General features: G+C 45.2%; 4 protein-coding genes and 1 long non-coding RNA gene across 6 annotated transcripts; 2 read left to right on the forward strand and 3 right to left on the reverse strand.

Annotated features, from left to right (window-relative positions):
- Window positions 1-1,944: 1,944 nt before the first annotated feature.
- On the reverse strand, window positions 1,945-6,134 carry fscn2a (fascin actin-bundling protein 2a, retinal). Its single transcript, XM_068750128.1, has 5 exons — window positions 5,312-6,134; window positions 2,755-2,911; window positions 2,548-2,669; window positions 2,279-2,446; window positions 1,945-2,150 (listed from the first exon to the last, which is right to left on the reverse strand). Exons 1-5 carry the CDS (start codon window positions 6,132-6,134, stop codon window positions 1,945-1,947), a joined length of 1,476 nt encoding a protein of 491 aa, XP_068606229.1.
- Window positions 6,135-22,302: 16,168 nt separating this feature from the next.
- On the reverse strand, window positions 22,303-75,552 carry LOC137905743 (BAH and coiled-coil domain-containing protein 1). The gene is made up of 28 exons (XM_068749995.1): window positions 75,381-75,552; window positions 52,792-52,974; window positions 46,528-46,653; window positions 44,037-46,352; window positions 43,644-43,758; window positions 43,345-43,544; window positions 43,080-43,241; window positions 41,350-41,618; window positions 40,762-41,113; window positions 37,750-38,709; window positions 36,279-36,448; window positions 36,016-36,152; window positions 35,665-35,778; window positions 33,156-33,270; window positions 32,620-32,854; window positions 32,335-32,529; window positions 31,117-31,290; window positions 30,720-31,003; window positions 29,107-29,187; window positions 28,496-28,625; window positions 28,299-28,413; window positions 27,711-27,786; window positions 25,209-25,317; window positions 24,964-25,080; window positions 24,722-24,868; window positions 23,042-24,270; window positions 22,736-22,972; window positions 22,303-22,623 (listed from the first exon to the last, which is right to left on the reverse strand). The coding sequence occupies exons 1-28, from the start codon at window positions 75,550-75,552 to the stop codon at window positions 22,414-22,416; spliced, it is 8,730 nt and encodes a 2,909-aa protein (XP_068606096.1). The 3' UTR covers window positions 22,303-22,413.
- A 4,026-nt stretch (window positions 75,553-79,578) lies between these two features.
- Window positions 79,579-94,879, forward strand: LOC137905827 (uncharacterized). The gene is made up of 3 exons (XR_011105860.1): window positions 79,579-79,613; window positions 87,838-87,941; window positions 94,830-94,879. It is a non-coding gene; the product is annotated as an uncharacterized lncRNA (long non-coding RNA).
- On the reverse strand, window positions 89,186-97,934 carry LOC137905826 (uncharacterized protein LOC796453 homolog). 2 transcript variants are annotated; one of them, XM_068750091.1, is made up of 4 exons: window positions 97,424-97,934; window positions 97,105-97,222; window positions 96,800-96,886; window positions 89,186-89,258 (listed from the first exon to the last, which is right to left on the reverse strand). In XM_068750091.1, exons 1-4 carry the CDS (start codon window positions 97,438-97,440, stop codon window positions 89,199-89,201), a joined length of 282 nt encoding a protein of 93 aa, XP_068606192.1. In that variant the 5' UTR covers window positions 97,441-97,934; the 3' UTR covers window positions 89,186-89,198. The 2 variants fall into 2 exon arrangements, with proteins under 2 accessions (XP_068606192.1, XP_068606191.1); XM_068750090.1 differs by lacking the exon at window positions 89,186-89,258 and having other exon boundaries at window positions 95,330-96,886.
- A 2,185-nt stretch (window positions 97,935-100,119) lies between these two features.
- On the forward strand, window positions 100,120-109,005 carry hid1a (HID1 domain containing a). The gene is made up of 20 exons (XM_068750112.1): window positions 100,120-100,185; window positions 100,853-101,002; window positions 101,629-101,799; window positions 102,783-102,785; window positions 103,199-103,315; window positions 104,113-104,219; window positions 104,334-104,450; window positions 105,504-105,711; window positions 105,798-105,854; window positions 105,934-106,074; window positions 106,168-106,258; window positions 106,877-107,028; window positions 107,112-107,190; window positions 107,339-107,503; window positions 107,598-107,825; window positions 108,130-108,284; window positions 108,356-108,442; window positions 108,529-108,620; window positions 108,708-108,866; window positions 108,942-109,005. Exons 1-20 carry the CDS (start codon window positions 100,120-100,122, stop codon window positions 109,003-109,005), a joined length of 2,409 nt encoding a protein of 802 aa, XP_068606213.1.
- Window positions 109,006-109,779: the final 774 nt, after the last annotated feature.

Consider the following 109,779-nt stretch of genomic DNA (forward strand, 5'->3'; position numbering starts at 1 on the left):
GACTGTCATCATATCCAAGTGAGATGAGACTTCTCTATCAGTTTCGGCAGGTCATTCTTAGCACAGCAGCGCACGAAGAATGGGAATGGAGGACAAGAACACGGTGACATGTTTTCAAGTAGCATCCAAAGGTGTCGGAAAAGGAGTATTTTGCTGACACACCCGAGCGGGGCCTCACTCATGGAATCCTCGCGTGCCGCTGTGAGCTTATGGATGGAAACCAAGGATTACTTTGAATTTTACAGTCTAAAACATTTACATGTGCATAATAACCCTTTTGCTGTGGACTACTGACTTCCACTCAGGCGTATCCCAGGAAGTAGTTTGTTACAGGAATCTGTTATGGTCTCTGAAGCTCTGACTATGATAGTGAATACAGTTTGGGTTAAGGCCCCGAGGCTGGATCACTTTGACATTTTCATTAACATTGCATTACCTGTTGCTTCAAAATTTGTTCCTCAATATATCGGTTGATTATTAACGGATGTTTATGGAATTCGACACAATCATGTAGGGTGGGGGCTTCTAGCTTTCTAGCTTTCATCCGGATTGGAGCCAATAACCTATTTTGAAAAATGGAGGTGCACTTTCATTTCAGCCTATACTGTGCATTTAATATTAGAGATGGAGATTTCTAACAGGCGCCATGTTATAGCTGAGTCAATCCCACATCGGAGCATGTCAACGGATTTGTTCTCTCTTAGCTGAGGAGACAGATCCAGTTGAAATCTGGGTAAATTTTAATAAGAAAATGGTTTTGCTTTTGGACCCTTTCAATAATAATAATAGTGTGCTTTTAGTGAATAACTTCTAAACTAATAATGAAATCAATGTAAATCCAATTGCTAAAGGTTTGTTTTCATGCTTAAGGAATCTAAAATATAGATAAAACGAGAAAAGCGCTCAGGGAGCGCAGACCTCCGCCAAGCAGCTCATTCCTCTCCTAATTGGATTTACACAGTCCACACGGTGATCTGGATCATCACCAAAAGGTTCTAGACTGTTCTTGGTATCTTTTTACGCCAACCATGAAAAGTGAATCAGAGTTTATGTGTATTTGTAACTGATTTTTGAATTCATAAATGAGGTTTCAGTGTTCGTCTTTTTTTCCTGACCTCATTCTGGATCAGATCCAGAAGACATTTTTCATGATAGTTCATGCCTCCATTATAAGTAAATGGGAAAATCCAAATCTTTTTGCATCTAGACGGGTATCAATCACGCTCAAAATTTGATGTAATCCATCCATAACCTTTTGAGTTATGTTGCTAACAGACAGACGGACAGACAAAACCAACGCCGGTGATTACATAGCATAGGTAATAAATGTAGGGCCATTATTTTTGGTATAGATCATAATATAGGGGGGCCTGAGGTGCTTGGCGGAGGTCTGTGCTCTCAGAGCGCATTTCTATAGTTACAGGAAATTTTAATGAAACTAAATAAATCTCTTTCCGGGCTCGCCAGTGGGATTAAGCAGCCACAGAAGGACTAAGCGTGGCGATGCTTCCTGAATAGGCAGAACAGAAAAGGTGTCAAAGGCAGCAGCTTCCTCTTTTTTTATGTGTGTGTATTAATCTGTTGAGTGACTAATCAATGTGGCTGAACGCAAACAGATTTGTTACTGTGACGACAGTTAACAAGGTGTTTTATGGAGGATCTTGAACCGCTAAATGCATATTTTGTACATTTGTAATTTACATGTGTTTTCTGATGTTGGCATTATAATTATAATTTGAAAGATACAATATTCCAAATTGAAAAAGAAAAAAAAAGACACATCTTGCTAAATGAAGAATAACAAAACAAAAGAAACGACATATCGTGCACCTGTCAGCTAGTATAAAAAACATGCAGGAAAATTGAACCCAGTCAGTCTTCATTGTTTGGGCTGATAGAAGCGGGTCCTGCGCCGCTCCTACTCGCTCTGCCTTTTGAAAATGGTCAGTACTCCCAAAGAGAAGATGCATCTACATTTGGACCGTCACCCATAAGAATACCTCCCTGGTCTCCACGAAGGTATTTGCCATTGGAGCCTTTTATCGCGACGCGTCCGGGTTCCACGAACTCGAGGAAAAAGTCCTCTGGCTTTTCTCCATCTGAGCAGACGAGGCCGCTGCTGGAGACGTACCAGAACTTTCCGTTCACACCTGCAGAAGAAGTATTTGTGGATTCAATTTTAGCCATCCGCTTAAATTAACCAACATCATCATGAAACAAAACATATGCATGCATGCATTTGAGCATTATGCAGTCATTTAGTGTTTTGTCCACCAACTTTTTATATTGTAGGCTCCGTCATTGAAGAGCAATGAGAAAATGTCATAGACGGATCGGTTTGCATCCAGGGTGTTAGAGCTCTTGTGGTGACACACAAAGCCGTTCTCGCCGCTCAGGATCAGCATCGGGCGGTTGATGAGCTTCATCAGGAACAATTCATCATCACCTGCAGCGAAGGACACGACTATATATGTGCTTCATACGTTGAGGACGAGCAAGACAGGCGTTCTGATTCTTTTATTCCTGGCACGGTACCAGATTACTTACCCATTGTATCACTGACCGCAGAGAGCTGCCCATTCTTCTTTGTACACACGTATTTCCCATTACTTGCTTTGAGAGCCACCCTCTGCCCTCGCCACTCGATATCAAACATCGTGTTGACCTCTCTGGAAGAAAAGACAAGGATGGGTAGACGGAGATATTTAGGTAAACGTAAGCATGGAAGACAATACAACTGTCAGGATGACTCACACTTCTGTGGCGGTGGACTGGATCTCTCCGTGAGTCACCAGAGTCCAGTAGGATCCCCCATTGGTCCTGAACATGGATTTTTTGCTCTCCTTATCAATCTCCATCTGAAAGATCTCCATATCTGTTTCCACATCCTGATTGGCTGAAATGCTCACTCCTGGCAAAATAGACAATAATTGTGTCGGTTCAGTTCAACTTTAGAACGCTGATGTTACCGTAATCCTGGAACGGCTCTCAGTAGAGTTAACACACTTCCGCCAAGGTCCGATGTCCGATGTGTCAGATTCCCTTCCAAAATGTCAGTTAAGTGTGTTTTTTTTATGTGCTCCATAACTTTTATAAATTTTCCAAAGGTCTTTTGTAAATTTGCATTGTCATTTTCATGTAATTAATCAATAATGTTGGAGAAAGCAGAGAATAACTTCCTGCATGCCCCCCTTTATTCAGCTCTTTCCTGTTCATAGTTTCTATCAAGAAATCTGCCAACCAACAAATATGTGTCAAAATAAATACATAATAATAGTAATAGTATGATGGTCCAAGTTCACACTGTCAGTGAATTTATCATTCGAAGGACTATTCCGGCATTGGAATCTGAATGGAAGATGGTGTGCTTGAAATAAATACAACAATTTCAGTAAAACCACATGAACAAAAACAAAAGCAAAACATAAAAACTCAAAAGACAGTGTCAAGTTCAGCAGCAATGGTCAAACACTAAAGGATTAAGCTGATGTGACATGTATAATTATGTTCCCACTGCTCTTTGAAACTGACTGAACAATCAAAATGAACAATTACAGAACTTTTAGCGACACATGAAAACAACATGAAAAGTGTTATATCAGCGATTAGTCATTAATAACCTCACAAATGCGGACATGTTGCTGATACACGTTCACAAAGTCCTTAAACTTAAACAAAAAATAAAATGGCATGTTAATAATAAATGATATTACAATAATATATGATATTTATTACTTGATCTACTTTATATAAATTGGATTACTGGTCTAAAATAAAGGAATAAAAACTGTTTGAAAGTACTTTCAACAAAATCCTCCTCGGACCTGCTTCGCACCAGATGATAATATTTTGGAAGGTGACATTATGCTGGCGGACAATCGGCACGACAAACGGGACGAGAATCTCATCCCGATATCTTTGTCCATTCAGTGGTGAACTAAAATTTGGGATACGCTCACTCTTTCACATGGGGTGTTTATATTTCTGTTCAGTGTAGCCTTATCGACTTAATCCACATGTATTAACTCTGTGTGTTCTGGTGCGTCAGGAGGAGAATGCAGCCACCTATAACTTAACCGTGTCTGCCGTAGTTCAAATTAGACGCCACAGAAATATCCATCAACCTTCCTCTTAAGCCTGTTACAACCCTAATCCGCCACCCTTCCCGTTCATTCGCCTGCTGTAATTCCCTGAGTGGTGAAATGCAGATCTGCCCTGCACAGCCCACTAAGCAGCTTTCAGTGCATTGTTCCTTTAAAAAAAACTGTGCATCTAACACAAGGCTAAACTGGAGAGTTATTTTTTTTTATTTGGCACTTGTGGAGAACGGGTGCCAGGTTGCTGAACCGTTGGCTGGATATTACACATTTAGCAAAACAAATAATCACAGCGACCCAAAAGTTAATCGAGTGCCTCATTCCTCAGATTGTTGTCGGAGAAAAGCTCTTCTTGCAGCACCAGCAGAGATCTATTGCAATAAAGCCCAATAACTGTTATGTGTTGCAGTTCCATCTTAATCAGTTTCCCTGTTGTCAACTTTTGTTTCCTACAAAGTCTTTGCCACATTAGCCAAAAAAATAGATCAATACACAAAATGGAAAACCTTGCTCAAATGTATAACTCTATGGAGGGAGCAGCTGTAATGCTTGTAAGTCCACTGATGCTAGCTGACACCCATGGACCACAGATCTGTCCTCAAGTCTTGTGCATGCTGCTTAATCTTCTGTGGACACACAGTGGAAATGACAAAGCCCATTACCACAATTACTTCCTTAGGATGGCTGTCAAAAAAACCTTTTGGATTCATAATGTACACAGGAAAAGAAAACACTTTCTCAAGGTGATTTGCTTTTTTTTTTGGTAATAAATTGGCCTTTTTTGTCTGTAACATCCAGCAGCGGTACCGGTCGTTTCAGGAATGCATTGTATTCTTAGTTGTTGATCTTCCGGTTGTGATATGTTGAAGGAAATTATGCAATTTAATATATATATATATATATATATATATAGTGCACATCTCTGAAAATACTCTTAAATGCATATGTGATAGTGAAATGCACAAAGTGTTACAGCATTATCAGCGCACCGACCATGATACACTCATAATTTACCTAAGGATGAACTCAGTGTGGGACCCTCCGAGACCTTTCAAAAATGTTTCACTGGCATGGTAATGATACTTTTTGATGCGACTCATTTTGTAAGCGTCTTTAAGATGTTCTACCTACCCGTATGACTTTGAACAAAGCAAGAGTTTTCCATTAACTAATAGAGGATTGTTAACATAGCATTGCAAACACAGATGGGTTACCTTGCTTGACCGAGACAAATCTTTTATTGGCAGCTTGAAAGACTACTTGTGGGTGACTCTCCTCCAGATCAAACAGCTCGTCTTTTCCCGGCTTTGAGCATCGGCCAGATCGCAGCGTTCCTGTTGGGCCCACCGGCGTCAGATATTTCCCAGCGCAATCCTTAAAAGCCAACTTTCCGGATTTCAGCTCGAGTGTGAAGCAGGTAGCGTCGGTGCTCTCTTTCACCAATTTGCCATCGTTGCTGAGGAAACGGCTGTCACAGGTCTTCAGGCAGTACTTTCCATCCAGATATACCAAGGTGACAAGAGAGGCCACTCCCCAGGGAATGTTGCTGTCCACAGAAATCTCCCCATCAGATGCAGACAGGTGGGCATAACGCTTCCGCGCCACACTGAGCAGGCTGGCCTGTGGGTGCAAAGCCAAATGGACGGCCCAAAGCTCTTGTTCGCCAATGGCTTGGGCGAAGCAGGACAGGTAGTCAGCCGAGCCTCCGAAGTAGCGAAGGTAAGGCTCCGATTGTAGCGCCCAGCGACCATCAGACTGGGGCACAATAAGGAAACGGCAGTCGGGATCAGGCTTCTCTGCTCCACATATGATCTTTCCATCTTTGTCGGAGGCCAAGTAGCGCCCCAAGTGGCTGCGAAGGAACACCACTTGGCCATTTTTCTCATCGTGTTCCAAGGTCCAGATCTGTTTCTTTTTCATGCTGGTGCCAGAGGCGTTGACCTTAAATCCGAATGCCTCAGCCGTCAGGTAGCGGTTCTCGTAGTTGATCAGGCCAAACTGCAGCTTCAGGGGTCTGTTAATTCCATTTGGAGCCATGCTTGAACAGGCCACACAAAGACAGAGGTTTAGGACAAACAAGGGAACGGGTAAGGAGGGAAAGCAGGCATGAGAATGAAAAGGCAAATTGAAAATGCTCGAGTTCTCTCCTCGTGTGTCTCTCCACTCGTAAATGATCTCCACTGATCTCCGTCTGTAGACTGCGCAGCGTTCCTTCCTTCCTTCTGCCACTTTCTATCTTTTCCTACAGGCACTTGCTCCCTGTTGCTTAATGAGTTAGGATTAAAATCAGCAGGACACAGCGTCTCAATCCAAAAAGCCGCTGACGTCACACCGAGTGCACCAACCGTGAACCTCCCCTCCTCCCTTCCCTTCCCTGAGTCATTCTCTCTTTCTTCTATATCTTCTCCTTGCTTTGTGCTCTTTCTTTCTTTTCCTCCACTTCTTGTCGCCCTTCCCTCTAACTCACGTGGCGCACTCGCTTGTGGATGCGACTCCCTATTGGTTGTTACTCTCATGGCTCAGGTCTTGCACGCTAGTAGACACGCCATTCAGCCTTAGGATTAATTCAGCTCTGATCTGCTGGCAAGCCACAGCCTAATTGGAAAATGTCCAGCGTAAAGGCTCTTTTGTTTTGCCTCCCGCTGCTTCTACTTTGAAACACATTTTACGTTTGTGCCGATGTAAGCATACTTCAACCATGGATATGCTGTCTTCCCGATGAAAGGGCTGATATTGTCTCCACAAAAAGCGGCTGTCACATAGCCTTAAGTATTGGTTCATGTGCATGTGTGACTGATTCAGAGGCACAGAATACTGACATTCTGCAGTATCAAGGCTTCTTTAGCAAAGTTATCGCCCGAGCTTGCAGGTCCAGGTGCCGAACAGCAGCATTATGTTTGCTTTGAGTCTCGAGGGACATTTAAATTTTTTTTGTATGGGAGTTTCGCCAAGAGGAATTTGAATGAAACATTTGAATGTACAAGCATCGCCCATTTGCCTTCCTTTTTCGTCTCCTTCCACTGTCTCAAATTCTTGTCTTCTTCTTTTTATAATCCTTCTGCACTCTCCTTTTTTTTTATTCCATCAGTCAATCGATAATGAGGATGCAACTTAATGTCACATGACCTTTGACCCAGTGCACGCTGTGATCAATCTTTGTAAGAGCATTACCACCCTCCTTCACAAATATGTTCCTGGGGACATTGAGGGCAATGCTGGAGGAGAACATATATTCCACTTTAAATCCAGAAAGGTGTGATACAAACTAAAATAAACTGAAATAATTTCACAGAGGCTATTAATTCTACTCGCTAATCTTTGAAAGCAAATTCTCTTGGCAATTAGGCTTTTATGAAAGCGATTGCATTGAGATCCCAGAATACCAGAAGTCTCTGCACTGCACTTTAATAGTTATGACTCATGAGGATAAAGTTTGGTGATAGCCTGAAGCTAAAAACAGGATAACTGTGTAGCAAAAACATTTGTATGACTCAGATGTCTGTGATATTGTGATATTGTCTACCAATTGTTGTACTGCATTACTGCTTTCATGTGGGCAACGGAGCACAATACTATGAATGCCTTTTGAAGGATCAGTCATAATCTAATCGAATCTCTTAAAATCCCCCTCCAAAGTAAAAGTCATGTTTTTCTTAACTTAACTTCAATATACAGGAAAAACTTGGGTTTCCCCAAAATAGTACATTGTACTGCGAATGGATGGATAAATCATGGCTTTAATGAAGAGAATGCGTACTGACCTTAAACCTACCTAATAGGACTGGCTTTCTGTTCTTAAGGGAGCACCTGTTGGTTTAATTAACTTTCCCAGTCATGATTCTATTTCACTATTCATTCATGTTGGTTTTCATATTTTTATTTTAAGAAAATGTATTATTTTTTCTCCAACAATGTCCATTGTCTGCAAACCTGGTCAAATAACCCTTAAATGGTCTGCTTATCAAACTGCTGCTCTTCTTTTGATCTTGGAACTAAATAAAAATAATAAATTTGTGGATTAAAATATATACCGGTATCTATTTTTTATTTGTATTTTTGTTCATGCATTTTCACCTTGTACTCACTGGGTGGCAGCATTGTATTAACAGGTCACATTGGTGGCCTATTTTTACAGGTAGAAATGTCACGAAAATTAGAAAACAAACTTCAACAATTATTCAAGAGTTATTTAATTCAGTTCTGTTTTATTTCAGATCAGAGCAGAAAGTTATCTCAAGCCACTTTGGGTGGGGAGAGCGAGAGAGAGAGCGAGAAAGAGAATGTCTTAAATGAAGGAAGCCAATGCAGAGATTGTAGCACATGGGAAATGTGATATCTTAATGCCGTCCCTGTTAGAATGTGAGCTGCTGCATTCTGGGTAATTGGGAATTAATTATCCATCTACATGACTTACACAGTGTTTTTTCCCCATTGTGAAAGTTAATTGACTTTTTATAGTACATGGAATGTCACAGAATCCGTGACAACCAATCCGCTCTTGAGTGGTCTAAACTTGGGCTTGGAGTCCTCATCAAGAATTTGCTTTGACTTTGAAAGAAATCGCTGTTTCATGGAGCGTCCAAGTGGACAAAACTGATACATAATCCTTGTGAAGTTTGATCCATGCAGAAAATGCAATTCAGCATATCTCACCCTTGGGTTGCATTGATTTCTACTAATCATCCTGTCAGAGGTCACTATCAAGCGATATCCCAGGTACCCTAAAGGGACTTTCATGACATGTTTTCTGCGATTAAGAATATACAGACTGACCAATGTTTGGTGTCAAGACATTCAAACAAAGGCCACACAAATGGAACGAGACAATGACGTGTTTGCATTCAGTTTTAGTATTCAGAAACCCTTCTGGATCATTTTCAATACCTTTTATTGAGGAAAGAAGAAAGGAGATAGTCATGCCCAAGACAAAAAAATACCACATATCAGGATGTCAAAGCCGAAATAAAATATAATCAGATCTATTTTAAGCTATAAAAAACAAATACAGAATTCATATTTGTAGTCATGATTAAAAGTAGCCTACACACAAGAGAGGGGTAACAAGGGAGGGAAATAATGCAACAAAACAGGCAGAGAGCGGGCCACCACTGGGCCACCACTGGGCCACCACTGGGCCACCACTGGGCCACCACTGGGCCACCACTGGACCACCACATTAATGGTTCCCTCTATGAATCAGTTGATTGTGTGGATTTTCTGCACTGCTGGGTTTAAGATGAGTGTGACTCACCCACAGAAGATTCTATAGCTTCATTGTTTGCAGCCAGAATCCGTTTTACTGTCAAAGAATGTGAACGCAGGACGATTTTTACTATTTTCTCTCTCAATGAACGTACACACTAATGGCTATACAGCAGTAGCCCATCAATAGTTCACTGGTTTTTGATGGTAACGAGCTTTAGGTATTTGCCATTACTCCATGTGACAAATCTCTCTATCGCACCTCTGTACTTTATAAAAACAATGAAGATATTTTTCACATTAGACAGGAATCAAATACGTCTGCACAGAAATAACTTCCTTTAAATTTCCTTGAAAATCTTGACCTTAAATTATAGGAATCCGATCAGACATGGACGTGAGCTCCAACTCGACTGATTAAGAAATCCTATAACTTTGTCTTTGTATGCTAAATTTAGTTACCTGTTGGTATTTCATGAGAGGCTTTTCTTTATTTTTTTTATTTTTGACTATTTTCTCCGCCCTTCTTTAAAAAAAATAATGGCTTGGTTGAGACAGAGCAGAGCAAATGCTGAATTAATTCATGGCAGAGCAGAGAATTGATTCTGACTCTGATCACACTGATCGCCTGTGAGAGAATCTCCTGTCAGCCGGAAACGTGAAATCTTTTGAGTATTCATGATTGATCATTATGAGAATACACCGTGACATAAATCATTTTGAGCATGGAATACCAATAGGTGCATTTCAAATAATTGTTTGAATTCAATTTTCATTTGAGATAAAAAAGAAGAAAAAAGTGTGTTGAATGGCAGCAGAAATCGTGACAAACGTTACTATAAAACACTTTTCTGTTGTTTTCTGCTGCTCTCTGCAAACACAAGAAACAAGGAGGTCATGCTAAACTGAATATAATTCTACTCATATCTCCCTTTACTTCTAAATTGTTCCCTTTCTTATTCTTTCTCGTTGTTCTCTTGTATTTGGCTGCACTGATGGAGCTCCACTTAAAGGGCCAGCAGACACTCCAGTCGTTAGCTTCAACTCCAAAGCACCTTCAGAGAGGAGTGAGGGTTGCTCAATGACCAATAAAATCAATATTGTTGCATTTCCTTTAAGATTTAGAATCCATTGAAATGTCATCACACACACACACTGGTTTGCTGTATAAGCGCCATCTCTGCTCAGCTCTTCTCAGTACAAAACACAAATGTCCATCCCTTGCTCTCCCATCCTCCTGGTGGAACCCTCCCACTGCCCTCTGTAAAACCAGCAGAGTAAAACGCTCTATGAGATGTGCAGTAAAAGTGAAACGTAAAATGGTTGCCTTGGCTGAAAAGCTCCTTCCTCAGCAGCTCACTGACCCCATTAATCCAGGTGTTCATTCATTTACAGGGCAGATCCTCCCACAGGCTGTTAACGGCTCACCCCACCATGCTTGCCCGGCCCAATCCCAGCCCCTGCCCCCCACGCTCCTGCTGTACCCAGCGTAATGGGGGGGGGGGGGGCTTCCAATGAGCTAAGTACGGGCAGCCGTATAAATGAGCCTTGGTAAATGTCAAGCTTTTTAATACTCAGTTGTAATGCCACATTTGTTTTGTGGGCTGTCATTTGTTTTTAGAGCGATCCAAATTTGCTAAGCCACCCCTTCCATTGCTAATTGAGTGGAGAGAGAGAGAGAGAGAACTGATCATGCAAAGACAGGAGGAGGAGGTTTTATAACTTAATTGGAGGTTACATCGCTGCCAGTGGAATGCATTACTGACAAAAGATACCTCAAATCCCGAGGAAGGCCGCCTGTAAAAAGGTGAGCAATGAAAGCTGCTTCTCATTGATTAAACTGCAGACTGGTGGGTGTTCCATAGAGCCAAGCACAGACTGGGCTGTGGTTTGGGTGCAGACGGGGTGGGGGGGGCTATAAGGGACAGGAGGGCTCGCATTAATGCCATCCTTTGCTCACTGGCTCTGACAGCACGGCTAACATGAGGCCTCAGCTTCTGTCATTCTGACAATTCCCTGTCACTTCCCTTCCTTAAAGGGAATGACCATGTGAATTGTAATGACGGGCGTGCACTTCCGTCTCGTAAAAGTTTGCTTTTGAGTACGAGTGAGCTCCCGTCTGGGACCTAGACCACCTAGACTCGAGGTGGACGAGGGCTTCCAAGTGCAGCAAAGACTCATCACCCTCTTGTGTGTTTTTCCCATTTGTGTACATGTGCACGCACTCATGGCCGTTTATTTGCAAACACATGTGTTCCAGCTTCTTGGCGTGTTGGTCTGGTCACTCGGGGAGTTTGTGCACAGACTCTTCCACTCTGACAGAGTTAGATATGCGTTTCTGACCCACATGCAGTGCCTGGAAGAGAGTTTTGGCATCAGTACCGTGAACTGGGGACACGTTCTCCGCATTCTACTCAGGTTCCTTTAGAGGGGATCGCAGGAGTATGTTTATATTTTCTATATGATTTGTTATTATGTATTTATATATTGTATATTGGGGCAGCACAGTGGCACAGTAGGTGGCGCTGTTGCCTCGCAGCAAAAAGGTCACAGGTTCAAATCCAACTTGGGGCCCATTCTGTGAGGAGCTTGCATGTTCTCCCCGTGTCTGCGTGGGTTCTCTCCGGGTTCTCCGACTTTTGGATGAGGTAGTTAAGAAAATGAATGAATAAATATTGTATATTGGTCAGTAATGATATTTTGTCACTTTTGAGCCGCACACTCTCTTTCCTTACGATTTGTCTTACTGCCAAAGACTACCGGTACTATGGCTAAGGGCAAAGAGAGGTTAGAGCCAAGTAACAAGAAAGTAATATAAAATTAATAATAATAAAATTAAAAATAATAAAATTATTATCGTGCAATACTGATTCCTGACTGAAGGGGCACTGTGCATTGAATAAATGTGCACAAGGTGCAAGGAAAAACAAGAAGAGAACCAGCGACAGGCTGTGTTGAGTTCAAGCAGCATGAATTGCTATTACACATGCAAAAAACATGCGCACCATCATCAGTTGCGAGCTTATAACTAATGAACAGTAAAGTTCTTTGGTTGCTCCATCATCTCCAAAGTGACCCAACGCTCACAAAAACCCGAGACGAGAAGTCGCTTTGTGTTTTTGTCTGAACTCTCTGAACAACCTCTGCAACTCCTCTGTACCCATGAAGCTCCTCTGTACTTCCTGCGGCAGCTACGTCATTGAGTATAACTACATACATTAAATACAATACATAAAATAACGCTGTCAGAATGATGCTGCCACCTTGACATGTTCATGTCAGACACATCAACCTTTGTTTATTACTGTGTGCCAGCTCAACCCTACATCCCAGTAAAACTCATTTAGACAGAGTGTTCGTATAGTAGCCAGCTAGTAAATAGAGTACAATTAATCAGTGCTATTCAGACAAGACAAAACCTTCTCCACGGAAGGCGAAGTCATTCGATCCATGGCAAACGTGTGTCGTCAATATTGGCATTATTCACGAATGAAAGTGGCGCGAAGACGAAAAGTTGAGGGCAGCAGTTGGAATGAACGGAACGATGTGTGGGAGGAGAGACATTATCATGCAGCGTGAACTCAGCCAAGCTGTAGCATATCCAACGTCTGTCTCCGTTCATCTGCACAGAGATGCCATTTGTCTCAGCGCACACACACACACATTCTCCTCGAACAGACCACGGTCGCTTGTCTGACAATTTGTGCACATTTGTTTGTGGAGAAATTCCTCTCATTTGGCATTAGCAGTAACTTGGCTGGTGCGCTTTTGGGAAACAACCTTAGTGGAATAGAGATCATTTTAGTTTCGGCTGCACTTGATTACATCCTGGCTGGTCTCGGAGAGCAATCAGACTATTTGGTCCTCATTCCTCTATGGGTTAATGGGGCCCAGGCTGGAGGTTTCATGTCGAGGCTCACAACAGATATTTAGCTGTTGGAGCAATGATTACTGCATGCAAATCTCGGTGTGGTATTTCTCAAAAGCCCAAGCTCAGTGGCTTTGTGATTTTTGATTGAACATTCCTGGTGACGTCCGCTCAGAGCGCCACGGCGGCTGAGAGCATCCTCACGGAGCTGCTGGCAGGACTGTTGGAAGGCTGTAAAATCACAGAAACTTTAATCTGTCCGGTGACTGTTTGGCCAGGGCAGCTCCCGTTGTTTGCACAGCCATGATGTCAGACCTACTTTAGACGAAAGGGGCATTGATGTTTAAAGGTGCAAACAGAATTTGTCGGATGGTCTGAATGGCGCTAACCTCTGCATAAGTAGACTCTGACTGCACTGCTGAAGTGCTAAGCCCACTGGGACTGTTTGTGCTTTCTGCGTGCCGATGCGTTCCTGCACTAGACCAACGAGTCGCAACCAGTGGCGCAAGTCAAACCGCTGCGTTATTTTTCCGACTGTGCAACAGCGATTGGCGTGCCTTCTTATTTAGGAGCTCTTGGACAGTGTAATTGTACCCTAAAAGTGTTTTGCACCAGAGTGTGCTTACGTGAGCGCACTATGAGCGGACGTGTAACGCTCCCAGGGGAGCTACCTGATCCTCTTACATTACCCAACGTGCATGAAAGGGTTAAGCGCTGTCTGCCTCAGTGGTCATTAAGCCCTCTCTTAGCCACAGTAAATCAACGCCATGCTGGCAACAGCTGCTCCGATCACCTATTAAAACTTCCATAATGTGCTGGGTGGGGGCCCGTAAGCCGACACCGGCCAATAGGCCCCGAGATAAAGGCCGTCTCGAGCCTCTGATCTGGCTCCTATGGTCAGGATAGCATGAAGGGAAGAGGAGCTGAGTAGGCAGAGATGACAGAGAAGCCTTTCCTCAAGGCTCAAAACCACACAGGATTAAAAAAAAAAAACCAGATATGCCCGTTGCTGTAAATATATCTAAATCTCAAGTTGCTAGACTGTATGATGTTATCGAGCCCATTTGGTCTTACTAGTTAATGTATTCAAAGCGGGTGATTTCCTGGACAAATGGCCCGGCAGCAGCTGAATGATTCTCCATCTGACTGTAGCTAGTGAGTGAAAGAATGTACCATTCACATGTGACATGTCTCATAATGTCTCCAAAAATCCAGTATGGGAATGAATCCCACCCAGTTTTTCCTGCACTCAAAGGGCCACAGGACAGCCCCCCCCCCCCCCCCTGCTGTTCAGTTTTTTCTGCCTTTCATTCATTTCAGTTTTTCTTTCAGTCCCACTCCATAAGGTTAAATTGAGTCTCTGCATGAACAACTGCTCCGGGCCCCATTCAGTGGATGGGTGCTGAGTTACCTCTGCCAAGTCTGAAGAGATGTTTGTCACTTGATCTGAAAGCGTGTCTCTCGCACGCTGTCGTCTTCCACGCTCCTCTCTGGCTCCTTGACATTCTCTCTCATTTCTCTTCCTTGGTCACGCATTCAGGTTGTTTTTCCAGCCTTTATTAAACTCAGCCCATTTATATACTCCCCCCCCTGTTCCCCCGTGTCACAAGGTGCACTTAATGCTTTTAGTTTGTTTCAAATTTAGCACACCAAACCCACCGGGTTTGTTTGAAGAAGATGAGAGATGACGCCCAAAATGTGTGATCAAAGCGAGGCTTAGTTGCTGCGGGGCTTCAACTCGTGTCGATAAGATGTCCAAGTGTAAGTCATGGAGCTTATGACTGCATAGTATCTAAGCAGATTGTATATTTTTAAAGTGTGAGATGTGCTCCAGTAGGGAGAGGAGAGCCATCCATGTGTTGGAGGCATTGGAGGCCTGGCAGCTGGGCAAAGTTCTTTCACTTATATCCTGCTATGAATGGCACTTTCATACACCCGCATAGGCATACATGACCTGATGCTCTCTCTCTCTCTCTCTCTCTCTCTCGCTTGTACCATTACACACGCTACAATATATTTTCATTGAGGGTGAAGCATCTACAGAGCCAGTCCTGTGTGTGTGTAGGTGTGTGTGTGTGTGTGTGTGTGTGTGTGTGTGTGTGTTAAACTGCTGCACATGCGCCTCCATCGCCCTGAGAGTTTTGGCGTGAATGTGTGACAATGGAGGAGGTTGTTTTTTTGAGCTCCTCCACCTCATGATCAAGGAGATGTTCTTTTTTTTGTGTGTTTTTTTTTCCTTTATGCTTTCTTGCCTTGTGTGTATTTTTTTTTCTGTCATGCCTCTTTCATAGGAGAATTAAAAAAAAACAGTAGATCTTTATTTTCACGGCTATAATAAAGTATCTTGAATCTATCGGGAACAATAAAAATACATTTAGCAGCTCTTCAATAATCAGATATACGGTAAATTATAGTTACATATGATGAGAGAGTAAGATTACAGTTCTGTATACACAGAAAGAAAATGCTTTACAAACTAAAAACATGACAGAATACTTGAAGAGACAGTGTGGGGACTGGTGAGTCAGTGGTGACTAGTGTATGTTGGTGGCTTTAGGTCATTTGTTTTATGTTTTATTGCCCCTCGTCTTCTTCCCAAGAGGGGCAAACAGGCACTGCCCAGGGTAGGCGTGGTCGTTTATAATGAAGCCCACATACTTCCGTGGCTGGTTAGTGTGCGTGGCGGTGATAGTGTGATCCAGATGACACGTTGAGCTGCAGCTGCTGCACCACAACTCTGCAGCAGCAGGTCAGGATTCCTGATGGCGGCTCGGTAAATGTTTACGAGCGGTCGTTACCGTTTTAACTTCCTGCATTGAGTTTTGCAGCGCCTTCTTCACCTGTTGAGAGGTGCTGGCAGATCGGGGCCTGTCTGCCAAGATGTGAGCCCCCCCTGCCCCCCCCCCAGGAATTTGAAACAGAGCAGAAGAGATCAGCCCCACGTGTTCATCAGTCTGATGATCTTTAGGAAGTATTATCACGCAATATGAAAACCTCTAATCATGCTGCATCCCTTGACAGGAAGAGACACACACGTGCACGTTGACGTCGCTCACGCAGCATGTAGGCCCAAATGCAGCCACATGCCATTGGCTTCAAGCAGCCGCTATTGTGTTGTGATAAATGGAGTGTCTCCTGTCACAGCAGCCGCAGGGCCCCGGAGGGGTCCGCCGGGAGCCTCGGGGATGCTTGGTGGCCTTTCTCCATGGCTTCCTGTCTACTCTCCTGACTCAGCAGCAGCTGTGCGCACCAGCAGGAAAAAGTACATACAAAGGGTGAAACATAATTCACTGGAGATTCATGGCGTCGTGCGACCCTACGGCTGTCAGTTATAGGCAACACTCTTTCTTTTCCCTGACAGCGAGCCAGGCAAACCGTTTGGGAGGAAGGATCGTCGCGCTCTGCGGGATAATGGCCGTTATGGATAATGTCTCGTATGAGTAGGATATATTGGGTGCTTGCAGACAATGTGCCCAAATGATGAAAATGCAGCTTGTTTTGTAATGACATGCGATAAAATCCCTGTTTTATTGTGAAGATGTTTGCGCCAGTTTACTCTAGATCATATGGGTATGATTACTGCCGGTTTAAATCACCACTTAACCGCATCCCAAACAGAGGCACTTAATCAAAAGATGAACTTGGCAAATTTGTCTTGTGGTTTGAAAAGAATCCCTGACGGTTTCCCTCGCTGACTCTATGCCCATAAGCCACTCTGGCACTGAGGGAGACTGAGCGTCATGGCAACAATGGCAGCCGTGTGGTTGGTGGGTAGGTGGGTGGGGGGTGGGCAAGGCAGTCCTCCTCACGGTAGCGACCATGGTGGGCTGTCAGAGCGCGCTTGTGCGGTTGAAAGGGCCTGCTCGCTCCATAATGGGACAGCTGTTTGGAGCGCGGTGCACCAGGGTGCTGGAGCTCGGAGTAAATAGAGGAGAAGTGTAATGTAAACAGAGATGGGACGGCGGAAGCTGCTCTTCTGCTAACGTGAAATGGGGGGTAAACACCCCCAGAGAACCAGATAGAGAGGCTGTCAACATTGGAATGCACCCCCCCCCCCCCCCCCCCCCCGCACACACACACACTAGACTGGATGGTGTGAAAAACCAAGGGGTTGTTGTACTGCAATATTCAGACCTCTGGTTCGACAGATTATTCTGATTATTCTGGAAAAGATTCTTTACAAAAATTCAGCCTTCTACCCTCATAGGAGGACCGAACAATCTCGAGCTGCCCTGTATTTAAATAAAGAAAGAAAGCACCTTCCAGGATGTAATTGTTTTCTACTTTTTTTTTAGATGGCAGATGACTGGGGACATCAAGAGAAAAATCCTGCGGTTGATGGCACAGCATCATCATGCAGCAAGGAAACGTTAGATGCTGGAAGACCTCCATGCATGCGCTCCACCTGGAGCCACAAATAACAACCAGCCCCCCGCTGGCTGTGAGGATGAGCCCAGCTGACCTCTTCTCATCCTTTTCCTTTTTTCCCTCCCTCGGCTCGGTCATATGCACTAAACTGAAGCGTAAAAATGTTCAACCTTTTGGACTGAACTGGATATATGTAAAGGAAAAACATGCTTTGCCTGATTGTGCAGCGTTCTGTGATTGCTGCCAAGATGAGCGAGCACTTAAATTTGAAATCTGTTGGATAATGTGAGTTCTATCGTTTTTAAAAATTGTATAGAATAGGAAAACTTGGAAGCATTTCCTCTGTATCGCCCAGCTGATGGAGTGACAAAGAAAAGTGATCGGACTTTACGACACAAGCTTATCCCTCCAACAGAAAGAGGGAAGCATGACTGATAGGGAATCTTTACAAGCCACTAATAATGAGTAACAGAGAAATGGATTAGGGGTGGCATGACTGGATCCGGGCCCACAGTCAGCAACACAGCACAGTTAGCAAGTTGGGTGTGTGTCCGTGCAACACAGGCGCATGCATGAGTCCAGTCTAATCCTGTGACGAAGCTTAGGCTTTCGCTGATCATTTTCATCCCTGTAAACATGCACAGAATTTTACCTTGTGGAGGTTTTGAGTCTGAAACTACTCACGTCACCAAAATTAAATCGTTTAATACCGGAGCCGGTATCATATTTGCAAATCCCTTCTTTTTCATTCATACTTGAAGATGCTATTTCTGTCACCTGCAACTCTTTCTCTTCAGCGGTTCTATGAATCTGAAGGATTCAAGCATTTCTGTTTCTCGTGCTGATGACTTTTGCTCCGCTTGTGATATTCTATGCTGTGAATGCTCCATAAACAGATATGCTAGAAAGAAATGAATCATCACAACTTTGCTGCCCTTTAAGAAGGAGCATTCCCTGTCGGAGCGATCCGTTGGTTCCTGCTCTCTTTTCCCAGCACCTTGTCAAGAACCCGTGACCTCACCTCAACCTTTGTGCTTCACACACACACACACACACAGCCCGTGCTGGCTGTCCCCTGTTCAACCGCTTCGCAGTGAGAGGCCAGACGGTGTCAAGCAGAGGGCAAGACATTTATGAGGTGCAGGTATTTGTGCAGGAAAGCATTCCTCCTGTTGACACTGAGCAACGCAGTCTGGATACTGAGCAGGCTGAACCAGACAGGCATTGAAAAGAAATTCAAGCAGAACAGTCTGTCAGGTGAGAGGTAACAGATCACAGGCAAAAAAATGTGCAAAGCAGATTAAAAACTTTGGTGCACGAAGCCTGGTGTTTTGTATTATCTTCCCTGCACATCCAGCATGTTTGATTGGCTTAAATTGCAGTGCATAATTAGATTCCTGATTAATCTTAGCTTGACTGCTGCTCAGAGGAGTAATGATGCAAACAAAAAACTCAAATTCAACTATTGAACCTGAACACCTTCACCTTTAACCCCATCCTCAGCCCCAGTGGTGAGTCAGGTTCCCTCCTACCTCCACTGCTGCCACGGTTCAGACACGGCGCAGCGGCCATAGTCAACACTTCTGGTTATAGTGGTGAACAGTAGTTGCTCGTGTTCACTCGGCTGCAGTTGAAGATGACCGATCTGCACATTAACCCCTGTTTGGGCTTTAGTGGGGGGGGGGGGGGGGGGGTAATGTGGCATTGGCTCCATGCGGAACAACAAGACCCTGAGGGCTGCTAGAGAAAGGTCGCCAGCCTGCACTGTGTCTCCTTCAGGCCGAGCCAGTGGCGAGCACAAATGTAAATTATGGTAGATTATATAAAACTGACTGTGGCTAGCGTATGTGATATGCATTGCATTGAATGAATGGACGTTCTCTTCATTCTATATACTTTAGTCTGCCGTCGTTTAATAAAGCAAATCTTTCCTCCGACTTTTACATGGATGAAAGAGCAAACACACATTTTACAGATTGAACAGTGCGTTGCGATTGTATTATCTAAAAGGCAACCCGCTGTTTCTGAGGATATCGATGTGAGGAAATAAGCTCACCGTGTTGTGTAATGTGGTTTGTATCCCACTAGAGGACACCCTCCTTTATATCTAAGGGGACGTGGGAAGAGCATATAGAAATCCTGATATTATCCACATTCGAATTAAATACATATATTCTTCTTCCAGGGATTTATTAATTCATTAAAAAAATATATGATCCTATACTATAGATTAATTTGTAAAAAATGTTTGTCTCGAACACATAGAATGTCGGCCTGCTCAAGCTCATAAGAACTTAGTTCAGTCAGGGACGCTTTACATCACAGAATGTACATATCAACAAATAATGTAATTTAACCCCCCCCCCCAAAAAAAGTAAAGAATACTAAAACTTCTGTACTTTCTGATGCTTCACAAATCCATCCAAAAACAAAAAGAGCCTTTAATGCTTGGTTCATCTTCTTAATGATCATTCTGTTCATACTGGTTGATTTATGATGAGAATCACACACACCTATGTGTGATAATGGGTTAACAACATGTCTGCCTAAATCTGCATTAGTAGAAAACAGCACCAAGGTATGCAAACAAGACTATTCTTGTCTGAACACGTTGCCTCTTTGGTATTCATTTTGGGCCTCTTTGTATGACAAATTCAATGTATTCTGTGATGTATTTATGACTTTTCAAAACATTCAATTTGTCTATTTGAGAAGCAAAAAGGTATCCCGGATCTTAAATGCTTCACTCTGGCTTCTACATTTTTTTTTATTTTTGCCATGCTGGTTTTTTTGAAACAGTTTTATAATCTGGAATTGTAAACATGTTGGATCCAAAACTGATCAATCACAAATTACATGAATGGGTTAATGGAAAGATGAGGGGGACACAGGCAGGATAAATAATTAATTCACAGATGTTTGTGGATGAGAAGAATCCAGTGTTGCTTTATTTCTTTTCACTAGATGGCCTCTAAAAGGCCGGTTTTATTTAAGAAATGCAAATGCGACATCACACCAAGGAAAACAATGTCACATTCTCATAAAGCGCTCTTGGCATGAACAGCGACATTGACAATAAATAAAATGTTGGTGAACAAAATAAAACTTTGTGAACAAAGAGTATTCAAGGTTGACTATCAATTAATAAAAAAATAAAAATAAAAAATAGACAAAATTGGCACAAATTAAATAAATGTAAGTCATTTTCAGATTGAGCGAACCTATTCTATGTCCATTGCTTTGTGAATCTGATTGTCCTTCACAGTTAGCATCGAGTGTGTGCACGCTGTACAAAACAGACACAGATGGCTGCTAAGACTTAAACCGAACCATTCCAACAGTTATCAGCGCTCCACGTCTCGCCTTGTCAGCACTTTGACCTTCACAATCACATTCCAAGGTGGCCTTTTGTTTTGTGCACGTTTGCACTAAGCAAACTGCAGGTATGTGTGCAAGAAATCATTGTCACAATGCAAAGCCAATATACAGGTATATGCACATAGTGGAGGACAAGTTATTCTATAAGCTACCAGTAATCACTGATTTGAAGTCAGTACAGGTGCTTGAGTAAATGTTAATTTTAAATAAAGATATTAAAGTCACTTTGGTATTTTGTAGGTCATAGTGTACCGAGCAGTGAGAGCAATGCCCGCTCAGCACATTTCCATTAAGGGACCCAGTCTTGTTCTAAATTGATTTGCGTGGACATGATTATAGTGATGCCGGGACACTCACCTCACACAAATATTATTGTGTTGAAATGGTCTGCACATATAATTCAATTTAAATCCTTTCTGACCCGTGATTGCAGTCCCGGGGGGGGGATCTGCTTCATAACGATGACTAAACGAGAGGTACATAAATAAAAGTCTTTTGAACATCCGATCAGAAAAAAATGCAAAGTAACAGAACAAAAATCACACACAAAAAAAAGCCACATGACCTAATTTTTTTTTAAACAGGATGACCCCTCTCTCTCTCAGAGAGCGGGTCTCGTCCTGACATGGGCTAAATCCTCCCGCCTTTGCTCTAGTGCTCTGTCTGTCTCTGTCTCAGCAGGGCAAATGCAGTGCAACGCTAAAATCGCTAATCTTGACTTCCCAAAGCGAAGGAGGGAAAAAACACAAAAAAAACATGATGTATTTTACACCGATATAAAAATAAATCAATCGCAAACATGGAAAGATACATCTCATATATATACAATAAACTCCTATATAAAATAGCTTTTATGTACATATAGACAACAGACAACAATAATAATAAGAATCATCAAATTGTACATACAATGTACACCTGAACAGTTAAGACAGGCGAGAGGTACTGGAGTGTATGGCTTGATTGGGTAAAAATGCAAAAAATATTTACACACATCAACTATACATCCTCTACATTTTTTGAACTTCCCTGGAATGCGGAGGTTTTGGGAGCGCCTCGCTTTCTTTCCATTCCCTTAGGAGGGGATACCTTGCATGAATTGGTCCACAGAGCCTCATTGTACTTTTTGCCCAATCAAATGCACTCCCTAGTTTTTCCTTTGACACATGGCTGGGCCCGGAAGAGTCTTAAAACGACTTATGGAGCTGCAAGTAACTTGTATCCATTAAAAAAAAAAAGGAGATCAGTTAGAGTGGCTGTATTCACCCAGGAAAACACAGACTTACAATGATTTCTTTTTGCCAGGATCAACCCGTTATGGGCCTGCCCTTCACTTCCACGAAGTTTATACACCAATGAACTCCAGTGTGTAACCTCAGACAGCCCCGTCTTGGCGCCGCCATTGTCATCCATGGGTCCATGAGGCCTGCCCAAGGAACGCATGTTTACCCTTTTATCCTTTCCTCAAAAGGAGTCCTTCAGTAGTGTCCTCACGGAGGTTCAGCACAGGATGGAGACCCCTTCAGCGGTAACCAGCTGCCCAGCGATAGGGTCATACGTCCCAGCCAGGTAGTAGAGGTCCGGTGAGGTACTGCTCAGCTTCTGATTTCGAGTCAGACACTGATACTCCTCCCTGCTCACCACCTGGCACTTATGAGAGATCGTCTGGACGTCGTTCTCATCCTCATGGCATGACTGATACAGGGCGTGCTTAAATAGGAAAAAGACGGTTAGTTCTCTATTTAAAAAATAAAAAATAATATTCATGACAATGTCAAAATTTCCTAAATGAGGAACAATCTGAACCTTCATCACAGCTCACCCTGCAATCTCTATGCCTCTTTCCAAGCTTCGTTTCTTCAGGGTGGTAGAACCACTTGACTTTGACCACCATGCTGGAGGTCCAGGATTCCCAGAAGTTCTCAATTCGACCTACATACGGGAGGTTCGGGCGTCCGGCCGACAGGAACACCGCGCAATCGCCGACCCGCACCGTGTCTCGGCCCCGCACGATGGCCTTGTAGAAGAGCTTTCTCGCCTTGCCCTTCAGACCTCGCCGCTGCGGAAAACCAAACGTTAGCTACGCTAGCCACTATAATGACGGCACAAAAACGAGTGCTTGTCTCACCTGTGTTGGGTCCCCTGACCATCGCCACATTTGTCGCCCCGCAAGGAATGCAGGCATCTTGGGCCTTGGAATAAATGAGGTGTCATCCGGAAGCATCCTTGGCCTCTTCATGAAATCTTTACACGGTTTAGAGGTGGAGCTGGTGCATCCTTTCCGCTTGAGGGACTTGCTGTTGGAGACCTGGTTCGGCGGGGCTCCTTTGGCATTGGAAACAGCCACAGCTTTGGCCACAAAGGAGGGTTGGTGTGATCTCGAAGAAGTGGAGGGTTCCAAGGGTTGCGGAACACCCCGGTGGGAAGACAGGCAGCTTTGAAGCATCAGTGTGGAGCTGTCCTCGTCATCTGAGCTGTAGGAAGAGTCATTGTCAGAAGAGCACAGGCTGGAGCTGGAGACAGAGCCCGAAGAGGATGAACTTGAAGACCCAGAGGAGGAGGAGGAGGCAGAGAGACGGGACAGGAAGCGGCCAGCCATCCTTAGTCCTCCAGAGGCTGCAGCCAGTGCAGCGCTCCTCCTTTCTTCCTCTTCATCGTCTAGATCAGAGTAGGTGCTGTGGTGCTCTCTGTGGTAGCTGAAGCCCAGGTCACCGTATTCACCCAAACGTAGAGCTTGGGAGGGCTTTCTTTGGGGTGTTGCCCCTTTGACGAGAAGCTCTACCCTGGAAGCTCCACCCTTTTTGTTGTCTTTAACCAGGAGGACTGGGTGAGAGTAAGCCTCTGCCCTCGGAATACCCGTCACACTGGAAGATCCGCTTCGCAACAGCAGAGCCTTGCTGTTCTTAGTCTTGGGGGACGTTACGCCCTCATGATCTAACTTGACCAGGAACTCCTGTCCAGACTTTCTGACCCTTGGCACACCAAGTTCATCGTGCTTGCGCCTCTGATCATACAGCCCGCCTCTAGAGCCCACAGATAAACCCGGACCTGCAGATTTAGTACAAAAGGAGTAGCCATTTGCAATGCTGCTGAAGGAGTCCACCTCAAACGAGCTGCTACTGAAAATGCTTTTGGTTGGGGTGGCTGCTGGTGGCTGGGTCTGAGACGAGGGGAGCAGGTCGTCCTCCTTCACTCTCAAGGCTTTCCTTGCTGCCCCATTGAGCTGAAAGAGGTTGTCAGTGGTCCTCTTTCTGGTGTTGGCCAACGGTGGCCAACTCAGAAAAGGTGAAGGGCTCTTAGTAGCATTTTCAGCTTGCTGCTGTTGTTTTTGTTTTTTCCCAGAACCCTTTGGTCTCCCTGGAATATAGAAATGTCATGCTTTAGAAATGCATTGTGAGTGATTCATTCCTTTTTTTTCCCTAGAGGACTTTGACATGCGTGTTTTTGGTGCACCTCAACCAAAGCTTCTACTGGGCATGGCAAACGAGTTGACATTGAATAGCATGCAAATAAAAACTGAGCAATTGCAAAGCTTGATAACCGCATTGCAGAGTAATACAGAGACCTGCAGAAATGCATTTTGATTTCTATCCAAGAATGCATGGTTTTAAACTGGTCACAAAAAACGTGTCGTTAACACTTTTGGAATATTTGTACGTGTTTAACTGTGGAATGATAAAGCAATCTCGTCTACAGATTTTACACATTGCATTCGATAGACAGAGAGACACATGGACGGACGAATGGACGGACAGACAAATAGATAGATTGATAGATTGAAGGCGAAACGTTTTCTCGGAAGATTTACCTGGTCTTCGTTTGTGAACAGTTTGGTTGGTGCTTACAGCATTGAATCTGTCAGACAGTCTGTCGCTGACAGGGGCCTGTTCCAGACTAGAATGTCTCCTGTCAATTGTCCCGCTGGACACCAGCAAGGTAGGAGGAGTCTCCCCACCTGCAGGACCAGAAGAGCATTATTTATATTTACATTTTAGTGGACACACACACTGCAAAACAGGGGAAATTCCCTGTCAGGGAACAAATACCCACAACAAATCTGGTATCCCGGAGGCAAGAGACGAATGCTCGGGAGGGAGATCTTTGCTCGGTCTCCATCATCAAACTCTACCATCACTCCGCCTTGCTTCCCTTCATCAGACGAACCACCTGGTAGACATACAAAAAGGGAGGAGAAGTAGGCAAATGGACAAATGTTATGAACTGGTTATATGCACATTGTAATAAAATGCATTGTTGATGAAACACAAGACAGACTGGAAGACAAGATGATTCACCTCTGCGGACATTGCCCGGGTATAAGCAGCGTGAGCGCTCGCTCCAGTAGGCACACACTCTAGTTCCTTCACTCAGCACAGTCTCAGACGCTGGACGGACATCCAGGACCTGTAGTGCAGACCAAAGCACTGCTCAGATTCATTACAGGTCACACACACACACGCACACACACACAGTATGACAGGCATGGAGCATTGTGCATGGGCAGCCACTATGCCTTGTTTCCCAGCGACACTTATCTCATGCCAATGTGCCAGTCAGGGCTGAAAAGAACGGAAGCCATGATGCAGTAAATCCTGACTTGCTGAGTAATACTAAAGAGGGCCTGAATAGCGGGCTTGTGATTGCAGGTTGCCAGATCCTCCCTCCAACAATGCAGGCAGCCCCAGCATCCGCCACTCACTGGGGGGGCTCTTTCAGGTTGGCCTTCATTTGCTGTTACCATGGCAAGGGAGCCTTTGACTGATGAGGTCTGAGTGTGTGTGTGTGTGTGTGTGTGTGTGTGAGAGAGAGAGAGAGGAATGGAAATGGAGCACGGTTTAAATCGGGCCATTGGTGTCAGTGTCAAATAAATGACTTTTGAGCCAATTTGAGGACAAGACAGTGGAAGAAGCCACCAGCTGCTATCTGATGAGTGTTAAGATAAGCGTTAAGTTGCCAGAAGCGCTTGATACAACACCGCCTGGAGAATTATTTAAAAAAGAAGACACAGGGAAATGACTTTTGTGGGGAAAATGACATTGATTTGTGTAAGCAAGCTAAGACATAGTCTCAAATATTTCTGCACTTACCGGTAAATGTCTAAAGCGGATAAATAAACTACATTTACACACACAGTGCCTTCATAGTCCTTGACCGACCACTCAATGGACTTCACAACCCAAGCCAGCATTCACCCATCTGCACAAGCATTCCCACAGTGGTAGAAGAGGCTACCCCAGGCACCACCTGCTCATTAACAGTGATAACATTCACACCAGTGGAACAGCCATTGGGAGCGATTTGGGATTCAATATCCTGGCCAAGGACAACCTTTACATGTAAACTGCCAGGGCTTGGGTTCAATCCACAAACGTACCCTGCCCAAAGAGAATTTGAATTGTGCAAACATACATGTCTATGTGTCTGCATTGGCAGCCATAAAGAGCCAATAGAGATCCAGCTGTTATCGGTTCATACAGATCAGCAATTCTCATTTAAATAAGCTGCTGCTGTAAACTCTAAAACTCATTCTGGATTGAAAACACACCAGGAAACACATGCCACATGAATTCAAAGGAATAGCAGCCAAGAATGAGCTGTTGTTACTACAAAGAGTCATTTTGTCTCATTACTGTGCATGGATGACTTCGTTAAACTTCAAATGTATCTTTAACATGAAAAGTGCAAGATGGAAAAAAAAACATCCCCAGATGTAGTTAAAAATGCTACAGGGGTAAACACTTTAATGGTGATATACAGTAAAATGCTTTTCCATTGCTAGTTAGCGTGACTTTTATAGATCATTCCAGGTCATCGTTGGAGTCGCTCTTCAGACACATGTGTTTTTGTTAATCCAACTCTTTTCCTACGGCAGCAGGAGACGTGCAAAGTTCATGGCATCTTCCATTTCACCTCCAAAATACCAACGAATGCAGGTGCTTGAGGTTTTATCCCAATCACACACATATGGCTTTAAAAGACACTCCCAGACACTGACATGACCCCAAAGATCCTGCCTTCCATTTGTTTACATTCATTAAAAGGTCACATATTCTACCCTTTTTCCACCCGTTAACACAGTTCCCAGACACTTATATGATATATCTTGGACAGTCTTTGGTCAAAATAGGAAACAGATGCTGCAGGACAGCGTCCCTCTTTTCTGTCTCAAACAGCTCCGTCAGAAACGCCTCTGAAAATGAAATCAAAACTAAATTCATAGAGGGCACGAGCGCGGCTGCACGCTACCACGGCAACCGCTGAGGTGACCTTTTTTAGCACACAAAAACTTTTTTGCCAATTTTCGCCGGAACATTACCACCGAAAAATAAACTGTATTGTTCTTCTTCTTCTTCTTCTTCTTGTTCTTCGGCTCATGCGCGAGCCACAGGTAGAGTGTGGACCCGAACCCTAACACCCCCCCATTGTGACATCACAACTGGGAAGAGTGCTGCCAGACATGTTTTAATAATTGATTACAGAGCTATGTAAACTGTGAAGGATTGACTGGATGATTTAGTTTAGCAGTTTTTGGGTTGGTAATGACACAAAACCATCAAATGTTAGGGTAGAAACATGGCAAAATAGCTGTTTTTCCATAATATGTCCCATTTAAGAGGTTAATAAAGGTAGGAATCGATAAAACTCAGGTACAAAAAGGCTGGAAGGCATTGGGGAAATGCAAGGAGGATGAGAAGGATGCTTAAGAGAAATAGAAGTATTGAGTAACTGAAGACAAAAAAAGATGCTGTTGTTTTTTTTCTTTCAACAAAGACCGTTTTGAAGTGGGGTGAACTTACGGCTTCCTGTAGCAGTTGCTCCAATGAATAGATTCTTGAGCGGTTTCCTCTTTCACCGTCAATGGCGACGCGAAAGCTAAAGGAAAAAGAACAACAGAAAGAAAAAGATGAGGCTATTTTGAGATGCTACTATTACGTTTGCCTGGCTACCGTGTCACGTATTACTCCCACGCCGCTGTTGTTACCGCATCGCTTTGGGTGCCTGAGCCAGAAGAGCCATATTTCTATTGAGCTAAGCGTTTTTGATGCAAAGACATGAGATGAGACGCCAGCTCATCACACTGTTCACACACACACACACACACCTTTGGACAATTTGGTGTGACCACCAAAGCTCCATGTTTTTGGACGTGGGAGGGAGCCGGCAAACTCGGAGAGAACCCGCAAAATAATACAAAGGAATGGAACCCAGAACTTTCTTGCTGCGAGGCAACAGCGCAACCCGCTGCACCACCCCTGCATACTTTGCTGTTAATTATATGGTCCTTTGATTGTTAGCCATTTGAATATACTTCAAGCTAAATAAAAGAATATGATTTGCATTGCCCCGTATCTGGATGTGCGTTCAGACCCCCCCTGACAGCTTACATGTCTGGGAGCTCCAGTGTGTGGACCCGAGCAGCGTACAGAAGCTCATCTTCCTTGGAGACCAGCACCTTCAGTCCATCAGCCAGGAGCTCTTTGGTCAGGACTGAGTTCGGAACTATAAAAGCAAAAGCAAACGTCAAAAATGAATATTTCAGTGAAGTGACCTGCTGCTTGGGAAACACAAGAGATCCTCTTACGATCGGGGCTTTTGCTGTTGCACGAATGGCTCTTGTCCTCCTCTTCTTCTGAGAAGCTGCTGCCATCCATCTGAAAACCCTCGTCGGCTGCAAAGCTTTCCAGCAGCCGACTCACTGCCCGTCCCTTTGGCTGAAGGATATGACAGAAGGGACGGCCAGAAGAATGAATGCCATGCAGGGACTGATAAGAGAATAGAGTTGAGCCAGGAAGTGTGATAGAAGGAGGAAATATTCAGCGTGCAACTCAGTAGCCGCGGGGGACTTCGCAGTGCGTGTGTACCGTCTCCGATCAGCAGCCATTTGTACGCTTAATGTTTTTTATTTTTTTTAAACTGTCACAGCAGAAGGTGTGAGCCTCCCCTCCTTCCCACATCTCGCCTCCCATTCTCTCTTCCCCTTAGATTACTCAGCAGGAGGTTGGGCTCCGTGTGAAGTGCTATAAGTACTTATAATAGTTCTACTGTAAAAGTCCTGAGGGTGAGAATCCCAGCAAAGTGAAGCCTCGTTTCCAGCAAGCAGTTTAGTTACACGTTAAAATGATTACGTTGCTGCTGGTAACAACAGAAATGCGTATTTTTCCGTTGCGGTTCAAATATTCGTGTTGACCGCACCTCTTGGTCCTTGCTTCTTCGTCCGCCGTTGCTTTCTGTGCTTTGTGAAGACGGTGCTCCAACGGACCAGCAGCTTCTCCTCTGTTAAAGTGACATGAGACAAGATGAGCGGCGGCTGTCTGACATGCAGGTACGACTCGAGTTACGGCCGAGATCGGTTCAAAAACAAAAGGGCCGACATGAGGGATATACTTTACTGAATACATAAACTCCATACAGATGGATGCAGATTCGAACCCGGTACCTTCTTGTACCTTCTCGACAGCTGTGTTAGTTGTGCCGCCAGACAACTTGCAAGACCAATTAAAGGATTATGACACCAATATCTACGTACGCACATTTGGTTAAATCGTGGCCTCATTAATCGCTTCTGTCCGTCATGTTAACATTTTTTTGTTTCATAAAATTCCAACAGTTTTGAAGGCTTCGCTGACTCGTTTTCTAGCTCGTCTCCACATAATACGCAGAGCGGACTTGGTGCATGAGTCACCTGTAGATAAACCCGTGTTTTAAGTCTGACTCCTGGTATTGTCTGTTAAAAGAAGCTTTTTTTTCTTGGAAGTCATCGGCTCCTCTTCTTCCTCCTCAGTTGACCTTTTCCCCTTTGCAAAGAAGATCTCCAAAAACCTTTGGTTTTTTGTGAATGTTAACTCATTTTTGCTAGTTTACGGATTTATGTTTTTGAGTAAAGTATCAAGTGGCCGAGAAGATTCACAGACTATTGTTACGGCAGAGAAAATCCGGTGGTTTTTCAAAATAAAACACCTGTCAGACTCTAATAATCAATACAATGGAAATTATACAAATCATTTTCTCTTTCTGTAACAAATGTCTCACGGATCGGTACCGGTCGTAAGTACGGGTAAGTTGTGCAGGTCGAAACTCGGATAGTACCTCTACAGGTTTATGGTCTAAGAAAGTACAGAGGTAATCAGCAGTAGTTTACATGTTGTGCCTAAAAACCATTCAGGTCCTTTGAGGATATAAATAAAATCTTTAAAATATTTGTAGGGCTAATATCGCCCATGCGGAGAAGGCTATATCAAAGGGTTCCATCAGGGCATAACTCAAATACTTTCTGCAGACAAGAGACGGACACTGAAGTGATGCATTTCCCTCTTTGTTCCCATTTTACCAGTCGGACATTTATTTATTTAGCATTTATTTTAGTTTCCAGGGCAAATCACAAAAAAATATTTAATTATTTTCTTGAAACTTTCCTTACACAACAACCACATACTGAACTTGTGCCTTTTGCTATTTTGTTTTTTTGTGTGTGTGTGTGTGAAATTTTTGCTCATGCTGTGAGTGGGATTTGCCTCCTGTAAGGATCACCAGGGCAACTCAAAAAAATGTTTTTTTACACAACTCCCATGACATTTTACGCATTTTTATTTATCTATTTGTTTTTATTTTTCGTTTTGGAAAATAAACAGAAAATAATTAACATTTTTTTAAATGCAATGCCTTGGAATCACCAATCGAATGTTCGAAGAAAATGAGAAATATTTTCAAGACTTTTTATTTTTATTGCTCTTGGTCACAATCAATTTTGAATGAAACATAAACAGTCTTCCAATATTCAGTTACTCCATTTCAGCATATCCACCAACCTTACTGACTGCGCCTCTCAGGATGGTCGTCTTGCGGGTTGCCCTCTTCAGCCTCTCACTGGTGGTTGGGAACGTGGCTTGCCCCATGCTTCTCCGATAGTGGTTGCCCCTCGCCCCAAGGCCGGCCCACCGTGACTCTTTGGCCCTCGGTACACATGCTCTTCTCATCCCTTCAGGCCGCCGATCTCCATACTGTTTTTTCACTGCAGTGGTCAGGCCCAGCCTACAGGGGGGCTTCTTCCTTATTTTGACTTCCCCTTCTGCTCCAGACAAATTCTGGGAACCTGCAGTTTATTTCCAGAAGCAGATCTCGGCTAAGCGAACAAGCACTGCGATTTGAAGCATGTTGGCTTTGCCGACTTGTGAATCAGTTTTCACTTCATTCAGCCGGTCTTACCGTGAAGCTCCTGCCTCTGTTTCTTGTTCCGAGCTTTCTGATTGGCCTCCAGTTTTACAACGGACGAGGGACTCGGCGCTATCACGGAGCAGCTAGAAGCGATGTCTCTGCAGGTTTGAGCTCTGTAGTCTTGACCTTCATCAGTGTCATAACTGCCGTCCTCTTCTTCATCTTCTTAACAGAGAAAGAAAGAACGCAGCACAGAGATATTATTCAGTAGGTTTTATGAACGTATGTGGTTTATGGGATGGGGTGGGGGGCGCAGTAGCTCAGTCCATAAGGACTTGGCTGGACTGGAGGAGGGCCTGTTCGAGACCAACCTAAGACAAGCTTGTGACCAGTGGCCGGTTCGTGGACCATATGGACCAAAAATGTGGAGCAAGTACTGACTACTCTGAATATTGAAGTTCTTCTTCTTCTTCTATGTAATTCAGTTATTCACATTATTAACAACCAATGAAGAATCATTTCATAGACATTGAGTTATCATTTAAGTACTGTACACTTTGCAGTACTGTATTATTTCCTGGTGTGAGGCCACATGCTTTTGAGCTTGTGTACAAAGGAGAGCAGAAGTGAATTTGTGTGTGTGTGTGTGTGTGTGTGTGTGTGTGATTTCATGTTCTCAAGCAGCTCTTTCACCCAGATTGTTTGTCTCCAGGGTTGTCAAAGCCTCTCACAGGCAAATGTCCACAGCTGTGCCTGCACATCTCGCCCGGACCCGCCAACCGAGGCAGATCGCTGCGGTGTCAAATGTCCACGCAGAGCCCAGTCGGCTAAAGCGATGTACAAATTCACAAAAGGCACACGGGATTCAAAGGGCCTCAGCGGGATACCTTATTTCTTTACGTTTAACACAAAATGTGCTTCGAGCTTCATTTGTTCTTCTGTTGCGTGTTTTTATTGGGTTGGTTCAGCAGAGAAATATTTTCAGCAACAAACACACCCTTGTCGTATGGGAATTCTGCCGGCTACACAGGAATCAGTTCATCCTTAAATCCTACTTTATCAACCAAACTCTTGTTTATTGCAGCCAATATACTAAAGGTGCATTTGTTCTTGTATTAATTAAGCTGATGACAGGATGACAAAAGGCGGAAGGTCTGCCCATCTGAACTGCGGCGGTACCACAAGGTAAATGAAAAGTACCGCATTCCAGGATGAGTTGAGTAGAGCCGGTACTATAGAGTGGAAATGCAGCTAAATTCACATCCTTACCTTGATCAGAGGTGTCAGTCTCTGCAGGTGAGCTTTCTCCCTCCTCCGTCGCTTCTGCTCTCTGGCCCCGACAAACTCTTGCTCTGGCCTGGCTCAGGCGAGAAGACTCCTGTGCCAGGTTGGCGGATCCCCTCTTACATCCACGGCGCACCAGTCCAGCCCAGCTTTCTTGGGGGCCACTGTCTACACTGGCTGCTGAGACAATTTGCAACACACCGATGACAATTCAAACATAAACAAGGAAGTGCCAGTGACATCACAGCAATGCAACCATGAGACGTCTACCTGTGTCACTTTGCCCTCCAGACTCTCGCCTGAACTCAGCTTTGCTTGTGCATTGGCTTCTGTGTCGATGTTTGGGGTTGGAGTTGCAGGGTGAAACCTCTTTGTCCCTGGAGCTTGTCCCTGAGAGACTCTTTTTACCCTGGGCTTTCTGTTTGAGCTGAGTCACATCACTGGCCAGCTTGGAGCTGAGTATGCTGTGAAGACTGCTTTTTCTACAGCCCTGTGCTTTCATCTGCTTGCAACACAGAGAGATGAGAGAGAGAGCGAGAGAGAGAGCCGGTTACACAGCAGCTGCAAAGGCACCAGAACGTCAGAGGGGCTCGCTTTTGCTCTCACGCAGCGAAAAAAAGGAATAGTACAACCCCCGGCGGGGGAAAAAAAAATATTAATATGGAGAGCAGAGGATTTAACTCCTGAGGGTAGCACCTAATTAGAAATGGTGTACAACAAAGGAATATATCAAACGCAAAGAAACAAAGAGAGGACTCATGTTGAATGGAGGACAAAAACCGGAGGAGGACAAGGGGGACTCTGACCTGTGTGCTGCTGAGTCGCTCAAAGCTTCGACTGGACAGCCTCTTCTTCCTCCTCTGACCCTCTCCACCACCTCCAAGGTCCTCAGAAGAGAGGGCAAGCCCCATCCCAATCGACCTGCCAGTCAAAACAAGGGGAAGGCATTCATTAGAGGGGGGGAGGGGGTGGCAGCAGTTTCAAAGAAGAAAAGGGGGGTAGGACATCACAGGAAATTACACTGTTGAGTCACCCCTCTGTGGGCTCTAAAAACTCTCCTTTCTCTGTCTGACGAACAGAATGACAAAATAGGACACAGAGAGCCCGGTGTCTGAGCCGCATGCATGGAAAGCTGGGATCTAACAAGAACCCCGGGATTGTTTTGGAGAGCCGCGTGGCATAAGAGCGCTTAAGGCTTCACCTAGGGAGCGTCTTTGCGGCGTCTGAAGCGCTGCATAACTTTGGCAGATAAAACAAACGGTTGGCGGTCATCGCCTGTGCATTTGCATGTGCATGTGCATGTGCATGTGCATGTGCATGCAGCTTCCTTGTTCTCTGCGAAGATCATACTTCTGCGGTTGCAATTGGGGCCCCGTCACCGTTGCTGACTATTTCCAATGCTCTGAGCGGCATCAGCATAAGGAGGACACGGAGTTTGCATGCAGTCCTCTAATAACTGGGGTGGGTCAATGCAAAGTCTTGGAGCCGCAAATGGCTGGCATAAAGACGATTGTTGGCTGGCGGGACTGTCTGCCCACATGAGAATGACAGAGGTGGCAGGAAAGTGTGGATTTGTCCCTTTGAGGCGGAGGCCACCGTGACTTGCCTTCCACTGCTGACAAACCCAAATACGACAGTCGCTCCCCTCCATTTGGGTGGGGTGGGGGTGGGGGGGGGGCTGTGCATATAGCGGTTAATTAAACAGAATTGATTAGCGGGGGTTTTCTGGCAAGCAGTAGTCCTTGCCATCCCTCTCCTTTAAAGCTGCACCTACTCGCTGGGACAAACAGAGGTGCACACTAAAGCACACAATGCTTGTCAGATAAACACGTCCAAGGACTCGTCATACATTCATTCCATGAATGCACACAATGCACAGGTAGGTAGGATCGAACCTGTCGCTCAGTCACTGCTGCTGCACACGCTGAACTATGCTTCAAGCAAAAAAAAAAAAATCAGCCAAGGAAGGAGATGCAGGAAGATTGGCTACCCATCCCCCACCCAGTGTTCTCCCGAGCATCGCGGGGTCTAGGTGCGAGTTCTTGCTGTTACATAACGCTGCCACGTGATATAAAATGGGTCCGCCGTGTCAGGTCATTCTCTGCTGCTTGCACAAAGTCATCAGCAGAAATAGGAGTGCACACTGGCTGCCTTAAAGAAGGAAAAGCTGCGGCTCAAATGTTAACACAATAGAGGGATGGTCTGCAGGTTACTGTGGCCTGCAGGATAACCCATCAACCCCCCGCCCCCATACCCATCGCCCCTTCATCTGGGTGTCATTGTCACCAAGCATCAACATCCCTATTTCAAATCAGTGATAGTCTGGCAAGCGGGCATGTGTACGTGGGTCGAAGGAGAGTGGAGGTGACAGCCTAGATGGGGCAGCTGGGAACTGTGGACCACTGTGGACGACTGTGGACCACTGTGGACTACTGTGGACTACTGTGGACCACTGCCCAGAAACCACAGTGAGAGAACAGGAAGGAAGGAAGGGCTGCTCTGAGCTGGCATTTTGTGCCCAAAGCCTTTCCAGACCTTATAATAAATGAAGTCGGAGAGCCAAACCTTTATTCCCTGAAGCTACTTTTGTCAGTCAACCCTCCGACAAACAGCAACGACCGCCCCCCCCCCCCCCCCCCCATTTACAGACAGCAGCAGAAGCCTTTTGATATAATATAGGCTCCTGGTTTTCTTGTATATCCTACAATCACTTTATCTCCACTTCTCCGGTTGCTTTTATTTCAGCCGTTTCCCAGACTGTATTCCTGCTACTGTTTCTTTTTTCTTTACCATTATACACACAGACAGGCCTGAACGTCATTTCATCTCTGAGTGCCTGGACTGTCTGACCATCATGTTATCCTACTGGGCCCATTGTGAACCTTTGGGGACATGGCGTGTCACATTCCGGCTGCCGGAGCAGATTACAGGAGAATTTACAGTATTCTAATTACATCCTCTGCCTGTCAACCCCCTCAGTCAGCAGCAGCGAGCCCCTACCCGTTAGCCCGGCCCAGCTAAGCTTAACATGCACTGCAGTAAAGCCATTGAGGTTTAATATTAGCCGGGGCGAACCCTAATGAGACCAGTGAGACGTTTCTGCGTCTCGATAGTCCTCATGTGATGCACGCTTTGTACGAGCAGACACTCGACTGACACTGATTATGCTGCTCTAAAATTAATGCCAGTGTTGATTAGAAAGAAAGGGATCAAGTGGACTTTTATTTCTTTGAAAGCCTCAGCTGTGTTCTGCCACTTCCTGTTTATGCCAGTGAGAGGCGGTCCCTGTATGCCATCGGGATGAACGATACTCACTTGACCTTCTTGTGGCCCTCAGATGAGGACGGCGGACCTGTGGCGAGGGTGGGCTTCCGCTTCCGTGGCCGCCCCGGTCCTCGTCGTGCCGGGCTGCGAGGCGTTTCCTCCTTCCTGCCGGCACAGGTAGATATAAACCCACAAAGACACCGGGGGGGGGGGGGGGGGACTGAGACACGAAACATTTCTCATAAAATTAAAAAGGTTGGCGCAAAAACGAATAAGGGAACTCTCCAAAAGCTCGGGGGTCGAGTTTGTTTTGACTCCTTAAATGCTTTAGAAATCTTTGAATACAAGGCGTGGAAATGACATTCAAGGGAAGGGGGGGGGGGGGCGTGAGGTCACGCTTACTGATGATCGTGTTTCCGCTGAAGTTTGGCGAGCTCCTTTTGCTTCTCTTTGTAGCGACTCTGCAGCTCAGCCAACTTCACACGCATTGCCAGCTCGGGACCGTCCATTGTTTCCATGGTACCTTTGGCCGGGCATACCTGAGACACACACACACACACACACACACACACACACACACACACACACAACTGTGGTTACCTCTGGACACATTAATAGATCACATCGCAGGTCATCTGTTTGCTTCTGACGTCTTATAGTCTTACAGGTTCACTGCGAGGTGTCCAGCTGCATTTCCGCCGCAAGTTGAGGGTCCTGCGGGCCGGAAAGTGTCGCCCTGAATCTGCACCGCTGCTTTCCTGGGCACCGATCTCCAGCGCGCGGGCTGCGGCCAAGGTGGCGAGGCTCTGGAGGTCAAACATCAGCAGCTCGCCTTCTATTACGGAGTAAAAGATCAAAAAAGTTCATTTGGTTTTATGTTCACTTTGGTTTTAGAGAAACTATAATCGTGGCAAAATGAAAATGCATCTTGAAGTGAAAAAGAACGATGGCCGTGAGTTTGCGCGTCCAAGCGTTTGCACGTACACGTTCGGCATCAAAGGCTTCGCACGCGGCACGTTATTTCCGTTCTGCTCTTGTATACGGAAAACACAGGAGGATCAAAGACACTGGGGGGGAAATTGGGACCATAAACTTCTGTTTGCAAACTAACACTGTTGTACATTTGTATTTATTGAACTGATAATGTACGATTCTCCTGCCGTTGTTATTGTACTCGTTTGTAGTAAAGACTGTTGCTGTCACTTTTCAGCCTTATCAAATGTGCTGCATCAAAATCACTGACTTTTAAATCGGCCTGTGATGTCCTTTTTGTTTTTGTTTTTGTTTTTTAGAACCTTCTTTTTGGAGCAGTTAAATGCATTAGGACGCTGTGGTAAACACAAAACATCCTTTCTGCATGAATATGAATACAAAAAAACAAAAGAAAAAACATGGTGCTTTGAAAAACAAGGAAGCTTTTAAAGGCACTTTAAAACAATGGGGCCTAATTAGCCAGGCAATGCTCCAGGGTGCTGAAAACGTCGCCTGCTTTTGTGACGACACGGTGACTTTCAGTAATGTGTTGTGTGTGTGTGAGTGTGTGTGAGCAAAGGAAACCAACTGGTGTCTCCTCTTTGCTGTGCATTTCCAAATGCGCGTCATTTTACGTGTGTCTGGTTGTGTGTGTGTGTGTGCGCATCTGTGCATGTGTGTGGATCTAACAGAGGCAGGATAGAGAGGCAGACGGTTCCCCAAGGAAAGCTGGTAGGGAAAGAGAGGAACGAGACGGAGGGGGGGGGGGTACGCCCCTCAGTAGTAGTTCAGCCCTGTCCTCCTCGCTTCTTCTCCCTCTCCTGAGGCCTCTACATCGTTAGAACAGCCTTAAAGAAAAATACAAGTGCCTTTAAAAAGCGAAAGAAGAGGAACGGCAAGCATGCGTTCAGACAGCCTCTCTGGGGACGCGTTAGAACCCACAAGAGGCTCTTGCGACAAGCAGCAAGTGATGCCTATCGGGGGACGACGACGACGCACAGAGTGACGCGAGCTAGGCCTGAGGGTGGAGTTTGAGCTTGTTTCAGAAGACGGAGAGGAAAAGGAAGGTAAACTAGGAGAGAGAGAGAGAGAGGGAAGTGCATTCTGCTGATATCAGTGTGCTACCCGATGTGCATGAGTAATGGAAGACCCACAGTCTCTCACCCTGGGTTTTCCCACAAGTGCGCTTTTGCTGTTGCAGCTCCAGATCTGCCAGTTCACTCAGAAGCTCCATACCCTGGTGGGGGTTTGGCTGTGACAGGGCAGCTGATGGGGCGCTAAGAGGGAACAAGGGGAATGGGGGTATGTCTGTGCAGAAGGCGGCAGCGATCAGCAGCTCCAGACTCCAGTAGCAGGGCACGAGTGGTTTGTGGGGCGCGGCGACAGTCGGCTGGCTTGGGCTGCGAGCGGAAGCGGAAGCGGACGAAAGACACACAAAGTCCACTGAGACGTCATCGGGGGTCGTCTCGTTGTTTTGCTGCTGCTTGTTGTCCGTCGCTCCATCAAGGACCAGGGGCAGGGGCTCAGGGGCCGCAGGGGAAGCAGGGTCAAGCTCAATGATAGCAGCCAACTCCGGATCCTGATCTCCACACATGCTGACCTTTTCATGGAGCGCCACCTGGCCCTCTCCCCCCACCGCCTCATCAGCCTCTTCCTCTTCTTCCTCCTCTAAAGTGATGACAGCTCCTGGCCTTTCAGATTCCTCTGTTGATAGGGGGACAGGACAGGAAGCAGCCTCACAGACTGGGCTCTCAGCATGGGGGCAAACCAAGACCTCTTCCTCGGCGGGCCCCTGCTCCTTTACAGCCTTCTCTCTGGGCACGTAATTTGTCGCTGTCACCAAGGCGACATCCACATCCTCTCGCTGTTCCAAAACTCTCTCAACCACGCTTTCCTCCTCTTCCTGCTCCACTTCCTTAGTTGAGGGAGGCTCGAGGAGGGCTCGGAATTTTGCCTGGCAGTCTAGCTCCGCTCCCAGGCTGGAGAGGGACTGTGGTGCGTGCTCGGCCGGCTCCACCTGGACTGCATCCAGATCAGCTGGCTCAGCCAGGTGATCATCCTGGGGTGAGGGCCCGCTCCTGTAACCCATGGCAACAGCAGGGTAGGTGTACACAGGGGGCAAGTCTATCAAGAGAAAGATGCATACATGTTGGTTATCAATTGTTAATGTCGGGCACATGTGTCAAACTCAAGGCCCAGGGGACAAATGTGGCCCTCCAAGTCATTTTCTGTGGCCCGCGAGAGCTGTGTGCAGACATTTGTTTTGTAAAATGTTGCATCTGTCACACATGTTCTTAACAGCCCACATTTGTTGGTTGTTCTGCAGTTCTGCCCCTCTCAACTGTGACAAAAGAGTTTTGAACAAAGTGCCATAACTTGTGTTGGATGATATTTTTATGTATTTATTATTTAATATTATTTACTTGAATAAGTTTGATTATTGATCGATGGAGTAGTGTGGTTTTCTTAACCTGATCATTTGAAAGTATTTATGTTATAATAACAGCAATAATCTATCCATATATTTTTACAACTATACAATTGAATACGCAATGTTTGTAACTTAAGTAGTAAACTGATCAAACGGAAAAATTCAGCAACATGTCAATAACAATAGCAACACGCTGCAGTCCGGAGATTAATAATCTGCTGGCGGTGACTATTGAAAGTTATTTGAACTTTTTTGTTTTTTCCAGCTTGTGCTGACATGTTGACCCCGGCTACATATGGCACTCAGGATCAGCACCGGACAGCTCCATAGGCTACATATGGAGCTGTCCGGTGCGGATCCTGAAAGTGACGTCTTTTCCGCAGTATTGACTCGGGGAATGTTCTTTATCTTGATCACTTCGGTTGGTTTTTTTGGTTCGTGCATGTCCATAACAAGACAAGGTGGTGGCTTTTGTGGTGGATTTTGTATCGATTGTCTTTGTTCCTGCGTGATGATTGCATTTGAATGGAACTTTTCTACATTATTAGATGTACTAAGTATGAACTTTGGTTCATACTTAGGATTTTTCTCATTTACAGTATGGCTTTTTCTCTAACAATTTTTAAGTTACAACCTTTTCAAAAAGGTGATATCAAAATATTTTATTGTACACATTTTTACTGTGTTATGGTTTACATTTGGCCTTTGGAGGGCAAACATAATGCTAATGTGGCCCTTGGAGAAAATGAGTTTGACACCCCTGCTTTAAGGAATTAGATGAAAATTCCATATGCTGCTGCACACTTTTATTAAATGTTGAAATCTTTCAAATGTTCTCTTTATTGATCTCACACCTCTGGAAGAGATAAAAGAACCAATGCAAGTTATGGAAAACGCATTAACAACTAGGATTCGGAGAGAACAGACCTCCACCAAGCAGCTCATTCCCCTCATTAGATTCACGCCATTCACATGGTGATCTGGATCATCATCAAGAGGTTTTAAATTGTTCTTAGTATCTTTATACAAAATGTCATCAATATCCGTGCAGAACCTTTTGAGTTATCTTGCTAACGGACAGCCAGACAAACGCCGGCGATTACATCACCAAAATACAACTGTCGTTATTTTGTAAGCACAATTTATAAAATATAGTCTCTCTCTTTGAGGTCACAAGAGGTGAAAATCAGGAACAGATGAAAGCGCTCTGGCTTCATGCAGCCTTGCGTGACTGTGTTATTAGCCTTTTGGTTTATCAGAGCACCTGACGCCAGTTCTCTGGCGAGTGGTGACTGCAAGCCCGCTAGGCCTGTGTGTGTGGGGGGGGGGGGGAGGTGCGGTCTGCTGTCGAGGTGTGTTTCTCAGTCATTGCAGAGGGTACGAGAAAGCCCCAGCTCAGTCGGCAGCCATTCTCTGCAGCTCTGAGCTGCTCGGCCAATCAGATCCGGCCGCACGCATCCCCGCAACATCAGCAGAAAAACAAGATCGCTAACCCCCGCGGCTATCTCAGCTAGCATTGTTCATATAGCAGAAGTCGCTGCTATATAATGGAATTCATTTTTCTTTTGTGGCTTATCTGGCGGAACATCGGTTCCCAAGGAGCATCTTGAAACGATTTTTATTTTTTTTAAAGCATGTGTTTTTTTTTAGTTCATGCTTTCCACACAGTGTATCAAAGACAGATGGAAAGCTCTCTATCTGTATTTCGTTTTTGTTCGCATACGGATTTTATTGATGATGCTCACCAGGCTCCAGAGACTCTGGGTAATCGTGTGGGGGCTGTCCCTCCCCTCTCTTGTCCTGGGATTCAGCCCCTTTGGGCATCTGCGGCGGGGCCGAGCTGATGGCAGGTGAATGAGGGGCTGCTGCTGCTGCTGCAGGGCTGGGAGCAGGACAGGGTGTAGAAGGAGTGCTTTTGGGAGGAGGTCGTAGTGAAGGGGACTGGCAACAAGGTGACAGGTGAGCAGCGCATGCCCCGGGGGGGGAGGTGTTCCTCTGGGGGGGGTTGTAAGAGTAGGGCTTGGCAGGTTTAGACGTTCTTGGTTCAGAAATGAGCTCCTCTAGTTCACCCGAGGCCTCATCAGGTCTCTTCTGCATCTATGGCATTAAAAATAAAGTGTCAATTGGCACAAAACACCCAAACGAACAATTTGACAAGTAATGTCTTACCTATAAACTACAAATCGTCCCACCCCTCTGATCGCTATATTAGATGTAAATCGGCTTTTTATGGCTCTTGATTTCATTTTTTGATTGAGTTTTGATGAATCCATGTTCAACAAACGCTCTTTACACTAAAATCGTAACGATTGTCTGGTTGTGCGACTTGTCACCTGTAAACTGTGGGTGGCATTCAGCTGCATGTCCATGCCATGTGCGGCTCGGTGCTGCTGCAGCTGCTGCTGCGTTGGAGCCTGTGGTTGCGGTTGCTGCGACTGGTGGCTCTGATGTTGATGCTGGAGCTGCTGGTGCTGCTGGAGAGCGTACAGCTCCTGTTGCCGTAGAAACTGGGATCGGGAGTATACAGCAGGATGCTGCATGTGGGAGGGTGGGCCCCGGGCTCCGTACACAGGGGGCCACAGCCCTGGCTGTTCCATCATATCTAATGAGGGGAAAAAAGGATGAATGAGACAAAGAGCGTTACCTTAAGGGGGAAAAAAAAAAAGACACGCGTTATACACGTCCACAACATGCACAAAAAAACTACAATAAGACGTTGCGCTATCCACAGCTGTCAATTTCTGCCTCCCACGCACCCATTTGAAAAGAGTAAAACCATTACGGATCATTTAAATATAATTGCATTCACAGGACAAATCTCTTAAAAAAATATGTTCTTTTTTTTTTATTGCGCAGAACGACATCTCCCCAGGAAGCAGCAATCCCCCCCCCCCCCCCCTGAACAGAAAGCTGTCTTTTACGAACTGCCTTGAGAATTGCTGGAATGCTCTAAAAAAATAAAAAGTCATAACGATGAAATGTGAACAAGATGATGATGGTTGGAGATTGAGTAGAGGGGGCAGAATGCTGTTCTAGAAATACATGTCTGTCTCACAGGAGCATTCAGCGTAAACTTTCCACTGAAAAGTCCCACCTGCCCAGCCAAACCACAGGAAGAAGCTCTGCAGGAAGCCGAGTTCCCATGTCTGTGGACAAGCTTTTTCATTATGTGGCTTTTTTAGAGCCAGGGTTATGTAACATGTCAGAGTCCCACTCGGGGAGTAGTGGGCCTCCACTCAAACCTCAAAACTGCTATATTTTTAGTCTTGTGTCTTTTCCGCTCCCTGAACTCCACATTATCCCGTTCATTGCAGACACATCAAAAAAAAAAAACTGTTTAGAGACATAACATTTAATACACAAAACATTTCCAATGGGAAAGATTTTGTAGAAGCACCTTCTTTCCTGGGATGCACTACTGTGGAGGAAATTAAACTTGAAATGAAAATTGCGTGTTAACAAATGAGGTAGCCCTTCGCTGAATAAACGCCTATAATGGATTTTGAGTAGTAATCGCTTCCTCGCACATACACACACACTTCCTCTTGGGGCCCTGCGCGCATGCGCGCATGCGTGCATGCATGTTTATGTGCGTTTTTCTATATTCCGGGGCTACACACGTGCAAGTGGCGGATGGCTACCCCCGACCCGTCGAGAACCCCGATCCCGCTGTGCCAAGCAGGTGGGCGTTCAGGAAAGGTTTAAATTGTAGTGTCTGTGAATGAGCCCATTAAAGGGAAATTCATCAGTCGTCTTCACAGGATCACCGTGACTACCAGCAGCGTTTTTTTCCTTTTTTTTTTCATCTTAGTCCCAGATATATGTGAAGACTGGAATAACGGTGTTAATGACTAATCAGTGGGACGCAAGGCTATTGAGTAAAGGCCATATTTAATGAACTGCTACATTAAGGGGGAAACATTTTACACTTGTAGGAATTATCAGGGTAAAAATAATAATGTGGTACGTGCATGGTTGGTGTGGTCTTTGCAGACTCATTTGTTTCAAAGTATTAATAGATATACTCGGCTCTACAGAGGGAGACGGCAAGGCTATAGCATACCCAGGTGATGGGTGGCAGGATGAGCCGGAGGTTCGTTGGGCAAGACCACCAGCTGGGCAGAGGGGTCCTGAGGCAGAGGAAGGACTGGCTGGAGAGAGCCTGGCATGGCTGCAGAGAAACCTGGGGGCAGATTCTGGTGCAGGGCAGAATGGCCTATACCAGCTTTATAGAAAGAATGGCACTTTAGATTTGTTGGAAACTGTCGTAAATACAGCAAAGTTGAAATTGAAATTCTAGATTTGCTACCCGTGTTAAACAATCTCACCATAAGAGTGTCCTGCCATCCAGAGGGATGGACTTCCAGTTCTTGGCATCCAGTGATGGTGAGCCGAATGTGCAGCAGGATCTCCTAATTGGCCAGACTGGAGGGAAGTCCCGCCTGGCACCATGAGATGAGAGGTGATGTCTCCATGACAGCTGTTGGAGGGGTGGATTCTGGCAAACTCCACCCTTTCCTTATTGTCCCTAACATCAGAAGGACAAACAAATTAAGGCCAAGACACTGGACATTCATTGCAGTAAAAGACTTTAAGCTAGACGTTAAGCAGCCGTTTTACTGCTTACCTGATATATGCATCTCTGTCCCGATCCAAGCATGTCAGACCTATCTGTTCCCCACTCAACCTCTTCCGCTCCTCCTCGGTGGCGGGATCTGAGGGATACATCGAGCGGGACTGTCCTGTGAGACAAACATTAGCTTTAACCATTAACCTCCACAGCTGTCTTTATTGTGGTGAGTAATTATACTACAGCATTTACTTTAAGCGACAGGAACTGAAAATATTACAAAATTCCCTCCAAACAAATTCTCAATTCCCTTTAACCTTTAAAAAAAATAAAAATCCGTTTTTTTGGGGGGTTTTGACAACTGAGCCATTAATGGCTCCCAGATTGGAAAAGCAATATTCGTCCCCTCCCGTCATCTCTGTCCACGAGGCAATGACCTTGGCTTTTTACCTTTCACCGACGGATGCACCCGCCCCTGGCGGCTGTTGGGATGAATGTCGGCCGAGCGGCACGACGGCTCCCTCTGTCTGGCCACCGCCACAGCTATCCCTACCGGCGGCTGGCGCACCTCGCCTTCTCCGTGGCCTGCCTCCCCCATGTCCCGGCTACGTCCGCTATAATCAGGACGCTCACTGTCATTAGCGGGGCCTTTTCTGGCCGGTAGACTCTGTTTGTTGCCCTGAAGGGCACAGCTCCCACCAGCAGGTCCTGATTTGAGGTTCCCCAGCCCCCCAAAGGGGCTCTTCTGTGAGAGGAGCAGTGGCTGCTGCTGGCTGCTGTACTTCAGCAAGCTCTTCATGGCACTGTTCTCCCCCTGAGGTGGACCCTGGGGCTCCGGCTGCTGCTGGGGTTGTTGCTGTTGCTGTTGCTGACTGAGAGGAGGGGCGGGGGGAGCCAGGCTCATCCCTGGCTGCTGTTGCTGCTGGGAGTGTTGCCCCCCAGTGTTCCCTAACTCCATGTAGGACTTCCTCTGCTCCTCCTCGGGTTGTGGCATGTGGTGGGGAGGTCTCATGCTCCACGGTGGCACTGGGGGCTGCTGATGGTGGTGCTGCCCATTGCTGTTGCTGTAGCCATAAGGAGACATGTCCATCTTTCTTTTGAGCTCCTGACTCGCCCCCTGGGTCAAGTCCACAGAAGGCGGAGCCTCCGGACCGGGGCGCCCGTGCTGCTGGTGGCGTATCCTTGCTACTTTTTGGCCATCTCTCTGTAAGGAGCAGCTACCTCCAGCGCCGGGGCCGTGGGCTGCTCCAGCACCACCGTGCTGACTCAGGCCTTTGCTCCCCAGTGGAGAGGAGTTGGGTGGGGGTCCCGGATGTGAACAGTCCCTGTAAGGAGAAGTGTTGACAGAATGAGGGACAGCGTGTCCAGCCTTGGGCCCTTGGGGCAGTGACGGCCTGAACACATCCATGTCAACGCCGCTGTTGATACACTCAACACTGCGTGACCGCACAACCTGGTGCTGCTGTTGGGGGTGCGGGGACTGTTGTAGCTGGGGGGGTGGAGGAAGTTGTGAGGGTTGGAGGTGCTGGTGGTGGGACTGCATCCAATCTGGAGCCTTCTCTGTTTTTCTGTATTGGTGCTGCTGCTGTTGTTGTTGCTGTTGTTGTTGTTGCTGTTGTTGTTGTTGCTGCTGCTGCTGTTGTTTTCTGTGCCAACTGCTGTGATGCCCACCACCTCCACCCTTCTCTATTGCTTTGTCCTTGATATTGCCACCACCCCCTCCACCACCCACACCCTGGCAACCGGAGTTACCGAGCTGGAACGGCCCAGTAGATTTATCCCCCAGGTCTGCCACAGATGGCACAAATGTAGGGCCGGTGGCTTTAGGTTCTCGCCCCGCGTTGGTGGGGCCCCGCTCGTGCAAGGCAGGGTTGGCGAGAGGAGCAGGAGGCGGGCAGAAAAAGTCTGGGTGGTGGTGGTGTGTGTGGTGGGAATGGTGTGGGTGGCTGGGGTGGAGCTGAATGCAGTGGAAGCCCCCCGGGTGTGGATGGGTATGGGGGTGAGCATGAGGATGTGCGTGGGTGTGTGTCCCTCCGGCAGCCGAGCCCATGTGTAAGGGTGGGGGTACAGAGTAGGACAGTGAGTGGTGGAGGGGTGCCTGACCTCTTTCCAGACAGTCTGAAGGTTGTTCACTGATTCTCATCTCCCCACTTATCCCCTCCTTAGTGCAGCGACTACTGCCACTGGACCCCATATGTCTACCCTGGCTGCCCCCCATGGCCCCAAGGACTGTCCCCTCCCCCACAAAGCTGGACATGGAAGCTTTTGTCCCTCTTCCAGTGACTGCATCTCCATTTTGCATCTTTCCGTTATGCAAGCAGGCACTGAGGGGCTTGCCCATACTCTGAGCGTGCTCCTTGCTGTACTCCATTGTGTGTGATGCCTTGTGTCTTTCCAGGGCCCGACTGTTGACCTCCTCCAGGGGTAGTGGGTGCTGCGTATAGAGGGGGTGCTGCTGATGGGGGTGGGAATGGTGGTGGTGTGTGGGCGCGGGTGGCTGGTGACTGTGTTGCTGTTGGTGCTGCTGCTGCCTGTCCTTTGTCTCCTGCTTGCTGCCGGACCTCTCCTTGTCCTTGACAGGCACCACTCCTCTGTCCACAGAACCCTCTTTAAGACCTTTATTTAGCGCCGTCCCTAATCCAGGATCTCTGTCTCTGCTGCAGGAACCCTGAGAGTGTCCTGAACCCGCCCTGGACATTGATGGCAGACTGTGATTGGCTGAGATGAGAGGTGGCTGGGACGGGAGACCTCGGAGATAGAAGTTCTCTGAGGAAGGAAGGCCAGTAAATACAGACGCATTAGTGTGGAAAGGAAAATGCAAAGACAGAATGAAATGATTCAGCTGTCATGATCGTGTACATTAAGTTACACCACACTATGCTATACAGATTACATTTAAAAGCCTTTATTCCTGTCTGATTGCAATCGTCTCTTGCCTTACCTTTTTGGGTGTCATAGAAACGGTGCTGCCCATAGATAACCCCGCTGTTGGCATGGTGATCCAAGTGGCTCATGGGAAGGAACGTGTGGGCCAGACTCCCTGAGAATCGAGAATACCCTGGAGCTGCTGACATGGATAGCAGGGTGTGGGAGAGAATTGTTAAGACAAGACAATAAAGCACCAAAACGCAGTTATGCAGACGAGCCCGGCGCCATCCTCCAGGTCCGTGCGGCTGGCGGCGTTCATACGCAAATAAGCATCGGCTCTGGCCGCCACGTTTGCTTTCCCGCCTGAGTTTAGAATACAAACAATAGAAGAGAGTCTTGAGGATTTCTATTTTTCATGACGATTGCCTGAGAACCATGCGGCTTTCCCTTCATCTCCTTTAACGGGCGAGGCCACCTCCATCCATCAGCGGCCAACACTGACCTTAAACTGTGGTTAAAATGTTATTTGGGTGTTGGGCCTCAAAAAACCAGCACACCTGGGCTTAATCTGAGTCCATCTGGAGGACATTCACGCCGCCAGCAAACACAAACGTGCATTTTGCAACAGGACATTCAGAAACACAATGGACTCTGTGTTTTTTTGAGGAGGCAGAAGAGAGGTGGAGGATGAAGAAAACATGGATTGAGATGAAAGCCCTTCACAATAATAGCAAAAAAGAAAGAAGAAACAGCATCGCTATGACAACTCACTTCCGCTTGTAATTGTGTAACATTTTAGCCAATCAATGTGAATTGAATTACCTGATCTCTTCTACTGTTTAATGAATTATTTCATGTCATTTTTTATTTGCGATAAATAGCACTGCAAATCTGCCAAATTAGGGCCGGATGTTGATATGACAAAAATAAACTTTGCTGAAAGTGAATATTCTCTAGAGAGCAAATTAGGTAATGTGATGCTTTAAAGAGAAGCCACGAGTAAACCTGGGACTCTCCGGGTCAACGCCGGGTACACACACACACACCAAATATAAGTAAAGACAAGGAAAGTAAACAATAGGTACATGTTTACCACAAGAAAATCAAGTCGCGGTAAAAAAGAAAGAGGAGAGACGGCTCTAATCCGTCTGACTGCAATTAAGATTAACTGGATGTCGGCTTTCCGCGAGCAACACATGCAAGTTTCTCGGTGACCTCCAAGTCCTTTAGAGAAGTCCAGCTGTTCCATGTCGTCGTTCCCCTTCTTGTGCACCTGTCTCACCCTCTGGCCTCTTCCAGCACGACTTCGCGGACGGAGCGAGGGGGGGGGGCAAAGACAGGAAAACGTGGCTCTACAAGCTAAATGAAAGGCAGACGTATTTATGTTGGCAAGCTCGCACCCTGGTCCCAGCAAGCACAGATGCAGTTCATTTGTGTGTGTGTGTGCGCGCGCTGTGCAATGATTTTAACAGAGAGAGGAGAGGTCTGTGTTGAATGTCTCACTTTCCGCCGGTGGAACAATGGCGCCTGTACTGTGGGGAGGGCGGAGTGTTGTGGTGGGCTTAATGACCGTGTCTCCGAGGGGCCTCTGCTTGCTCCCATCTTAATTAATGAAATGCACAGAGGGGGCAAGACAACACCAGAAGGGTAACACAGGAGGTGCTGTTTTCTGAGTAGGGCAACGGGGTGATAATTATATACCCCGACTATTCTCTTTTTCTTTGTTGCAACAATTTTTTTTTATACCTCACTCTATCTCGTTTTTGTCTCTTCCTTTGTCGTCGGGATTAATAAGCTCATACGTTTGTGCCGATTCATCTACAGTGAGGTGGGGGGGGGGGGGGTCCTTTATATTGGGGAGGGAGAAAAGCAGAGAGCTGTTTTGCAGTCTTCATCCGAGCCGGGAGAGTTTCTTTCTTCTTTTTTTTTTTCTGCGGCAGCATGTTGTTTGTGAGCGTGACGATTGACGGCGTAATCCCTTTTCACAGCGTGGTCTGGCTGTGCCCGATAATGCCAACCCGCTCAGTTTCAGCATGCCCTCCAATGGGGTGGCAAGAGTGGAGGGGGGGGGGGGGGGCGCTGGGCACGGCGGCGCCCATTCAGCCATTAATCTGCCCAGGACAAGGGAGGCTGCTGCAGCAGACGGCGTGAGCAGGGTCTTAGTACAGTCTGCTGACATACGCTGATGCACATAAACCAAGTCTTCATCGGCACAGAGGAAGAGGGGAGTCCGCAGCAAGGTGCGCGCCTTTCCGCAGGTGGAACTGGGCTGAAAGGCAGAACAGAGCTGCACCCAGGGAAGGATATCCAGCAGTTTGAAAAGGTATTCCTCTCGGCGTGGCGTGGCGGGTCGAGAGACGGAGGCCGACGGGGAGGACAAAGAAGGGGGCCGGATATAGAACGGCACCCAGAGGCAGGAGAGAATTAAGGCAGCCTGCTGAATTGGAATCAGATGACAAGAGTGTTTTGTTTCACTGCAGCACAAGCACAGGATCATCCCCGTCCCTCTTCCTCCCCACCCCTCTAACACCTGCTCGGAAAAACGCCAACCTGTGCAGCTGCTTCTGAGTTCCTTAAACCTTTGGCTGAAAGGCATAATAATATGAATGTTCAATCGCATATCGTCTCCGGGGACGGAGGGGGGCGTGGCATAGGACGACCAACGGGAGAGGAGGAGCAGGCGAGCTGCCTGTCAGGTCTGCTAATTGAGAAGAAGTGACAGAACCCTCATCTGGCAGAAAGGGAGGAGGTGTTTTCGGCGGAGGTGGGGCAGCGCTGTGGCGGATCTCCTCAGGTTTGACTAATTGAAAGGAAAGGATGGAGGCTGGCGCGAGTAAGCAAGAGAGAGAATGAAAGAGGCAGGAGCGTGGAGGAGAGAACGGGTTGAGGGGGGGGGGGGGGTGCAGCAAAATAAAAAGCTAGCTATACTGCTAACAGAAGGAAAGATGGACAACCGAAGACGGACTTGGAAAGGCGAATCAAACAGAAGTGGATTAGACAGGTGTGTGCGTGAAGTTGCGCATGTGCATGCGTGTGTGTGTCTCTATGTGTTGACAGATATGAGAGTAAGATTGTTTTTGCATAACGTAAGATGTCCTTTGGACTCCGGCCAGCTGGACTCCAGCCCGCAGGTTTCACTTTTACTTTTTCATCTTGGTCAGTTTTTTCTTTTTCCTTCCCCCCCCCCCCCCCCATTCACTTGATTTAAGTGGGGTTCATTCACACATCAAAATAAATCAAAGGAGCGGGGGGGGGGGGGGGGGGCTTTTAATGCATTTCAGCACGTGAACAAAAGACAATCCCATGTGTGGGCCCACACAATTGCGGTGACTTGTGTCTGGCAACCAATCTGAAGAAAGAACCGAAACGGAAGAAACCATTTCAATCCACACAACCCAATCGTGGTTTACTGCACCGAATTCACCGACCCCCCGACCCCCTGCTCAAGTTATCTCCATCAGAAGAACCATAGAAACACTTTCATGTGGCGATGCGCTCGATTAATGTCTCATTCTGATCGAGCTTCTGATCGACATGTGGCCTGCAGACACAGCTGTACCCTCGCCGAACAGACTCGGCTCACGGCCGCCGCTACGCCCGCGTTGATGCAGGCTGAGTTAGAAACACAACTACCGACCCCTTGACGCCGAACTTTGATCCATCATTTAAATCGTTTGCTTTAATAAAGAAGCAGTTTTTGGTGCAGATCTAACAAAATTCCGTAAATTCCGATCCCAGTCGTCTCTTCTGTAGCCACACTTGGGATCCGATCCCGGCTGGGATACAGCATGGATGAGACACCAGCTCATCACAGGGCTCTAACACCGTTCACCTAAGCTGCATGTTTTTTGGAGATGCGGGAGGAAGCCGGAGAACCCGGAGGGAACCCACCGAGAACATAAAAACTCCGCACAGACAAGGAAATGGAGCCGGGATGCTTCTCGCTGTAAGGCGGAACCTTCCCATCAGCAGCAGAGAGACATTCCGCACCGGGACATCCACTTGGATTTCCATGTAAACAGATGTTTAAAACAAAAAAACACACAGTTGTGAAAGAGAGGAATATCTTTAAGGTTACAAGTGACGCGTTAATGTGCCGACACATGCCCACGCAAGTCAGAGCCCGCTCTGCTGCCGGTGGGGTTCTGCTGACTCCCGGAGAGAAGAGGCGAGAGCCGGGGTAATTGTGCCGCTCATTTTTGATGACTTGCTTTTTATGCAAAACAGGAAAAAGACAATATGCAATTATCTTGAGGAGGGAACAGCTGAATGCGGTTGATGAACAGTCTGGATTCAATCATGCTCTTAGTGCGTTATATGCAATTAAACCGCAATAGAGATAATGGCCTCCATTGCCAACTGAGTAATAATCCCAGTCATAATCACCTCCATTACTTTTATTAGGCTCGGCATTATCATCATCATTCTTATTAATATTATTCTACCTTTCCACAAGAAGAGAATCTTTGACAATGAAACCCTGAGACACAGTATAAGGTAAAAGAAACAGATGATTCGGACTTTTGAGGGAAAGTGTCCTCCAGTCTCTGTGTTTGTTTAAAGAGATCTGGAGTCCGGGGGGGGGGGGTGAGAGCTGTCCACTGCCGTGAGCATGTGGTGAGGGGAGGGCTCTCAATGGCTCGACACAATCAAAAAGCAGAATCTCAGTTGCACTTTGCCCGACCAACATCAGTCACCATCACGAAACCGATTCGCCATCGATTAGAAAGGAGTCTGAGGACACGTAGCACCCACCCCCCCCACAGGCCTAGGAAGGTCTAGAAAACCGCCGCCATGCACCCCAGTCCCCCGTATTGTGATTGACACAAATGAATATTGTCCTGCATTTATTTTATCTCTTTTAGATTCCTTAACCGTGGTAACAAACCGTTAGCAATTGGATTCACATTGAAATCATTATTAGTTTAGAAGTTATTCACTAAAAGAACACTTTCAGTCATGGCGGTTTCTTCTGGATCTATAGATACAGAGCTTTTGAAGATACAACAAATCTGTTTGTCCTCTACTAATTCCACAGCGTCTTGGTAAAGGCAGAAGAAACAGAACCTCTTTTGTAATGAGAGAGATATCATTGAAAGTGTCCAAAAACACAATTGAACAAAAATGTACCCCGATTTCAACTGGATCTGTCACCTCAGATATTAAAGAGAGAACAAATCCATTGACCTGCTCCGATGGGGAATCGACTCAGCTATAAGACGACGCTTGTTAGAAATCTCCATCTCTAATATTAAATGTAAAGTAGGCCAAAACGCAAGTGTACCCCCATGTTTTAGAAAAATATATATAATATCTGCAATCTGGATCCAATCCAGATGAAATTCGGGGGTGAAATAGAAGCCCCCACCCTACATGACTGTGTCAATTCCATAGACCTCGGTCAATAATCAACCAAGCTATTGAGGAACAAATTTAGAAACAAAAATGTCAAAGTGATCCAGAATCCAGGTTCTCTTCTGGATCATCAATTCAATCAAAATTAAATCTTCTCTTGACATTCCCTGAAAATTTCAACAAGATCCGCCCGTAGCTTTTTGACTTCCATACAAACGCTGCATCCTAAGATTTAAATCTACCCAGCAACAGATGCTATATGTGAAACACACCTGAAGCCTCTTTTGCTTGTGGAAGGCTAGAATTTTATATAAGACCACATAGTGGAGCGCCGTTACGCCGCCATTGGTTTGTCCAGCATAAACAAAGTAAACAAAGTTGTCATAGAGAAGACTCTTTATTTGGAGGCCAGGGGGCTCTAGCCCACAACGTTTTATTTCCTGAAGCACCAAGTTAATCTGCTACTTTTATTCGGTTTTAATTTCCTGCTTGTATCTGAAGCAGAAATGAGCGGAACTGAGTGCATACGCGTTTATTTTTTTTCCTGACTGTGCATGTGTGTTTGTAGTGCAGCTTTTTTACTGCTGTGTGTTGGGGGGGGGGGCACCATATTAAAACTGTGATGGAGATACCAGCTGAAAGCTGTGCAATCACTGCAACTTTTTAGTGGCCCACATTCACATGTGCTGCTTCAGACGGTCCTGACTGGCATTCTTGCTGATGTGAATCGAATGCCGCAAAATTCCTCGGCTGAACTTTTGACCTTGGCCTATATTTTAGGTTCACAAAATAAAAGGGTGGGAGATGATTAGATGATTACAAACCATGCTTTGGTCGAGCCCTAACCGCAACCTACAAATACACACTATCAGTGTTAACAATACACCCTGAGATGCCACCAAGATGCGGGTGTCTCCTCCAGACAGACGGAGTCAGCGGAGGGGGGGGTTAAGTGTGGGTGTGCGCGTGTGATTTGTGGTACCTTCATGCGAGTGAGGAAACCAGATTTGAGAGCCGCTGGAGTGAGGTCCACCACGGAAAGAGGGTGAGGACGGCGAGGACGGCGGCCGGGAAGGGTGAGACGGATGGGAAGGAGGGGTTCCCAAACTACTGGCCAGAAAGGTCCCCATGAAGGAGGCGGAGGAATTTCCCATCAGTCCACTGCCTGCATTGCCACAGAGAGAAGCATGATTAGAATTAGAGGAGCACATTTTTCACAGTGAAAATAAGTGTGACCCCCCCCCCCCCCCCAAAAAAAAAGAAAAGGAACGGCATCAGATCTGGAGGTTGACATGGAAAGATGTAACCCACTGGCCCTCGAGATGGAACCGCGAAGCCGAGCAGGATTGATCGCTGCCTTGGGATGGGGGGGGGGGGGGTGACTGGGTGAGAGCGAGTGTGTGTGTGAGGGAACAAGTGTGAGACTCTCCCTCCCTCTCTGACGGCAGTCAACAGCCCCCCCCCCCCCCCACGGGCAGACAGAGGTCTCATCTCACAGCTGAGTACACACTTTCTCAGGCTCCCTCCCTCGCGCTCTCACACACTTTTGCTCCTGCTCCCCAGTGTCCCTTTCTCAATTTCTCTCCCTCCCTCCATTATCCTGTGCTCTCCATCGCTCACTTCCGTGCCCTCGATCTCTCTCATGGCTCGACTCCGCCTCATACCTCTGCCTTTCTTTCTTTCATTGGATAATAGAGAGCAACACAGCACTCCCACTTTCTTCCTCTTTCTTCTGTGTTGGGATTTTGCTGCAGCTCCTTCCTCACTCTGTTTCATCACAGTGGCCCTTTCCTCCCCTTAACCGCCAGTGGCTCGTCTCGATGAGCGGCGGTACCCTAGATTTTATCTCCCTGTGTCCGCGGCTCCTTGTGGCACATGCCTTTGCTTTGCTTTGTTCTTCCCCATAACGACGGCACCAGCAGGGCAATCTGTCCCTGGCTGCCTGAACTTGTATGTTCAACAAGACCACGATGAGTAATTGACCATTTGTAGCAGCAGCCGTGTGACTGGGGGGGGGGTTGTCCATTATGCATTGCTGGGCCAATCGGAGAAAACACACTGATTAACCGATGCTTCAATGCCCTTCCCATCGCCCGCCCGGCAGAGCTCTTGAAGAAATGGTCCAGTGGGCCGGCTTTTTGTACAATTACTTCCACCCATGAAGTCTCATGCATATGCACAATGATACCTGCGTGAGCGCATACATGCACGTGCACTTGCACAACCCCCCCACACACACATATATTGCGTGTGAAAACAAAAAAGGTAAGGCACGCCGTTTGATTAGATTTTTCTTCAAGCATGACTCAGTGCAAACATGAATCGATCCTTTTGTGGTGTAGAAGTCTTAATCAGCCCCGCATTGACTGAGCACATCTCTGACAGCTGGGATAAACCCATCAGCCTGCCCCTCGCTTCTGCACCCAACGATCTATGGCTCACGACACATGCGTGCACACACACACACACACACACGCACTGCACATGTTCTTCAACAGACATTGACATGCATTTTGGCACACATACTGAAACATCTGTCATACTTTACACACCGCAGTCCCCGAATTTACAGAACACCTCAAAAACTACCTTAGACCCAAGGCCGTGTGTGCCTTGTGTGCATGTATGTGTGTGTGTGTACTTGATGGTCTTTCATAAGCGCATGGATAAAAACAATGGCAGCTTCCTTTGTATTCAGCTCATTTATCACTTCCACCAAAATGGCTCCTAAAATTAAAGTTAAGCGCAATGAGTGATGTTCCTTTTTTTAGTCTTAGGCATTTGTTTTCCGTGTTGTCTGGTATAACACATGTTGAAAATGAAATGTTTCCTCTTTTCCAGGCCAACCTACTCTTCTTCATTCTCCACTGCCACATTCGACCCTGCCTCCCCCCTTTCTGGCAGGCCTCTGTGGAGTGGAAGGTGGCAGCCTCCGGGGACTGGAGGCTGGATTTTGGCCTGCATGCTCTCTAGGCACCAATCCAGTTCCCATCATAAGGGAGACACCCAGGTCTCCTGTGTGGCACCACCCTTCACATTGTTACCCAAAGGAACCCTTAGCTTTCCTCTGTGCCTCCAGCTCACACAAATCACATAATCCTCCTGAATTATTAACAGCCTCACCCTAGAGAGAGAGAGAGAGAGGCATGAAGGGTAAGAGAGAGACACTGATTGACAGTGTGAAAGCTTTTAATAGAGTAAAGCCTCATTTATGATGTACGAAAATAAACGTGTCCATTTAAAAAATCTAGTCAACACCCACATACTTCCATGTGTCCTTTATGTTGATATTATTATGTCCACAAGATGGCAGTGGAGAGTTTCAAAAACATAATGGCCGATGGTAATGGATATTTCGATAATGTACTCAAAAAGTAATAAAACATCAGATGAGATACAGCGGAAAACTGATTGGTCAGAGAGAGTCGCTTCTGTGTCATTACTACGATGCACATATCCTTCAACCTCATACTCCGACAGCTAAGCTACTTTAGCACCATTTCTTTCTTCATTTCTTTTTTATTGTTTATTTCCTGTATTAGATGGTTTGTGAGCAATTCCCAAGAGGTGTGTGTTGGACTGAGTGGCATGGAACTCTGGAAAAGTCCCTGATACCGAAGTGCAGTTGAGCATTGCTGGCATTTCGTAGTGGAAAGACGGCCATAGAATCGTTCCTCGTGATATCGCGGTTCACTTTCCGTGGATTATATGTATTTATATATCGCAGATTTTCCGCTAGATCGTGGGAGTATGCATAGATTTTTTACATTTCCATGATTGTCATAATTTTATTGATTTAAAAATGCATTTTCTAGACTAAAAATACTTTGAATGGTGCCACCCGAGTCCCCGTATTTCTCTTATGTACGCCCAACAAAGCAACGATGGCATCGTAAACTCTGCTCCCCTACAAATGATATTCCATTAAAATATCCATCTAACTCCATTGACACAGACAGTGGGCTGGACACTGCTACTAGTCTCCAGTCCCAGCCGAGAGACAGAACCATGACGTGGTATTGCACCTCCGTGGTGTTTACAGGGAACGGCGAGGTGTGATCAAGGTGCAATAGTCTGGCCCTTCCAACGAGCTTTCCGAAAGAGGCTGAAGTCATCAGATTCTGTGCAACGCCCTCCCAAAAACACTTTTCAAGCCTAATGAACCAGAGGTGTTGTGGAGAAAGTATAGATGTTATTAAGTGGGCTGCGTTGGGTCAATTTCAATTTGCGTGCCAACAAAAAAGCACACAGCAGACGCCGCGGAACAAAGGGCCAACGTGTTGCAGCGCCAGCGCCAGACTCGCGCCAGCTGTTTATTTAGCAGCTTAATAAATTGCGACAGATACAAGGAGCTTGCCACCGCTACCCCCCCGGCTCCTTGTAAAAGGTGTGTGTTTTCCCTGCCTGCATCAAAAAAACATTGAATTCTCACTTTTAAAAATTTGGTGCAAGCAGTGTAATTGTATTGGTGCGTAAGGAAATCAGTTCTTGACCAGCACAGGAGAGCGGCGCGTCGGAATGAGGAAACCCCATCTTCATCGCTGAAGTTCTCTCAAGCAAGTTTACAAATGTACAAATATGGAAATGGGACATTCAATCATCCCCAGAACCTCTTAAATTGGAGGTCGTCCATAGTTTTAATCTTGGGAGTTAAGCAAAGGAGTCCAGTTTGAGGAAAACACTAACGCTGGCCCAGCCAGAGGCTCCTGTGGCGGGCACCAAGTGAGAGGCAGAGCAGGGAGAATGAAGGCCCGGTTGTCATAGAAACAAAACGAGAAACAGCGCCTGAGGCAAGGGAGGCTGAATGCTAGCCGTTATGGCAGCAGTGGTGCAGATGAAGATGGTCAGTGCTGCTTAGCAACAGCAGCCCACCCAACCTACCTTGAAACCCCACCCAAGCTGCTGTGCATCTGGCAATTCAATCTGGTTTAATTTGTTGGGCTGACAGGTAATGAGGTCCAGGAAGCGTCGCCATTTTTGGGGCACTAATCTTACCTGATCAGCAGCCTCGCCCGTGGCTGTGAGGGCAAGCTTGTTGTTTTAACAAAGATTTATGAAATTATATTATATTAAGTGATTCATGTAAGTGATGAGACGACAAAAGGAACGCACCCACACCATGGGATTCAGATCCAAAGTTCTTCCTGGTGAAATATAAACCCATTCATATCTACTTCTAACACACAAAGCGCGTGCATGTGCACACAAGTACACACACTCAGATGGACTTTTGTCCAAGAAAAGATATGGTGCAATTATTTCCCCGCGCATAAATATTTCCTTGTCTGCTTTTGAAAAGTGAGCCACGGTAGTCTTTGTCTTATCTGCAGCCAGTGGCCTGAAGGGACGGATGGACGTGTCGTCTCTGGACGAGGACACCAGACAGACAACAAGAGATGAGAGGGATGTTGACGAGAGAAGAGGGACGGTTGAGGGAGACAATTGCAGGAACTCCATCAACCTGTTCTCTACAGCTCAGTGATCAGCAACCGGCAGAAAGGGGAGAGTCGGAGAGGAAGAAATGCCAAGAGACCTGGAAATTCACTCCTCTTTTAACACTTCCCATCACACTAAGAGTGAATGAGCTCAAGCCAGTTGAGGACGCACAGTCAGCGGTCAATGCCATGTGGCAGCCAGGCCCGGTGACATTTCACAACAAGCGCACACACGCGTACAAACTCCATCTGTCAAGTCCACGAACAAATGAGCACCCCTCCCATCTGATTCTGCTTTAAACACTTGACTCGGGAAATAAATGATCTTAAAAGCAGGGGAGACGAGAAAGTAGGCAAAAGTGAATCTTGACTTACCAAGTGAAAACATATTGAGCGGGGTGTCTGTTGGAAGGTTTCACTTCCACTCCAGTGGCTTTCCCATCAAACTTTCCTACCGATGGAGCTTCATGTTCTGCCCAGGAATTCAGACGCTCAGGACGAAGCCAGCCAGACTTTCCACAGACACATATTCAGTCATAAACACGCAACTAACCTTCTTGAACCGTCTCTAGTGGCACAAGGGAAGCTGGATTCGACTAGTCAAATGTGCACACCAGCGTCACCCAGACAGACTTGCACACACTACCCTGGAGGGCCGCTAGACTAACCCAGCGTCAACTTCCTTACAATAAAACGCAGAAGGAATTTCAAATGATGACCAAAGACGGGGACGGGGACGGGGGGGGGGGTTTCCTTCAAAAAGTCAGTCATCTTGAAAAGATTAGCGCAACTGGCAGCCAAATTCTTCCGAACTTCGAAAACAACTGTAGCTGTGTGGCCCCTGCTTTATAAACTCCTTCCCTGACATTGTATTTTTGGGTTAGTAGGTAGTCGATTGGGTGGGATTGACTGAGTCGCCCCCACCCCACCTCTGCTTCTCGAGAAGGAGGCTGGTCTGATCAGAAGCAGGCGGTCCGGTCCTGGAACCGGGCCCAGTGCAGGGGTGGGGTAAAGTGCCAGCAGCGCAAGCCTCCGACACTCTCCACACTGCGTGCCAGCGCAGTGAGTTAAGTTGATGCGGTCCACGCGGGGGTGGGAGAAGAGGAGAGGGAGTGGGAGAAGCAGTTGGACAAATGGATGGAGGAAGAGGCTGAGAAAGATTGTCTTCACTTCAGGGCAACATTCTGAGGAAGGACAAGGGGCAAGACTTCAGACTGCAAGTGAAGATGAGGGTGCGAGAGACTGCGAGAAACTTTGAGAGAGAAAGAGCATCAGAGTGTGGGAGTGTGTGTGTGTGTGTGTGTGGCTCAGCATATGTCAGCCCTTAGTGTGTGTGCACAATTGTGTATGCAAATGGTGCCAGGCTGTGTGTTTGCAGATTGGCCTCGTGGTCAGACGCTCCCTCGCGATTGAAGCAATGGCAGGGTGAAAGGGATTCTGAGAATTGTTTTATGCAAATAAAATTGACTAGGGGAGGTCAGTCGAGGCACCCCGCCCACTTTGCCCAGCTGTTTATACAACACACAAGTTGACATGATGATAAAGATTCTAATCCTAAACAAATTAGTCAAACTGGCTCGTCCTGGTTTGGCAAGGAGCCTGAACGCAAACAATGAAGAGAAGAGAACGTATCTCTGAGGGGTGTTTTGTTCTAGCGGAGGTGGAGCAATGTCAAAGAGCGCACACACATCCCACCAATATATGTTTCACTAAATCTATTCTCTTTTCTCACCCCTTCTTCAAAGTCTGAACAATTATCAACTTTTGACACAGCAAGGCAAGTTTCCTGTGTTCCACGTCCAGGCCTGCTTTCCCCCGCACGCGGACTTTTCACCGCAAGATTTCCACAGTTCATTATTCATAAAGCTGCCCCAAAAAAATCATCTGAGACGAATCAAAATGGACCTCCGCCACTAATCCCACCACTCGTGCAAACGCTGGTGTGAGGAAGCAAGCAAGGGACGGCCAGAAGAAAGAGATAGCGCTGTCCCAAAAGAGCATCTGCTAAAGAGGCGTTTTACAGGCGCTCATTTGTTTCCAAGGAAATGGCATTTTGGACACGGTGCTGATGAAGGTGTGCGTCTAGTACAGGGGTAGGCAATTATTTTTTCCATAGGGCCACATGGGAAACAGAAAATATTCCGGAGGGCCAGGCTGAACTCCATTCTACATACTGTAAAATTAATTGTGTTTCTTTACATTAAAACGCCGTAAATAGCATAGTTTTGACAAGCTCGTAAGAGTATATGTTATAATTAAGCAATAAAATGTAATTTATTCAATTACATTTCTCAAAACAATGGTAAAATAAATGTGGATGTTTTACCATTTGTGACTCACATTAGTGAACATTTTCAGTCACATTCACTCTAAGACACATTTTGAGTTTAATATACTGTTGCAAAGTTGTGTGAAGGTTCTTAGCAACCTACAGACATCACGACATTGTCATTGAAAGATGAATCATATTGAACTGTCACTGAATGCAGTTTCAGTCCATGCATGAGGTAAAATAAAAAAACAATTTATTTTGTAATTTCCAATTAACCTTACAAGGGCAGGTCAGAGTCATCCAAAGGGCCGTACAATGCCCAGGTATATTCTAGTAGATCAAGGATACAGAGGGGGGGGGGGGGGGTAGTTTGGGGAGAGTTGAAGAGTTTAAGCCTCAGGCAAAGGGTAGGGATGTGTGGCTCATGCTAAGGTAAAATTAGCATCTGGTACATCTGGATTTGTCATTTGGAGGCGTGTTTAGGACAGCGCCATGTGAAAGCGCTGCACTTTGCTGAGTCACGGGTCTCATCTATGGAGAACATGCAGACATTCCATGCTGGGACACAGGAGGTGGGAGGACAGATTTGAAACAGCAACAGGACCAGACCAGGACAAATGAGCTCAAGGCCCATTACCCTTCTTTTTTACACCCACCCACACACACACACACACTCACACTCACATTCCCTACTCCCACAACACAGCTTTAAGAAAAGCAGCGTCACAGAACAAAATAACTTCAATCTGGTTTTAATTTCTCCCATTTTATCCTTTGTATGAGAATTAGAATGATCACAACATAATACAAGTCCTTTCTTTACACCAGACCAGTGCAGTTTCCCACGGACCGGGCACGAATTCCAGGATGTCTTATTCCTAAGCGTCATCTTGTTCATCAGTATTTTACTTTATCAATACTAATACTAGTGGTGATAGAAACACCCAAACAGAAAAATAAAGAGCACGCCGACAGCTGCGTCAGGCAGTTGCTCTAACCATCCTATCTGATTTCTTTCCCATGATGTTTCCCAACTGGCACAAAGAGGAGAACATCAGATTTACTCCCCCCACAGGACCCGTGTAGTTGCACTGATATGGAAAATTATTTCAGTGCTGCTCGAGCCCATAAACATTATTTTGGTCTCCCCTGTTAATGACACATTTCTTCCCAGCATTGTGGATCTCACAGAGGAAGAGATGAGTGTACGGGGGCAGGGAATAAGGGAGGAGGAGGAAAGAGGAAGTGGGGAGGAATCCTCCTGGGCTTCACATTCAACAGGGGAGTCCTTCAACCCCTCAAACTGCATCCTGACATCCCAGACCCCCCCCCCCCCCCCCTCTCTCTCTCTCTCTCTCTCTCTCTCTTCCACGTTTACACAGGAACGCACAGAGCTCAATCAGCCACGCCGGAACTTAAACTGTTATGGCCTTCACTCCAACATGCCCCCTTATATGCCCCCCCCCCCCCCCCCACCGTCCTGTGAAGCTGCAAACACTTTCTGCCCGGGGCATATTGTCAAAAGCCGCGTAGCCTGGCATAATTTAACATGACGGTGTTTAACAGAGCCTCCAACAGGCCAGCAGACGTCCCATTTGGCTCCCATTAAAACCCGTCTGTGGGACCAAGTATGAGGAAGTGAACAAGGAATTAGCCAAGTTAGCGATGAAAAAGTAACCGCCTTCGACTTTTGAACATTCTCTCACACAGGTGTCTCAGTTTCCGGAATCAAACATGGGACTTTCATGGTTCTCTTGTTCCCGCTGGAAGCCTCACGTGGATCTGGGATGTTTTACAGCTGATGACTGGTCTGTGTTAAAATCCATTTGGGTTATGTGTTCTGGCCGTGGGGGTGGGGATGGATGGGTGACTAACGGCGGCTTGCGTGCCATGTTCCCGCCGACGCAGCCAGAGAACAGCTCGCCAGGTCACGCACACGGACATGGGGGGGGGGGGGGCAGAATAAAACAAATGATCAGCACTATTCTCTTTAACTAGTCCCCTGTTAACCTTTGAACTTTATTGGTTAATTGAGATGTGGCTCGGCTAGGCAGCCCCCCCCTCAGGGTGACCCGGCCGCCTCTCTCCTCGAGCATCCCACTGCTCCAGCGACGAGAAGTAATGGCGCGGCTCCGGAGGCAGTAAAACTGTGTGTTGTTTTTTTTTTTGCGAGTGTGTTTAGCCAAGATTGCACCCCATGTGCTTGTGCCACATCAAAGCAGATTCTTTGAGCACCCGCAGTCCTGGGTGGTCCAAACCTCTCAGCCAGTGGGTGCTGGGTAGACAGGCGAAGCAGAAGCGGCCTTTTGGATGTTGGTGGATGTTAACCTCGCCGCATGGAAGTCCGTTTGCTAAGGGGGGGAAGATGAGGTGAACGGCGCGGGGCTGGAGAATAAAAGCGGCGTGCAGTGCAGACACAGATAAACACACAGCGTTCGCGCTGCTTGAGTCTCCCCATCTCCTCTGGTTGATGTGCAAGGATACCCCCCAACACCACGTAAATCTGGAAGCGGCTCGATTCACTGGGGCAGATTTTTGCCTGCCGGCTTCCCTTCCCCCCCCCCCTTCTCCCTGTGCTGTACCTCGAGCCCCATCATTCATTCCCCGTCTCAGTTTTCCCTTTCCGTCCTCACACCCTCTCCATCATCCCTCGATTACCCTGCCTACTCCCCCCACCCCCCGCTGCTCAGCTCCATATTTCTGTCCTCCCAGTCTCTTCTCTCAGTTGCCGTCACCCGCACGCTTCAAAATGGAAACACTTTCTCTTCATCTTCGGGTTTTTAAAAGCGGCTTCCGATCCCGCTCGCTCTCTGCTTTCTCTGCTCGTTTTCATCCGTCGGTTCTCCAGAGGCCTGGGACGGTAATGAACGTCTTGTTTTATGGAGAGTCACAGGTTCACCCCTCCCTTTATCAGAACCCCCATAAATCAGCATCCCAGCATTCGACTGGCAACCGTGGCTTGTCGGAATGTCCCGTTCCCGTCCTCCCATCCTCTCTCCCTCCCTTCTCCATCTGTGGCCCGGCGCCTCCTCTAGGTCACGGGGAGCAGTGCTGGATATGACGGGGGCCTGGCTTAGGCTGCTGCTGCTGCTGAACTTGGGTCTCTTGGATTGGCCTGTAATATGATAAAGTCCTGAAATGATGTGTGTGTGTGTGTGTGTGTGAGAGAGAAACAGAAGGCAGCTCCCGGCTCTGGGTTCTCTCCGTCTTATGCAGCCTGTCAGAGGTGCAGAGACAGAATGGTGCAGATAGCGGAGTCAAAAAGCCGCCACGCCAGCAAAGGCCCAAGGTCTTTCTGCAACCCTGAATATAATTTGCTGCTGGTTCACAAAAGGGGGGGACAAAGGAGAAATGTTTCATTCTTGTAGTGTTGGCCAAGACAAATGCAATCATTTTTTGTTCTGATAACCTACAGACAAGGGGAGGAAAGGCACCTGCGCCGCCAAGGCCGAACTGCATACTGTATTACCTTGCAAAGAACACACTGTATAATATGTGCACACACCCTTGACTTCTGTTGTTGCAAAGCCTCTTTAGCCAGAAGTGCAACGCTCCAAACCGATAGCCACCTTCTTCCCCGCCGTAGCGGCCGACATTTCCAAGCCCGCACAAGGTCAGCTGAAATCGCACAGTAGATTATTTTATGAAGTGACAAACTGGACTTTCAAGTTGAGTTATGCCCCCCCCCCCACCCGCAACTGCTGGCACCGGTCATCCATGGAATGCCAACCGGAGCCTGCTCGACATCTGCAAGCAGAGCACTTGAGCAGAGATGAGCACAATTAGGAGCATTTCCTGCAATCTGCACAGAGGAGAGGGGGTCATCCTCGCCCGGACATGAGCGGATGAAGCGTAACGTGGAGCAGGACAGCCATAAATAAAAAAGCCTCTCCTCTCCAGCTGGTTAGCCTGATGTAGGCTTTAACGGCTAGGAGTAAAAAAAAAAAAAAAAAGAAGGCACATATTCAAGGTCAAACCGGGAGATGGGAGGGAGGGCGGGGCGGATATCATGTTGATCAACTGCTCATGGCTCGTCTGTGTTGTGGGTTGGCTGCACAGTTACAATTACAGTCATCAATCTGCTCTGCAAGTCCTCACATGTATAGTCCACTGGGACGGTGGACGGGCGGGACACAGTGGACAGTCACGCTGCGTCCTCTCCTCTCGTGCCGTATTTGTCTGCAGGTCGTATTCAAACGGCGTAGGAGGCAGGGAGGCCTTGCGGTTGGGGGTTAAGAGAAGCTCGCAGCATCTGATCGACGTTAACAGATGTGCTGCAGCTGCTGGTTTTGTTTGCCGTAGCACATCCTCAATCACACCCACGCACATGTGCACTTACTGACACGGGCCATTATAGCAGCATAAAAATGTAAATCTTATACGTTCCAGCTGACCGTGATCAAGAGCACGCCTGCTTTTTGCATCCAGTAACCATTTGAACGGACTTAAAACCCACGAATGCACATGTTGGCTTTTCTCTCTCTCTTTTTTGCTTTAATGTACGTTTTGCTCGCCCGGCCATAAAACATGTCAGCAACTACGATTTGGGCCAGAAAGCCTCAAATTATCTGACAAGCCTGACCAGATTTTGGGGGGAATCTGGAAGGAAGACAAGCAAGTCATGGTTAAAAAAAAAATGAGTGAAACGCTGAAGGGATGCAGTCTGTAAAAAGCTGGGTGTCGTCGTCTCGATGGGAGGCCAGCAGCAAAAGAGCTTCTCACGAGTAGCAGAGCTGGCAGAGGCCATAATGAAGGGGAAGAGGGGAAGCCGAGTCGGAGGGGGCGGGGAGGAGAATAAAGGCGAGTTATTAAAGTGATGTCAGGCAATGAAGGGAAAAGCGCTTACTGAAATGTTTTGACACCGGAAATAGCAAACGTGACAAATTTGTTTAAGGTACTTAAACAAGGCAAACCACCGGCCTCCTCCTTTCACTGCTGCCTCTCCCCTCTGTTTGTCACGCGCTCAAAGAAGTGAGAACTACAAAAGCACTCGGAGAGCGCAGACCTCCACGTTCCCCTCATAACTAGATTGACACCGTCCACACGGTGATCTGGATTCTAAAGTGTGCTTGGTATCTTTATCCACCAACCATGAAAAGTCAAAGTGAATCAGAGTTGATGTGTGTTTGTAACAGGTTTATGAATCCGTAAACGGCGTTTTCAATGTTAAAGTGTAACGTTTTTTTTTTACTGACTCCATTCTGGATCCGATCTGGATGAAATCCGGGGGTAGGATAGTGCCCCCCCCACCCTACATGAATGTGTCAAAATTCCATAAAGATATCGATATCTTTTTGAAGCTCCATTGACTGTTACTGTTAATTTCAAAGTGATCCAGACTCCAGGATCCCTTCTGGGTCATCCCCAAAATGTAATCATCTGTTCCTGGTAACGTTCCCAAAGCTTTTTGAGTTATCTTGCTAACAGACGGACGGAAAAACAAATTACCTCGGTAGAGCTAATTATAAACTGCAAACTCCAGCGATTGAGCTCGTCTTCAATCGCGCCCGTCTTCATCTCCAGCCATATTGAAGACCGTGAGCAGGTTCTTCATCCAGATTACTGAGATTATTTTCATGAGCTCACCGAGTGGCCCGACAACATGGCGTCACCACTGCTGTCCCCGTCCAAGCGTTTCTAAATCGATGCATTGCTTCGTGCTATAGCGATGCTGGCACTGCCTTTGTAGCGCCGTGTGACGCGTTCCCTCGGTGTCACAGCGAGCTGGAGATTGTGGCTTCTGTCTCCTTTGCTGTATTTGCTCTGGCACGGCGTTTTATTGCGAGGCCCGGGCTTTGCACTTCTCAGATAAGAGAGCAGTTATGTCAACACCGAGCGCTGTGAAGGAGCCGCCCGGTCGTGTTGACATTCGACAACGCTGATTATTTACTCTGACCACACAGTTCAGCCATCATCTCGCCTCTGATGCACTAATTACCAGAGGGGGGTTTTCCCTTCAAGGTGGAGCCCCCCACTGGTGTTGCCTGGTACTGGCTCTTATACTTTGATTGATTTGGGATAAATAATGACTTGTTGTTGATGTTTGTTTGGGGGGTTTTCTTTTTTTTTTTTTTTCATCTGAAGTTTTCTGCAGACAGAATCTGAAAATAAAATACTTCTCACAACTCCCAGTGCACTCTGGGAACATGAGTCTGCATGTAAAAAGCCAGTGGAGCCATCGATGCATAATTAGGTGACATACCGGGTAGCAGGTTTCATATTAACGGATGCCAGAGATGTTCGGAAACACAAACACCAACAGATTTTTTACATTTATTTTTTGCTTTTTTTTTTTTGCAAGAACATTGCCAAATCAGACACCGAAGAGCACCACACCCTCTTTCTTCCCATCCTCCTTCCTTTTCTTTTTGAAGCGGTTCAATATGAGGAAGAGCAAAACTTGATTGAGGGAGGGCAAAAGAGAGGGAGAGAATGACAGGGAAAAGGAGGCGATCATTGCTACACGTACTTAGCCTGTTTGTTGTGCATCCATGTGTGCAGGGATAAGTAACGTCCTGTATCACTCACTGTAAATGGGGCATATGTGCACGGTGAAGGGAAGGTCATGAGTACAGCGCTCTGGTCAGAGCGCTGGATGTGCTCAAGTCAGTGCTGAGGAACCTGAGCCCCCACGCAGGACGGTCCCAGAGCCTGGCAGATTGATGGAGATCCAAAAGGACTCGGGATCCGCTTTCATTCTGAATGTTCACCATCTGCTCGGCTGTAAAGAGAACCCACAGAGCTGGAGAAAACTGTCAACTGACAGATGAGACAGTGGGTGTAAAAGCACGTGTGTGTGTGTGTGTGCGTGTGGACAGTGTGTCTGCATTGATCCTAAAAGCAGCTCCACTTTCTGAAAGAAGATATGCCAAAAACGGATACACACATTTAGACACACAAGCAAAAAAAAAAAGGCGTTAACGCATTATGGACCACAGCCTGAATTAAATTCTTTCACTGGAATAAAGAGATCTGCAGCATCGTCATGCGTTCCACTCTCCAACACCATCTTCCTCAAGCACAGCTGCATACGAAGTCATTTAGTCCCCCCCCCCCCAGTGGTATTGATCCATCCTGTTTCCAACTACACAGACGACTCCGGTCTGATAATGCCTTTTTTTTCTTTTTTATACAGAGGATGAACACTGTCCATGCCTCGTTACACACACAGTTAAGGTACAAGCCTTCCCCTTCACCAAGATAACCTGAGCACAGGCCATGTTTTGTCTCCTGACAACCACATGTGTGCAAAAATGTCAATTTACAATCCCTAAGCAGTCATGGGTTTCTGCTGCTGCTGCTGCTTCCAAAAGCTTTCCTGCATGAAAACACCTCCTGTCTAATCCCTTGAGTCATCCTAAAACCCATCCCGTCTATCACCTATCACTATGCCGGGAAGTAATCAGCAGAGGTGGCGAAAGATTCCTGTTAGCGTGCTGAAGGTTCTTTCCGGGACCCCCCCCGCTAACCCTAACCCTAACCCCCCCGAACCCAGAGAAAGCCACAGCGATCACTATATTCCTTCAGCCTTGTTCTGAGAGAGATCAGACGAGCCGGAGGGCTTGAGGAAGAAGCAGCCGTTAGTTGTCCCATAACTGTCGTTTTACATGCAGGGAATGTGGCGCGATTTGCAACACCTCCTGCAAAACGGTCAATCGACCATCGTCTCACAAGCGGGAGGTGGCGGGGTCGCATCCCAACACCTAAGAACAATATGTTCTGTGCACACAAAACAAAGTGAGTAGTTAAGGCTATGGGACAAAGATAATGAACACATCCTCTTAACTGAATGTTTATGCAACAGACTTAGAGTAATAATTCTGTAGAAAGGAAATAAACATCTGTGTGTTACTGTCACAGATACGTCGGCTAGCCAACGTTGCAGTTGAAGCAGATGGACTTGCCACTTTCCAAATTAAATGCGCAGGGCAGAGGTAGAATCATGCACCTGCATCAGCACCCCCCCCCCCCCCCCCCCTCCATGTGCTGCCCCATCAGTTGCCTGCCACTCTGTCTTCTCTCACACTCTTTTCGTGCTACAGCTCTGCTCTTTCCCATGGGCAAACACAAAAATACCATACTTGCACATACACACACATACAACAAGTGCACGTGAAAATACACACTTCTTCCCTATTATTGCGGGGGGGGGGGGGGGGGGGGGGTGTGCAGACTGAGTGGCAGCTCCACAGAAAACATGCAAACTAAATGCAAAACTCGCACACACAAAAACATGCCAAAAACACTCTGAAGAGCCAGTTTAATACACGGAGGCAGTCGACCACATAGGAAAACAGACACACACATGCATCAGCCGTGCACACTGCCATTACACTGTGCAACCAACAGGCATGGAGCCACTGCAGCAACGGCGAGCGGAGCTCCGTCGCTGCATTAGCCAGCGTGGAATCATAGACGAATCTCACTGCAATGAGAAGTGAGTCTAATTCTTCTGCCTTCTCCCACTGCTAATAGTTTACTTTTCTCCAATAGCTGACAGACCCAACCCTCCCTCAACACACACACACACACACACACACACACGCACGCACACACGCGTACGTAGATACCCCCTCCGCTGCAGTCCTTCGGCCGTCCCACAGTTGACCTAAAGCCGAGAAAAGGCCTCCTCTTTGGGGTCAAGGAAGAGGTCTATTTTACCCCTCCCCCCGCTATTAATCAGAGTCTGTCCGGCCCTGCAGCAAGGGCCCTGTCGGCTGTGCCGCTAACTAAAGCCCCCCACCAAAAAATAACAACAACAACACATCAACACAATAGAGCCGTCTTTACAGCCGTAATGTTATATTTCAACCGGAGAGAGAGCGCCTTTATCTTGGCATATATGTTTTATATTCTAATGGCCAATGAATTGCACTGCCATGTCACCGAATAACGAGAGACGAGGTACCATTATGTAGTCTGTGTGTATGTGTGTGTGTGTGTGTGTTGGGGGGGGGGGCTGGCTCAGGTTGCATTTCCCAAAGGGGCGATCTTTATGAAAGCACCTGCAAGATGCCCCAACCTGCCGAGCTCTCGCCGGGCGTCCTAGAGGCCGGCCGACAAGACTCTCCCCCCCCCTCCGGGTCCCCTTAGCTGACAACAGCCACTCAGCCGGGTATCAGCCACCAGGCTGGAGGATTAACTGCCCCACTGGCACCATCTCCTTCACAATAGATGACCCATTTTATACAAAGCTAATCCCCAGCATCAACTCCTGCGTCCTTTTGTTTTGACGGTCTGTGATGGACGGCTGAGGCGATGATGATTCATCGTGTTGTATCGTGAGGCTGATGCCGGGGGGGGGGGGGGGAGGGGGGAATACATTAACTTGTTTTTCACTGCTTGCTTCTCATAAATTTGCACACTCATGTTACATGAGGAGAAGAGGGATTGTGATACGGGACACTTTGCGCCTCCTCCCCGCCCCGGCTCGTGTTCTCCAGAGCCGGAGAGGCTGCAAGACTGCGGCGGCGTTGAAGGGGTGACATCACCGGCGTTCACCGTGGTGAGAAAAGGCTGTCAAAGCGTTGCTTTAGCTCGTCCTCCCTCGCTCTCGACAATAGAAGAAGAAGAAAAAAACAACTGGAGCAGTGGCTGCAGAAATAGTCCCGTTTCTATAATTAGATGTAAACAGATGAACCAGACGCTCAAGCTCGCTCTGTCCCACTGGCCCCGTGGCCTCCTGGGAAACGAGATGTGTGCGTGTGCGTGACGTGCATGTGTTTGTGTGCCTTTACGCGCGTCCGCTCGCAACGCACCAATAAGTGCACGTGACAGCACGTGACGGCGGTGCGTCTTGCCTTGCCGCCACGCTTCTTTTTTTTTTCCCTCCGTCTCTTTCTCGTGAATGCATTAGAGCTCAGTCGCCCCCCCCCCCCCCCCCACGCTCACCAGAGGGGTAGGTCAACGGCCGTGTGTGTGTGTGTGTGTGTGACACCAGCAAACAAAAAAACACACACACACACATCTGTTGCTGAGGAGGCCGTCATTTGCCCCAGATCCCCCCCCCCCCCAGGGCACACACACACGGTGCATGAGCGAGGAAGCAGTGTAGCCTAGTGGCAGAGAGGGACCGGCTACGGAAGACACCCGCTGGTGGACAATGCGTGCACGAGAATGAGGAAGGTGGGAGGACCTACAGGGGGGAGAAAGAAAGACAAAAGTCCATGTAGATAGACAAGAACAAAAGGAAGGAGCGACAAGTCTTCTTCAGGTTGAGGCCCGGCCAGCTGGTTGGAGGCTCCCAAAAGACCGATTCAAATGGAAATACCTGATTCTGATCTTTGTTTTGACACATCTTTGAGCTGCATGTATATTTAATGGAAAATCCCCGCATATATTTAGTAGCACACCTCATTGTTCGGTAGCCCCCCCCTCCCGCCTCAGCTACACCTCATCTGCTCCCAGTTCGACCCCACCGTCACATAACGGCTACATTCACTGTATTATTAAAACAAAAATTCAGATGGAGAAAATAGAGCATATAAAACGCACAGAAGCAAACAGGAAGCGCTGCCACGGGAACGACCTGAACAACACGCCGGCGCTGCAGCGTCATGTTGACGTCATGTCTTACAGGTGATGATGAGTCCTTGTGATCTTCCTCATGAGTGATCTGGTCCGGGGGGGGGGAACACAGCCCAATACACATGCATGCATCTCAAGCCAGCTGCCCACCCAAACAAACCACACACACACACACACACACTCACGTCCTTAGAGCATCGTCACCGACCACAACAATGGGGCAACGGCCCTTTTTGTTCTTTTCAATGGACGATTACAATAATAAAGTTTAAATGAAAAACAACAACAACAAGTAATCTGGATTTTCCGCTTGAGCCGTTAATAATGTCTAACAGCTGTCACATGCAATACGGCCGTCCGAGGTGGGCCCGGGGGGCTGGCTGGGGAGAAGCCAGCCGATACTGGGACAGGGGGCGGGGGGGTGGTCTCCTCAATCTTGCAACAACATATTTCAAGTCCAGCCCTTGTTGTTTGTTTGTTTGTTTGTTTTTGACTCTTGTTGAGTGTTTGCCTGTTCTTTACGGAGATTGAACCTCAGTTCCTTGAGTTGGGTGTAAAAAGAAAAAAAGACGGGAAGGTTTTGAAATCCAATTCCCCCCGAAATCTGATACGGGAAGGTATTACCCTGCCTGTCACTCTCACCCGTGGGTCTCCTTTGTGTTTGTCCTGCATGCACGCCCCCCCCGCACTTGCGGCGAGGACTCCGTGGGCACCCTGCCACATGGTATAGTGTGGGTGGCGGCGTGTTTGAAGAGTGTGTCTCTGAGGCAAGCGCGGCCGCTCGCCAGCCAAATGACTCTTACAAGAACACATCCCCACTTTGCCCCCACCCCAAACTCCGGTTGGTTTCGCTCATAAGCAAATATAAACAACTGATATATAATGGCCACTCCAAATATTTTTCATAAGCGTTCAGAATATGGGGGTACGGTGAAGGTGGCTACAGCAGTTAGGTGTTAGCAGGAGCGCACAATGCCAAGCAACACCTGGACTATTCAGGGGAACTCCTGTGACGTCTGGTCGGACCCGTGTGATCTCACATCAATCCAAAAATGCAGCCTGACAACGGGCCAAGGTTTTCACACCGGCGTGCCGAGCTGGGAGCGATAAAAAAAAAAAAACAAGCAGACAAGGCCTAAACCAGATTGAGCCTGACCCCCAGATCCACATCCTGTCATTGTTGTGCCTCCATCACGGTGGTTCCTGGAGAAAAGCAGCCTTTTAAGGCCGATTGTTCCGCAGATTTCAGCTTTCACCAAATCCAGAGCGAGGACAGGTGTTTTGTGCGGAATAATTATGCTGAGCGTGCACAACACTCCAATGACCACTCTTGTCTGGGTGGGGGGTCAACAAGTATGGGCCGGTATGCTAAAACCAACGGAATGCAGGGTACAAACTGTGAGTTCTCACAACGCAAATGCTTCAAGGCCACGGAGAAGAAGACGCCCCCCATAAACAACCCTCACCCTCTCCCTGAGTTTTATTCTTTTAAAGACCCTAACGCCACCAAACACCTGTCTTTGTCTTTGAAGTGTCTTCCTAACAACCAGAGACCCATGGGATATTCCAGCAATGAGACATTCCATAAAAGTCTCAGTAAAGTTATTTATTCCCCTTTGGTAAAAAAAAAAAAAAACATGGGTGAAGGCAGACAACATGGCTAACCTTTGAAGGGGGAAGCTGCTTGGATATCCAGCAAGGACATAAAAACCAAGGGAATGACAGGGACATCCTACCAGAAAACAATAAAGGGGGTGTCGGTGTGGGGGGGGGGCTGTTTTTTATCTTTAACAGCAGCCGTAAAACACACACAAAGCTTGGGTCTACAACAATGGCCTGGAACAGAGGAGGATGGCTGAAACAGAAGTGGCAGGAAGACCACCGCTTCCCAGACAGAAGGGTCTTCCTGCGCAAAAGAAAGGATATTGAGAAACGAGTGTTGGAGAGAGAGCGCGGGGGGGGGGGGGGGGGGGGGGTAGCTTATGGAAAGGGAGGCGAGGGAGATGCGAAGGAAGAGGAGGCCTGAGTGAGTGAGATGACACGAATATGACCTTTCATTACACGGGGCCTTTAGAGCACATCTCGGTCATGGACGGCCTCCGAACCACCCCCACCCCCCCGCCCCCCGCCCCCCGCTGCTTTCACACAGCCACACCTCAGCCACAGACGCACGGATCAGAACAATATGGCTGAAAGATGAGCCCAAAACCCATAAAAGCCAGCAGCGAATGCAGCTCCACCGCGCCTTGTCCTCTGACACAATCCGGCGTCTGAATCCGGACCTCACAGCCAAGTAGAAACGGTTTCCAGCTCCGCCGCGGCGCCGGCGAAGGATTACATTACTATTTGGAAGTCCTTGTAAAATGAATGAATTTTGAGTCCTAAAAAAAATGGCTGAATGAAAGCGCATTAGATTAGTTTACAGGTCCGTGTCTGCCTGCATCAGGGGCGGATGCAAAGGAGGAGTTACTCCAATGTCACATTCCCGGAACGCGGTGCGAGCGCAAACTATAAATCGACCACCTGACACGCATTGCAAATGAGTGCCTTGTAGCAGGTGAAAACGGACGGAGGCAAATGCAGACTGACAGACTGTAGCATGGTTCAGCAGGGCGAGAAGGGAGGAGTGTGTGTGTATGCTGCTACCTGATTGCAACCAGATTCACCAGTGTGCAAAAGACACAGAGGAACCCCCCCCCCCGCCACCCCAAGAAAAAAAGACAAAATCTAATGAAATTCTGTAACCAAGCAAGGAACAGTGTCAACGAAGGGTGTCGCAACCGTCACTTTTTTTATTTTAGCGGCAGCAGCAAGGGTGAAAAAAATAAAAAACCTCTGCGAAGTCTGAGGAGCTGTTTCAGGAGTCACATCAGCAACCTTTTTTTTTTTTTTGCATCAATCCTGAAATATTCATGCTTTTTTTGTAAAGGAATCACGTGAACCAGTGTGCAAATCGGGAATGCAAAGAGAAAGGGATCCAACGCTCTCAGCAAACAGCGTTCGCTGGCCGTGCTAACGTTGCTAGCACGCAGGACCCTTGGCGGGACACTGATGATCGCCATCGAGACGAACAACAGCCTGGGAACAGTTTGGTCAAATGACCAGGAAGTGTTTTTGGCTGCTTTTTATGTGTGGCTGGACTGGACGGGAGCGACAAACAGACAAAAAATACTAAGGATTTAATTCACCTAACTTTGATCATGTGATCAAATGAAAGCAAAGGTTTAAAAAAAATACTTGCATTAAATAAGATCATGACTGAAAATGGTTCTTGCAGTGCTAAGACATATATAAATTTGCACTTTGTGGTGTTTTGATGAATTACCACCTAAAAACGATATGCCGTGAGTAAATGCGCTGTGAATCGTGCTTTTGTGTCTCATCGGCCTATTTGCATTATAACATGCTTTGACATTTTGAAATATTATTAAAATAATAAATCAAAGATTGTGCATCAATCAGCAAGAGGCACGAGAGGAAAACTTACTCTAACTGCACCTCGGGGGGATTTAGGTCCATCACGAAGCCGTGCAAAACTATTCCATCGTGTTAATTCAATGAAATATTTGCAAATATTTAAGTAAGTTTCCAAATATTGGGGATATTAAAGAGTGCTTTCCTGATGGGAGTGGGGGATTTAGGTCCATCACGAAGCCGTGCAAAACTATTCCATCGTGTTAATTCAATGAAATATTTGCAAATATTTAAGTAAGTTTCCAAATATTGGGGATATTAAAGAGTGCTTTCCTGATGGGAGTGGGGAGAACAATAAACCACCTGCGCTGCTTATTGAACAGTGATGACATTTTGCAGGGTGGTGGTCGTCACATGTTGGTACAGCTCTGTGCGCAACAAAGAAACACCCATTCTGATTGGACGGCGCCTGCAGCTCTGTAGCCAGCACTAGCCGCCGTGCGCTCAGCAAAACATCTATAAGCAAAAGCAAACAAGAACGGCTGAGTGGCACCCATGAATTCTGCTGAATGCTTAATTATACCTCGTGTTTGGCAAGAATTTACAAATCAATTCAGAATCTTTATTAACCGCGTGTGAATTTTTATAAAAAAGACATTTGATTACCCAACACCTATTAGTGAGTATGTGAAATGCAATACGCAGGATACAAAATAATACTATCTGAGATTACTTTAGTGCAGTATTGAGGCATCTATAATGACAATATACTGGCAATTTGATTCAAATTAGCCGTAATTATAATCTATGCTTTCCTGAACCGAGCTGATTCAGCCACTGCATCGTAAACGTGCGTTTTAAGAACCATGTTAATGTTATTATCAAGGGAAATTGATACTGAAGTCGAACTGATTCAGTCAATGTGACACTGTTCGCACTGAGGTCAATATATTTTATTTTGCAGGGGTAGACAAAATGAAAAGCAGCCCCCCCGGTAACTGTGAGCCAGCTCATCAGGACGCTCGTCTACTATCTGCTTCCTCTGGATTCAAAATGAGAGCGAATGTGATCGATTCGCTGAAATCCGAAAACATTGAAACAAACTGGTGCACGTGGCTCCGAAAGTGATGCGAACTGAGACTCGCCGAGAATCATGAGCATCCACAGCGGTTTTTGCAATATTTAATCGGCCAATTGGGATTGGCTGTTCGAACGTGCTGCTTTTTAATTCAACCTGTTCTACGTAACGCGTTACTGTGTGTTACTCGTGTCTGTAACCGTGCACACTCTGGTACCCAAGATACCCAAGTCACTTGTTAAACCTGACGCATGCACCGTGAACACATTTGCACCCTGACACTTTGAATCCCAAATATAGAGAGGGAGGGGTGTTGATCTTCTGCATCCATATACCATAACCCACGCAAACCGCTCCCCTCGCTTTGTTTGTGGCTCAGGGTTCGACCCTTATCAATACAGCTCCTTTCTAATTGTGCTGCTGAGCCAATAGGAAGCCGGTCAGTCACAGCGAGCCCCCCCCCCCCCCCCCCCTGTTCCACCTCCAGCCTGCACACATCATCGTGTCTTTTTTTTTTTTTACCTGCCGTGGCAATTACAGAAATGATCAAATGTTTGTCCGAAGGTGTCTTTATTACATAGTTTTGGGATATTTAAGCAATAAATATTGATCCAGTTTTATTAATTTTTATCAGATCTAGTATTGATATTGAATATAGTGCGTCTGTTTCAAACAACCACACCTGAGGATGTCCCGTCGACCGTGTACTAAAATAATCAGCTTTGCGCTCACACACACACACACTACGCACGCACGCACGCTCTCTCTCTCACACACACACACACACACACCGTGGATTCATTGATCACGTGACAAAACCAGCGTTGTCTCGACTCTGCACTGACCTGAGTGGGGAGCCATCGGTATGTGCGAGGGGTAATATTTCCCCGGCGGGAAGTGACCGGCATGCTGCACGGAGCTGTGGCCCGAGGGAGCGATCCGAGAGGCGGCTCGGTGCACCAGCGCGCCCCGGTCTGACAGGAGGTGCGCCGGAGCAGCGAAATCCCGTCCTTCCATTCCGTAGAATGTTGAGTAATCCCAAATTCCGGATTGGGCAGGTCAGGAAAATCAAATGCGACCCATATAATAATCCTTTCCTGCAGATCTATGTGTTGCATTCGGTCGGTCGCAGGCTGGCCCAGCCGACAACGTGGAGCCGGTTCATCTTTTCTGTGAAAGGCAAAAGAAATGCATTTATTTCATTAAAAAAAGACGAATAAACCAAGGCTCAGTCCAGTGCAGGCTCCAAAACAAACAAACAAACAAAAACGCAAGAAGACAAAACACACAATTAGTTCCGCCCCATTGCATTTCGTCTTTCCTTTATTTGCAGCCTGGTTCTTTTGACAGAGGCTGAATTCACCACCGACCTGAAACCTGATGGAACAAGAATATGAATTCACCGCAGATCGAGGCGTCTGAGAGCCAGGCGCGCATTCAGCGCTATGGATCAGGGATGTCGGCCCAACGTGCGTCGTATGGAGAAACAGCGCTTCATGCGCAACAGACGCGCAGCACAACGAAGCAGGCTGGCACATTTTTTTTTACATCCAATGTTTCTATTTAATATGTCCATATCACATCTTATCCAACGCATGTATTCGGCGACCACGTCAGCATCCACCAGCTGTCACTCTCTCTCTCTCTCCCCCAAAAACACAAGCGTGCCCCTTTCAGCGCGCAGGACATGATTTTTGATAAATTGTACAAATGTCCTAAACAAGCTTCATTTATATGAGGTGGTAGGATCTGGGTTATAAATGATGGAAGTCTGCTCAGCCTTTCTCCAGGTGAACAACGCTGGCTGCCTGCTTTTTGCTCGTCCTATTGTTTCGGATTGAAAAAGGCGTGTTTTTGTTTTTTTGTTCCGGCCACTGTCAGTCCAGCTCTCATTACAATTCACACTATTGTCACGTTTTACACGACTGGGGTTTATATGAAAAGTGATATAAATATAAAATGTATTATAATATGGATTTGCAGACCAAAAAAAGAAGGAGCTGGAAAAAAAATTCCATTATGTCTCAACCCTCAGCAAAACAAAATATGTATGATAAATGTATAGTTTCAAAATAAAAGATCCAGAGGTTTGGTATTTAAACTGGGAATATGGTTTAAATGTTGCCTGAGACAGATGCATGCTGACTCTCTCTCTCTCTCTCTCTCGCTCTCTCTCTCGTGCGCGCGCCCGTGTTGGGGTGTGCGTGCATGTGAATAACTGCACTCTCACTTCATCTACCTTGACCTGTTTCCGGTCAGGTAATCGAATATTACTCTAAAAACATGCAAGGCTACATCAAATGCCAGGCCACAAAAAAATTGTAGTAGATGAGAAAAAAAAAAAAGACTTGCATAAATTAAAATATTTCCCGTCTATAATAAAGGTTTTTGTAAACACAAAGCAGGAAAGCAGAGAAAGGCAACTTAATTTAGTGGCTGCAACTATAAATAAATACATGATTCGAATTTTCATTTTATAAATGGCTCCGTGTCTATTATTACATCATAATATTATTTTTTTTGGTGGGGGGGGGGGGGGCATTTTGTATTTGGAGGGTGTTACTCCGAAGATTAAAACACACATATAGATATATTTTTTTTTTTACATGCATTTAAAATGTAAAAGTGTTAAGAATGGCAGGAATGATCTATTCCAGCCTCAGCACTGTTACCTCTCCACGTAGCTCACCAGCGTAACGTTAGCCTGCAATTCACCAACAATAAAATCCGTCCATTACGGACAAAAACCTCGTCGTCTGCTGCGTCGTGAGAGGATACATGCGCCCCCCCCCCCCGTTAAAGCAACGCTGTGTGAGAATTCTTATTTCATCACGACAGCTGAGTCTACCCGAGAAGGGATCCAAGGTGAATGGCCGCCCGTCTGAAGGGCTGCCTTTGTCTCCACAGAACGCGCCTTGCAGCCCAGTCAGCCATTATTATACCCTCTCCCCCTCGCCATGCAGCGCTCTCGGTGTCCAAAGAACAACGCCGGAATTAAAATGGCTCAAAATTAGCGACAGTCGGGAAGATTTAATGTTGGAAATGTAGTAAATGTATTTGAAGCATCCGAAATTCCCACCCAAATGTTGCCTTTAAATTCCCTCTCCGAATATATTCTGTAAAAAAAAAAAAAAAAAAAAAACTTTTTTTTGAAGCCCGTTCCAATAATTGACGCCTGTAATATAATTTATTAGGCAGCTGCCAGGTTCGTTTACACAAATCCATTGGAAGGCATAAACGTAGATAAATCAAGTCAGGTTATGCTTGTGTTTGTCGGCGGCCCTCCGTGACTCAGCTGGCCGGAAGGGAGCGCGCCTCGGCCGGTGCGAGTAAAGCCATGTTTCCCTCCCTCCCCGCGTGAATATCCCCCGTTTTGGTCGCTTTACACGCCAATCTTATCACACACACGCACAAAAAAGATAGCTAATTTGAACAATTAATCAAGGGCGGTTTAATCTTGGTATCTGTGGAAAAAAAATCGAAACGAAAAATAGCCAACGAAGGCTGTTAATAAATGTGAACATTTTAACGATCGTCGATCGTTCTACTATTTTCTATTGGAAAAAAAAAAAAAAAAGAATTATCGTGTAAATTGTGCAATACTGGCGAATTTACCTAATTTTTACAATTATTATTATCTTTAATGTTGTTGAAATAGTTAATAACCTATTGATACCGTAAAATAATCATTTATTTGTATTCATTTTTGTCTGCTCAATACATTTTTAATTCATCAATTTATTCCACACATGATATTATGTTGCTTTCTTATTACTATGTAAATTATAGCAATGTACTGTGCATACTGAACATCTCGTCACATACAGCATTATGGGTTAAAATGCATCGTTCTCCAACGAGGAAAAAAAGGCCTCAAAATATTTTATTCAATAAAAATAAAGTAAATAAAATTACTACTTACTGGTATGTTAAATCCTTGCATAACAATAAATTATAAAATCACAAAACACATGGAGGGAACGAGCAAGGCCGTGTGCGACGCCCATTTAAAATCAAAATCTGAGCTAGACCATGTGGCTGTGAAGTCCTACAATAGTTCCATGTGAGGCTGAGCAGCAGCCTTCTGGTTCCGTCTATGGAAGCTGTGGGACTGGGGGGGGGCTCCCGGCTGGGTCGGATCGCGGCGCGGATCTCAGAGCAGCGGTTTCTCTCCCGGTGCAACTGCGTACCTCGCGTCTCAGGGGCAGGGTAAACACGCCCTCCCATTGGTCGGATACCTGCATGTCAATGAGCATTGTGCAGTCCGGCCTGAGATATGGACGGTTCTGATTGGTCCGCACAACGGGCCAATGGTGTGGAGACTGGCGACTCGACACCGACACACAAGCGCCAGATTTGAAGCACAGGATGTTTTTACTCTCACACAAAAGAGCAGAGCGACGCCTTCAAATTGACATTAGTTAATAAAAAAAAAATATATCTGCATGCGGTTTTTTATAACCTATATTCATAATGAAGGTTGTTAACGATGTATATTGGTGAAACCAAACCAAGCAAAATGTAGATTATATTTTAGAAGCATACATTTGAATTATTCGATTCCCATTAATTTGCATTCTCATTCTTTTTAGCTTTATTTTAGCGATCTATTCTAATTTACTAATTAAATTCACATTTTCCTTTTTTAATAGAGGACTTTTATCCAGTATTTTTTTTAAATTGCTTTAACACCCAAATAAGTAATTTCAATATTTAGCTTGTGTTATTACGATGGACTAGTTATTACAATGCATGTTTACAAATGAGCCCCCCCCCTCCCGTATGTAAGGTTCTGATTGGCTGGTATGGCTCCAAAGCATTGTCAGTCACAGAATGTAAACAAGACTCTGATTGGCTGTTGGCCAGGCCGCAATGGGCTGTCTGAAAAAAGGCAATAACTCGCCCTGCGGTTTCAAGGCTTCCCGGGTTAGATGATGAAAGGGGATAAGAAGAGACGGTTTCAAGGCGCCTCAAAGGCAGACCCCCATTGGCCCTGAAGCCATATGAGTCAAGCGTGAATCAAAGGGAGTACTGCTGAGATGGGGGAAATTATATGTTGGATATTTAAAATAATCGAGGTTAGTTTTCGGACAAATGCGGGACATGATCATTATAAAAAGTTATGAAAACAAGTGAAACTCGAAATAATTCATGCCGAGGCTGCACGTGAGTGTGAAGGGACAGAAAATAGCCCCGGTTGTGGATCGCCCTGCTGAAGCGCGCTTTAATGGAGACAATCTGCAGGGAGTCTTTCACCATTTTAAAGACTGGCTGCGTGAGGTTTGTCGTACAAGGGTCAGTGCGTTAAAATAAAACCAGTGCGATTTATTTCACGAATATTATGTAGAGCTTACACAATCGTATATGTTGCTTGTAATCGTCCTTGCTTTAGTTTGTAAATACAGATTTGAGAGTAAAATGTTTACTTGAGAAATAAAGGCAACAAATAAACGATTGTAAATCTGGTGCAGCCACAAATATTTGACATTTGACAGTCCTGCATGACCCTTTTCCATCATGTTTTGTTTCTGCAAATAGCAGGTCTTTTAAAGCCCTGGAGTCGAGATTAATAAAATACAAAGCTGCCACAAAACATTTTTAAATGGTAAATTTGCTTTGTAAGAACAATAAAAAAAAAACTACGTTTCATTTGGCTGTTTTTTTTCCCCCTCTCTAGCCTACATACCTAACCAGAGTAACATGTTTGTTGTTGTTGTTGTTGTTGTTGCTTACTCTTGAGTGATGTTTCATTTGACTGTCAGATCACAGAGAGATTAAACAGGGAGGTTCTTAATGACAAACAATATTTATGTTAAACTCTCACCAATTATAACCCTGACCAACATGCATTTTTATTAATATAATTAAAGCAGTTTAGGTGGTTTGACAAAATTAGGGATTTTATTTATTTATTTATGCGGTGGGACGCACACCATAACGCTGAAATCTTAAAGTGTCTTAATGTTTATACACACACACATATATATATTTAATTCATCTCATGTCTCTTCTCAAGTGAGTTCCACACAACGTGGAAGAGGTCAAACACACGGTACAGGCTTGTGCGCCCACATACACAAGACATAATCAATGCAAGCAAGTGATTTCTTTAGAAAAAAGGGTAGTTTTACAACGAGGAGTGTCCTTGATCAATGAAGCATTGATGATCGACAGTGTGTGCCTCCCGCCCACGTCTGCACACAGTGACAGGGCCGTTGGACATTAAGGAAGGACAAACTCATTGTCTGTTTGCCTTTATATCCATATATAAAACGCTCATGGGTGATCATCGAGCAGTAAGGATTCATGTATTGTAAATATATTTAAATTGTTTTCAGATTTACAGAAAAAACACCAGAATTGTCCATCAATCATTAATGTGCATTGTCCCTTCTCAGAAGAATACATACATTATTATTATTAATTATAGGAGTGGCCAAAATGTTATAAAAAAAGAAAAGAAAACACAATTACAATGAGAGAAACAACATTAATAAAATAAATAAATAAATAATCAAAAATGAGTGAATGATGCATGATTTAGTACTGACCTTTGTGTATGTGTGTGTGTGTGTGCGTGCGTGGGTGTGTGTGTGTGTGTGCGTGGGTGGGTGGGTGGGTGAGTGTGAGCGACAGATAGAGCATTAGCATTTGTGCACAATCAGTCGATACATTAATTAAGCCATGATGAATATAAACAGGCTAACTCATACGCTCACTTACAGTTCACATATTAGCCTTGAAAATCACCTTCAAATCATTTCGTATATATTTTTAATGTTCATTGTTCATCATGTATAAATGAATGTAGAGATGGCCATGTGTGTGTGTGAGAGTGTGTGTGTGTGTGTGTGTGTGTGTTGGTAGGTGCGCAAACTGCTTGAACCGCAGTGGCATATGGCAGAAGACTGGCGCCGTGACAAAAATCTGCCCTCACCTCAGGTATTTAATCTGACACTGATAAAACTGTTAAATTCTAAAAAAAATATATATATATATTTCTCTGTTTGCAAAAGGGCATCTCAAAAACATTTCAAGGTGAAAGGAAAATATATTTAACTAAAGATATTTCTCGTGCATGGGGTGCAAACAGAAGACATAGTCAATACAGAGAACTGTGACATCAAACAAACAAGTTAGGACACAAACAAACAAACAATCAAGCGGGCATATAAATAAATAAAATGCATATTTGATTCAATTAAAAAGATGCATTTTCCAACAGAAGAATTATGGTACACTTTGATTTTTCTTTTACATCCTCTGATACATTTGCGTTCCATTCATCCAGTCCCATCACTCAGAGGGTTTTAGGTGGCTGAAAGCACAAACATTTGAAAAGGGGTTACAGAGTGTACTATGAAAAAAGACAACAAAACAACAAAAAAAGCCCCATTTGGATCACCATTAAAATTGACAGAATCCAAAAAATTTTTACCAGCATGGTTATTAAATTCTTAGGCATTTGCTAACAAGACCCCTCAGACAACAACAACAACAACAACAACAACAACAACAACAACAACAGCAAGGAATGGCTTTTAGGTGTAGCAGATACTGCTCAGGATATTACCTTCCCTCCAACGCAGATTTGCTGAACCACCGCTGTGCTCTGGATGGGCCGCAGCGCCAACTATTGCCCTGGCATGCACACTACAACTATTTCAATCATTTATGAAAACATTGGCGTGTGAATGCGCATGCATAAGGAAAAATGTTTCCATTTTCACCAAAACCTGTTTGCGGTCCTACCAGCCTAAAAAGAAATGGCAATATTTGAAAAGTTCCTCATCACTTAGAGGCTTCTCGTCTACAGTTGTAGTGCAATGAGCAAATAGTGTTTGCTTGTCTCCAACCTAAAGTCTAATGATTCACCAACCATCAAAGATCGTATGAACAAATTGTCTTATTTGCCCCCATTTTGACATCTGTATAATATAAATATATTTGATGTTTCTTTGATACGTTATTAAAGGGATGGCTCTTCCTGTGCTTCCATTGTGAGTATAAATTAGTAAACAGCTTTATTTGACTGTGCTCAAAAACACACAAGGGCAACATTGTGCCTCTGTTATTGAAGTCATCAGCTATGTTGTTAGCCAGAATCTGCAGGAAGTGGTACGCTGGGTCCGCCGTAGGGCGGGTTGCGTTATGCCTCCATTTTCATGTGACCAAGATGGTTGTCGTTGCCATCGAGTTTGCACCTTAAAGAAGAAAAGAGGGTCTGTGGTGTGACGGATTTGCCCCCCCCCCCCCCCCCCCCAGCTGCAAGGTTGCTGGAGCTTTGCATTAGGAGCATCATTTAGATTAGTTCAGGTTCCTAGACTCTGGTCTGTAAATGCAAGGCATTATCACAGCAGTTCATCAAATAGTGAAGAGGTGTAATCAGCGGGCTTCGTGTGCAGTCAGCAAACTACATATGGAATATGGAAATGGAGGCAGATTTGCATCCGCGAGTCCTAAATAGCAAAGGATTTGATCATAAATAGAAACATAATCTATAAATCAGATGAATTTACTCTCGGAAATAATGTTAATAATTGAGGTTAGCCATCAAGAATGTCTTGCAACCACCCTGAGAAATTAAATGGCGACCATTAGTAGAAAAAGACGGACAAGTTTTAGATCATGTTGAAAGGCTTCCGATGATAGACTAACTTCTAAATAATCATAATTAAACTACATGTTTCTGCAAAGTTCCGTCACTTCAAAGTAATAACTGAACTGACAAAGCAGTGCAAAGCTTTTATTTACATGGTCAGTGTCCGTTCCGCTCTAAACTCAACTCCGGCTCAGCCCTCACACCAAGGAATCATTTTACATGAAGTGTCCAATTAAAAACGTCCTGTTGCAAGGTCTAAAACAAAATGTCCTGCTTGCCATTCCGGCTCCTTATGGCAGATGCCATATTATCATATTAATTTCACATCCCAGCATCCCACTGTGGTTCCAACATAAAAGCGGAGAGCAGTATTTCAGCATCTTGACTGATGTGACTCTCAAGATATGTGAGCCTTTTTATGGATCTACGAATATGCAGTTATCGCTCTCGCTGCACACCTCAGCTGACAAGCCTGCAAAGTCTTTGAAAGATAAAAGTTTAACAATGCTAGCTGCAGCAATGTCGAAGCGGAGGAAAGCAGAAACTGAGGCAGGTGCAGGTTCCGCGAGCGACATTTTGCTCAGTGTAATCCTAAAAATCTAACCCTTCATGAGGAAAAGGTGGGACTATGCACAAATGACTTTTTCCCAACACATGCATTTTTGTTTTCTTTTTTTACTTAGAAGAGATTCCTTCTCTTTCAGCGTGAACTGACAGAATTGCACCGATGATTATTTCACTCTAAATGGAGCAAGACACAATTCAGTGATATCTGATTATTAATATATGTCTCCAGTGTATGAAAAAAAATACATGCTTGGCCGTTCATTTTAATAAAAGCTGTAGTTTAAGAATTGAAACACGCTTGTTGTAAAATAATGCCCCAGAATGCATCTGCTGCTCTGCTGTTGGCCGAGCACGACCAAAGCCCTGTTTCCCAGTCTTAGGAGGACATGACACATCACACGAGCCAGGAGAGAGAGAATAGCGTGTGGCAGAGGGAATGGCCGCTTATGCTCATTACAGAAATGTGTAGTGATGGAAGGAGGAGTGACTTCACACAGGGAGGATGTGACAGAGATGAAATATTCCTCACAAATGTTGACATTTAGAAAATATAAGTCACTTAGAAATCCATTTAAGATGCATCCTTAATGTGTACGGCTGACACGGGCAGCATCACACAGTTTGCCTGAAACGAAAAGAAACAGTGTAATTAATGCCAGGTTTAATTGCCACTCTTAATTGTCATATCATTTAAGTTTAATGTGACGTTCCTGCTTGGAGTGTGAGGTAAAATTGAGCAAGGCCAGTTCCCTTTTGGGACAAAGAAGGATCTCTTCAATTTTTTTAATTTTTATTTTTTTCTGGGGTCAAATGGGGTGTGTGACATTTTCTCACAGACGTTTGAATGTGAACTGAAGGATACCTCTTATTGCCTCAACATAATATACTGCTAATGGGAGTAGCTGAGGCTTGAACCGGATCTCATTGCGGCACGCCTTGGCTGCAGTGCTGCTGGTTCGTCTGCAGCTTGCTCGATGGGAGCAGGAGGCCCTGAGCTTGGCCGTCCCTCCGCGGCAGCAGAGGCGCTGGGGATAGCTGTGCATGGCGAGGGCAGGCTGTTTGATCAGCACATATTTTTAATTGGCTCCAGGCACCCTGGACGGTCAGCATTGCCATGAAGTAGACTCCTATTGCACCTTTCCTAATTAAAACAATTACAAATTCCAGGCGCTTCATAAAGGATTAAATTAGACTTGAGTGTGTGTGTGTGTGCGTGTGCGTGTGCGTGTGATGTCCCCTTGATAGCTAACATGTATAGCTTAATTGTTTTTCTCCTCAGTTACAGTAAATAAAGGAGGGCCGACTGGAACTCTGCTCCTTACATACCAGTATGTTCATTAGAAATAATGCCGAGGATGAATTTTGCCATTGGTTTCTTCAGGCATCTGAATTGAAAAGTACAACAAAAAAACTTTGGGGAATGTTTAACCTGCAGTGTTATGTCTTTAATTGAATATTCACATCTGTCCCGCTGTGTGAAGCAGCTTTAACGAGAGCTGTTTGTCTTGTTTGAAATAATTGATGTCAGACAAACTGTGCAACTCCTCGGAGAAACATTTTGATCGGCTTGGAAAACCAATGTTCCCGAAAAAAGTTGCATTCAACTGTCACATGATGTTTAATCCATTACATCTTAAACACTTTTTTACAAGTGTTTAATTACATGTATGGATAATTAAGATATGGCCCTAAAGATTTTGGGGGGGGGGGGGGGGGGGGCTCTTGCTCTCATATTGTTGCTCAGGACATCAGGGAAGGAGCGTCTTCAGCTCCCAAAACAAAGACGGCTTAAATCTCTCAAATGTCTGCAGTGCAACTTTGCCCCCCCGAGGGAGCGTAGAAACAAGGGAGTGTTTCTTTGGTCTGACATTGGAAGCCAGAGTTCATGTACTGATGGCCGTGGAGGGATTTTCAGAGCCGGTTCTGTTCAAAATCGGGCCCCTGAAGCAGTAACACACACCCTGACGCGAACAATAAAATCATATGACATATGACTGGGAAAATTACTACAATTTATAACTATAATAACCACGTCTGAACAAAGTTTAACTTGAACGCATCAGTCATGAGGCATTAGGGGAACCTCTGCCGCGTCCAGAGACAATACAGGAGTGTTGGGCTGTCGCCTCGGTGCACAAGTCGTAGTCGATGGCGGTGGGAAAACAAGAATGATGTCGCTTGTTTGACACAGTGAGACTTCTGTCCGCATCAACAACCAGAATAAATAGCAATAATTAAACACAGAATAAAACCACAGCCTGTCAGATGGTTCATGAAAACTATTGTCCAGAAGTGAATAGCTATGTTATAAGCGAGACCCGACGATGAATAGCACACAGACGGCAGCCCACGGTTTACTGTAAGTCTTGCGTTGGAGGGTGTGTGGACTAAATTAGATGCAGACCGAATTGTGTAAACACAGAGACGGCTACGATGTTTTTGATTTCCAAAACGGAGAAAAGTGGCATACAGATGGATGGAATTTAGCGTTTGCCGTGGGAATAAAGAGCGTGCTGTGATTTATATGTATGCAATTCGCATGATTTATACGAGTTTTCAGATCAAATTAAAATGAGTTGTGGAGTTTCTGCATTTCATCTGCAATGCTTAAAACCAATCCGACAGGACTCGTGGGGACATTGTGGGGATTCTGCCTCCCTGACAAAATGAAAAAAATGAAACCACATACTTTGGAGGGATATATTTGTGGAACATGATGGCTCGGTTTCTATTGACTCAAGAGGGATAGACAATAGAGAGACGTGGCAGAGAGAGAGAGGGGGGGGGGGGTGAAAAATGGACCGGGAAGATGACTGAGGGTGGGGTGTCTCTTCAGCCAACGCCGCTTCCTGTCCGGAAAACTCCATTAATCATTTTCACATCTTTGTGTCACGCCTTACTTTGCCAATAGCCAGAAGTGTAGCATTGATGACATCAAGGATTGATGAGATCCAGGCAGGGGGTGGGCTGGCAGGGGTTTGGGGTGGAGGTGGTCAAACCAGATGGGGTGTGAGGCAGACTACGAGGGACACCTGATGAAGGTCATGATGTTACCCATTGCCCCTCATTAAACACATCCTTCTGCAGACGAACACGGATGTAGGCCACAAATAAAACTGAAACGGTTTATACTGAGAAGAATAATAAAAAAAGAATCATAGGGAAATCTACTTATTTGTTTATTGCTGGAAGTCATTTTGGAATATTTATACCTCTCTGGTGTTTGCACAATAAATAAGGAGCTGTCACTGCTCGCTTGTTATGTTGGTTTAGCACAAAAACAGAAGCATAGAAGAAGAGTGAGTCTGGCTCCAAAAGCCACCTAAATGACATGTTGCGTTTCAATACCAATAATTGCTCCATCTTAAGCTACCAAACTGCTGGCTGTAGCCCCCAAGTTTTATTCTCCCCGAGAATGGAAAACAAAATTGAAGCAGAGACTTTAACTCACTGCTGAAGGCTTTGTTTGTGTATCAAACTAACTTACATGCCTACTGTTTTGGTGCAGGCTCATATTGCACATGCAAGTTTAATGTTCATGCTGTTGACCATCCAGTTCAAGTCCAACGGTCAATGTTGTCTCTTTGTCATCACGGTGCGTCAAAAACATTCATTTCTAAATCTTCAGAAGTGACAAATGCCGGCAGTTCACCTTCAGAATCATCCTCTTCTCTCTCTCTCTCTCCTTTTTTTTATTGGTTGCGCCAATGTTTTGCCAACCCCTGCGAATTTTTGCACGACTAATATATTTGTTGTTGAGAATGCATCGTTCTGACATGAAAACTGAAAAGAGCTGCTTCAGAGGTCAGATTGAACCTTGTAATACTGTATTAACTCTGCATTTTTGAAAGCCTAATTTGCCTCCACCGTTTGCAACACGAACGCTCACACATTAGCAGATGCTTTGATACTGCGCATTAATGGTATTTCTGGTCTCCCCCTTGTGGTAAAATATTACACATCTGTAAACCACCGCGGCCTGCAGGCAGCGAGGGAAAACCCGGCCATGTGAACGGGTAACTGAACTCAAACTGAATTCAATTAGAGCCAAGAGTAATATCAAAAGGTGTTGCCTCTCTCTCTCTCTCTCTCTCTCTCTCTCTCTCTCTGTGTGTGTGTGTGTGTGTGTCTAGTGTTACCCCTGCTGGCACTGGGCGTACTCCGAAGCTTCTCCCAACTCAGTAGCTGATCAGAACCAGGTGGGAAGGCCTCCATGTGCTTTCCATTTGTGCAGGATGTAAGTGGATTCGATTAGATCCAAATGCACAACCTGTCAGCCGGGTGTGGGGTGTGTGTGTGTGTGTGTGTGGGGGGGGGGGGGGGGGGGGACCGACTTTCAAAGGCCATTACATTATGGACAGGATTTAGAATAAAAACTTCCCTGGCTGGGATTGTACCATTAAATTGCTTGATGTGAAACTATTGAAGTGATTTAAGCTTGCATGCTGACTGTGCGCCATTCATGTGGGCGCAAATTCTGTCACACACACCCTCCTGAATAATCATTAGCAGATCCCTCCCCTCTTTCCTCTCTCTCTCCCTCTCTCTCACACACACACAAACATTATTCACGCTGCAGTATATCCTCACACACATATCTCCAGTGGCCTTGCAAACCTGCCTGCATTACAAACAGTAGCTCTCACAGCTTTAAAAATCAAATGACTCCATCAGTCATGGCTGTTAAGAAGCCCTGCCATAAAAAATTAAAGACTTCCAGCAAACTGTAACACATCTCCTTAGTTTTGATTGGCTGGAATAATATGATGTCTCCTGTTAACATTCGGTTTCACTCACTGGTCTCTATAAACATGGTAAAATATGGAAGAATTTAAGCATGTTGAAAGGAAAAACGCAGCAAAGGAGTCATTCATCCGCTAAGAGGTAATCCATTTTCACACTTTTGTTGCAGATGTGTGTATGACTCGGCCATGCAGATGTTTTAACTGCAAACCAGCTTCACTCATCATGAATTAGACACGGCGGACGGGTCGGTCGTTTTGAAAGCTAAAGGCTTGGCGTCCATGTACGGGCGATGGATAAGAAAGAGTTCAGCTGAGCCACGATTTTAATGCCGGGAGCCTTTGCTTTACAGGCCTGATCGGAGTGAATCAATTGGACATTTCTAAGCCTTTATTATCAATCACCATTGCCTACGACACTCTAATGAGCTCATTAGGTAAGATGAACAGCAGATTGATTGCAAAATGGAGCAAGTAAAAAGTAAGATATAGAGAAGAATAAGGTGATGGAGGAGAAAGGAAATAGGTATCATGGATCTCTACGAAAGAGGAATGGCAGAGTAAAATTAAGAGGAGACAGGCCATGTGTCTTGGTCTATATTTCAAATATGACTTTAATTTTCTTTACTTTTTTTACTCTATTTCACCACCCGTCTATTTCACCAAGTTTTATTTATCCGATAGTTTAATTTGTTGTACCGATGGCGTCAGGTCCCTGAAGTCGTCACGTCTTCCACACACGGCTGATCTGCCTATTGTCCGCAGAGCCCAGAAGATGAAGGGCGGAGTCTGGTAGCTGCCTCAACATCATGCTGCAGCAATGAGAAGACAAGTAGAGAAATGAGATAGAAGAAAAGGACAAAGGAACAAAGCAAGTCAGTGAAGTCAGAGAAGCAGGAGCACAAAGAATGAAACGATGTGTATGAGAGTGTAAACGATGTGATTTGGGCCGACATTTGTTCCCCTTGGGCAAACTCAATAGGCCATTCTGTCTGAATGGAGTGTGTCTGTGTGTTTGTTTGTGGGGGGGGGGGGATAAGTGAGCCCCTCTGGTGCTGAATTTTGGCTGTGATGGTACTACCACGATTCAGAAAAGGGAAAATATTTCAGGGAAGCTCAGGAATAAGGAAGCGACAACCATTTTTTTTTTTTTTGCTTCCACCTAGCAATGAACAGATGTGCTCAAACCTCAGCTGCTGCCAGATGTGGATTGAAGACCATCTGCATGAGTAGTTATACTGCAAGTGTGTCTGTATGCCTTTGGAGGAAAAAAAGGAAAAATAAAAGCACAAAATGTGGGCATGCACACGAGTGAAAATGAGTCATGTCACTATTTTTGATGAGTTGATTCTGACGCCTACCTCCGCAGCTACCCCCACGGCAGGATTATTGTAGCTCCTGATAGCCTTGAGGTGAATTATGGCTGTTTTATGAGGGGGGAAATAGCTGAACATTTAATTAGGGAAACATAGTTTGGAGCTTGTTCATTCATTTGTGGCATTTCATCCAGAGTTCTGAATTAAAAGGCGACGACACCCTGATCTTAGCTGTGGTCAATTATGTACATTCTAAAGACTGAACCGATTAATCTGTACTCACACTATGTGGACATAAAACGGCGGATAAGAATATCCTTCTCAGGTAATTAATACAATGTCACATAAAGAATGTTGGTATTGAAAAGCCAAGAAAATGATTAAAAACATGGAAAGATAGATATATATATATATATATATATATATATATATATATTGTACAATACCAGGTTTCAAAATCTGATGAGACATACAGCCATAAAGTGTTATGAAACCGCAGAACATGTCAGATTAAAATGTGCAAGGGTGATTTCCACCAATAAAGATGGAGACAGCGGCTGCTTCACCACAAAGAGAATGGTCTGAAGGGATTTCAACAACCTTCATAAAGACGGGACTAAGGCCACTACACAAAAGGGAATAGAAACCAAGCCAATCAATTAATGCCCCCCCCCCACAATGAGGACTGAAGACAGGGAGAAATGCTTTCAGACCCGGTGTGCATCTCAAACTTGTTGGGTTCCAACATTCTGTGGCATTGAGCGGTAGAGTCTGCTCTCTGCATGTTCACAGCTGCTTTCTTTGTGTGTGTGTGTGTGTGTGTGTGCATGCGTGGGTGCGCTAATGTTTCCGTGTTTTTCTGCATGTATGTGTGTGCTGAAAAGCTCGCTATTGAATGAGCACAAGAGCGCCGAGCTCTTTAAATGCCAATGAAAATGAAAGAGAGGGAAATTGTATAGGCACTCTGAAGCAACAGGGAAAAAAAATCAACAGAGTGAGACAGAGAAAACAAAACCTTACAGTGCCAAGAGACTTCATAAGGTTTAGCAGCCCTCCACTTAAATATATTGCCGTCATAAATCTTCCACTTAATGTCCATTGGGCTCAACTTTTTATGGCTAGTGACAGAGATGGTGAGCGACTTCTGTAAAAAAAAAAAAAAAAGACCAAAGCAAATTGCAATATAAAAATGTATACATAAATAAATATAAATATATATTGTTTCAAAATGTTGCCATTTTAGGGTTCCATTAATGTTTGGAAGGGGAAAACCATTAAGGGGAATATAGTGACAGCTCAATACGGGTTAATGTTAAGAAGTTTGCACTCGGTGATGTGTACTGGGTTGTCAGGTGTTTATTTTGTAATTTCCAATTAACCTTACAGGGGCCAGTCAGAGTGAACCAAAGGGCTGTATACGGCCCTGGGGCCGTACAATGCCCAGGTCTGCCAAAGACATTTTTAAAAGTTCAGGCGTGCTTTGCTTTGTGATCATGATTCACCTTCATTCCTGTTTTGTGTGCACGATCATTTACTGTTGCATCAAGGTGTTTCAACAAGTGTGAGCATTCCCAAACAATACTCTCACTCCAATGATGACTCAAAGTTTTCTTTGGAGATCCACGTTGTTTTTCTATTTTATCTATATATCGATGACTCCACACAACCAGAGCTTTGTGATGTCAGCCTTCTCTGTCCATGTTTCTGGTTGTTTGCAGTTGGTCTTGATGCCTCATCAAGTTGTCATGGCCTCCCAGCTTTTAGAGCATTCCTTTCTTTATGTCTTGAGACTTGGTTTTTTCCATCGGTGTATGCTGACTGCACTGTAAAATAAGCCCCACGAGTGAGACCGAAAACTTTGAGGTGCACTCAAGGAAGCTCTGCCTTCCTGCAGACCGCGATGCCACTTTGGGCTTGGCATTCTTTTTTGAGGACCGGTAGGAGGTCATAGTGCTTGAAACTCTGCCTTGGATTTGTATTTTTTTTTTTTTTTTACATTTGAATACAAAGGGATTTGTGTGAAAAGAGGAGAAAGTATTGTCTTAGATGACCTTAAGTTTAATGTGCAATAGAGGAGTTATCATCTCTTCGCAAAAAGACTAGAGGAATGGTGAGCTAGTGACAACTAACCCAACAGACATGATAGATGTCTTTAATAACCTCTGGCTGGTTTTTTTTTTTTTTATGGTCCTGCAGGATTTGTTGCTAATAAGATCCAAGTCTTATTATGATGACCACCTCTGTCATCGCCTCCCACATCATGCTGGGCTTCAGTCCACCACAGTCAAAAATAAATACAAAGTCAAAGGTCCCTTGTACTAGAGCAGATGTGGCACTTGTTGATGATGCAAGTATGTCTCAGTTTCTGAACAAGAAATATTTGCCTTTAGACATGTTTCAGCAGTGAGGAGGAAAAAAAACACCTCAGCAAGGTGATCACCTGTTGACTCGAAAACCTTGAAGCCCTGTGGCCACTGAGCCAAAATCACCACGTGGTGTTGGAGACTGCACAAACATGCTCAGGTAAATGGCATTTGATGGTTTTAATAAGCATTTCCATTATTGAAACGGAAAGACAAAAGGGAGCTCGTTGGGAATATGTGCAGGACCACGGGAGCTATAAGAACTTGCGCTCGTCAGTCCCAAAAAGCAAAATTGGACCGATTTTATTGTGCTTCCAGTTCTTTTGAAAATTGCAATCACAAACATGAAGTCCTTTAGTGTGTCTAAGTAGCTTTGAGCTCTATCGCAAGCATAGATCTGGTGAGGGCCCCATGTTTTATTAATTTGTAGATGAGCTCAGCTATTGATGGCGCTGGCTGCCCATGGGTTCAATTAGGATAATACAGGGAGAGGGGCAGATTATGGCTGGCCATTTAAGTGAGGGTATATCTCTTCCTGACAGTTATAGTCCAAATGCAACAAATTGTACCTCAGTGGCTGTGTGAGCGGCGCCATATCAGCCCTCTGGTGATGTAAGCACGCCCGTGTGGCAGGTCAGCCATGTGGAGACAACTGCAGGCTGTGAGAGCCATGTAGCCTGTCCTCTCAGAGTTAACAACACAGGCTTGAGTGCAGCCTATTCCCATTCAGTTAATAGGGGCCATTTAGAAAACAGTGGTCTATATGGTACTGAGTTGAGTGCATGCTCTACCCCACTAACCCTAAAGAGTTCCACTTAGCGCAACTCTCTCTAAACTGTTGCACTTCCTCTCTCCGGTAGCCTCTGGGTTCAGCGCTGGTGCGTGTTGACAGCCGAACGGGGCACAAAGCTGCACCATGAAGACATCTTGCTTTGCGAATACAGGATGGGCTGTGTGAATATTCTCACAAGACGGTTGCGGCGTGCACGTGGGAAGAGGAACTGCTCACGGCCTTGTCTGTCGGTGACACCGAGCGAACATTTACTTTGATTGATCTGGGCCTTGTCTGTTTTTTCCACAGCGCGATGAAGACGCTAAAGCTGAGGCTGTCCATGGTTCTTCTTTTCTGTTCAGGCGGTGTAAAGTAAAACTGCAGGAATCTCTGCAGAGATTGTTTGTTTTCTTTCGCTCGGGGGGGATTTTTAGTATTTCAGCATCCCGGCCCACTAACCTTTCCCTCTCTCCTTGCTCGCCTATCTCAGCTTTCCCTGTTCCATGCTCCAGCCAGGCCGGGGCAATAGGGCACCGCTAATGTGCTTGGTGGGTCATTAATTCTTTAGATTGGCCATCGGGGCAGCAGAGCAGACGAGCTTCGTTGTTTGAGGTTGGGGGGTGCGAAATGGTGATGGAGAGGCAAAGCAGATGTTTGTGTTGGCCGGTGAGGGGAAGTTGGTATACTTGATGCCAAACCCATCGCCATCTCATGCCCAAATACACATCAGCCAAGTCTGGCAGAGAGAGGTAAGGGTGACCAGACCGGGCTTGTTCCATTCAGCCTGCTATAGACCACAGCCAGTTAGGCGGAGGACTGTCCGGCGATCAGCCTTCTGCCATTTGGTGAGATTATTCAAGGCGATTTTGTTTTTCAGTTGCAACTGCTGAGGACGAGCGTTAAACCGAACTCTGATAAATAAAAGATTTAGATCACCGTGGTGCGTTTGCCTTTGAGAAAGATGGGAATCAGAGAGGACACAAAGAAAAGGATGAACTAACCCAGATTTTCTGCTGGCCATGGTAAAAATATCACAATGTATGCGCATACATAGACCCCAGAACAAGGACAGTTCATTTAACTCTCTCCTGCCTCTCCACACGTCTGATACCAGCCATTCATCACCGCCCACCTTTCATATCTGTGTGCCTGAAAAGGACAATGTGTGTACATCTGTGTGTCGGTGTGTGTGAAAACCGATTTGAGATAATCATGTTCTTCGAAGCCCACAAGTTTTAATCCCATTGTAGAGTTCCTGAGCATTTATGAGATTCACACAATGAGGAATACAGTCTGTGTCCAGCTAATGCTCAGAGTGTGCTGCCCTCTACTGCTGCCTGGTATGAACATCTGGACTCACCACCACAAAATAAAACACATTAGTCTTAACGTTTTTTAATGATACTCTGCTCGTATGAATATTTTAGTTGTTTCATCTACTCATCGATCAATAACCACAGATGTGAAGCGATGACGTCAGCAGCCGCAGCCCAATCGTTTCCTGGTGAAGTTTTCATCTTTTAAACCCATTATAAAAAAAGAAAAATCCAAACAAACGGTGCGTGGAAGTGTTTGCTGCCCTATGATTACACTCAAAATCTCTTTCTTTTGTTTCCAGAATGTTTACAGGCACAGCAGATTAAAAAAAAGGTCCTGTGAAGGCTTCATCTGGGATAGATTATGTTTTGATTATACATTATACAGATTATGCGGTAATGATGAAACTTATCACCAGGATATTTATCCAGGATGCTGCAAATTGCATCCTCACCACTTAGAATTTTATAGCGCTTGCTTTGACCTATTGCATTTGCTCAAGGATACAATAGACCTTTCAAAAGAGGTGTAACATCAGGCGATAAGATGGAGGGTTTAATCATGATGCACTAATTGTCCCTCTCTACACTTTCCTGTTTGGTATCTGCCTTTCAGAATAATGAAGGTGTGCACCTGAGAGAAAACAAAGCTCCAGCATGTTATCACGACGCAGTGAGACTTCTAAATCTGAATTACCATTGGCTCATTTGTCATCTCTGAGCAAAGGAGTGGTGCTGCAAGGGAATCAAAGGAGAAGCAACGAGGAGCCGAAGTAGACGGCAAGGCAGCTGCAATTATGTGTAGCGCTTTAATGTATGTAATCTGTTACTGTGTCTGTGATGAGACAAGGACATGTAGTGTGCTAATTAAAGAAACCTTTCAGTGCTCAGGTCATATTTCAATAATGATAGTCTCAAAGCAGGAGGAGTCATTCGTTACTGGCCATTCGGAGGACAAAAGGGGATGATGAGTGTGTGTGGGGGGGGGGCAGAGGAAATTCCTGTTTGCACACACGGTATGAAACCCATAAAGCTAATGGCCATTTTCCTTACAAAGAACAATGTGAAGAAAAAAATACACATATATATATAATTAATGCAAAAAAACAAAACAAATGTATTTGCTCAAAACCAAATTTTATTTTAGAAATGTATATTTACAAGAAGAAGAAAAAGAAAGTCAGGCTCATGTCATGTACGATACAAAAAAATAAAATATATCATTGAAAAATAAAATAAAATCACATGTTAAAAATGCTCTAAATTTCTGACACACTGGTCTGGAAATAAAATGCAAACTCTCAAGATGAGGGTTCCAAATCCACTCCAAGAAAAGGAATGTCATATATTCAGTGCCTGCATGTGAAATGTCCAGTGCACGGGGGTCACAAACACACCTAATGAACAGTGCACAGGCAGAAAGGCCTGTGTGCAATTCCAACAGCATTTTAATGGCTCCAGTGGTTTTGGAATCAAAGCCTGAGGAATGGGTGTTTGTTCCTAAAAGAATGCCGTAGTGCAACAGGTGAGAAGCCATCTTGTCTTATTACCTTATGTTGAAATCACAAAAAGAATTTGCCTAGTCCTTCAGGTCAAAAGCAACGCCACCGCATATCACTGTCAAGACTGCACAACATTTTCATAATTGATTCATTTTTAAATGTTTAATTTAAACTGGAACAAGAGTTAAATATGGAGCAAATATGCGATGCCTTCCCCGAGTGAGTGATGGGAAATTAAGTGTTCAAATTAATTGAATCTTTTCAGAAATTCTGATCTGAGATAAAAACCAATTCCATGGCCTGACCCGCCACTATATCTAACCGAAATCTATGGACGACAAGCTTAAATACTCTACTAACGGAAACAACTTCCTTGGCCAATTTAACAAACACATTCCTCTAAAGCATTTCCTGTTTGAATATTAAAGCAAATGAGCAGTCAAAGACAAGTGCAATTCCTCCCTGAGACTGGTACATGTACTTAAAATACATTAAATTCAGCATTATACAACCCAAGTACCTTACTAGGAGACTAAGCGAGTCATTCTGACTGGACTAAAAGTGTGTTTCGGGCCACTTCTGCTGTGTACAGTAGCACCATTTTCAAACAACATTTAAGACAAAATTAAAAAAAAAAGGGGGGGGGGGGCATCATCAATCAGTTTTAATGAAGCTCTGAGAGCAGAATGTAAACCAGAGCGATTAGAAATCAAGAAAAGCCCAAAGCTGATCACACAGTTATTGCTTAAAATGATTATCATTTTGTTACATTTGAAAGATGAAATCCCTCCAGATATTTGACCACCAATGACCTCCACCCAAAAGTATTTAAAGCTCTGAGACATCACAGTAACTTGAGATGGGTAGGAACAGCCAAGTGTTGTCAATCCGCGCGCGACACTCTGACGTGACTCGGTTGTCCGATGGCTGACGAACGAGACGCATCAGGACGTCATGTGTCTCGGAGACGGCCTCGGTTCTGCAGGCTCTGGAAGTGGGCCTGCTTCAGGATGTGGTTAATCTGCACATAGGACAATACTAGCTTTGCAATATTGTTAGATTCCAAGGAGTCGCCGGAGCTGACCGGACTACAGGGTCCCACGACACACTGACTGGCGCAATTCCCAGCAGCGTATTCTGGACTGCTGAAGCTGCTTTCACTGTTGGATGACTGCAATGCAAATGTTAAAAATCAGTGGCGTGCCAAATAGATCCTCATGAATATTCATGTGTTTTCCAAAATAACATGGAACATTAAAATTCAGGGCCTGAATTTCACTGGTATTCCCATGAGCATTCAAAGCATGTTAGGAATCAAAATAAGTAAAACACAATGATTTATTCATCTGTTAGTGTTTCATTTCGGATTTAACTTGCGTGACGTCATACCTCCGAGTCCCAGGCATCCCGGCCTGGCTCAGGGGAGAGAGGGTGACCCCTGCCCTGCCGCTTGGCTTGCGGTACCATTTGGCCGCTGTCCTCATCTCCACCACTGCGCTGTCTTTTCCTGATTGGGGACAAAAACATATTTACACACATACAATATCTTATTGTATTACAATTATCTTAAATCACATCGTCACTGTAACAGCTGCAGCTATTCGTTTGAACAATAGCCCGCTTTTACATGGCGGCGTTATTATTACGGTCTTATACTGGCGATACTTAATGAGCGGTAACGTGAAGTATTGTTCCTGGCGTCGCTCACCTGTTTTCAGTCAACATGTGATGGATTTGTGCGGCCCGGGCTGGAGCCGGTCGGCGCTTCGGCTGGTTAGCGTAATGCTTTCCCCGTCCGTCGACGGTGTCTCGCCCGAGTTAACAATCAAATGCTAACCTTGCCGGCTAGCTAATACTCATGAAGCTATTCGTCATCTCGGCAATAATAATAATAATAATAATAATAATAGTTTGATCAACCGCACCGAGTCAGCTTAGGCGACTAGCTATGAAATTCTAGCTCCAAGTCAATTCCAAAAGCTTTGATAAGCTAACAAGCTAACGTTAGCAAACGCTATTATTAGCTGATGTTCATACTCAAATGACCGATCCACATATGGCAGAAAACGGTCAATTTCTTTGTCAAAAATCTACAATAGTCATGAACAGTGCAAAAGTAAAACAACAACTGTTTTACACTCCTTTTGTTTTGGCACAGCTAACTAAAACAACCCCCAGCTAAGCCAATAGCGACAGAAGTGTTTACATGATACTGCGGCTGCGCGAAGACACCGATGCTACGTTCACTGCTATCGGAAAAAGCTGTTGCAGCACTGTCACCATGATCTTAACAAAATCTACCACTTCCCATACGATGGAGCCACAGGAGTGCCACTATTAATAGGAAATATAAAGACAATCAATAAAAGAAACAATAAAATATATGCAAACATGTAAATAAAAAGGAAATCAATAAAGTTTTTTTCCCCTTTCATCATGTTCTCAATGCTTTAATGTTCTTGAAAGAGAGAGTTAAAGTGCAATAAAAACAGTTCTGTATCCCCTTGCCATGTCTTCATTTCCAACTAAAGTTGAACAGAATACTTTCAGTAGGCATTTATTAGGAATCCACAAGATGTCAAAACAAATCACCAAATGTTTCATAAAGTGGTAGATACAATATATGTCATTTGAATATTATGGTAAAGTAAATAGTGACATCTTTGTTGAAAAATGTCCTTGATAATATTCACTGTATCCATGTAGTGTGGCAGAAAAAGGAATCTCTGGATCAGGTAACTTCAGCCTGCGTGAGCTGCCGGGGTAGCTGTGCATCAGGTACAGTGACACCGTCTGGGTATCGGTTGGGAGGTCCTGTCCAGTCTGCGCCGTAAACATCAGCAACCTGAAGAGAAATCACAATTTGAAAAAAAGTAATTTTATTATGAGAAATAAAATATTCCAGTTGACTACATTATGACTAAAACTAAACTGAATTTTATTCAAATGACTTTACTAAAACTAAATCCAGTGTCCAGGGGCATCTGGGCAGCATCACGGAGAGCCTTGCACCCGACCTGCTGGCTGTGGGGACCCGGAGGAGTGTGATTCGCAACTACTTCATTGTGATTGATGAGGTGCGATCCCTTGTAATTCACTTGCCTCTTTGGACGAGCTTTTCAAAGCTCATTTCGTCTTCGGCACCTCGTACAACCAGGATCTGGCGAATGTGTACCATTTCTTACAAACTGCGGTTTACAATATTGATGCTGCTATCACCAAAGTCAATCCCAGAGTTAAAGAAATGAGGGCCCGGATGCTGCACTCATTTGTTTGATTTTGTTTTTGATGCTGTGAAGCTATTACAACTGAATAATTTAATTGTGATTTATTTTGAGGACTGATGCTGCATGGATTTGATACAGAGTTTTATTTCTGATACAAAGATGTTTTTTCATTTGCAAAAGCCCTCAGGCAAATGCCAATTCTCTGATCAAGCACTTTCATTGTTCCTTATTGTTTCTTGTGATATTTTGAACTGTCCTAATTTAAAAAAATGCAATCTTGTGTTTTTTATTTGTTTATATTTTATACAGATGCTGTATTGCACTTTATTTTTATCTTTATTTTTTAAGAATGTTATAATGGATGCTGAATGTAAACAAGTTATGTTATGGAACTTGTCACAGTTATCTGTGCATGTTTTGCAGTGTTGCAATAAATATACCGGTATTGCATTGGTAAATACTGAATGTCCATTCATTTCAAGTTTTAGAATTCTAGAGTGAAATCTAATTTTAAAAAGTGGATCTCGATATTGAGGAAATTGGTACTCCATAGGGAGTAAAATACTACTCTGCAGAGTGACTGATCTGGACTGACTCCCTGGTAACTGGAAATAAAGCTCTGTTTTTGGATCTACTGTCGTGCATTTGGGTTTTTACCTGCCTTGGTCCGCGACAGAACATCAAGGTGTGTGCCTTTTGTATTTAGGGTGAAACCATGTTGTTTCAAATTTGTCGGTCGGAAAAAAAAATCATTATTTCCTTAATGTCATACAACCCGAGTTATTGTATGCATGTTTGTTTCTCCGTGGAATGCACTTGGGGAAATATTTGGCATTGTTACTTTTCCCAAATACATGTATCTAGTACTACTTGTGCTTGGCACATACCTGTATGTTCTCTAAAAAAAAAAAAACACAATGGAATAAAATCACGAGGGCAGCCCCGTCAAATTATCCTAAAGTATGGAAACGGTATCCAATATGACCGAATGTTTGACGTCATCGTCACAACCCGGAAGTTACACCCTGTAGCAGCAGGTTATGCCAGCCAATGGAGTAACAAGAGAGAGGAAAATGGTCCCGCCTCCTCCAATGAGTCGAGCGAAGGACGGAGGGGAGATTAACAGGCATTCTCAGCAGGAGCGGTCCAGACATTATTATAAAGGGAAATAATCGCAATGGGCAGCAGCGACTCTAAACTGAACTTCAGGAAAGCAGTGATTCAGCTGACAACCAAAACACAGGTATGTTGTCTCCATACCGCTGAACGGACGGTTCCACAGGGAGCCGATGGGAGAGCATCTTCGATCGGAGGAGAAAACGCGTCTGAAGTGATAGGCAAAATAATAATAATAATAATAATAATAAAACATGTCATGGTGACAAACGGGATTTGTTTTTCTTTCTTGTTTGCATTGAATAACATAAATACATTTGCAGAAAGATTGCGCACCTAATATGTCGAAGCTTATTTGGATTAAACGAATATCGCTTCTGCCATGCAGATTAATATGAAGGTCTGTTCTGGCATTGAATGTAGTTTTTTGCTGAAAAAAAATACACGATGAAAAAATAATGACGTGGGGCCTCCGCCTGGAACTGAGCGCGTTTGCAGCGGCAGGTGGACTGTGCTGAGATCAGTGCGTCATATAATGGAGGCTGTGTTTACATTGCTATTCAGGCCTCGGTTGGTCCACACAGGCCTCGTAAAAGATAAACTTATATGTGTGATATTACCCATTTATATCTTACATACATTATACATCATCTCATAAAAAATGTACTGCAGTGTATTTTAATTCAATCCAAGATCAATCCAAGTGTTGTTGTTGTTGTTGTTGTTTTTTCATTTCAAACATGCTCCTTTGACTCCCATATGGGGACAGAAATGCTCGTATATTTCCTCTACAGCCTGTGGAAGCCACAGACGATGCCTTCTGGGACCAGTTCTGGGCAGACACCAGCACCACGGTCCAAGATGTGTTTGCACTCGTGCCAGCTGCAGAGATAAGAGCTGTCCGAGAGGAGTCTCCATCGAACCTTGCAACCCTCTGCTATAAGGTTACAGAGTTCCACGTATTAACAGTAATGTGATTTTGAAATGTAATGGTTTTTTTTGTTCGACGACATTGCTTTAAGGGTTGGCGGAATGGAACTCAGAACAGGATTGTTTTTTTTTTACTCTGTCAGCAAGGCACTGCCTCATGCGCTCACATGTGGAAATAAGTGAGTCAACTCCCTTTCCTCTGCCTTCGTGTCCTGTCTCTTGGTTCCAGCTTCCGTTTGAAGCCGCCTAATCAGAAACAAAACAGATATTTTGAGGCTGTTGCAGTTTTATTAAATAAAGAGTAGAACCCTTTCAGCCGGTCTAATTAAAGCTGTTAAGGCTGTCGATGACTTTATTTCTTTATTTGTTGCTGTAATATCTTTCGAAACAACAACACACGACTCCATCTCGTCGTAAAGAGAAATATTCTGTTCGCTTGGTGCTGGACAGTTAAATGAGAACTCGCAGTAAGAAACTAAGACACTGATGCTGCAAATAATCTCATTATTAATCCTGAAAAGTAAAGAGAAATAGAATTTTGAAACAGCGTTTCTGGGATTATGGATGTTTTTTTTATAACCCACCAACTCACTTCTCATGCACGTCCGAGTCTCACTCTGATCCTCGTCATCCTCATCAGGCCGTGGAGAAACTGGTGCAAGGCGCAGAGTCTGGCTGCCCCACTGAGAGGGACAAGCAGGTCATCCTGAACTGTACGCGCATCCTGAGCCGCATCCTTCCCTACATCTTTGAGGACCAAGACTGGAGAGGCTTCTTTTGGTCTACTGTACCCGGTGCAGGACGCGCAGGGGTGAGCGTTAATAGGGACAGCACTAGTCAGAATAACAGAATACACAGATTAGTGAAGCCAAACTTTATACGTATGAATCTGTGACATGTCTGTTTCCTTAGGAACATAATAAGGTGAGCCTCTGGTCGTCGTCTCATCTGCAGCATATATCTGACAATATTCACATTGCAGCTTCATCAAACTTGGCACACACTGCAAACTTAAGATGTTGACATTTTGAAAATGATACGAATGTTATTTTGTGTGGTATCCATGGAAAGATGGCTTCAAGCGACTGGAGGGAATCTCTCACAAATGATACTGTCTTGTTTCATCAACCTCTCATAAATGAGCCACGACGATGAACTGCGACCCTTAAATTGTATATATTTTTTGACAAATTGTATTTTTTTACTCACAATTCCATTGTGACTCTAACGGTGGCTCATTTTCTCTGTGGTACAGATCCAAAAAACTATACTGTACACGGCCGCTCAAAGGTAGATGTAAATATATTGTCCATTTTTACGGATATTGGGGGCTTTGGGAAGGCTTTTATTTTCCTTCACCAACCAAAGCCAGAAGAGGTTATGTCATCACCTTTCCTTTATTATTATTATTATTATTTTTACGAGAATAGGACCATTCTTTAACACTTTGCAAATATCATGCAAAAGTAACTGGCTAATCAAAGTAAGCATCACCCAGTTTAGGCCAATCACGATGCATGATTGGATCCAGACCCGGATCATAATCTAGACCTGGAAACCCTAAATAAACAACAGGAAAATATGTATTTACTTACAGTATGTATGGTAACATAGTGGACACTGAGATGTAGCACTGGTACCAATACATTGCATAGATGATACAGATTAGATGAGGATGGATTAATGTCTCTGAAAGGTAAGAAAATAGATCTGGATCCGCCATGATGTGAAATGACATATTTGTTTGGTAACTCACATACTAGCTGACAAGTACACGATTCCAAATTCTATCAGCAGGTTTGCAGGGTAAATGAGTTTGGTGGTGGTATAACCTCATTTGGAAAGAGAGCAGAGTAAAGCTATGTCATCACGGTGATAGTCATTGTAGCGCAGTGATGTAACAGTTGGTTAGTGATGCTGGAAGAGGTATGAACTGGATCAGTGGATTCTACTTTACAGGCTGCATCACATGGAACAACAAATGCTGTTGTTCTATGCTCAAAAAATATAAATAATGACATTCAAAATGTCTTGATGCGTCAAGTAAGGAAGGTTTATTTTCCTTTAAATGTGTAAAGCGAAATTACGTGGAAGTTAATTTCAAATCAATAATCTCTTCCAGTTTTTTTCCCCTTCCTTGTCCTGTTCATGGCAGAGAATAAGAGCGATTGTCTGGATCTAATCTCATTTGTACTTACAAACCGTTTCAGACGGATGAGCTGGATGACGACGATGGAGCTCGACCTTTGGCTGAGTCGCTGCTCCTGGCCGTCGCTGACCTGCTCTTCTGCCCTGACTTCACGGTGCACAGCCACAAGAGAGGACCCGTAAATACACAGTTTGTCAATTCAACCAAGGGAATAACCACAATCATGATTGGATCACATGATCCACGTCAAGCATTTCAAGGTTAAAGATATTTTTGCTGCCTTCTTCCTGGTCTAAAGTTGCCAATCAAGATTCCCAGACAAATTTTAGTCTCAACGGAAAGATTTCCTCACCATTTCTGAGCTCGAATGGAATGTTGCATGTCAGAGCAACTTTGCATCTTCTCGGTGGATTTGAATAAAATCTCAAATGGAGCTCCTAAGAGATGTTCAAAAAGTTTTAGGCTGTTCTCTGGAGTCAATAAAAATGCGGTGTCACAGCTCGTCTCTTAGCAACAGTTTGCATTTTCTCATGAGAGCAAACATCTGAACACCTCAACAGATGTTTTGGATGCCCTTAACCAATCCATAAAAGTAGTTCAAGTAATGTGGCCATGATGTCTTCTTCTTAACCAATCAGATTTAAGTTGCCGGAACGGGAATACTCCTGTTCCAGACAGATCACAAATGCTTACTCTATTTTGAGCAGCTGCTTTTTGTTATTGCCATACTTTCAAGGAAACCTCAGGAAGTTAATCACATGACGCTGTGAGCCAATCACCTGCCAGTTCCTGCATGATGTACAGGATTGAATAGACCGCTATAGGCAGACACATTAACATGTTTGTTGACTTGGCTGGACCTTTGTGCTTTTGGGTATAATGATTAGAACCTAAAATGTCCTTGGGATTTTAAAGTCTTGCTAGCAAATGTATATCCGCTGATCAGCAGCGTGTTTGATTTTTGACCACATCCAGGACTCCGTAGAGAGCATGCAGTCAATAGACAGCTGTGAATATATCTGGGAGGCGGGAGTGGGCTTTGCACAGTCCCCTCCTCTAAACTACATCCATGACCTGAACAGGTGAGTTAGCAGTTTGGCTCTGTGGGACGCCGACACCAGTTTTATATGACTGATTTATTTCTGCCCCCCCCCCCCCCTTCCTGCCTGTGTGTCTTCGCCGCCGGTCCTGTCCAGGGCAGAGCTGCTGAGATTGTTGCTAACCTGCTTCTCGGAGGCCATGTATCTGCCTCCATCATCGGACAACAGTGTCCTCAATCCCTGGGTGACTTTCTTCTGCTCGACAGAAAATAGGTAAAACTGGGATCCAAATACGTTGAGGCAAACACAGGGCCTCACCTGTCAAGTTTTAAAATGAACGCAAGAAGAACCATGCAAAATGAATAAAGAACCTATTTCTAGCAAGCAAAATTCAGTTGATGCATGATTAGAGTTGCTCTTATACAAAAAAACGTTTCAACCCAAGATCTCCAGGGTCGGTTCAGTAGGATTTATTCGGAGCTTTGACCTGCCTCTTGTGGTCTTCATCGCAAGTGGATTCTGCACAGTTGTCAGTGAGATGAGAAATAAAAGTTCAATGTATATGCTACTGACTGTTTCTCTGTAAAATCAGCCTTTAACTGGACACGACCGTAAACTGCATCTTTACTGGTGCTGAGAGTTATACAAATATAAGGCAGTCATTTTTTAAAACTGCTATTACTGCTTCTTTTTTAATGATTTTTTTTATTTTTTTAACCCCATTGTTTTTGTCTCATTTTGTTATTTAACCCTTGGGATGTGATTTCATCTTTTCATTAACTTTTACTATCTTCTATTCATTATTTATTACTTAATTATACTGATTTACTTCCATTTAACTGTCATGTTCCTTCTCTCTTGTATTTATTGACCATTACCTTGACTTTTCTCAATTTTTCACTGTGTGTTTTTTTTGTGTGTATTTTAGCCTCAGTTTTTTTTTTCTCCCTTCTGCTGTGTCTCAGAGGTCGTTTGGTTCCATGTTTTTTGGGCTTCCAGTTTTCATGTTACCTTGCTTTTCCTGTCTTTATTTTGAGTACTTCATTTTTAAAGATGCCATATAAATAAAGATTACTGTCATTTTTAGTATTACTTCCAAAGTGAAGAATTTACCCCCCAAGAGTCTTTGCTTCTCCATTATTTTATATTTAATTGCATGAATTTATTTTCATTCCTGGAATGCACTAAATAAAACATATTGAATAGGATCAGATAGTTCATTAAAAAAATTAAAAAAAACAATTTAGCATTTACTATCAGCTGGTGACTCAGAGCCTAAATCTGATGCTCCACATGCCTCCCTAACGTGGTTTTCTTCGCCCCTAGACACGCCCTCCCTCTGTTCACCTCGCTGCTGAACGTGGTGTGCGCCTACGATCCCGTGGGCTACGGCATCCCTTATAACCACCTGCTCTTCTCCGACTACCGGGAGCAGCTGGTGGAACAGGCGGTGCAGATCCTCATTGTGACGCTGGAGCACGATGGGGGGGCTTCCCATCGACCGCCCTCCCCTTCCAGCATAGAGGAACAAGAAGTAATGCTGCAAGACCCCCCACACAAGGAAATCTGGATAACTGTTGTGCTTCTCTGCACGTCAATAAATCTCTTGTCTTTGTGCAGTCCACCGGCCCAGAAAACCTGTTTGTGAACTATTTGTCGAGAATTCACAGAGAGGAGGTGAGCCGATGATTCCTGTGAAATACAAGCAGCTCTTCCTGGTAAAGGTGACTGCAGCTCATGCTTCTTCCTTTGGCAGGACTTTGACTTTGTATTGAAGGGCCTCGCTCGTCTGCTCACCAACCCGTTGGCTCAGACTTACCTGCCTAATTCCACCAAGAAGATCCAGTTCCACCAAGAGCTGCTGGTGCTTTTCTGGAAGCTCTGTGACTTTAATAAGGTTGGAATAAAGAAGTAAAATTAACTTTTCTTTCAAAGATGCCGCAAGAAGAGTTTTCAATTTTAGTCAACAAATTCAACTTTGTGTTGACAGAAGTTCCTTTTTTTCGTGCTGAAGAGCAGTGATGTGCTGGATATCCTGGCTCCTATACTGTTCTACCTGAACGACGCCAGGGCCGACCAGTGTGAGTCTCCTCCCGCCCCGCATGCCTCTGAAAAACACACCTTCAGTCATTAACCCCCGCCCCCCTTGCATTTCGGTTGACATTTACTGTGTGTTTTTTTTGTCTGTCTTGTAGCAGGATTGTGTAAAAACTGCTTGATGGATCTTGATGAAAAGAAATCTGAAGATGGGTCTTGGCCTAATTTAGATCCCATTAAATTTGAGAGCAATCTGGATAGAAAGAAAATCTGAATTGTCCCATTTACTTATAAGCTTAATGTGTACCTTGCAAAATGTGTATTTAATTCCCTCACCAAAAATCACAGTCATCAAGAGGTCTGATATGAACTATCATGAAAAATGTTTTCTGGATCTCATCCAGAATGAGGTCAGGACAAAACATTCAATCTTAACATTGAAAACCCCATTTATGGATTTAAAAATCAACTCTGATTCACTTTTACTTTTCATGGTTGGCGTATAAAGATACCAAGAACAATTTAGAACCTTTTGATGATGATCCAGATCACCATGTGGACGGTGTAAATACAAATAGTGTGTGTGTGGGGGGGGGGGGGGGGGGGGTCTGCGCCCTCCGAGTGCTTTTCTCGATTCTCCTGTGTTTTCTCCTTCGCTGCAGCCCGTGTTGGACTCATGCACATCGGTGTGTTCATTTTATTGCTGCTAAGCGGGGAGAGAAACTTTGGCGTGCGCTTAAATAAGCCCTACTCCGTCCACGTGCCTATGGACATCCCAGTGTTCACCGGGACTCACGCAGACCTGCTCATAGTGGTGAGACGTCTGACTCGTCACGTTTGCTGCTTTCTTTATTGCTTCAGTTGATGCTTACCGATAACACTGTGTTTGTTTTGTAGGTGTTTCACAAGATTATCACCACAGGCCACCAGCGCCTCCAGCCTTTGTTTGACTGCCTTCTCACTATAATTGTAAATGGTGAGTTCTGTCTGGCAAAGCTTAGATGTTTGTTTTTTTTTGCAGCCGTTTAGAAGTTGTAACATCTGATTTAAAAAAAGAAGAAGAAGAAAAAACTCTTATTAAAATGTAATGTTGTAGTTTATCTCCGAATTATCTTTATCTGCAGTGTCTCCGTACTTGAAGAGCTTGTCCATGGTGGCAGCCAATAAACTGCTCCACCTGCTGGAGGCCTTCTCCACCAGCTGGTTCCTGTTCTCTGCGTCCCAAAACCATCACCTTGTATTCTTCCTGCTTGAAGCTTTCAACAATATTATCCAGTACCAGTTTGATGGTGAGATGAATCTGAACGGGCCACAGGATTTTCAGGTTGTTCAGATCGATAACAATCTCCTCCTCATGCGGTCAAATCTTTCCCTCTTCATCAGGGAACTGCAACCTGGTGTACGCCATCATCCGCAAGCGTAACACGTTCCACCAATTGGCCAACCTGCCCGCTGACTCTGCTTCCATCCAGAAGTCTTTGCAGAGGAAGAGGAAGTCTCCGGACGTCATTTCCCGCACCAGCTCCCAGGAGACGGTGTCCATGGAGGGATCTCACCCAGCCGTGCCGGCAGAACCCGGCACACTGAAGGCCAGTTTGGTTGCTACTCCAGGTACTCAAAGATGAATCTCATGTTCAATGTTAAATTCAGTCAATTTACATTTTTTGACTGTGATTATCTAAGAGGTCTGACTATTCAGTAATTCAACATTTGGCATATTTATTTGCTCAATAACAGGATTAGAAGACAATAAGATGAAGTGAAACAGTCAGTTTATCAAAATGACTTCGATTCATTCATTTTATGTAAATGTGAGCGGGAATGTTTCTTTTTTTTAAATAATGGGTCCACCTCTCAGTGGTGTTTGACTTCCTTTTAGCTGAAGCAGCGGGCTGAATCTTCTGGTTTCCTGCAGGCATCGATAAACTGACTGAGAAGTCCCAGGTATCAGAAGACGGCACCATGGTATCGCTTCCAAAGAAAGATTCCACAAAAACGCTCCATGCGGACCAAAGTGCTGTCGCTGCTGCTACCAGCGACACAGAGTCCAACTCAGGCCGGGACAATGAAGTATGTGTGTGTGTGTGTGTGTCTTTGTGAAGACAAAAGCATGTTTAAAACATATTTATTCTCTTTATCAGGATGTTTTCTACACTGAAGTAGAGATGGAGACAAGATGCTTGTCAAATTCATCTTCCGCTTCGCTCTGGGCTCCCACGCCAGACTGGGTCGGTATCAGCAGGTTGCTTCCCTGTTATTTGGCAGAACATGTGACTGATTTGGATCTTCCGTTCCCCCCCCCCCCCCGCCCTAGGCTCTCGCCTGGAAGTGTAAACTACCGCTCCAGACTATCATGCGGCTCCTACAAGTGCTAGTTCCCCAGGTGGAGAAGATCTGCATTGATAAGTACGTGCACACAGCGTGCCCTTTTTGTTTTGGTCGGCATATGCAAGATCCTTTGGAATGTATTAAACCTTTGTTGCACCTTTGCAGGGGTCTGACTGATGAGTCTGAGATCCTGAAGTTTCTCCAGCATGGCACCTTAGTGGGCCTGCTGCCGGTTCCTCACCCCATCCTCATCAGAAAGTATCAGGCCAACGCAGGCACTGCCATGTGGTTTCGTACCTACATGTGGGGGGTGGTCTATTTGCGGTGAGCAAGCCACACAGTTTGATAAGTGCCTCATGCAAGCAGCTGTCTTACCCAATCATTTGATTGTTTTCCCAGCAACGTGGACCCTCCTATCTGGTACGACACAGACGTGCGCCTCTTTGAGATCCAGAGGATGTAGACAGACGACTGAAAATGGAACTGTCCAGCTCCAGGGGTCATTCAAACCCTTCATCCTCCCCTGGCTTCGCCGTAAACCTCACTGTGTTCAACTTATTTAACCATCGTCATAATAGAGATGCTCCTCAGTTCCAGATGACTGAATTAACAACATTGTCCATAAACGGCTGTTTGTACATTATTGGCGTTTAAACCACGGACTTAGCGCTCAGGCGATGGCAGCGTTTCTCTGGACAGAGGGGAGAGGGGAAATCTTGTGTTTCAGCCGGGCTGTCAAAGACACGGTGCGTTGCAAGAGAGGGTTGTGACATGTCTCTGCAATGGCACGTTATTGATGTTGTTTGTTGTAGATGCAATGCTTGAAAGTGGAGCTGCACACTTTCGGAGCCGTCTGTAATTACGGCCTTGGCTTTGTGACAGTTTAAGTTTTTAACGACAGTAATAGAGATCGTATTTATATGTATAATGTCTAGGTTTACGTTTCAATCTGGATGGCTTATAATGCTTGATGTTGAAAATTGTATTTTCCTTAAATTATGTTAAATTTATATTGATATGCATCTGTGAATTTGGCATTGGCCTCCTTGCTGTAAGCTGAATGATGATAATGAAAGGTGACCCTTTAGTTTAGACTATGATCACTAGATGGCGCTCCGTCTCTCACCATCGCTCCAGTGTACACAATACTCTTTTTTTTGATCAGAATGATATCCCAACATAAAGACGACTCGGGGTGAGGGGTCATGATGGGATTCACATTAGAAGATAATAAGAC

The sequence above is a fragment of the Brachionichthys hirsutus genome, chromosome 16, assembly GCF_040956055.1.
Source record: "Brachionichthys hirsutus isolate HB-005 chromosome 16, CSIRO-AGI_Bhir_v1, whole genome shotgun sequence".
Classification (NCBI taxonomy): Eukaryota; Metazoa; Chordata; class Actinopteri; order Lophiiformes; family Brachionichthyidae; genus Brachionichthys; species Brachionichthys hirsutus.

Bases quoted from the DNA above. Each gene is read 5' to 3' on its own strand.
- fscn2a (XM_068750128.1), bottom strand. From the start codon at position 6,134: ATGGCTCCAAATGGAATTAACAGACCCCTGAAGCTGCAGTTTGGCCTG. The intron at 2,447-2,547 runs GTAAGTAATCTG...CCTTCGCTGCAG, and splicing joins TGCGGTCAGTGATACAATGG to GTGATGATGAATTGTTCCTG. The intron at 2,151-2,278 runs GTTGGTGGACAA...CTTCTTCTGCAG, and splicing joins CGGAGCCTACAATATAAAAA to GTGTGAACGGAAAGTTCTGG.
- LOC137905743 (XM_068749995.1), bottom strand. From the start codon at position 75,552: ATGGAAGGACGGGATTTCGCTGCTCCGGCGCACCTCCTGTCAGACCGG. The intron at 43,242-43,344 runs GTGAGATTGTTT...CTTTCTATAAAG, and splicing joins GATGGCAGGACACTCTTATG to CTGGTATAGGCCATTCTGCC. The intron at 22,973-23,041 runs GTGAGACAAGCA...GGTTTTCCGCAG, and splicing joins GGTCAGGGGACCCAACACAG to CGGCGAGGTCTGAAGGGCAA.
- LOC137905826 (XM_068750090.1), bottom strand. The intron at 96,887-97,104 runs GTATGACGTCAC...TTTGCATTGCAG, and splicing joins GGGATGCCTGGGACTCGGAG to TCATCCAACAGTGAAAGCAG.
- hid1a (XM_068750112.1), top strand. From the start codon at position 100,120: ATGGGCAGCAGCGACTCTAAACTGAACTTCAGGAAAGCAGTGATTCAG. The intron at 105,855-105,933 runs GTGAGCCGATGA...TTCCTTTGGCAG, and splicing joins CGAGAATTCACAGAGAGGAG to GACTTTGACTTTGTATTGAA. The intron at 108,621-108,707 runs GTACGTGCACAC...GCACCTTTGCAG, and splicing joins GAGAAGATCTGCATTGATAA to GGGTCTGACTGATGAGTCTG.